The sequence below is a fragment of the Zingiber officinale genome, chromosome 5A (genome assembly GCF_018446385.1).
Source record: "Zingiber officinale cultivar Zhangliang chromosome 5A, Zo_v1.1, whole genome shotgun sequence".
Lineage (NCBI taxonomy): Eukaryota > Viridiplantae > Streptophyta > Magnoliopsida > Zingiberales > Zingiberaceae > Zingiber > Zingiber officinale.
The window spans coordinates 146,392,904-146,537,082 of NC_055994.1; the positions used below are offsets into that span (position 1 = coordinate 146,392,904).

A 144,179-nucleotide genomic window follows, 5' to 3' on the forward strand; every position below is an offset into this window, starting at 1 on the left:
TATAAGTGAAGTACAATAATCAATAAGAAATAATTAAATTATACCGACGACAATATGAATAACTGAAGATTTGGAGCTCCGGGTCATCGGGGGGTCGTCACAGCACTTCGGGATCATGTCGTTAGCAGCTAGTCGCAGAAGGATTGCTTGGAGTGAGTTCTCCTGAGCTGCTGGTCGAAACCCTCTTATAAATGGTGTTTAAGGCTCCTTGAAAGTCATCCAAGGCGCCTCCATGCTGGCCGAGTCATACGCTGAGATAGGGGTTGAACTGGTCGAACCTTATCAGGTTCAAGGCGCCTTCATGCTTCCTTAAGGCGCCTTCATCCTCCAGTCCAAGGCGCCTTGAGCCTCCTTCAAGGCGCCTCCAAGCCTGCTTCGCAGCCAGCTTATCTTTTGCACCCGAGGCGCCTCCAAGCTCCATGCAAGCGCCTCAGACACTGTTCATCCGAGGTAAACCTGTGCTCCTTTGCTCCTGTAAAAGTGTTAGTCCTAAACACATACCCTGCAACACAAAGTTAGCACAAAATAACAGTAAATATGATAACAAAATATAATGACAGTCTCCAGACTGTCCGAGTCTGACTTCGGATTTCCAACCGGAACCCTAGGTCGACCCGACGCCTACTGTTCCCTCTATGGGGAACGCGTCCTCACCTACTCCACTCAGGAGATTTACCTGATGTCAGTCCGGTGCTCCAGACCGACTGGACTTTCCGCCTAGGGTTACCACCCCCTAGGACCTAGGGTTACCGCCCCCTGGGACCTAGGGTTACCGCCCCCTAGGGTTTTTCTCCACCTAGGATTACCACCCCCTAGGACCTAAGGTTATCCCCTTTAGGATTTTCCTCCACCTAGGGTTACCACCCCCTAAGACCTAATGCTGTCGCCCCTTAGGGTTTTCCTCCACCTAGGGTTTCCTCCCCCTAGGACCTAAGGTTGCCACCCCTTAGGGTTTTCCTCCACCTAGGGTTTCCTCCCCCTAGGACCTAAGGTTGCCACCCCTTAGGGTTTTCCTCCACCTAGGGTTACCTCCCCCTAAGACCTAGGGTTACCACCCCTTAGGGTTTTCCTCCACCTAAGGTTACTTCCCCCTAAGACCTAGGGTTACCACCCCCTAGGGTTTTCACCTGCCTAGCCGCAGCTAGGACTTTTGCCTAAGTATCACTTAAGACTTTTCTGCAAGCTCCATGAAGCTTGTTAGATAACACCACAGCTTAACTTTGAGCCCTTTGCCATAATCAAAACTCAGGTTCGATCATCTAATGCTCACTGCACCAACAAAAAATACAACTCCGAATATTCTGGTTTAGAAAAGTATACTGTGGCAAAATTCCTAAACTTCAAAATGGTAGAAGGCAAATCTGTGGTTGAGCAGATACATGAATTCCAAGTTCAAATTCATGGTCTTGCTGAAGGAGATATTCCATTACCTGAAAAATTTCAGGTCTTATCTATCATCGAAAAATTACCTCCGAGTTGGGAAGATTTTGACATGACTCTTAAACACAGGAGAGGTAAAATCTCTCTAGAAGATTTGATGATTGCCTTAAATATCGAAGAATAACATCGGAAGCAACATAAAGATGATGATAAAAGAATGTCTATGGATTTTATTCCAAAGGCAAACGTAGTAGTCTCATCTGACAAGAAAAAATTCAAAAATCAGAAAATGAAGAACAAGATGAAACCCAAACCAAAGATTCAAAAGAAAAATGGAACCAAGCTGTGCTGGGCATGTGGACAAGTTGGACACTATGCCAAATTCTGCCCTAAGAAGAAAAACCAGAGCAATATGTCCAACACCAAGGCACAAGCAAATGTCGTGACTGCTAGTGACGACACCAGCAATAGGTTTGTTACCTTCAAACCCGAACTAAATTTGATCTATCAACCCAATGAATGGTTAGTTGATACAGGTGCTAATGTGCACTGTTGTGCTGATCGCTCTGCCTTCTTTACTTATCAGGTAATTGAAGGCACTTCCGTGGCCATGGGGAACTATTTTACAGCCAGGGTGTTTGGGATAGGACAAGTTGACCTGAGGTTCACCTCTGGAAAAGTCCTGTCACTGCATGAGGTGCATCATGTTCCAGCGGTCCGTCAGAATTTGTTTAGCGGGTCAAAGTTAGTCCGCGCTGGTTATGAGTTGAACTTTAAATATAATAAAGTTGTAATATTACATTTATGAACCTTTATTGAAAAAGGTTACCTTAATGAAAGTTTATTTAAACTCAATGTAGAAAATGCTACCTTAAATAAATCTACTGATATTGGTTGTTCATATAATATTGAGTCTTATGATATATGTCATGACAGATTAGGACATGTCAATTTTAATACCGTAAAAAGAATGATGAATCTAGACATGATTCCTAAGCATGCTATAAATGATAAGAAAAAATGTGAAGTTTGTGTGTAATATAAACAACCCCGTAAACCCTTCAAATAAGTTAATAGAAATTCTGATATTTTATAATTGATTCATACTGACTGTTGTGAGTTTAACGATGTAATAATAAGAGACCATAAATGGTATTTCATTACCTTCATTGATGATTACTCTCGTTATTATTATATTTATTTGCTGAAAACAAATAATCCCAATAGACGAGATAAGGGCTTTATTGGGCTTTTCATTGCCCTCCCAACCATTTTTTTAACTATTGGAAAAATACCCCAATAGATCTTCATTAAGATGTGACTTGGTCATGCCTTTTTGGCACAACAACGTTATGTTGGCCTTAGCCAACAATCGGGGCCGAGGTACGACCAAACCATGTTGGTCTCAACTGGTTCTCTAGGAAGAGGCACGATCATGCCTTTTTGGCATGACCACACCTTGCTGGCTTCTCTTGGAGGCATTGTTCTATGGATGAGGCATGACTGTACTTGGGAGGCATGACCAACCCATGTTGAATTCTGAAATCTTCATTTCTTCTAGGTTCTTCAATCAATTTCGCTCATAGGAACTCACTCGTGTCATGGGACACAACCAGTACGTGTTCCTTTCTTCCACTTCTCGCTCCAATGCCAAAATACTTTATTTTTCTCCGAAAATACATTCTATCAATCAAAACAAGAAAAAAACAAATCTTTGAACAAAAAGAGTAAAGCAATGAAATCACTTAAAATTGTAAATACAAATAATACTCATGAAATGCAAGAGAATATATACTAAATAATGCTTTAAAACATATATAATTTACACACATCACTCCACAAAAAAGGTTGAAGGAATTGAGAGCTAATTGATGAAGATGAATGTGGAAGCATTAGAAAATGGTTTAAAAGAAATCATTGACAGGAAAAAGAAAACCATCGACTAGTTGGTCATGGAAGAAAGTGGTAAAAGCCCGATGACGGTTGATGAGGGTGTTGGTCCGGTCTCGACATTTAGACTCTATGGCCCTTAAGGATACCGAAGGTCATCCTCACCTCATCCCAGACATCTCTGGTGAAAGTTGATTGTATCGACTCATACTAGGGGCTTGACGGTTATCCGATGACCATGATCCCGAGGGTAAAGAAAAAGGAAGAAGGAAAGAGGAATGGAAAAGGAAAGGGAACTTATGATCGCATCGGATGCAAAAATCTTGTAGACAAAGAGAGAGTATGAGGAAAGAAGGCGCGAAGGAAGACAACATTGCTCTCCTCAAACCTAATATACTTTCTCCCGCTAGGTCGTGATCGTCGAATCTCGAAGTCAAAAAATGCAGGATAACTTCCATGTCGTCGGATCGGACGCAAGGACCAACACAACCTTGTTAATTATGACAATTTGGATGACGCCTCGATCCCTTTAGTCGGTCAAACGATATTGATTGATGTGACCTTGGAAAGGTACCATTACAATGATTGGGTTAATCGACACTATGGGAGCGACATAAATATCAATATTGATAGCATATGATAATGTTAAATGAGCATGGTTGCGTTAAATGAGAAGTGACACCCAGATCAAGCATGGGATTTACGATTTCGCCGCGTGTCCTCAAAGATATGTCGATGTGACAATCCCATATTGCCATAACATAACAGTCTAGTCAGTCGGGCTCACACTTCTATCAATCAGACTCGGGGGAACCTTGTGATGTGAGAGTATTAGAAGCCTCCACGTGTCTTGGGAATGTCAATGGCCATAATGACAGTCTACTTGAATGGCAATGGCACTAAAACGAGAATCCTCGCCGATCGACTAAACCAAGCGAAGATAAGAAACTTTGCTAGTTGGCTCGGCCTGGCCAATAGCCTCGTCGGTCATCTCGGCCTACCCAAGATTAGTAGCCTTGTCAATCGACTCAGCTTACCCAAGACAAGAGCCCTCGCCTCGCCGGTTGGCTTAGCCTACCCGAGGCGAGAGGCCTTACCAATTGGCTCAGCCTACCTGAGACAAGAAGCCTTGTCATTTGGCTCGGCTTACCTGAGACATGCATCCTCGTTGGTCGACTCAGCTTACCCGAGACAAGAAGCCTCGCCAGTTGTCTCAGCCTACTCGATAGGGGCAACCTCGCTGGTCGACTCAAACGACCTAAGATGAGAAACCTTATCGACCCAACGCTCCTGCTTAGTCATCTCGGTTTCGCCGATCCGATTCCTCCATTCAACGTGCCCAACCCTCTAGCTCCCATACCTCAATTGATCAATAACACATGGGATGACATAACACGTGAGATGAAGCGTGAACTGACATTGCTCGTGGGAAAACACATGAGTTGTCATAGCATGTGGAACAATATGGTCAACGTAGTGTGACCCCACATGATCTTTTTGAGTACAGAATGTGGGCGATATGACCCTCTGATACAACGATATGACATTGTCTCTATAGGAGTATGCCACCCATCAATTAATACATGGAGAGAGATATTATACTTTCCTTCCACAATAGGGATATAAAAGGAGCTCGCTCCTGCGGGCAAAGGTACACACACACTTAACCACTCACAAAATGCCACTATCGTCTTCTTTTTACTATTCTTCTTCTCCATTTCCTTTGTCGGAGACTGACTTAAGCATCAGAGTGACTGAGCCAGGACACCCTCTGACTTTCATTCTAACCCCCTCTTTCTCTCAAATTGTGCAGGCATTCCAGATGACCCATAGAGTTAGATGACTTTGTCAACAGCAGAGACAACTCATCGATGACTCATCCTTTGGCGGTCTCAGGCAAGAACAAACACCACTTTTATAGTGTTCAACAACACCTACTACAAGCTGTTACTGCAAGGGCAGGGATTGTTCTCTTTAGACGACACCCTTCTGACCCATCCTAAAATCACAAGATTTGTGTCCCAATCCGTAAGCTCACTGGAAGAGTTCTTTCAAGCCAAGTCTATAATCAAGATGAGAAATTTAAAAGAAGGTGGAGAGGAAGTGAGGAAGAATTATAAGAAGATTAATTGAACAATTGAATTATTATTATTATTTATATTATTGATGATTAGAAATCCAAGTAAGTGTTTGGATTTGGTTTATGGTGAAGTGCTGCTTGAACTTTAATTTATATATTATATTTGTTTCTATTTTAGTGGAAGAATTAAGTGAAATTGAAAGGAAAATGATTATGGTTTGATATATTTAAATTATCATTCAAACTTGTTTTATTAAATTCCATAATATAAGATTGTTCGTTATTTTTTTATTTATTATATTGATAAAAATTTTATTAATTAACATGATTCATAAATTTTATTAATGAATATTATTTACTAACTTTATTTGTAAATAATATTCAAGAATAATTCGCCATCCCTATTCATAAATATCAACGTCTTTTTTTAATTTTCTCTCCTCCGGTGCAGAAATTCGCCCAAACCCTTTTATTAATAGTATTATACCCTTTTTGATAATTTTATTAATAAAAAGATCTTATAATACCAAATACATCAATATCTTAAGTTGATTGTAATAAGTTCACCCAAACATTTTAACAACTTATTTTTAAAATAAGATCTAATAATTTATAAGCTCCTAAAATAACTTATAAGTTGTATGAATTTATAAATTATTTTTAATTACATTGTTGATGAACTTTTACCGTCCTAATCAAAGATAAAATTGTGGTTTGAAATTTACTCGGGTCTAATCCAACACAATTAATACTGCGAGGCGCAGTTGTCTAGCCTTTCGTCTTCTCTTCGTCCACCACGTGACGGTCGCATAAAACTTCGCGTAGTAAAGAGCCAACAACACTCCCTTTCATGATCAGTCAGTCTCCTCTACAACTTTACCCTTCTCCCGCTTCTCTTCTCCTAGGGTTCCATTCTACCCGTCTCCGGTCTCCACTCCCCAGTTCCCTCGAGCTCTCACCCGATCCTCCCATGCTGATCTCCCGCTTCAGCCTCCGGTAAACCCGTAGCCCCATTCGGAGTGTAGCTGGCTTGCTTTGGGCCCTCGTTGCTGTTTGTTTCCTCATTTCTTTGGTCTTTGGGTTGCTGTTAGCTGAGTGTGCTTGGAGGACGCTGAGGGAAGATGTCTTCATCGGAAAGGGTGCCGGAGGATCAGCCGGCGCCCAGACGGATGCTTCGGGCGCTGACGATGGGTAGTCTCGGGGAGTCCAACTTCGACAGCGAGGCCGTGCCTTCATCCCTCATCGAGATCGCTCCCATTCTTCGAGTCGCCAACGAAGTCGAGTTACAGAGCCCTCGTGTTGCTTATCTCTGTGAGTTATTTTCTTGCTCGCCTCTTGGCTCAACGAAATCTAGTTACAGAACCGGCGTGTTGCTTATCTCTGTGAGTTATTTTCTTGCTCGTCCCTTGGCTCAACGATGTCGAATTACATAACTCGCTTGTTGCTTATCTCTGTGGGTTACTTTCTTGCTCGCCTCTTGGCTGCTAGGTGCCAAGTCTTGATATTGGGTTATTTTTGTAGCGTTGCTAATCATTTGTATGTTTGTTTGCCTCTATGGGTGGCTGAACTTTTTGCCTTTTTCTATCTATTTGTTTTTGTTTTACTTGCTATTATCTGGTTTAGGATCATGGCCAGTGCCAATCTAAGCTATTTTTTACTTACATTTTACAAAGTGTTTAAAAATAAATTTCAGTTCCACTGCATTCAGATAATTCCAATAAAAATTTTGAAATAATTTTTATTGGGCGATCCCCTCTAATATTTCTCTCAATCTAACAAGTTCCACCTAAGATTTATATTTTAGGGACACTCATAACCTACAAGTGTCTAAAAAAATACACATTTGCTAAACATGTGGCTTGTTTGAAGGGAAATTTGAAATGGAAGACTGGTGCTGGGAAAAAAAATGTAGGTACACATTTTTGTTAAAAGTGAATGTTCCTGTCTAAAAATCTCACCACGATGACGCGGTGGTAGAGATACACCTCGGCATAAAGAACGATGATGTTGAGGCCTTCTCCTAGATTCCTTCCCGTAGCGTGGTGATTCCTGTGACGAGTAACAAATATCAAAGAACTCGCCGGGGGTTTCCTCAGCGAAGCCACTCCGATTTCTAAGTCAGCATGGTGTTCCGATAGTAGAGGGAAAAAGTATAATATGAGAGGTCAAGTTAGAGAGTTCGAGCTCCCCCTACCATCACCTAATGTAAGGAGAGAAGACCTCATTAATATTGCTTTAATACCTCATAAAGGGTGCCATTTGTAACCGCTATATCCTTTAAAGTTAGTAACCGCCGCATACCGGAAGCTCAGGAGGTTCGAATGTTGACAACTCGGCGAGTTGGGAGGTTGGTGAGTTGGCAACTTGGGAGATCAGGAATTTGGTTGGATCGGCTCGACCAGTCGGAGATTTGATACACCACATGGAGGCTATGTTGACTGAGTCCTAGAGCGGTCCCTATATTGACCGAACCTTGACCTTGCCACATAACTTCCTTGTTGATCGGGTGAAAGACCTACCACGCTGATCCTTACTTACCTCTACATCACAAGCATCCCCTTCAAATCTAATCGAAGGAGGGTGTAGGCTAACTGACTGGACAAACATTATGGTGTGAAGACAATGAATCGAAGCATATCAAGGCTTAGGAGAGAAACCAATCCATGACTGAGTCCTAGTCGGGGGAATAAGTGACAACTCTGTCCCCGATTGAGGCATTGTTCAATTCACGATTGTCTAAGTCGGAGTCGGGAGAAAATAGATTGATCTGCGACTATATTCGAGTCAGAATAGCTCGATCTGCAATGTTCAAGTCGGGGGAGAATAATAAGCTCGATTTCAAAACTTCTGAGTACCCGTAGCGTTGGAGAGAGAATAGCTCGATCCGCAATTATATCCCAGTTAGAGAGAATAGTGAGGAATAACTCCTGAGTACTTGTGGAGTCGGAGAGAGAATAGCTCGATCCTCGACTATGCCCGAGTCGGGAGACAATAATAAGGTCGATCTCACCACTCTTGAGTACCCGTGAAGGCGAAGCGAGAATAACTCGATTCGCGATTATATCCGAGTCGGGAGAGAATAATAAGGTCGATCTCATGACTCTCGAGTAGTTGTGGAGTCAGAGAAAGAATAGCTTGATCCGCAACTATATCTGAGTCGGGAGAGAATAGTCAGCTTGGTCTCACGACTCTCGAGTACTCGTGGAGTCGGAGAGAGAATAACTCGATCCACAACCATATTCGAGTTGGGAAAGAATAGTAAACTTAGTCTCACGACTCCGGAGTACTCGTGAGTCAGAGAGAGAATAGGTTGATTTGCGATTGTGTCTGAGTTGGGAGAGAATAGGTCGATTCGCGACTATGTTAAAGTCAGAGAAAAATAGTTTGATCTCACGACTCTCGAGTACTCGAGGAGTCAGAGAGAATATAACTCGATGAATATGACGATGGATGCCTCGATCCGAGATGGAGTGACTTGGAGTTCGTGGGAGCACGCATAGACTCGTCGTATAACCCGAGTGCCTTCGATTTTGTGAGAGCACACATTGCCTCGGTGTATGATCCCAATGTCTTCGGTTTCGTGGGAGCATGCATAGACTCGGTGTATGTCCCGAGTGACTTGATTGGCAGCTGTAGTGGAGTACTTGATGTGAAGTTTTGAGGTGACCTCACTACTGTCTGGAGATAATTCCTCCATCGCTTGACTCCTGAGTACCAATAGAGTCGGGGAGAATATGACTCAATCCACGGCTATATCCGAGTTGTAAGAGAATAGGTCGGTCTCATGACTCTTTAAGTATTCGTGGAGTCAGAGAGAATGACTCGATCCACGACTATGTCCGAGTTGGGAAAGAAATAGCTTGATTCGTGACTATGTCTGAGTTGGGAGAGAATAAGTTGATCTTGGACTATGTCCAAGTCGGGAGCGAATAATAAGCTCGATCTCACGATTCCCGAGTATCGGTGGAGTTGGAGAGAGAATAACTCGATTCACAACTATGGCCGAGTTGAGAGAGAAGTAATTCGATCTCATGACTCTCGAGTATCTGTGTAGTCAGAGAGAGAATAATAAGCTCGATCTCATGACTCTTGAGTACCCGTCGAGTCGGAGAGAGAATGACTCAATTTACAACCATGTCCAAGTTGGGAAAGAAATAATTCAATCTCACGACTCCTGAGTATATGTGGAGTTTGAGAGAAAATAATAAGCTCAATCTCACAACTACTTGTCGAGTCGGAGAGAGAATGACTCGATCCACGACTATGTCTGAGTCAAGAGAGAAGTAGCTCGATTTGCGACTATGTCGAAGTCGGGAGAGATTAATAAGCTTGATTTCACGACTCCCGAGTACCTGTGGAATCGGAGAAAGAATAACTCGATCCATGAGCGTCCAAGTCAAAAGAGAAATAACTTGATCTCACAACTCCCTAGTACCTATGGAGTCGAAGAGAAAATAATAAGCTCAATCTTATGATTCTCGAGTATTTGTTTAGTCGCAGAGAGAATAACTCCATTAGGGACAAAAATAGCTTGATCCTAGACTATCTCCGAGTCGGGACAAAATAATAAGTTCGATCTCACGATTCTCGAGTACCCATGGAGTCGGAGAGAGAATGATTCGATCCACGACTATATCCGAGTCGGGAGAGAAATAACTCGATCTGCGTCTATGTTACAGTCGTCAGAGAATAGGTCGATCCGACTATGTCTGAGTCGGGAGAAAAATAGCTCGATCTCATGATTATGTTCGAGTCGGGAGAGAATAGGTTGATCCACGATTATGTCCGAGTTGGGAGAGATAACTCAATCTCATGACTCTCGAGTACTTATGGAGTCGGAGAGAGAATAATAAGTTCAATCTCATGATTCCCGAGTACTAATGGAGTCGGAGAGCAAAATGACTCGATCCACGATTATATCTGAGTCGGGAAAGAAATGTCGATGGATGCCTTGTTCCGAGACCAAAGGGTTTTTTTAGAAGTACATGAGAATTTCTAGAGGCACTTCAAGAAAATAAACAATGTTTATCATTTAGGAAAGAATCAATAAATGGATTATAAACAGATACTATGAGGATTAGTAAGTGACTGACTTATAAAAATGAGTTATAAGAAGTTCCTAAGAGAAAAATCCTTGTAAAACTGTGCAGGGTCCATCTTTAGACATAATTAATGCAGTATATTAACGAACAACCTTGAATTTTGCTGTAAATGCATTTCCGATAGATGTAAATAAATTTCCGATAGCATTCGATAGAGGGTCATAGAAGTCGAGATGCGAGATTATTGTTGAAAATATATAACCTCCATATGACCATTGCAGAAATAGAATAAGCAGGAGGGAAACCTAAACCAAGTGGAAATAGAGGTTATAATATCTTTGAAATAGTTAAACATAGAAGTCACTCGGTAATCACAATTTTAAGCTCCTTAAACCATATTCTAGAAGAAAATCTCCCCCATAGTATAATCCAAATCCCTGTCTCAGCATAGGGAGCAGCATAAAGTGTTGGACCCCGTGGATGTTTTGATGTGATCAACCAAGTTGGTTAGGTTCTGCTTTTGTATTTGATCCCTGTGTCTGAGTGTGCAGGAGCCTAGGAGCGCAGGAAGTCGAGCGGAAGACGCAGCTAGCGAGAAGGACGACACGGGAAGGGAGCCGACGGGCTCGGTGCGTCCGAAGGACGAGAGAGCTGCGGAAGAGTACACCGGTGGGTGAGAAGGACGTGCGCGACGTTCGAGGGACGTTAAGCCGGGGAGGAAGGCTCCTCGAGGAGAAGGTCGGAAATTGGGTTCTATTTCGGTTGGCCGAATCACCCAAACTATCGGAGCATCGGAAGCCAACGCAATGGAGCTGGAAAAGAAGCACAAGCTGGAAAACTAGCTTGAAGGCGCCTTTATGAAGCATGAAGGCACCCTCAACATGGAGGCGCCTTCAACAGGTCAGTTTTGATCATTTGCGTTGCGGATAAAATTTATTCGTTGACCGAGCTGGAGGCGTCTTGGACCCTCGGGATAGATTTTCCAGGAGCTATATAAAGGCCCATGGAGCTAGGAATTATTTATTCAACTCTGCATTAGATTTCCTAGCAACCGTTGAGCTTTCTAAGTGTGTAAAAGGCTTCTCCGCCTTCAGAGAAGGAGTTTTCTTATTGCGCTTTTCATCGCCTTGGATTAACAACTGTCTTGGTTGTAACCAAGTTAATTCCGGGTCTTCTCTATTTCTTTCTGCTTAATTGTTTTATTTTATTGTTGCTATTTTTGAGTTGAAAATCCGAGGAGGGTATAATCTTTATTTGCAGGCAATGCACCCCCCTCTTGCCGGCCTCCGCTGCACCTACATAAAGCAGCAAGGTAATGCAGAATATAAATACAAAGTATTGTAAGCTTAAGCAAATCAATGCCCCAAGCAACTGGTACAGCCAAGCCAAAATGATCCCCTAGCACGCAAGAACTTTGAGTATGGTTTTGCAAAGAAGCAACCATACATCATGATGTCTTTAGGTTAAAATTATCCAATTCCCATGATTTTTGTTTCCCTGCATAGGGATTCTCATCTCAAGTAATCCATTGATGCAGCAGCAACAATGGAAGGAGCAACGAATTGTCCCTGTTCTTAGCAATAGCAACAAAACCATGGCCAAGAAACAAAACACACGCTCACTATCCAACGAAATTACTGCCGCATGTCGATGCAGTAACAGAAAGGGTTAAAAAAGGAAATGATATGGTTTATGGAGAAAAAACCTGGACCACTCAGATGGGTGAGGAAGAGGTGGGACCAGGTAGTAGGATGCCACGCAGGAGTAGCGGCACAGGAGAAAGTCAGTGCAGACCACTAGAATCCGATGCCTCCTGCTGCCGTGATTGATGGCCATTCTAGATCCTCGGTGACGTCCAGATCCGACAGCATGGCCCATTGCATCAGGGCGCTCTTGATGGCGTGCAAATCTTCAAGGGTTAGTCGGAAAACACCCCCGATGAAGGTGGAGGCGAGAAAGCTGCAGCCGACGGGGTCCCACTTGGCGTGCTCACAGATCCAGTTAGGGTCTGGAAGGTGAAACCTATGGCGGAGAGCTCTAGGGAGGATAGGGCGAGGGAAGTGGTGATGGTTATGACCATACTCCGATAATCGTGGATGTCTTGGAAGAATTGGCCGTTGTGTCCAAATGGAGACAGTGATGAAGTAGACAATTGTGGCTGTACTTTCTTCATTTTCTAAAAGACCTTGTCATCAAATAATATCCAAGTATTATAAAGTAATCAAATGGAAATTTTGAGATTTGGAATTTTCATGAATTTTCGATTGAACAGTTGGGAAAATCATCGGAGTGATCGTTCAATGTCTTTCGCTCACATTTCCCAAATACGGTGCCAAAATGTTCTAGTTTGAAAATCTCACCACGATGACGCAACTGTAGAAATCCACCTCGGCATTAAGAACGATGACATTGAGGCCTTCTCCTAGATTCCTTGTAGCGCAGTGATGTCTGCGATGAGTAACAAACATCAAAAAGCTCGGAGGGGGGGTGGGGGGGTGGGGGCGTAAGTTAGCAAGAATGCAAGATGTTTCAATAGTAGAGGGAAATAGAAAAATACGAGAGGTCGAGTAAAAGAGTCGGAGAGAGAGCTAGACCTCCTCCTACCATCACCTTATGTAGAGAGAGATAACCTCATTCATACTACTCTAATACCTCATTAAAGGATGCCATTTGTAACTGCTGTATTCTTTAATGTTAGTAATCGCCGCATTCCGAGAGCTTGTGAGGTTCGGAGGTCGCAAGGCGGGAAATCAGTGAGTCGACAATTCGGGAGATTAGGAACTTGGTCTGATCGGTAGAGATTGTTGATAAGCCACGTGGAGGCTATGTTGACCACGTCCTGGAAAGTGCCACATAGCCCTATATTGACCGAACCTTGACCTTGCCACAGAGCTTCTTTGTTGATCGGGTCAAGGGCTCACTATCTGGATCCTTACTTACCTCCGCAACAGTGAACTTATATAAGTATTTCAACACAACAATTGAAACTACATGAGTATCTAACCAACATTCTATAGCACTTTATGCCTACTAATCTTAGAGAGTTTCATTGCTAAAATCTATCAGTAGCCAAGGCATATATAAGATATCTTGTTGACATCTCCAAATTTATTTTAAGCATAGTATAAGTTGCAAGTAGTAGGAAACTAATCCATGAACTCCTATCTATGGTACATTGTAGTGTGTTAAAATTGGATGTTTACTTGCATGTAATTTCAATAATGCAAGAAATGGACTCCTTTGAACAAAAGATTTTTGAGTTGGAGGAAGTGGAATAAATTAATGTAGAAATACATACCCTTTCTAACTTCTGTAAAAGTGCAGTCTTAAATAGACATACATCTCGTCCACTTGAAGTTGGATCCAAATGGTGAGGTTTTTCAAATGCAAAAAAAAGACCTAGTTCGTTAGAAAAAATATCATTCACGTAAGAAAATAGATGATGAAAGCTATCAATAGATGTTGAACATAGAGCAAGGTCTATGATATTTTCTCTATGAACTAGGTCGTTTGTTTGCTTTTGAAAGCTCACTGAGGTGTTCGTCAATTTAAGATTGCACTTTTACTGAGGTTAGAAAGAGTATGTATTGCAATATTAGAATTCATTTTAAGCTAAATTTTGAGCATCTTAATGAACAATGATTTTTTCCATTTCATAAGTTATTACTTCTGAACATATTTAACCTTGCAAATATTTATGTTTATTTGTTTAATCATTTGTACGAAGTTGAATTTAATATAGTTTATTTATATAAGAATTTTAACTTTGCATATTGTTGTATTCTTATTTGAAGTTTATGGTTTTCGAATAAGAAATTTGATAGTAATTGTTTAGATTGACACTGACCATGATTGTAAACTGATAGGTTTTTTATTTGAAGTTTATGGTTTTCAAATAAGAAACTTGTTAGTAACAGCTTAGATTAACACTGTGCCATGATCGTAAATTAGACAGGTTTCTTATTTGAAGGTTATAGTTTTCAAATAAGAAACCTGATAGTAATAGCTTAGGTTAGCACTGACCATGATCGTAAACCAAACAGGTTTGTTATTTGAAATTTGTGGTTTTCAAATAAGAAATCCGATAGTAAACACTTAGGTTGGCATTTGTTATGATCGGAAACCAGACACGTTTGTTATTTGAAATTTATGGTTTTCAAATAAGAAACTTGTTAGTAACAGCTTAGATTAACACTGTGCCATGATCGTAAATTAGACAGGTTTCTTATTTGAAGGTTATAGTTTTCAAATAAGAAACCTGATAGTAATAGCTTAGGTTAGCACTGACCATGATCGTAAACCAAACAGGTTTGTTATTTGAAATTTGCGGTTTTCAAATAAGAAATCCGACAGTAACAACTTAGATTGGCATTGGTTATGATCGTAAACCAGACACGTTTGTTATTTGAAGTTTATGGTTTTCAAATAGAAAACCTGATAGTAACAACTTGGATCGACACCAGTCATGATCGTAAATTAGATGGGTTTGTTATTTAAGGTTTATGGTTTTCAAATAAGAAACCTGATAGTAACAACTTAGATTGGCACTGACTATGATCATAAACTAGACAAGTTTCTTATTTTGAAGTTTGTGGTTTTGACATAAACAATCAGCACTACAAATAAACACAACATAAAAAAAAATGATAATCCCAGTTAGCCTCATTGACTATCCTTGGAGGTGATCGGCCCGACCTCACGGAAGTTTCGCATCGGCCATCAGGGTAAATCGGAAAGTGCACGCGACCCAACCTAGAAGTCCAACATCCTTAGTTACGTCCCCATTTGAAGGAAAAATTCCTACAAATACATCGTAGTTGGGGTTCAAACCGTGGGTGCCTGGGTGATAACCTGGATGTCCTACCGCGACACCATGACCCCGGGGACAAATAAACACAACATGAAAGAAAGGGAGAAGGATTGGAAAATATTTGATCTCTTAGTCGACAACAATTGCATGAGATTGTGTTCCATGTAAAAATAGCTCATTTGCATGTCATCATTGACATCAATAACAGTTTATATATATGATCTCGTCTGAAAGCTGAGAAGACGGAACGACCGGAATGATGTGGCTTGAATGTTGACCAAGTCGCTATGACCCGGAGGGGGAGGGTATGATGAGCTGTCTTCTATGTTGACCAAGTCGTCAGAAAGTCTTTGGTCAATGCTACATGTAGACAGCGATCGGGTTGCCGACACCCAGATGCTCGAGGCGGATCCCATGAATATATAAGGAGCAGGACAATAGCAAAATAATGAAATGAATAAAGAGTGAATATGGTGCACCTAGATGCTCGAGGCGGATCCCGGGGGCGCCCTCTAGTAGACCAGTGAGCTGGTCGTGATGCTGATCTAGTCGTCATGACTCTAGATGAATGTGTGCCGGATGAGGAGCTGGATCTGACGGCACGGAGCCGGACGGGGCATGAATCTGGAAGGCGGCACTGCACGCATGCTGAAATATGATAGCGACACACAAGCCGAGATGTGACGATGCACGTGCTGGAACACGACACACAGGCCGGATGACGCGAAGACTGGAATGCTACAACAACACGAAGGTCGAAACACAATATCGGCTCGAAGGCGGGAACACCATATTGGTTCGAAGGCCGGAACACAATAGCGAGATGCATGGTTGCAGCGACTCGGAGGAGGTTGGATCACATCAAAAACATATGCTAATGCGGATCGGGAGCTGGATCTACGGTGAAAGCGTGTGGCAGCGCGGATCGAAGGATGACAATAGCTATGGGTGTCGGAAAGGAGGTCACCGGCTGCGGCGTGGAGGTGGCAACTGCTGGTGGCTGCAGCCACTAGTGGCGTCACGAAGGTGGCAGCTGGCGGCGACGGCGAAAGGGGCTATCGATGGTGGACTACGCCAAAGGCGGCCAGCTGATCGTGCGTGAGAGGCTACCAGTGTTCGACGGCTATTGGTGGCGGTGCCGAGGCAGCGAGAGCAAGATGATTGCTGCGTGAGGAAGAAAAGAAGGGGAGCGGCGATCGGCGTCGGCGAGGAGGCGAGCATGAGAGGCCACGACAACGGAGAAGTGGTGGAGGAGGTGTGCCCCTTTGTCGGCGGCGACAGTGTCGGCGTCGCTAGCCATCCTTGTGTGTGAGCGTAAGGTGGCGGCGGCGTTGGTGTGAGAGGCAACGACAGCGGTGTCAACACGAAAAACCCTCCCCCTGTGAACAGTGCCCCCCACATCTCAAAAGCCCTAGCCCTCCAAATGTGTAATGACCAACTTGCCCTTCTCCTCCACGTGTCATCATCTCATCACCGTATCAATATACAAGGATTTAACAGTATATACTGGCATAATTTAATATATTCCTCTTCCTCTAATTAATTTTTTTTCCTAAAGGAGTCCATTTCTTGCATTATTAAAATTACATGCCAGTAAACATCCAAATTTAACACGCTACACTGTACCATGGCTATTAGGTTAGTAAATAGGAGTTTATGGGTTAGTTTCCTATTACTTACAACTTATACTATGCTTAAAATAAATTTGAAGATGTCAACAAGATCTCCTATATTTGGCTTGGTTGCTTATATATTTTAGCAACGAAACTCCAAGAGATTAGTAGGCCATGAAGTGCTATGGAATGTTGGTTAGATACTCATGTAGTTTCAATTGACGTGTTGAAGTACTTATATAAGTTCACTTTTAACAAAAATGTGTACCTTTTTTTTGCACCATACCCTTCCATTTCATTTTACCTTTTTTTTGCACCATACCCTTCCATTTCAAATTTCTCGTCAATCAAATCAGCCACATGTTTAGGCAAAAGTGTTTTTTTGGATACTTGTGTGTTATGAGTGTCCCTAAAATATAAATTTTAGGCGGAACTTATTAGTGAGTGGGATGTTAGAGGGGGGATAATCCAATCAAAATTATTTTTTTATCAGAAATATGTAAATGCAGCGGAATTGAAATTTATTTTTGAGCACTTTGAAAAATGAAACAGAAATAAATTTTAAGATCTTCGATAAATGCAATGGAAATAAGATGATTTCAATATGTAAAGGATACGTTTGAGAAGAATATATTGCCAAAATGATTAACAAAATTTCAGCACAATGGAAATACTAAATTAAAAGATTTGTGCAAAGAATAAAAATCTAGTGCAATAAGAAAAAGAAAATAAATTCAAGCATTTATGTGGTTTGTAATACCTAGGTCCTACACCATAGCCAATGAACTCTCAAGGTGAGTGACTCTTTGAAAATCTATTATTTTTTGAAAATCTTTCGAAGATGAAGAAATCTTTTAAAAAATCTATTACAACATAATGAATATATGAAAGAAATAAGATGGGAATTTTAAGCTCAAAACTAGAACAAGAAAAGCAATAAAAATAATTAATCGAAATATTGCAAAAGCTGAAAGAACTTCAATGAAGCATCGAATCTTGCTATAGGTGGAGCACTTGGAACTTCAAAAGACACATTTAAGATATTTTGAGCATGTACTTAGGCATACAATAAATGTCCTAGTTAGATGATGTGAGGTTATGACAAATATACACATTACTAGAGGAAGAGGGTGATCAAAGAAGATTTGGTTAGTAATAATAAAACAGATAAAATAACATAGGCGGATCCATATAATTGACCCCACTTAGTGGGATAAAAGTTTGGTTGTTATTATTGCATGCAGTGATTATTCTTCCCTTCCAGATTGTAGTGCATTTCATATCTATTACTATTTGTTGCATTAAACTCATTGTTCAATGAGTGAAGCTTAAATTGATATTTTTGTACTTGTGGATATCTATTACTATTTGTTGCATTAAACTCATTGTTCAATGAGTGAAGCTTAAATTGATATTTTTGTACTTGTGGTTACTATGTTGAAAGCTATCAATTAGATGTTGAACATAGAACAAGTAAGAAAATTTACTATGTTAAAACCACTTCAGTATGTAAGATGGTTGTTTGGTAGAAAATTTGTGGGTGCAACGTCTCCACAGGACTGTAATTAAACAATGCTCAATGCATGCAGGGAGTACTCTCGCCTTGTTGAATCCTTTCCTTATTTACTTTGCATATATGATTCTTAAATTGCTGAGTGTTATGTAGTGTTGTTTATTTTACTTTATGCACCTTGTCAATGTACTTGTTGATACCTTAACTATAATTGGATATGTGATTGATATTTTCTCTGTTGAACTAGGTCGTTTTTTTGCTTTTGAGAAAGCTCATCGTTTAGATCCGACTTCGAGTGGGCGAGGTGTTCGTCAATTTAAGACTGCACTTTTACAGAGGTTAGAAAGGGTATGTATTTCTATACTAGAGTTCACTTTAAGTTAAATTTTGAGTATCTTAATGAATTGTGTTTTTTTTTCTTTTCATTTCATAAGTTATTACTTTTGAACAGATTTAATCTTGCAAATATTTATGTCTATTTGTTTAAGTCATTTGCGCGAAGTTGAATTTAATAGAGTTTATTTGTATAAGAAGTTTAACTTTGCAGATTGTTGGATTCTTGTCTGGATCAACCATCAAATCGTACAGTTTGTAAATTTACCAAACATATGCCAAAATTGGCTGAGAGTTGAATTTATTAGAGTGGTAGATGGAAAGAGTAGAGAGAGGGTACAAAAATGTCCACTGAAGTCAGTGTGATGAAAAATGGTTAAATAAATTTGAATTAATTATTTATATAATTTTGCAAGCTCAATGGAGGGATAAGATTTATGTAACTCCTAGTAGTTGGAAAGAATATCGTTTGATGATAACTATGATGTTAGAAATCAGAAAAAGTGGCAAAACCATTGACAATTGCCAATTCATTATATTCTGATTTCAGTGCATAATTCCTGTTTCAATTGCTTGCCATTATTTTATGCATTGCTTTATTGGGGCATTCTCCACCGTTTGCATATGTGAGAGGTGCCATATTTCTTAACACGAATTCCATATTAATATTTAACTTATACCATGACTAAGGGCCACTAAAGGATAGAGTTTATATATGACAACATTCCTTAACATACCAATCTTTCTTGAGCATATCTGTTGATGGGTGACTCATATCTGAGCGGACGATGATACGAAGGCCGTTGCAAAAGAGAGAAGGGGCACGGCCATGCACGAGCATACACACTAGACACGGCCTGCCCGTGTCCGATTCTGGAGGCGTGGCACGCCTAGGCATAGACATGCCCACTAGACATGGCTTGCATGTGTCCGGTTCTGGAGGCGCGGCATCGCTCTGGCTCGAACGTGCCCACCCGACATGGCTAGGCCGTGTCTTGTTTCGGAGGCACGACACAACCAAGCATGGCTATGTCTCGTTTGTGAGGCAGCGAAAAATCCGGATTTTAATTTTTTTGGTATTTTCGATCTGAACTATCATGTAAGAGTTTGGGCACTATAAATATGGGATCATTGTAACTCTATGTATGTGTTAAGAGAATTCTCATAAACTTTCAACCATTTTCATGGAGTAGGCATGTTGCCGAATCACAATCCTTCGTTGTCTCTTTTTGTTTCTTTCTCATTCTTGGTTTTCTTCTTACATCTCTTGTGTGGGATTTCTTCGTTGCATTGTTGTGAGCTTTCCTATTCCATCTCTCCTCTTTTTCCACAATTAGATGAGGCAGAGAGGGAGTTGCTCATGCGCAAAAATTGGTATAAGAGCAAGGGTTTTGGTTATTTTTAACATGTCATGGACATCTTCTGCGAAGTTTGATATGATGAAATTTGATGAAACAGGAAAATTCTAATTATGTAACAAGGTATGGTGAAGGCGTTAGGAGAAAGGAAACCATATAGCATGGAAAGGGTAGATTGGGAGGAGCTTCATGCGACGATAACGCGGTCTTACGGATGATGTGTATCATGTCATGGATGAGGAGTCACTGGTGACAGTTTGGCTAATACTAGAAAGTCGGTATATGCCAAAGTAGTTGACAAACAAGCTGTACTGTAAGTTAAAATTATTCGGGCGGAAGATGAGGAATCGATCTGAGCTAGCACATCAACATATTCAACTAGATCGTGAGCGATCCGAAGTGGGTTGATGTGAAAATCAAGGACGAATACAAGACACTGATGTTGCTGAATTCTCTACCTTCATCTCTTACGTACTCTAATGTGGGGAAGGAAATACTCAAATTGGAGGTCACGTCTTTGTTGGGCTTTCATCAGTGGAAGAAAGCAAGTGGCGAAGTTTTTCAAGGAGGACTTATGGTGAATAGTATCCAAGAGCGTGGTAGGAGCAAAACTTGGTATGGATCGGGTAGCAACAACAAATCACTTCTAAGTCGAGTTTGGACGATATTAGACTCTGCATATTTATATCATATGACTCCAAACAAGGAGTGGTTCGACACCTATAGAATAGTGGATTTTGGTTTAGTGTTGATTGAAAATGATGCGTCAGAGTCATTGATATAGGGAACATCAGAATCAAGATGTTGATGGTGTGATCTGGACTTTATATGATGTTAGACACATACTAGATCTAAGGAAGAATTTAATCTCGCTAGGCACACTGATGATATTGGCTGTCGTTACAAAATAATGAGCGGGGTGATGAAAGTCATCAAGGGAGTTCTGACGGTAATGCAAGGACAAAAGTTAGCAGAGAACATTTACAAGTTGATAGAGACTACAGTTGTAGGTGGAGTAGATTCGGTGGAGTCTGAATATTATCTTGTGGCATATGCGATTATAACATATGAGCGAATGTAAGATGCTGGAACTTCACAAGAGAGATTTGTTAAAGGGCGTCAAGACGTGCAAGCTTGAATTCTTGGGAAAAAACGTAATTCATGATAGCAACACACAAGACGGAGGAGATTCTTGTCTATGTACATACAAATCTCTAGACTAGTCAGTGTAGCCAGACACTTGTATTTTGTGAGTTTTATTGATGATTACTTACGAAAGGTTTGGGTATACTTCACGTGTCACAAGTTGGAAACTTTTGTGAAATTTAAACGGTGGAAAATTGAAGTGGAGAATCAGACCGGAAGTAATATTAAATGCCTTAGATTAGACAATGAGACCAAGTACATGGATTTAAAGTTTTAAGAATTTTGTGAGCAACATGGATAATGAGGCATTTCTCGGTTAGCATGATACCTCAACAAAATGAGTGACGGAAAGGTTGAACATGACAATTATTGAGAAGGTAAGATGTCTCATGTTAAATGCAAGGCTTGCAAAAAACTTTTGGGCTGAGGCGATTAGCATAGTGAGCTATTTGATTAATAGATCATCAAGAGCAGCACTAGAAGACAAAAATCAAAGCTAGATGCGAAGTCAAAACAGTGTATTTTTTTGAGATATCAAAAAGGAGTTAAAGGTTTCAAGTTTTGGGATCTTAAGGTAAATAAGGTGGTGATCAGTCGAGATATGATGTTTGACGAGGTGATGTTACAGGTACTTGTGCAGGTGGAGTTAGAAACTCATGATTCCGATGATACTACCTCAGAGCACACGGAGCATCGCACTATATCAGGAGGCAAAACAAGATGAGTCGTAAAGTCACCTACCACTGATTCGAAGATTTGGTATCTTATGTGCTTATCACCCGTAGCGGATACCCTATATTTTTTCAGAAGGTGGTACATTACTCTGAGAAGGACAAGTGAATGAGTGTTATGACGGAGGAGATGGTGTCGCTGCATAAGAACTAAACATGGGATCTAGTGGAACTTCTTTAAGGAAAATAGGGTGCAAGTGGATATTCAAAAAAAAAGAAGCAATGTAAGAAAGAAGTGAAGTTCTAGTAGTAAAGGGGTACTCACAGAGAGAGGATTTACTATGAAGAGATTTCTCTCCAGTGGTGAGGTATATATCAATCAGAGCGGTGTTGACTTTGGTGACATATCACGATTTGTAGCTGGAGCAAATGAATGCAAAGACGGTGTTTCTTCATGATAATTTAGAGACGTAGATTTTTATTTCATAATTTAAGAGATTTAGTCAGCTTAGGCAAGAGCGGTTGGTTTGCAAATTAAAGAAATCGCTTTATGGATTAAAACAATCGCCTAAGCAATGGTACAAGCGTTTTGATTCATACATAATTTAAAACAGATATAGGATATGATTGCTGCATATATGTGAAGAGTCTTGAAGATGAATCACTGGTTTTCTTACTACTATATGTGGATAACATGCTCATTGTTGCAAAGAAGTTGAAAGTGGTCGACAAATTGAAGACGCTGCTGAGTAAGAAATTTGACATGAAAGATTTGGACAAGGCCAAGAAGATTTTATTGATGAAGATTCACAAGGATAGAGATAGAGCTGCAGGGATAATTATGATTATCCCAACATAATTATGTGAAGATAGGTTCAACATGAAGAATGCAAAGTCGGTGAGAACACCCTTGACGCATTATTTCAAGTTATCTAGTACATATTGCCCAAAGACGGATGAGGAGATCTAAGGTATATTAAAGGTTTCTTATGCTAGTGCAGTTGGTTGTCTGATGTATGCCATGATTTGTACGAGACTAGATTTGACACAAGCAGTTAGTATGGTAAGTAAGTTTCTCTCAAATCCTGGTCAACCGGATTCATACTGTGAAGTAGATTTTCAGATACTTGAAAAATACAACTGATTATGACATCTTGCTTAGTAGATAATTGAAAGATCTTTTAGTTGCTGGGTAGATGTAGACTATTAGGAGATTTAGATGACAGAGGTCTACTATATAATATGTGTTCACTGTGGCGGGGACCTCCATGATACAAGCTATTGTTGCATTGGCCAATACAGAGTTGAAGTACATGGCAGTACTAAAGCACGAAGGAAGTTTTATGACTTATAGGGTTGGTCAGTGATCTGGTGGTAAGGTGGGGCCTTGCCCCGCAGGAGGTCAGCGCTACGTGGAAGGTCAAAGTCAGGGCGGTCAACGCCCCCAGGCTAGCGTCTGACCGGGAGACTCCATCAGCCGATTGGACTAAGGGCTGGTCCGACGTTATCACAGCTCGGTCTCGCACCGAGCTTCTGACGCTTAAAGACCCAGTATCACCAAGGTAGGCGCCGACCGGCAGGTCATACGCCGAGCGGCTGGGCATATGGCAGGAGGATATCCTGATCGGCCAAAGATCATATCACAGAGCGAAGCGGAAACACGACCCAGCAAGCCTAGACAGCGGAAGTAGCCGAGCGGCCGCCCCGCTCGGCCCATATAGCGGAAGCAGCCGAGGGGCCATCCGCTCGGCCCACTAGCAGACAAAAGTAGGATCGACTGATATCCTCCTCGAGACCCGTGCCGTCGACAGACAACATGGTCGGCGGCATGATCAGGTAGAGAATCGTACGACGGAAGCTTCCACTATCTTTTCAGATATGCTCAAGTTATTGAGGTATTTTTTCTGACATGTCCTTCCATTGAATGCTTTGAGAAGCGTGCACACATCAAGAAGCGTGCACGCATCAAGAAGCGTGTACGCACTCCCCCGGGGCCCTATATAAGGAGCCCCAAGCTTCGCCGGAGATATGCAATCTTCTTACTATAGCTACAGTTACGCTGCTTCTTGCTCCACTTCTTTATCTTGTCGCCGGTGTCCTGACTTGAGCGTCGGAGGACCATCGCCAGGGAACTTCTCCCCGGTTCATCACTAACGACTTGTGGTTGCAGGTTTACGTCATTCGGAGGTCTATACAGAGTTAGTAGGAGCGCCACATCCCCAGCGTCCATCGTCTCGATTTTCGGATAGGATCAAGTTTAGCGCTGTATGTGGGAACACACCTGCATTCGAGCCGAGAAGATGGAAGAAGCTGGACGACTGTACTTCACGACGCTCACTCAAGAGGAGCTCGATGCGCTCATCCAGGCACGAGCGACAAAAATAATCGAGTAGCAGCAGCAGAAGATGCTAGCCGACCGGCTCGCCCAGCAAGCGACCTTGGCTTCGGGAGGCCGAGCAGCGCATGAAGACCTACCGGAGCAACTCTCTATCTGGGGGCAGAATAAAATGCCGATCAGCACTCAGGGAGAGGCTCCACCCGCGCCCATTCCATTCCACCGAGCGTTGTTTCAGACTCCCTCGGAGATTGCTCAGGCCAATCAGGAAAGGGGCTCTTCTTCGGATAAAGCTCCCGTTCGGGACGCAAGGAAGGGCAAAGCGCCCCGAGCTGACTTATCTCCCGAGTGGATTAACCGCTAGTTCTCCGAGGTAATTCTGCTAGATTCACTGCCAAGACACTATGCTCCCTTGGCGATCGGAGAGTACAACGGGTCGACTGACCCGGACGACCATCTCGGTAAGTTCGATAATGTCGCTACTCTCCATCAATACATTGACGGGGTCAAATGCCGAGTTTTCCTCACCACTCTATCTGGCTCGGCACAACGTTGGTTTCGGAAGCTGTCGGACGGGTCGATCCGAAGTTTTAAAGACTTCCGAATGACCTTCCTTCACCACTTTGCGAGCATTATCAGAAGACATGCGCCAGTTTGTTTTCTATGAAACAAGGGCCTAGAGAGACCCTCCGAGCTTACATTCAGTGCTTCAACCAGGTAGCAATGGACATCCCTTCGGTCTCGTCCGAGACCATGATGAATGCTTTCACACAAGAGCTCGTGGACGGGGACTTCTTTTGATCCCTCGTCAGAAGCCGCTCCGAGACTACGATCATATGCTGAAGAAGGCCAACGAATACATAAACGTGGAGGAGGCCCAGGCGGCCAGAAGGAAGGAAACGCTATGCGAACCACCGGTGCCGACCGAACGAAGGCCGCTGATCAGTCATCAGCCACCACGAGGACCCCGAGCCGAAGGGACATGGCCACACCCAGAGGCAAGGCCACGCACGGGGCCTCCGAGCGCCCAAAACCAAGAGGAAAGGTATGGACCCCTATGTTCTGTTCCTTCCACCAGTCAACAACTCACAACACCCGCGATTGTCGCGGATTCAATTTAGTCGCCCAATCGGTGCCCAGAAGTCATTGGCCCCGGTTTTCCCTCTCCTGATCGACGACACGGGCATCAAAACACCGGACGACGAGAGGACGCAAGGAGATCACCGCAGCAGCCCCATAGGAGAAGCGTTGATCCCGCCCGAGCTGAATGCGAACGAAGCAGACTGTTCGCTCGGGAGGAGGAGAACATAAGTAACGCTGTGCGAGGCGAAATCAACATTATCGCCGGTGGTCCGACTAGCGGATATTCCAACCGAGCCAGAAAATCATATGCCTGGCGGTTGGAGATTCACGTAGTCGGCTGTAGCAAAGAGAAAGCATGGGGCCTGAAATCAGCTTTGGACCTCGAGACCTCGAGGGACTGGAGATCCCCCACGACGACGCCCTCATCGTCCGAGCGGTAATCGCTAACTACACGATTCACCAAATTTTTGTTGACACAGGAAGCTCGGTGAATATCATTTTCAAGAAAGATTTCGACTAACTCCAAATCGACCAAGCCGAGCTACTGCCGATGAAGACTTCGCTATATGGGTTTACGGGCAACGAGATTCTGCCGGTCGGACAGATCAGGCTGGTCGTTTCGTTGGGGGAAGAGCCGCTTCGAAGAACCAGGACCACGAAGTTCATCGTGGTGGACGCCGCTTCAGCGTACAACGTCATTCTGGGCCAATCGACCCTCAATGAGTTCCGAGCAGTAGTATCAACTTACTGCCAGAAGATCAAGTTCTTGGTGGAAGACCGGGCTGGAGAAGTCAAGGGGGACAAATTGGTCGCTGGGCGCTGCTATGTGGAGATGATCAAGACCGAGGCTAACTCCGCGCGGAAAGCCCCTCGACTAGAGGTAAACACCATAACTGAAAAGCCTCCTATCCTAGTCTATGAAAAGAAAAGTGGAAGTGCAGATCCATCCCGGACGAGCGGAGGCGACGCCTTTCATAGCGTCCGACCCGGAGGTCGACCAGAAGGCCGAGCTAATCGCCTGTCTCTAGTAGAATCACGATGTGTCGTATGGTTGACGCATGAACTGCCCGGCATCTCCCCGAGTGTCGCCCAACACAAGTTGCACGTTCGACCGGACGCTCGACCGGTGAAGCAAAGGAAAAGAGATTTCAACTTTGAACAGAATCTCATCATTCGAGTCGAGATAGATAAGCTCTTGGAAGCTGGCCACATACGTGAAGTCTAGTTCCCGAGATGGCTTGCAAATGCAGTGCTAGTCTCCAAGCCAGACAACAAATGGAGAGTCTGCATCGACTTCCGGGATCTCAACAAGGCATGCCCAAAGGATTTCTATCCTCTACTTAGGATTGATCAGATGGTGGACTCCACGGCCGGGTGCAAGTTGATATGTATGTTGGATGCATACCATGGGAACCATCAAGTGTCACTCGCCCGACAGGATCAAGAGAAGGTTAGTTTCATCACAGCCGACGGCACGTACTGTTATAACGTCATGCCGTTCGGGCTGAAGAATGCGGGAGTCACATATCAAAGGCTGATGAACAAGGTATTCTGGCGGCAGATCAACCGCAATATGGAGGTATACGTAGACGATATACTAATCAAATCCCTCCGAGCTGCTGATTTGTGCACAGATATCGAAGAGACGTGCCAGACGCTGAGGATGTATGAGATCAAATTAAATCCAAGCAAGTGTCTGTTTGGCGCGAAGAGCGGGCGCTTCCTCGGCTACATAGTTATCAAGCGGGGCATCGAAGCAAACCTGAGCAAGGTAAATGAACTGCAAGATATGTCGCGGCCAAGAAATCTTAAGGAAGCCTAGCGACTCACAGGTCAGATAACTGCACTATCCAGGTTCATATTAAAGTCATCCGATCAGAGCTTGCCCTTTTTCAAGATTCTGTGCCGAGCTATCAAATTTCAGTGGGATGAGGCATGTGATCGAGCGTTCGAGGAGCTCAAGGCCCATCTGAACTCGTTGCCTGTCTTAGCCAAGCCCACTGCCGACGAGCCGTTTCGCATTTATTTGCCATCAACCTAGCAAGCGGTCGGCTCGGCACTAGTTAGGTAGAACGACGATGAACAATCGGTGTATTTTTTGAGCCATATATTAAAGGATGCTGAGTGCTACTACACTGGTCTTGAGAAGCTTGCTTTCGCATTAGTGCTCGCCGCTGGGAGGCTCCGTCCATACTTCCTCATGCACACTATCATTGTGATGACCAATAGTCCTTTGGGAAGTGTCCTCAATCCAGAGGCGTCAGGACGGTTGATCAAATGGACAACAAATCTCAGTGAGTTCGACATTCAATATCAACTCCGAACGACCATCAAAGCGCAATCATTGGCAGATTTTGTCATAGAAATACAAAACCCCGAACCAGAGGTTATTTGGAAGATATATGTGGATGAGCCATCCACTCGGCAGGGAAGCGGGATCAATGTACTACTCATCTCTCCACAAGAAGAACGGATGCAGTTGCTCGTTCGGCTAGATTATCGGGCAACTAACAACGAAGCTGAGTACGAAGCGCTTGTAACTGGCCTACAAGCCGCCCGACATGTTGGAGCAATCAAGGTTTTAATCCACTCGGATTCTCAATTAGCCGCTCAGCCACTCAGCAGCTGATCGGAGCATTCGAGATCAACAATACGCGGCTCAGGCTCTATGTCGAAGCCTTCGAAAAATTGAAGTCCAACTTTCGGGAGGTAATCATAGAGAAGATCCCTCAAGCAGAGAATCAAGCGGCGGATGAATTGGCTAAACTAGCAAGCTCGCTCTCGTCGATCGTCATAGCATAGCCGATCGAGCAAGTATCTTTGGTGGCGCACATCGATCGGATGGAGGGACTCACATTCCCGAGCGATTGGAGGACGGCGCTGATAGAGTTTTTGCGATCGGGAGCTACATCGTCCAATCGGGAGGAGGCTCGGCTGCTCAGAACATGGGCTGGTCGGTTCACCCTGATCGGGGATCAGTTATACAAGAAGTCTTTTTCCAGACCTCTGCTTAAATCCGTTGGATCGGAGGACGCCGACTACATATGCGAGAAGTACACCAAGGCTCCTGTGGAGGATATCCGGGCGGCCGGTCGTTAGTGAGGAAGATTCTGTTAGCCGGATATTTTTGGCCGACCTTGCAGGAAGACGCCGCTCGGACAGTGGCTACCTGCCTGTCCTGCCAGAAGTACCACAACCTCTCGCACCTGCCGACTAAGGAGATGAAGGCGTCTACCGTCTCTTGTTCGTTTGACTAGTGGGACATGGACATCATAGGGACGTTCCCCATGGCAACAGGACAACGGAGGTTCCTGCTTGTCGCAGTGGACTAGTTCTCCAAATGGGTCGAGGCCGAACCTCTGGCATGAATAACCAAACAGATGGTCACAAAATTCATTTGGCAGCACATCATTTGTCGATTCGACATTTCGTGGCGGCTTGTCTCGGACAATGGAAGACAGTTCGTCGATTGGGAACTCAAGGAATGGTGTGAAGGGTATGACATTCAACAAGCCTTCACCTCCGTAGCGTACCCTCAAAGCAATGGACAAGCTGAAGTTGCCAATCGGGAGGTCTTGCGGAGCCTGCATGTTCGGCTTGACCATGTCGGAGGGAGTTGAGTGGACGAGCTCCCTGGTGTGTTGTGGGCGATCCGCACAACTCCCAAGGAGGGGTCAGGGGTCACCCCGTTCAACTTGGTGTATGGAGGTGAAACAGTCGTCCCCGTTGAAGTGGGAGTGGAATCCGACCTGATACAGCGTTTTGGCGAAAACAACGCCGAGCGGAGGCTTTTGGAGCTGGACATGGTGGACGAAGCATGCGCTAAAGCCGCCGTCTGGTTGATGGCTTACCGACAAAGAATGAGGCAGTATAATCGGAGGGTGATTCCGAGGTCATTCCAGGTCGACGACCTCGTGTGGAAGAAAGTCAAGCCAGTCGACGACGTCTCCAAGTTGGAAGCCCCATGGGCCGGACCTTTCAAGGTCGTTGACAAGCTTCACTCGGGCGTATACTACTTAGAGGACGAGGATGGACGACGACTAGAACGCCCATGGAGCGCGAACCATCTCCAGCCATATCGAGCCGGATGAGAGGTGCGCTGATGTAACTAATGTATTTTCTATATCCCTGCGCCCTTTGAGTGTAGGATTGAAATCAAAAGCACGAGATTGCTAAACTTCAGGCTGAACGACAAGTCAAATCGTCGAGCGGCGACGTTAAACCCAGGTCTCCACCGACGGTCAAGCGACGACCTTAAATCCGAATCTTTATCAAATCGTTGAGCAGCGACGTTAAACCTAGGTCTCCACCGACGGTCAAGCGGCGACCTTAAAATTGAGTCGTCAAACACGGTCGAGTGACGACCTTATACCCCGGAGAAGGTAGGAACCTTGTTCGAATTTAGCAAATGGTCGACCGATGACCCGCAGGACGGCGGGATAGCCATAATTATTGTCGAACAGAAACACTCGACACAAGCAGGGGAACAAATAAATCAAAAAGAAAAGCCTCGCAAAGCAGGCAAAACGTTCATTTCGTAAACAGATGCTGTCGAGCGGCAGGATTACAGTTGAGACAAAAACTCTTACAGGACTGCAACCTACTCTATTTAATCAAATACATCATTAGGCATGGAGTCGCTCAGCTGACTACGGCTGATAACGTCGTCCGTTAGGGCTTCAGGGAGGTGACCGCCCGCTTTGAGCTGCTGGATGGTCCCATCAACAGCCAGCTCGAACGCTCAGACGATCCTTTGGACTACTCTTTCAGTAAATTGGTCCAAGCGGAGATACTCTTGCTTCATCACGACAACCGGCTCGGCCCTTCCTGTTGGTAGACCGTTAGAGCCGAATGGGAGGCCTCCAGGGCATCTTCGGCCTCCTTAAGGTTCTTGTTTAGGGACTCCTCGCCAGCCGTTCAGCCTGCTCGCTCGGCGATTAGATAATTCTCGGCCTCTTTAAGCTTTTGGGCGAGCCGTCGAGCCTCCTGGTTTTCAGTTCTAGGGCGGCGATGGCTCGCTGTTTCCTCGTGGAGGCCAGCTCGAGTTTCCTGTCGTAAGTTTTCAATTGTGCCTCGATCTGGTCCAATCTACTAGCCTGATCGGCTGACTTCTACTGCTCTGCCGCGAGGAGTTGTTGGGCCATTTCTAGATCGGCCTGCAGTTGAGCAACTGAGGGCCCCTGGGAGGAAGAGGCGCCAAAAAAAATCTTGAGCTTCTTTAGCTCTTCCTCCACAAGGGCGAGCCGTTGGCACATAACCACGCTCTCCACCAGTACTGCAAGGGGACAGAAGAATATCAATGCCGATCAGAGGAAAAGTATGAAATGATGAACTGCATACCCAGTGGCCATCTGTAGATGGCTGTTCCCAAGCGCTCCTGGCGATATCGTTGCCGCTCGAGCTCGGGCTTCCTCCCAAACGCCGGCAAGTGGCCTGCGAATTATAATCTTGTATTCAGGGACGGTCGGGCGAGCGCACTGCTCCAGATAGTCCTCCGTTGGGAGGTTGATAGTCGCTGTCATCGACCGCCGTCCACTCGGGTCCGACGAGGAGGAGATCGCTGGATCAGAGTGAACAATAGTCGACGCGTGGTCGATCCGGGACACCCGAGGCCTCCGTAGGATTCGGGACAGGGCCAGAGACGTGATCGGTTGTGCTGGGATAGGCTCCGCCGACAAATCAGTCAGAGATGGGGTCCGATCGGACAAGGCAACTTCCATCGTCGGGATCGCCATAGGAGAAGTGCCCTCGGCGGCACCCATGACCGTCGTGGGCGATCGGGAGATGTTTTTCGTACGGCGCCTCTTGATGAGTGGCAAGCCCTCATCAGAAGACTCGATGCACTCGGTCTGAGCGGCGGGCGATGCTTCAAGAGTTGGAGGTGGCGCGACCACTTCTTCAACGCTAGCCGTTTGAACGGCGGTAGGGGTCTCCCCGCACTCGGCTTGCGTGCCCTCATGGGAGCCGACCGGCGCCAGGCCGAGGCTTGACATTTCCTTGGCAGCCGCCGCTTCGATCTCGACGTCCCTCAGCTTCGTCAGGCCGGCCACGCGTGCTCGCATCATGGTTTTGGCTGCAAGAGAGAGAAAGCAAATCAATTAGACTCAAAGGAGGAGTGCCAAGAAATCTCATATCTAAGCCGTTCGGGAGCCTCGTGTGGATCGGGCTCAACCCAAAGATATACATGACGCCTCGTGCAGTAATCTGTGGATATCGTACTTCTGCCCGACTAGCATGTTTGCGGAGTGAAGGTAATCAGGTCGGCTCTTATACTTCTTCAGGTCCGACTGAGGTGATAGTCCGACCTGCCATTGGGTTCGAAAGTTTGGCCGCTCGGGGAGACTCATGAAGAAGTACTCTTTCCAGTGTTTATTTGAAGTGGACATCTTATCAAAAAATACCAAACCGATCCAAGACTGAGAGAGATAAGTTCCCAGCTCTGATTGCTTGGGGTAGTAGAAGTAATGAAAGACTTGCGGGGTCAAAGGGATGCTGTGCAGTCGGAATAGGACGACAACGTCGCACAGCAGACGGAAGGAGTTCGGGACGAGTTGCGGGAGAGGGACGCGGAAGTAATTACAAACTTCAATAATAAAAGGGTGAATGGGAAATCGCAGACCGACCACGAACTGGTCTCGGAACAAGCAGAAGGTGCCGGTCGGCGGGTAATTTGGCCAATCGGCCGAAGAAGCCAAAATCTCCTCATGATTATAAGGAATCGCAAAAGTGTTCCTAAGGGCTTCAGCGTCACCCTCATCGAACTTGGTCTCCATGGTGGAGTACCAGAGCCCAGGTGAAGGGTCCGATGACTGCGATGAACTGGCCATTGCCAGAGAAACTGGGAAAAAGAAAGCTCGACGGACGGAAGGAAGGAAAAACACAAAACAGACGCCGGAACAGTAGTGTGGCGGAGGAAGAACAGTGGAAGATCAACGACAGAAGGGTTTGGAGAAGCTTACAGGAAAGCGAAAGAGGGCCACAGAGAACAGTGGATCGCCGCTGAGGAGAGTAGGGTCGCCGGAGCACTGGTCGCACGAAGAGGATCGTTGATGATTGTCACGGGAAGCACAAGAGGAAGGAGACGCGGCGGCTTTATAAGGAGGCAGCTCGATCGATCGGAGCCGTCGGATCTAGGTCACAGGAACCAAAGCACAGATCCATCCGTTGAATTCAAACCGCCAAACGCCACATCAGGAGTTGTCACCTCAGCCGTGCAACGACTACGGCGACGACACGTGGCGCGTTCCTACGGGTAGCATTTAATAGGCGTCATTATCAGGCGTGGGCGCGTGCTCGGCCTTAATGGGATGATTTACACGAATTTCGAAGAGGTTCGAATGACGTCAGCATTGACCGCACGGTTCGCGCCCACCCAGAAACGCTGAATAAGAAGATCTCTCAAGTGCAAACATCGGATCACCGAGCGACCTAGAAGTTCAGTCCTGCACGGATCGGTCGGGGTCCAACTAGCATCATGGTCCATCGGCCAACCGATCTCCAGACTACTTGTCCAGTCAGTCAGACCTGCAGCGTCCTTCGACTAGACTTGAGGGGGAGACACGTGATCCGGTGGTAAGGTGGGGCCCTGCCCGGAGGTCAGCGCTATGTGGAAGGTCAAAGTCAGGGCGGTCAATGCCCCCAGGCTAGCGTCCGGCCGGGAGACTCCATCAGTCGATTGGACTAAGGAAGGGCCGGCCCGATGTTATCACAGCTCGGTCTCGCACCGAGCTTCTGACGCTTAAAGACCCAGTATCACCAAGGTAGGCGCCGACTGACAGGTCATGCGTCGAGCGACTGGGCATATGGTAGGAGGATATCCTGATCGGCCAAAGATCATATCACAGAGCGAAGCGGAAACACTACCCCGCAAGCCTAGACAGCGGAAGTAGTCGAGCGGCCGCCTCGCTCGGCCCATACAGCAGAAGCAGCCGAGGGGCCATCCGCTCGGCCCACTAGCAGACAAAAGCAGGATCGACTGATATCCTCCTCGAGACCCGTGCCGTCGACAGACAGCATGGTCGGCGGCATGATCAGGCAGAGAATCGTACGACGGAAGCTTCCACTATCTTTTCAGATATGCTCAAGTTATTGAGGTATGATGTCAGAGGTATTTTTTCTGACATTTCCTTCCATGGAATGCTTTGAGAAGCGTGCACACATCAAGAATCGTGCACGTGCGCCCCCGGAGCCCTATATAAGGAGCCCCAAGCTTCGCCGGAGGTATGCAATCTTCTTACTGTAGCTACAGTTACGCTGCTTCTTGCTCCACTTCTTTGTCTCGTTGCCGGTGTCCTGACTTGAGCGTCGGAGGGCCATCGTCGGGGAACTCCTCCACGGCTCGGCACTAACGACTTGTGGTTGCAGGTCCACGTCATTCGGAGGTCCATACAGAGTCAGTAGGAGCGCCACATCCCCAACGTCCATCGTCTCGATTTTCGGACACGATCAGTTAGAAAACTGAGCGTTCTGTAAGGTGGAGTCAAATTCTTATGTGATAGTCAGAGTGTTATCTATTTGGTAAAAAATTAGGTATATTATATTGATTTGAGGTTTCAGAAGATCAGAGAGCTGTGTCTGGTTCTGGAGGTGCGACACATCTGGAGAAGCAATATGGCTAAGCACGACCGTGTCTAGGAGGCACGACCCGATTATGCCTTGTCCAAGAGGTGACAGAAAACTTGAATTTCGGGGTTTTTTGGGTATTTTCGGTCTGAAATATCATGTAAGGGTTTAGGTATTATAAATAATGGATCATTGTAACCTTATGTATGTGTTGAAAGAATTCTAATAAAACTTTGACTATTTTCGTGGAGTAAGCACGCCGTCGAACCACGGTAATCCTTCGTTGTCTCTTGTTTCTTTCTTGTTCTTGGTTTTCTTCTTGTGTTATCTTGTGTGGGATTTCTTCGTTGCCTTGTGAGCGATCCTATTCCATTTCTCCTCTTCTTCTGCAATTAAAGGCGGAGAGGGAGAGAGTTGCCTGGGGTGCAACAATATCTTATACAAACTGGTACTAGAAGATCTTTTCAACAATCACTTTGTCTTTAGTTGACTCAAATGATTTTCAATCAACTCAAATCCTAAGCATTGGACTCCAACCTCTATCAATTAACTTGGATAATTTAGTCATCTTTTTGTTTATGTCTGGTTAGTGGACTCACCTAGATAAGCTTGTAATTTTTTATGAATGACTTGACTCTTTGATTCTTGGTGACTCCATTCATTTTTGTCGACTAAAATCTAGTTGTTGTTGCAAGGCTTGTTTCCCGACTGAAATTACTTTCAATTAATGAATCTGCTAGACTTTGAAGTTATTCATCAACTTTGATTCAAAACATTTATTTCTTATTGAGCACATTTCATTCACAGCTACCATGCCAATTACCTTTTAGACTTTTGCCAACGTTTCACTTTACTAAGTACATTTTAAATTTTTTGTCTTGCCAAGTTTTGTATTTTTAACCTACTTGGATATCTCCATTTACCAAATATCTAGTTAAACTTAATGAGATTTTTGTTTACCAAATGTCAAGTCAATCTCGACCAATATGGATTTTCTCTAACCTTCTCATGTTTCTGCACCTGTGCACTTGATTGAGGAACATAAATTAAATCTAATTTAAACTCTGTCAGCCATATCAAGATCAACCGCATCAATGTCCATGGTTGATTGCACTAAGAGTCATCACCTGTGACGCCGAAATCATTTACACATGCTTTGACTTAGAGATAAGATTAAATAATGAATGATCATTTACATATTGAAGAATAGCTGAGCTAAGCTTGCCAAACCAAGATCTCGGAAATTGCTTAGTCTATATGAAAATTTTATTCATCTTGCACACTAATCTTGGCCATTGGCCAAAAGATACTTAGATAATCTATCTCGACTTTATAAATCTAATTGTACCATTTAACCACCAAACAAGCTTTGAGGTGGTTGATGGTGCCATAAGGAGAGCATTTAATGATGCATCTCATTTGCACCCCATGTAGGTTTCCCAAGAGGGCCATTGGTGTAGAAAGAATGCATACATCTCATCCTGCATAGCCTGCCTCTATTTGCAATTTAAGAGTGCCTTTAAAAATTTTTTAGGAAGGATCTATAAGGACATGAAAGGAGTAAATACTAAGCTCAAATCTTGATAGAAAACACTATATGTGAAAAAGTTTAGGCTTAGTAGAATAAAAATAGAATATATAGAATTTGAGTTTAACAATATTAAACGTAGTAAGATAATTGTTAAGATATGAGATGATAAGTTATTTGTAACTTATAACTGAGAGCTGTAAGTATTTAAAATTATTTTTGCAAAAAGATAAAGGGGTTGACAGATATCTGACATAAATTATATAAAATACAATGAAAGCAAAAGTATTGAAATATAGGAGAACGTCAAGTGTTCTTTGTGATTGTAAAACACTTCTAAAATTTAAAGAGAAGTTCTATAAAATGATGATTAGACTTGCTATGATATATGAAGTTAAATGTTGGACTATGACTCAAACACGTGAACAAAAGATGAGAGTTGTAGAGATGAGAATGTAAGGTTGATATGCAGACATACGAGGATGGATAAAATAAAAAATGAGAACATTAGAGAGAAACATCCCAAGTGTTTTGGAATATGTCTCTTACATTGGTCGCAATAGTTTGGAACTAACCTACATGAGAGGGCATCTTAATGTCGCCCAGGCATAACCAAAACATACTATCAATCACGTCATAAACTTGAGATATGCTACTCTTATTTGGCCGAGCCAATGGCCATATCTCATAGCACAATACGTTCAAAAATACTCATTTTGCGGGATCAATTGACTGTGACAAGAGGATAAGAAGCTGCTCATTATTTTTTTTTTCCAAATAACTCAGGTGAATTCTGGAGTATTAGTTGCTTGTGTACTGAGATGATCCAACTTCCCTAGACCCATAAATCTTACGCGAATTATGAAGGATAATTCTTTCCATTCAACTTCTCAATGGTAATCATCATGGGGTTTAAGAGGGTAGAGGGGCCCAAAACTAGAGGGCATTGGATGTGGATGAGAATGAGGTTGACATTGGGGGCTGCCTTGAAGTTTGTGCTGATTAATGCCATAGAGTGCATTGTTGATATTGAGGTAGGGTTCCAGACTTGAAATTTTGTTTGTGGACCAAGTGGAATGGAAAAAAGGTTCAGTTCTTTTATTTGTAATGACCTAGGACTCTGGGAGAGTTGTTAGCGTATCACCTGCGGGGACTCACCTATGCTGGCCAGTCCTAGGTAGCTTACGGAAGATATTTGAGCAATGTTGTGAACCAGGAAGTGACATGCTGATGTGCAGCTCCTACGAAAGAGACCTGAGCTTGTGTGTGGGAGTCCTGATCAAAACCAGGAGGAGATGCGGTTGGTATGTGGCTCCTGCATAAGAGATGCAATATGGAACATGAGAGTCAGGTGTCACAAACAAGAAAATTGTCACGAGTGGAAACCATGAAGAGAACGATGGTGGAAATATTCTACTACAGGGAGATATTGTGCGAAGTAAAGACTATGTGAAGAATTGCAACTTTGATGATGTAGGGATGATGTCAAAGTTTATTGCACAAGCATCTACATGAACTTTTTTTGGCTTCGATGATGTGGGATGACATTAAAGTTTGTTGTTCAAGTGTCTGAATGATGTGGGATTATGTATTCTTTAAGCATATACAAATTCCGTTACTACAAATGAAAATTTTCTATCTGATGACTGTAGAGTAACATCATTTTTATAAATAAATGGTACAGTAAAAGATATTTTGAGAAGAAAAGTTTTGATCACATAGATATCCATTCATAACACCTCCTTCGGTGGGAATGTCATATGAATGATAGAAGCAGGTGGCCAGTGACAATGCTTGATAGTGGAGGTGATAACAATGAATCCCTCGAGGCTAAATCGGCTAGCGACAAGGCTTTACAGATAATTGTGCACGAGGCACAAATGACTTGAATGACGATGTTTCAATGGCGTTATATTGGCATTGCCTAATTGACTTGTGTGCATGTTCCTTATGTTTTTGGGGAGCTAGAGGAGCTAGCATCGATGAAGAAGGCCTAGTCTTATTGTTTGGAAAAGCTAGGGAGGAACCAGGGTTGCTACTAGTGGGGTGATGCGACTACAAAGTCCAGTGAAGGGCTTGCAGAGCTCTGCTGATGGTGGAGCTAATGATTTAGAAGGCAGGGCTGTTTGCAAAAAGGGATGCAAGGCTTCACTGTGTGTATGGAGTCTCATCTGGACAGGAGATTCTTCTTGTGAAGTGGGAAGGGTTGTGCAGATTGTGATACTGAAACATGAACATGATTAGGGAATTCACATCAAGAACAAATCAGGAATTCCACTGTGATACCAATTGATGCAGCTTGAAAAATAAAACTGCAAAAAAAAAAAAAAAAACTCAGACTCACCCAAGAGGATATTTTTATAAACTGGATGATGATTTCAATATATGTGATCCTAACCTGTTTTATAGACTGACAACTAGGCCGACTCTTTGTAAAATATCAACTTAGTTCATTCCCAACCAAAAAAAAGTCATACAAGCTCTTCTAAGGAGAAAATATAAGCAATCTCATAAAGATTTTATTTCTAAAAAATATACAACAACAACAACAACCAAGCCTTTTCCCACTAGGTGGGGTCGGCTGTATGAATCCTTTTACGCCATTGAGCTCTATCTCCTATTATCATCATCTATATTTAAATAAATTTTATCTTGTTCTAAAAAATATATTGAAGTATAATAATTGAAACAACTTAGACAACTTATTAATTCAAAGTAGGATTTTAAATCCTAACTGCGATAATGTGTTTGAGAATATTTGATAGATTATTGTCTGATATTATCAGGAAAATGATCCTACACTTGAGGGAAGAGTCCAAAGAAGTGACCCGCGAGAAATGCAGAGCTTTTACCGTGACTACCATAAGAAGTCTATCCAAGCACTCCAAAGTGCAGTGGATAAAGCTGATCGGTAAGTAAGATGAAAAATTTGCTTTATTAGCTGTCTATTATGCAATTGTTTTGATGGGTTAGTTTCTTTTAACTAGTGCTCAACTTACAAAAGCATATCAAACTGCTGCTGTATTATTTGAGGTTTTAAAAGCTGTTAACCAGACACAATCTCTTGAAGTGGAACCTGAGGTAAAAAAGCCTAAATTTTGGTTATCTTGTCGTATTACTAACCTAAAAATTGATATGATTTGGACATCCCCAATAATGTTTGCAAGCAATACAGATATTGGAAACTCACAATAAAATAGAGGAAAAGACTAAGACTCTTGGCCCGTACAATATTCTTCCTTTTGACCCAGATAGTGCAAATGAAGCTATTATGTGCTATCCAGAGGTATTATCCTTACTTTCTTAGATATATTCGAATGAATTATATGTTTGGTTTTGTAAGTCTGATTTGGCATATCTGTGCTCTTTTTTAAATTTAGGTTCAAGCAGCTGTATTTGCCCTTCGAAACATAAGGGGTCTTCCATGGCCGAAGGATTGCAAGAAGAAAACTAATGCAGATCTATTAGATTGGCTTCAGATTATGTTTGGATTTCAGGTAATGATGCACCTTTGGTTACTTCTCTCTATGAGATGATGCACACTCAGTTAATTGTGCTGTGCATTATGTAACTCATGAAAAAAATATTTCTAAATTCATGCAGGAGGATAACGTCTCTAATCAAAGGGAACACTTAGTTTTATTACTTGCAAATGCTCACCTACGCCAAATTCCAAAGCCTGGCCAACAATCCAAGGTTTTTCTCTTTTCTCTGATATATTTAGAGTGCTTCCAATAGCATACATGATATAATTATATTGCCTCTGATTTTTCTTCTCACATTATTATTGTGGGTTGGTTGTTTAGTTGGATGAACGTGCCTTAACTGAAGTCATGAAGAAATTGTTTAAGAACTATAAAAAGTGGTGCAAGTTCTTGAATCGCAAGAGTAGTCTATGGTGAGGATATCTTAACCATTATGTTTTGGATCTTCTTTTTCCAGTCTCTATGCATCCAGAATAGAACTCATTAATATCAACCTTTTCACTCAAATACCATTGGACTATTCCTTATCTATATAATATTTTTAAATGGTAAATATTGCAGGTTGCCAACTATACAACAGGAAGTGCAACAACGGAAGCTATTGTATATGGGCTTGTATCTCCTTATATGGGGTGAAGCTGCAAACTTGAGATTTATGCCAGAATGTCTTTGCTACATCTATCATCATGTATGCTGTCCAAATTCATTATGTTTGTCTAATGCCAGCTGCTTGTTTCACTTTTCTGTTCATTGCAAAATGGATTTCTCTTGCACAACAAACCACACCAGTCGGTTTATTTGTAATCTGACAAACATATATCACTCCCTGATAAAAGTTTAGGTGGCGTTTGGTTAAATGATAGGAATGACTATGGGTATGAGTTTGATTGTAAGGTGTAATGGGAATGAGAATGGAAATGAAACCCACCTAGTTATATGAGTTTGGTTGATTCCCATAAATCTAGAAATCATTCCCAAATTGTCATTCCCAAACCCACAATCCAAACACCATCTTTTACTATCATTCCATTCCTTCATTCCCAAACCCATCAACCAAACACCCCCTTAGAGAGGAGAGAAAAAAAAGAGAATCTTGATCGTGAACCCTACTGTCCAAGTTGGTATAGCAGCAGCCTTTCAGCCACTTAGCTCCAGCTACATCTGCCTGCCATCCTCTCCAATTCACTGCTGCAAATCTTTTACTACCGATGTCTGTTTCCTGACTCTGTCACAAAGGATGGGTGCCCACTGCTGTGTCTGTGGCTGTAACCTATCGCTAGCTGTTCATATCTGCCAAGAATTTCCTTCGTGTATCTATTCAAATCTCACCTCTGCTATGCTTTTAAGCCACTATGTCTAGTGTGGAGAAGAGTTAGAAGATCACTAGGAACCTGCGGAAGAGGAGACATTGTTTTGTTCTTTATTTGGTGCTTCTGTCAGAGTACTTTGCACATCTTGGACTCTCGCTGAAGCCAAACACCCTCCCTAGAAGCTTGCTCGTGCCACATGACTTTTTGACTTGCGTTGTGTGCCCTCATCTGATGTCTGTATTTCTGCCATCGCATTGACAGGGGTAGATCATTTTATGTATCTATATGGTATAAAATTTCATACCTCGCCGACCAATGCCAAAATATATTATTTTGATAAATTATCGAAACCGATACTATTTTGCATAGACAATGTCTCTTAGAATATTCTTTCATGTCAACATTTGACACTCCTTAGCATGCTACAATGCAGGTTAAGATAAACTGAGTTAATGTTGTTATTTTTTTATAGCTTGTGTCCATACAATTTAATATTAAAATCGTATCATTTTGGATGGAAAGCAAAGTCTCTATAGTTCTTTTTTTTGGTTTCATTTTCTTGATTTTCTTTCTCCTTCACTTCTAATTTGCCATAGGTACGACATGTCCGAACCTCGGCATGATATTGAAATAATATCATTTCAATTGAAGTCTAAACTTTAGCATGACTAGAAACTTTGAACCTTGTTTACGTCTTGATTAATTGATATTGTACTTTGTTTGCTCTATTTTTTGGGTACATGAGTTTTAGGTGGGAAATCACTCCGCAGATAGCTCTGTCAAGGCCTTTCGGTGTGTAATTAGTAAATAAGGTAGAGCTTCTCAAAAATCAAAACTCTCCTTTCCTTATGGATACCACCGGAGTAAACACACCCTCAGAGTCTTATACTTCCTATGTTGATAAAAGATCCACCATATGTTTCTATGTATATCAACCTTGTAATATGGAAAACCAAAAACTAGGCAAAACATAAGGATATAACAGATACTAATTGTGAGATAGTGTGTATAAAATTCCTTCTCGACATCCTTAACATTAACATTAAAAACTAGTGGATATGTATTATGATTATCTCAACAATCTACATTGCAAATAATCTATTGTTCCACAAATGCACAAACATATTGGATTAAAATAACACTTTAATCATGATGCAAACATGTTTGAGAATATTAGCACGCCATGCTTCCCAAAGAAAGAATAGATACAGATAGCCTACTCTTATATTTGAGTTTAGTTTCCTCATCTTCTTTATAAATAGGTGGATTACTATCCCATGTAGAACATAATAAAATTTATCAAGTTTTCTTTCTTATAGATTTATACTGATGCAGAAGATGGAACTCTATATGGTTCAATATTCCATTTTAGAACATAATAAAAAATATCAAGTTTTCTCTTTATAGTTTCATTCAGATGTATGATGAAACTCTATATGATTTGATATTTGTGTTGAAAGTGATTGGGAATACAATCAAAATCTCACATTGAAAAGAAATGAAAAAGATCATGAGCTTAAAAGAGATGAAGATATTTCCATTGGTATGAGGTCGGCAGAGCCCAAAGACAAAACCATGAGGATTTTGGCATAAAGTGGACAATATCATACTATTGTGGAAATATGTGAATTTTTTTAGACACAACAAATGGTATTAGAGCCATGACCCAGACCAGATGTCATGTGGGGTGATCTTGAATGAAGTTGAGGGGAGGCCTGAGCAGGTCAGGGTGATCGGATGTTTGCTGGAGGCCTGAAGCAGGTCAGGATGATTGGATGCTTGCGGGGAGGTCACAAGCAAGTCATGGTGATTGGATACTTGCAGGGAGGTTCGGAGTAGGTCAAAAGTGAATGCTTACGGGGAAGCCCAGACCATGAGAGTAATTGTAGTCCTTTGTTTGAGAAGAGGATTGGTGTGAATATAATCAAAGTTCCATATTGAAAAGAAATGGAAAAGATCATGAGTTTAAAAGGATGGAGATTTCTCCATTGGTATGAGGTCTTTTGGGTAGAGCTCAAAAATAAAATCATGAGAGCTTAGGCCCAAAGTGAACACTATCATACCATTTGTGGAGATATGTGAATTCTTTTGGATATAACAAAAGTGTAATGGAGTAATCAATAATTTACTAAAACTGAGTGAATTAAAGATTAATAATGAAATGGGTATAGTGCTTCAGAGTTAGAAAGGGCTAATGTTTTAATGGATGAAGGGAAGAAATGCTGACAACTTGTAACTATTGTAACTCGTAACTGATATAGAAAAAATACTATTAGAGCAAATAGATTCTAATCAGTTGACTTGAGGTTTTGACGTATGACGAAGGTTTTTAAGTTAATTATTATGTAATCTAATCTGCATTCCAAATATGTAGGTGTAGGAAAGTTTGACAAGGCAAACAGTCTAGATGGGTCTGTAGGATTAGAAATTTGAAAGTCAAAGTCCGGTCTAGATGGGTCAATAAGGCTAAATATTTGGTTGACGAAGTTTTGATGGATTAGTAGGGCCAAACATTTGGTAGACGAAATCTAGATTGGTTAATGCGGTAAGACATTTTGTAGACAAGTCCAGATGGATCAGAGAGACATTTAGCAGAAGTTTAGATGAGTCAGTAGGGATACACATTTGGCAAGCGAAGTCCAAATGAGTCAACGGACCAAATATTTGGCAGCTAAGAAGTACCCATAGGTCAAACAAATTAGATACCCAACAGAATTTAAAGAAAATCCATAACAAGGTTTTCTGATTCAGAAGGCAGTGTTGATCACTCATAACATGTTTTATGCTTTTTTGGCTTAATTCATGAAAATTTCATTTTTTTAGGCGACTAGAAGAGTTTTATTGTAGTTTCAGACGACCACAATATAGATCTGAGTGACCGAATAATCTAGTTAGTATAGAATTTAGTCTAAGAGATGGCATGACAACAATAAGCTGATCTGGGTGATTGCAAAGAATATCTAGGCGACAGGAAAGACAGCGTGGAATGCATCTCTTATTTGGATGAAGTCATTTTAGGCGATCAGAATGCTTTAGCATGACTGGAAGTATGATACAGGCCACCGGATAGTGGATAATAGATGAATAACTGTCGTTCAGATAACACGAGACATAAAAAACAACAACAATAATAGTTGAATATGCTCCAGACTTTGCTAAAGCTCACTTCGTTCATCTAGAAGATCTCTATAGGCAACTCAATGCGGTTTTCAATATGCTCCTAGCCATGCTAAAGCTCATTTCGTTTGTCTAGAAGATCTCTATAGGCATCACAATGTGGCGACAACTCGGAATTTCAGTGTTCATTATTTCCATAAGCTGTTCATATCATTATTAGCCTGTCTTATTTTGTCTTGTGCAAATTGCTTCTTGATTATTTGCTAGCCAAATTATTTTTTGTAAAAAGGTTTCTCCTCCTTTGAAATATATTTCAGAAAAGAGAAAATATAGTGGGTTTTGATGAAGGTTGATTCTCCTAACAAATCATTAGGCCACTGAGTAGAAACCTGGAAGTTACTGAACCATGTAAAATTCACTGTGTCACTTAGTTCTTTTTTCTTGCTATTATTTTTCATATTTAAACTCATTTTTATAAATTAGATTAATTAAAATCAACAATTAACATTTCGCTGCATATTGAATTAGTGAGTTATTTTCAAAATATATAATTTTTTTAAAATTCTATTCAGTCCCCCTTAATGATCTTACAAAATATATAATTTTTAAAAAATGCTATTCAGTCCCCCTTAATGATTATTTGTTAGCCAAATTATTTTTTGTAAACAGATTTCTCCTCCTTTGAAGTATATTTCAGAAAAGAGAAAATATAGTGGGTTTTGATGAAGATTGATTCTCCTAACAAATCATTAGGCCATTGAGAAGGAACCTGGAAGTTACTGAACCATGTAAAATTCACTGTGTCACTTAGTTCTTTTTTTTTTTTGCTATTATCTTCATATTTAAACTCATTTTTATAAATTAGATTAATTAAAATCAACAATTAACCTTTTGCTGCATATTTGAATTAGTGAGTTATTTTCAAAATATATAATTTTTTTAAAGAAGGATAGAAAGATTTGTAAAGATTGCAAAGTCATCCCTGGAGAAAGCTTAACTATCCAACATAGGGTAGTAGTGCTGGATATACGCCTCAAACATAGTATCAATAGAAAGAAAATATATACAATTCCTAGAATTAAGTGGTGGAAGTTAAAGGATGGGAAACAACATATATTTAAAGAGAAGGTAGAAGTACAAGCATTAGGTGAAATATACGATAACTCTAATACAACATTGGATAAGATGGTATCAAAGTTGAAAATAGTAGCTAAGAGTGTCCTCGGTGAGTCAAAGGGGCATGCACCGCTAAGTAAAGAATCTTGGTGGTGGAATGAGAAAGTACAAGAGAAAGTGAAGGAAAAACGAATAGCTTATAAGGAATTATATATTTGTAAGAACGAGGAAAATTTAAAAAAATATACAATAGCCAAGAAAGAAGCTAAGAAAGTAGTGAGTGAAGCAAAAAATGAAACTTTTGAACGGTTATATTAAAAATTGGATACAAAAGAAGGGGAAAAAGACATCTATAGAATAGCTAAAGTGAGAGAAAGAAAAACAAGAGATCTTAGCCAAATAAAATGTATTAAAGATGAATGTAATAGGGTATTAGTAAGCGATGGAGAAATAAAAGAGCGGTGGAAGATGTATTTTCATCAACTTTTTAATGAAGGTTTAGGAGACCAACTTAACTTAGGTAATTTAATTAGGTCAAATGAGCATCGAAATTTTAATTTTTATCGTAGAATTCAAACTTCAGAAGTAAAACAAGCTTTAAATGAGATGCACAATGGAAAAGTCGTTGGACCAGATGATATTCCGATAGAGGTATGGAAGTGCTTAGGAAAACAAGGTATTAAATGGCTTACAAAATTATTTAACATGATATTGAAAACGAAAAAATGCACGATCAATGGAGGATAAGACTCTGGTTCCTTATATAAGAATAAAGGAGACGTATAAAATTGTGCAAACTATAGGGTATTAAACTAATGAGTCATACTATGAAACTTTGGGGAAAAGTAATAGAAAAAGATTAAGGAAGGAGACCATAGTGACAGAAAATCAATTTGGTTCATGCCTGTTGACAACAGAAGCTATACATCTTCTTAGAAAATTAATTGAAAAATATCGAGAACAAAAACAAGATTTACACATGATATTCATCGACTAAGAAAGGCGTATGATAGAGTGCTGAGGTAAATTTTATAGAGAATTCTAAAAAAGCAAGATGTTAGTATAGTGTATATTGAACTAATTAAGAATATGTACAAGGACGTAATGATAAGAATGGAGACTTCAGGTGAAGTAATCGAAATGTTTTCAATAAAGATAGGGTTATATCAAGGATCAACTCTAAGTCCCTATCTTTTTACATTAATTATGGATGAACTCACTAAACACATACATGATATGAATGCACGTTGTTTGCAGATGATATTATTTTGGTAGATGAGACACGTGAAGGAGTAAATGCTAAGCTAGAATCTTGGAGGGAAACACTAGAAGGAAATGTTTTAAGCTTAGTAGATTAAAAGCGGAATATATGGAATTTAAGTTTAGCAATATTAGAAGTAATGAAACAATTGTTAAGATAGGAGAGAGCGAGTTGTCAGTTAGAGATTTAAATATTTAGGATCATTTTACAAAATGATGGAGGGATTGAGAGATGTCTTACATAGAATACAAGCAGGATGGGTGAAATGGAGGGGAGCGTCGAGTGTTTTATGTGGTACCTCTTAAACTTAAAGGTAAGTTCTATAAAACCGTAGTTAGACCTGCTATGTTATATGGAGTTGAAACTCGAGCACATGAGCAGAAGATGAGAGTTGCAGAGATGAGGATGTTAAGGTGGATGTGTGGACATACGAGGATGGACAAAATAAGAAATGAGAGCATTAGAGAGAAAGTAGGAGTTGCATCTATTGAGGAAAAACTCAGAGAGACACGTTTAAGATGGTATGGACATGTACTTAGACGACCAATAAATGCTCCAGTTAGGCGATGTGAAACTATGATAAACATGCATATAAAACGAGGAAGAGGAAGACCAAAAAAGACTTGGTTAGCAACAATAAAACAAAATAAAATTTATTTAAATATAGGTGATGATATAATAGGAGATAGAGCTCAATGGCGTAAAAGGATTCATACAGCCGACCTCACCTAGTGGGAAAAGGCTTGGTTGCTGTTGTTGTTATAATTTTTTTAAAATGCTACTCGGTCCCCCTTAAGGATCTTACAAATACATGTACTTGTATTGCCTGAAAAGGGCGACAGCAGCATTGCCTTGGGCAGAATGAGAAAAGACTATCAGTAGACAGTAGGTTTTGACCTTTGGACTCTAGTTTATATCTTAGCATGGTATCCCTGTACTTTAAGAGCTGCAACTTTAAATCTTTCTTTTTTATCCCCTTTGTCAGATGGCCTTTGAACTATATGGAATGTTAGCTGGGAATACAAGCTCAGTGACAGGTGAAAATTTAAAGCCAGCATATGGTGGTGATAAAGAAGCATTTTTGAAAAAAGTTGTAACTCCAATTTATCAAACAATAGCAAAGGTAGTAATTGCAGCTTCATCAGTTAAATCTCTTTCCTATTTGGTTAATCTGGATTTTTGATTGTTATAATACAGGAGGCTGAGAGAAGCAAGAGAGATAAATCAAAACATTCACACTGGCGGAATTATGATGATTTGAATGAATATTTTTGGTAATTCTAATATGCAAATGCAGGATATGTAATATACACTTTATTAACATTTCTAATTATTTATAATTTTTATTGTAGGTCTATAGACTGTTTTCGATTAGGATGGCCTATGAGAGCTGAAGCTGATTTTTTTTGTCAGCCACCACAACCTTTCATGTACAAAAAGGATGAAGTAAATCCTAAAGTGTCTTTTGCCGTTAGTGAATCTAGTTAGATGTGTTTATGACCTTTTAGCCTTTTCTTTTGTGAAGACTTTCATTTGGTTTCCACAAGTCGATATTTTATTGGTTGTCATTCATCTATTATGTTTTATTTTTGTCATTTTTAGTTTAATTTACTTGAACAATTTCTATACTCTTATTTCATAACTTCTAATCTTTTGCTACTGGGGAATATTTTGAGATGTCTATAATCTGATTTAGTCAGAGTGATTTAGTCAGAGTTAGATATCATTGTGTTTGGGTGGCTTGCCAGGTATTAGAGTACTGCAAAATAGTTAGATATGACATTGAGAAGATGTTGAATCACTAAAACATACTTTGGTATTGTTGCTAATTGTTAATTTGTTTTTTTGAGAATTGTATTCCCTTTCCTCTTTATTCTATGAATAATGCATTTTTGTGTTGATGAGATGAATACATTGTAGAGCTATAATTAGAGGATCAAACTATTTGATTCCCTATAGAAATTTTGATTTTTACTGTGTCACGACCTGAATGGTTTCATAGCAAACTATCTTATGCATGATGGTGCTCTTGGTGGTGTTTTGGTATACATGGTGGCAAAAGGCGAATACACTTGCCCCTATCGCCCCCGCCAACCCGTCCCAGGGCCAACACGGAGGAGGTAAATCGTGGGCGGCTACTAGCCTTTGGAATAATGATTAACACATAAGGGAGACATTTACCTTGGCTTTGCCGAGATTCGAACCCTAGACCTTATGGTGACAACACCTTATGCGCTAGCCACTAGACTCATCCGAGGGGACGTGTTTTGGTATACATGATTTAATAAAGGAAGGCTTAGTAGTCACTTGTTTTGTATGCCATCAACATAAAGTGGTGACTGAAACTAAGACTTCGTTGGCTACGATTTATTGCATACAGATAATTTATGAGGCAGTTCTATCTCTGTCCATTCAATGGAGGGTGATTGAAGTCTTAGTGAGCATCTAAATTACTTATAAAAAATGTTAACATACAACAAAATGATGTACTTGGGCACATGCATATAGCCCTAGGGATTGCTTGTTTCTGTTGAATAATGGAATACTGCAGACTCAACTTAATATTATTTAATTGTTGTTCTAAAGTTCCTACTTATTTAGTGATATTGAGAATGTGAAACAGTTGCCCTCTATTGTATGCTCAGTTGAAATAATAATCAGTGATTGTCTTTAAAAGGTTTGCAGAGCTACCAGGTCATTGTTATCCTGACATACCAAACAAGGGAGGTTTTATTATTCCTTTGTTTGGTATGCCATACAACACGAAGTGGTGATCTAAACTAAGATCATTTTTGGTCTAATTTGTTACATTTACATATGGATTATTTATGAGGTGGTTTTATCCATTCAATATTCTTTGTTTAGACAGTAATCTCTGCTTGAGGATGATCGAAGTCTCAATAAACATCTATTTTGAAATTAGCGTCCAGAAATTTTAACAAACAATGAGGATGATGTACAAGCACATGCATTGCACCCTAGTGCTTTGTTTTCTCTGTTGGATAAGTGTGTGTGGAAGTCCGCGAACTTAACTTAAGATTATTTAACTAAATTGTTGCTCTAATGATCGTACATATTTGACAACATTGAGAATGTGAAAACAATTTCCTTCTATAGTATGCCCAACTGAATTAGTAACCAGGGAGTGTCTATAAACAGTTTACAGAGTTAACAGGCTTGTGCTATCCTGATAGTTAGAATGACTTTGAGCTCTGTATACTGAAATATGGTTTCATGGCATCGGAAAGTTTGATTTAGTAAAATGGTTTTTGTAATCAATAAAGGAGTCAATGGGCATCAGTTTGGTGGTATTAATCCTATGTCATTCGAGATTAATAGACCATTCACATAGTATGGCCTAGTTTGATCTCTCCCTTGATTTTTTGCTAATTGATATTTTGTAATCTCCTCCAATTGGTTGAAAAAATATTATAATTTGCCTCTTGGGACCAATATATAACAAAATAGATATACAATTCAGTATAAGATGATGCATTGTAATTGTAGTATCTGAAACCATTTATTTAATTAAGCGGATTTATTGGGTTAAATTGCAATTTAATTAGAATTCGGATTTATTTAATTAAAGAGATTTATTGGATTAATTGTAATTTAATTAGAATTCAGAATTATTTAATTAAAGGGATTTTTTTGATTAATTAAGAATTTATTAATTTAAATAGATGGAGTTTGTTAGATTTAATTAATTAAGTTAGTTTACATTTATGGAATTTGAATTGATCAATTAAAAAGTCGGGTGAATATAAATATGTATAAAATTTAATTAAAAACTAAATGTGTATATAAAAATTTATATAATTCATGTATATAAATTTTTATATAAATTTATATGACTTAATAAATATATAAAAATTTATATAACTAATGTGAATAAATTTTTATATAAATGACTTAGTAAATATATAAAAATTTATATAACCCATGTGAATAAATTTTTATGTAAATTTATAGGACTTAGTATGCATATAAAAATTTATATAATCATGGATATAAATTTTTATTATGAATAAAAATTTATAAAGACTTAGTGTGTATATAAAAATTTATATAACTTAGGGATATAAATTTTTATATAAAAAAAATTATGCATAACTTAGCATTATAAAAGTTATAAGCCTTAGTATGTAGATAAAAATTTATATAACGCATGAATATAAATTTTTATATAAAAATATTATATGACTTAGTATAATAAAATTTATATGACTTAGTTGATAAAATATAGATGCTTTTTTAAATTTGTTATGTGGTAATTTTAATAGGATTAGGTTCAATGTTTCTTGTAGAAGAAGGAAAAGAGAAATCAAGTCCTAAGCTTTTAACCTCTTTAAAAACCCTTACCTTTGAAAGCTCCATCTCCGCCAGCCCTTAGAAGCTCTCTTCCCCATTGTTCTCTACCGGTTCTAGAGCTCCAAGGGAAGACAAAGAATTGGTTAACTCGTTAATAGAACATACATATTAACTCGTGATTTATTTAATTCGCACTATCGTTGAAGAGACCAATTAACTCGCCCTAAGAAGCTCTCTTCTTAATTCGCACTATCGTTGATTTATTTAATAATAAGTTAATCATCTAAATTGGTTAACTCGTGATTTTTGAATAGAGATTTAATAGAACATGTTGACTTTGTTTGATGAATGGTGGTTAAGAAGTTGATAAGGTATTAATTTGTTATTAGACATAAATTGAATTGTGTGAAATTAAAAGAAGGATAGTGCAAATTGATTGTATTGAGCGGGTAAGGAATTCGTCTTAAGAAGGGTCCGGAATTCTTACCAAAACGGAAGGAACGAGTAAGAAATCCGGTTTAAGAAGGGTTTGATGAACCTTACCAAAACAAAAGATGTCTGGGAATCCGACTTTAGAAGAGTCTGGTGAATCTTACCAAAACAAAAGATGTCTGGGAATCTGAATTAAGAAGGGTCCGGTGAGTCTTATCAAAATAAAAAAGGTCTGGGAATCCGGCTTAAGAAGGGTCCGGTGAACCTTATCAAAACAAAAGATGTTTGGGAATCCGGCTTAAGAAGGGTCCGATGAACCTTACCAAAGCAGAGGGGTTTGGGAATCCGATTAAGAAGGGTCTGGGAAGCTTATCTAAGAAATTAATTAATTTCATGTATGAGACGGTGGTATGATCCGGGGACACACACTCGGGGAGCACGCCAATCCATGAAGGTTTATGGCCATGCTTATGTTCATGTGAATGTTTATGTTATGTGTGTTGATGTTTATGCCTATGCTTATATACATGATTATGATTATGTTTATGATTATGATTGTGCCTATGTTCGAGTTATGCTCATGATAGGTGTATATATGATCATGTTTATGCTCATCCCTAGTATGTATGTTTATGACATGCAAGTATGCTTATGCCTATGCTATATACATGCTTATGATTATGTTTATTCTCACGCTTAAATCTATTTACATGTTTATGCTTACGTTTACGTTATTCTGCTTATGTCGACGCTTATGCTTATGTTCATGTCTATGAGATGCCAGGAGTCAAGTCCTAAATTACCTAGCATGTGTCCCTTAGTACACTAGATTATAGGCGCTAATTATTGCATAACACAGTTTTAATATGCTGAGTCTCTTGACTCACATATTTTAATTTTTTTAGATAATGGGACGAATAAGACAAGAGACATTGACTAGTGAGTCACTCGGAACAATGACAATACAACCTAAAGACCTTCCAGTTTAGCTTCAGGTGTTTTCTTTGAAGAATAAATTTTGAACTGTATGGCTGATACCAAAGGTCGCTAGTAATTTATGTTTTAAGAGTTATGTATATATCTTAGTTGAATTGAGAACTTATTATGGAAGTATGTGCAAGTGACGTCTGCAGTTATATATATAAATGAATTAACTCAGTTATGCCAGTCCCAAGCATGAATAAAGGAGGAGGGTTGCGTTAGGTTACCAACCAGCGCTAAACTAAGATAAATATTCAATAAATGGATCCATTAAACTATTGTGCTAATTCTAGGTTGTTTTTTAGAAGGAACACATTGTAGGGTCCGATTGTAACGTCTTGATAAGGACCGCTACATTTCCAGAACTTAGGTGTAATGTTAAATATTCAAGAGTTCATGTTGTAGGGTTCGATTGTAATGTATCGGTATCGGTAAGGACCGCTACATCTCCATAAGAATTTAGGTGTAGTGTTAATTAGACAAGAGTTCTTACACTTTGGTTGGATAAGAACAAATATTATAGGAAAACTAATAGTATAAGATATGGAATATGGAACATATGAACTTTCACTTGTAAATCAATGGAGGAAGTATATACGATGATTAATATTTTGTGTGTATAAGAGGCAAAATAGGCAAACGTGAAGGCAAAGATGATAGAGAACTCAGGTTTTAAGTTACGGTACATTGAAAAAAGTAAAACAAGAAATGAAGTGAGTATTGTTATAGATAGTTCGTTAAAGGATGAAGTTGGAGTAGTTAGAAAGAGGGATAGAATTATAACTTTCAAGATAGTAGTGGTGAAAAAAATTATGAACATAATTAGCATATATGCACCTAAGTATGATTAGATGAAGATAACAAATTATGGGACGACCTAGATATATTATAAAATATTCTGCCAAATGAAATGATTTTAATAAGAGACAATTTAAATGAGCATGCTGGAGTGAAAAATGAGAAATATAAGAGGGTGGATGAGGATAATGGATTTGGAATAATAAATGAAGAAGGGAAAATTATATTAGATTTTGTGATAACATATGACTTTGTACTAGCTAATATATTTTTTAAGAAAAGAGAAGAACACTTAGTCATGTTCAAAAGTGAGAATAATAAATCGCAAATTGACTTTTTTATGTTTAGAAAAAGGGATAGAAAGATTGGTAAAGATTGTAATGTTAACTACTCAACATAGGTTAGTAGTGTTGGATCGCCTCAAGTATAGTATTAATAAAAGGAAAATATACACGACTCCTATAATTAAGAGGTGGAAGTTGAAGGATGAGAAGCAAAACATATTTAATGAAAAGATAGGAGTATAAGCATTAGGAGAAATAAACGGTGACTCTAATACGACATGGGATAAGATGATATCAAAGTTGAAAATAGTTGTCAAGAGTGTATTCGGTGAGTCAAAGGGATATGCACCACAAAATAATAAATTTTGATGGTCGATTGAGAAAGTACAAGAGAAAGTTAATGAAAACGAACAATCTATAAGGAATTATATATTTGTAAGAATGAGGAGAACTTAAAAAAACATACAATAGTCACTAAACAGGCTAAGGAATGAAGCAAAGAATGAAACATTAAACAATTATATTGAAAATTGGATATAAAAGAAGGGGGATGAAACATTTATATAATAACTAAAGTGAGAGAAAGATAAGAGATCTTATTCAAATAAGATGTATTAAAGATGAATGCAATAGATACTAGTAAATGATGGAGAAATAAAAGAGTGGTGGAAGAGGTATTTTCATAACTTTTTAATGAAGGTTTAGGCGACCAACTTGACTTAGGTAATTTAAGTAGGTTAAATGAGTTTAAAGATTTAAAATTTTATTGTAGAATTCAAACTTTAGAAGTAGAACAAGCTTTAAATGAGATGTAATATGGGAAACCTGTTGGACTAGATTATATTCCGATAGAGGTATGAAAGTTCCTAGGGAAATAAAGTATTGAATGACTTACAAAATTATTTAAAATGATATTGAAAATAAAAAAAATATTTGATCGATAGATGGTAAGTACTCTAATTCTCTTATATAAGAACAAAGAAGACGTACAAAATTGTGCAAACTATAGAGTTATTAAATTAACGAGTCATCCATGAAACTTTGGAAAAGAGTAATAGAAAAAAGATTAAGGAGATCATGATGATCGAAAATTAATTTGGGTTCATGTTTGGAAGGTCGACAATAGAAGCTATATATTTTCTCAGATAATTAATTGAAAAGTATATGGAGCAAAAATAATATCTACATATGATATTCATTAACTTATAAAAATCTTATGATAGAGTTTTAGGAGAAGTTATATGGAAAATTCTAGAAAAGTGGGGTGTTAGCGAAACATATATTAACTAATTAAGGATATGCACGAGGATATAACGACCAGAGTGAAGACTTCAAGTAGGTTAACTGAAACATTTCCAATAAAGATAAGGTTACATCAAGGATCAATTCTAAGTTGCTATTTTTTTTTCTCTAATCATGGACAAACTCACTATACACATTCAAGATACGGTATCGTGGTGCATGTTGTTTGCATATGATATTGTTTTAATAGATGTGAACGGAAATACTAGAAATGAAAGGTTTTAGGCCAAGTAGAGTTCTAACAGAATATATGAAATTTAAGTTTAGCAATATCAGACGTAATAAGATAATTGTTAAAATAGGAAATGATGAGTTGTATAGAACTACGAGCTTTAAGTATTAAAATCATTTTTACAAAACAATGGAGGGGTTGAAATGGAGAGCTTCAGGTGTTTTATGTGATTGTAAAGTTTCTCTAAAACTTAAAGGGAATTTCTATAAAACGGCAGTTAGATCTGCTATGCTATATGACGCTGAATGTTGGGCTATCACTTGAGCATATGAGCAAAAAAATGAGAGTTACAGAGATGAAGATGTTGAGGTCGATATACGAGGATGAACAAAATAAGAAATGAGAGCACTAGGGAAAAAGTTAGAGTTGCATCTATTGAGAAAAAACTTTGAGAGACATATTTAAGATGGTACGGACATGTAGACGGCCAATAAATACTCAGGTTAGATTATGTGAAACTATGACAAATACACATATCAAACAGGGAAGAGAGACTAAAAAAGACTTGATTAGTAATGATAAATTAAAATAAAATTTATTTAAGTATAGATGATGATATAGTAGAGGATAGAGTCCATTGACGTAGAAGGATCCATATAACCGACCCACTTAGTGGGATAAGGTTTGGTTGTTTTATTGTTTTTGGTATGGTTCGTTTATCAATAATTCTTCTAGTTTCTTAATTGCATTATCATTATGAGGAAATAACTTCAATAATTCTTCTAGTTTCTTAATTGCATTATCATTATGAGGAAATAACTTTAAGTGTGAACTGTATTTTTAGGATGCTAGATGCATCTAGATATTTAATTATTGGTATGATTTGTCATAAAAAATTCTACCAGCTTCTTTTAATTGCATCATCATTATGGAGAAATAACTTTAGTTGGGACTTGCTATTTGGTTCATGTGGTAAACTGATAATTGTGTAATGGTTTCCCCTCAGGTTATGTTCATGAACTTTATTCTGGTTATATACGTGTGGCCCATAAATTTTTTTATTGATTGATAACTGGTTTCTATTTGGTGTGCTTTTTGTTAGAAAACAAATAGGACCTTGTGCTGCATATATGTAGGGTCAAAGTGACAATCTTTTATCTACCTGCTTTTTTCACGTCTCTTGCTTTCTATCCATGAGTTCAAATCATGAGAAAATCTATCCACTAATTTGTTTTACTGGAACAATTAAGCTTTGCTATTGAACATGGACACCATCTATCTTGTTATCTGAATTTTAAGTTAGAAGAAACTTCTATCTAGTTATCTGGTTTTCAAGTTAAATTAATTTTGTAAAAACAAATCAAATTCAAAATCAACCTATGTACTTCTAAATGAAGAGTGCAGAATTATATCTATATATTGAAGGACATGTTTTGGTGAATTGGGATGTGCTGCCACATGGAACTTTCTATGGCCTGCATTTCATTGGTTGCTTAAATTGTATTGCCTGCTACGTTGATCTGTTCCTCTAAAATCAGAAACATGTGTGGACAGAAGGATGAAGAAATAGGACATTGAGGAGGCAAAGGGACGACATTTTTCATTGTCATGTTTCTGCTCACCCTCAACCTGATCCGTCACAGCCTTATCCCTTTTGCACATTGCCTATCTCCTCTGCCCTGGCACTTGCACCCCTGGCAAGTAATTATATAGCTCCATGTTCTTTCCTCTCTGGATTGGAGACCCACTCTGACTAATAGACACCTGAATGAGCTAAGGCTGTGAAGGAGATCTTGCAGACACCACCTCTATCATTGTGAATGCTTGCCAAGGTACCACATGATGAAGTTGCCTATGAATGAGCTGAGAAGGTAAGAATATCATTCAGGCTCTGAAGTTGCTGGTGACCACAAGATGAAGTTGCAGACTCCACCCACCCACCACTACACACACACACACACACACACACACAATGAAGTCGTCGGTGAATATCAGGAAGGATATTATCTAGTCCCTGAAATTGCTGGTGAACTCCACAATGAGGTTGCTTATTTCTCTCTTCCTCAGCTGATTTGATCTTGTGGCCTCTACCTTGTTCTCAAGTCTTGCCAGTACTGCTTTTGCATAATCTCTAGCTTCTTCTTCAGTGTTGTCACCAAACTATTTGACCCTTTGCTCCCTGACTCATTTCTTGCACACCTTTGAGGTGCCTAACGGTCATCCATGCTTGCAGTCTAGCTGTTCAGTTTGCCTCAGTGCCATTTTGCGTTTGCTTCCCGCATAAATAAGTAGGATCGGTAGTAACAATACATGATGGTGACTTAAGGAAACACTAAATAAGCAGTCAAGACATCATGGATTCTATTGGGATTACACCAAACAATTCATACTTCTTTAATTTTATTTCATTGAATAAGGTAGTTAAATAACTGAAAGTGGAACAAATTGGATAAATAATTAATTCTGATCAAAATTAGAATTAGTACCAATTTTTACATTGATAATTTTTTACTATTTTTCTCACATTTTTTATATTCAATATTAAATTGAAATGTAGTGTGCTAATCTAAATTAGCATAATTAATTTCATCATCAAAGTAACCAATTTAATTAAGTTTTAGGGTAATGTTATTTAATTATAGTTGATATGTAAGCTGTTGCAAAAAAGGTTTTTAGTATGTATTTTTTATATTCATGTAAAGGTACTGATGTAGTTCAAATGGTTATAGTTATAACTATGAATGGTTCAATATGTATTCATGGGCGATTGATCCCTTTAAAAGGGTGATTGCATCTACATGCCTTTTTGCTTGAGATAACAAGTTTGTTGCTAACTTTTTTGAACTTTTATTATAATCTATTTGTGTATTTACTCAGTTCTATTATTTATAAAATGTTTGACTTATTTAAAATTTAGGGTTCTTTAGTTATAGAATTAGTAAATTCATGGGGTGATCTAATTTTCTACTCTAATAATTATTGTGAGCATTTTGCCACTCACACCATCACTGCTGCCGGCTAGTTTTTTTAATGCTGCTCGCTTCTCCATATTGTTAGCTTTGTTATTCTCAAATCTCTTTCCTGGTGAGAATTTTAAATTAAATAGTCATTTTATCATTTTTCTATTATGATCAATTTTTTATCATGTCATAACTTTTCATATATTCTACTTGTGAAAGTTCAAGATTGTTCTAGCTTATGAATGCCTTTGGAAATATTGCTGACATGCTTAAGGGATTTTGTTGAACCATATCTTTAATGTTATCTCGATAATCAAACATGAATCATGAAGTTTATGCGGAGTTTCATGTCTGGTTTCAGGATAACAAACAATCAAGCTCAGATCGGTGGATTGGAAAAATTAATTTTGTTGAGATACGCTCATTCTGGCATATTTTTCGAAGTTTTGATAGAATGTGGATCTTCTTTATCTTATGTCTGCAGGTGCATGTTGCTTACTGTTAGACTTCATCTAGCTAGTTATATGCTTATTTATACACATATCTTATTTTCTTATCTATTATTTACGTTATCTGCATTTCTGTTTTAAAGGCCATGATTATAATTGCATGGAATGGTGGCTCAAGTGCCATCTTTGATGGTGAAGTGGTTAGGAAGGTTTTAAGCATATTCATAACTGCTGCAATCCTAAAGCTGGGCCAAGGTTTGACTGTTCAAAAATTATTTATGCTCTCTAAATCCTTTTTTAATTAAATGTTTATTAATATGAATGTCATGTTTTCTTTTGTGTTTTATTATATTTTTTGCATCATGATTTACTAAAATCAGTTTTGGGTACATTTTCTATGTTTATGGTGTGCAATGGTCCTATAATACGACTTAGCGGATCAATGGATTTGTTATCTACACTAGGGCGATGTTTTACGATAGAAGTGTATTCCTGAGGGAACTTAACCCATGTAACATATTTGACACTCAACTTTTCCTCAGTTTGAATGAAATTTAGTATACATTATTAGTGCATTGTGGCTAGTGGGTAGGTCTTATGCCAATATCTTAAGGGTTTGAATGATAGTTTGAAAGTCTTGGTTGTAGCTTGAATAAGATGTTTGTTTTTGTTGAGGTTTTCACAAAAAAATGCAATTGAATCTTTTTCTTGGTTCAATGGTTCTCCTTCACCTACCTCAGATGCATCACAAGATAATTTAAATGCTTTAGAGAGGTCAGCACTTCTAAAAAATAGCATCTTAGCTATCCTTTTATTTATCCCAAAAGGTGGCAAATGCAGGTTTAGACCATTGAAACTTTGCTTTCTTTAGCAACTTCATTTAGGGAGCTATCATAATATTGATTCCTTAATGAAGCGTCTATAGAATGTCACAAAACTGTGAAGATTTGATCATCTGAAGGGTATTTGGTTTAATCTAGTCCTTGTTATCTTTAATTTCCCTAGATGTGTTGAAGTGTTCTCTTCAGATTTGGTAAATCTGAGGAAAGAAGCTAGGGTTGTGAAAAGGAGTACTTCAAATTGCCAAACAAACTTTTCTATCCTATGGATCTATAGGATGAGGCATATGTGTTTCGTGTAGGTATCATGTGCGTCACTGTAGATCAAGGTGTACTGAAATTATAAAGGGTTCCAAGGCTTGGTTTATCACCCTCATGAATGAGGTACTTGGGGTGTTTAAATGAAGAGTATGACTAGCCATTCCTGCAGTTCATCCTGCACCTTAAAAACAGGATTCCACTAATGTTCAATCCTGATCAAAATCTAGTGATATCCACTACACAATCAATCTTAAAGAACAATTAAAATCTCAGCAAAGCCGTGTGACCATACCCTCTCTAGGGCTTTCGGTCGGGCAGTAGACCCATCACGATTGACTTTATTTGTAGACACTCATTTGCACCCAATTATTTTTTTCCCTACAGATGACTAGGGTTCTAAGTACCATTGTCATCTATAGCATTCATCTCTTTAATCATAGCATTACACCAACTAACATGAGATAGAATTTCATGATTGATGATGATAAGTGTGATTATAAGACACAAAAGGATAAGTACATTTACCTTTATCTTGAGAAGAGCAATTGGTAGGTCATTACTTGAAACTGGATCCCAAGAAGAAGAAGTTGGCGCAGGACATGGATTAGGAGGAATATGTTGCCAAAAAAAAACTTGCTGTATGGGAGGCTTAACAAGAACATATTCAATAAGGTCTGAAATAGAGGATGTGATCGTATAGAATAACAACTCATCATCCTCCCTTGGCGAGGGCGATTGGTAGAGGAAAAAAGGTGTGGTTTCAAAAAAAAGTGAGATCAGTGGACACCAAATACTTGCTAAGATTAGGACAGTAACTTCTATATCCTTTTTGAACCCAAGAATACTCAAGAAAAACACACTTCAAAAGTTTTTAATCAAGTTTTATGACTTGAGGATGAATATCTGGAACAAAGCTAGCACACCTAAATGTTCTAGGTTCAATAGGAAGAAGTGATTTATTTGGAAAGAGAACGTGATAAGGAGTCTCAGCATGAATCAACGATGGCATACAATTAATTAGAAAACAAGTTGTGGAAACTACATCTACCGGAAACTACATCTACCCAAAACCGTTTAGGAACTTGCATTTGAAATAATAAGCTCTTGCAGTTTCATGGTGTCTATTCTTTCTCTCTGCAATCCCATTTTGAGATGGTGTGTCTACACATGGTCTTGTTGAGTCATATAAATTTGAAAAGTTTCCATTAAGTATTCCGTGTGTTATCACTTTGCAATATTTGTACAGAACAGTAAATTGAGATTAAATCTCAGCAAAAAAGGGAGAAAAATGAAAGAATAACTTAGAACGATTTTTCATTAAATATAACCATGTTATACAAAAATAGTCATCTACAAAAGTAGCAAAATTCTTAAACCCAGTTTGTGATATAATAGGATAAGATCTCTAAACATCTAAATGAATTAATTCAAAAGGAGCACTAGCTTAGTTGTTTACTCTTGGACTTGAACTAAGACTGATATTTAGCAAATTGACATGATTCACAATCTAATGGGAATAAATTATAAAATTAGGGACAAAATTTCTTCAATACTGGGAGTGAATGATAACCCAACTGACAATGTGTTTCAAATGGGGTGATTATTCCAGTATAGGCTATGGACTTTAGTACCTATGCATCAAGGATGTATAGGTCCCCAAACTTATGTCCTTTATCAATAATCTTCTTTGCCGTAAATTTTGAAAAAGATAATAATCTAGAAAGAATGAGACATAACAGTTAAAAGTACTGGTGAATTTGCTTACAGAAATTAAATTAAAAGACAATTAAGAGAGAGAGTATAATTGAATTGTAGGTGTTGGAGTAATTATGCCAGACTGAAGAACATAAAAGGTTGACCCATCTGTTAAAGTAACAGTATAAGCATAATCAATGACCCATTTGGAAGATGAGGAAAGAAGGCATGTATTTGGTTTACCTGACTCGACGATGGTAGTAATTGGTGTGGATGAAGATTTTAACGATTCTTGGCGCCGAGAGAATTGACATATTTATCAGTAGAGTTCATGATAAACTTCTTCTCAGCCATATCGCCAAAGAGCAACAAGAAAAAAAACTGAGAACTAAATCTGAAATACTAAAGAAATTCTGAACCTGTTGCACAAAAAGGTGACACTCTTGAGCAGATGTTTACTCAACCAGGTTTACAAAGATGTTGTAAGGAGTAGGGCGACCATAATAGTGACAACTGAAGAAATTTCCAATAATGAACATGCTTTCACATGCTAGCACGTGGGATTGGACTAGAAAACTCGTAACGACATGTTTGGCTCACACGTAGAGATTCTAACAATTGGAATTTGGGCGATGACAGATTGATGATTGAGGGTTCCTCCTTGGCCAGCGACGGCTAATGGAAGAGAAAAGGAGGCTAGGGGGGTTTGGAATGACGTTCTGATACCATGTTAAGAATTTCAGGAGAATTAAATATATTCTTTTTTTATTCGTCAATATCATACATATCTATAGAGAGTATTACTTAATCATGTGGCAAAAAGACGATTCGCTCGCCCCCAGCGCCCCCGCCAACCCGTCCAGGCTAACACGGAGGAGGTAAATCACGGGTGGCTACTAGTCATTAGTGCAAATGGCCAAGACATGGGGGAGGTTATGCTCGGTCACGCCGAGTTTCGACCCCAAGACCTCATGTGGCAACACCCCATGCCTTAACCATCGCACCGCCCCGAGGGGACTGAGAGTATTACTTAATCAGATCCCTATGATCATGGTAAATCATATTCCTACAATTAAGGTAAATCATATCTTTATATTTTTCTATTTTTATTTATATAATCTTTTGTGATTTCTGGATCTGTTCCACTTGGAAATTTTCAAGAGTTTTCCTTGTTTTGATTGTCTTGTAGATTCCTCCAACTTTTATCTATTTCTAGTGGTTGATAATAAATGTGAACAAGGCACAGCTCATTTGTCTGATATATTTTCCTGTTCTTCTAACTTTTCTGTTGTTTTAATTTTGCAGCTGTGCTTGATGTAATCTTTAACTGGAAAGCAAGAAGAAGGATGTCTTATCTTGCTAAGCTGAGATATGTTTTGAAGGTTATTTCGGCAGCTGTATGGGTGATAATTTTACCAGTTACTTATGCTTACTCTTGGAGAAATCCTACTGGCTTAGCAAGGGCAATTAAAGGCTGGCTCGGGGATGGTCAGAATCAGCCTTCGCTCTACATTTTGGCACTTGTCCTTTATCTATTGCCAAATATGCTTGCTATATTGTTATTCCTATTCCCGTTTCTGAGACGGTTTCTTGAGCGTTCAAATTATAAAATTGTTACTCTTTTAATGTGGTGGTCTCAGGTAATTACTGTTTTTTGAAGTCATTATTTCTCCATTGTTATTTTAGTTATAGGAATATGAGAAGTTTCTTTTTTAATTATTGTAGCCTCATCTATATGTGGGAAGAGGGATGCATGAAAGCTCATGGTCACTTTTCAAGTATGTACATCTGTTTTCTTTTGCCATTATAGCACTGGTTTTTTACTAGTATACATGCCACCTTATTTTGACATGCGTCATTTTGCTATTTTTTTAAAAAGATATACGGTGTTCTGGGTGCTTCTTATATCTACAAAGTTGGCCTTCAGTTTCTATATTGAGGTAAACTTGTCTTTTGAAGATCACCATAAAGTCATTTTTCTTCAAGTTGCGCACAAACTTGACTGTTGAACTGATTTTTGCTAATTTTTTTCATGAGTCAAATATGCACATAATCCTGTGGTGTCATTCCAAGTTATTTTCTTTAATATAGATCAATCCTCTTGTGAAACCAACAAAAGATATCATGAGTGAGCAAATAACAACTTACCAATGGCATGAATTTTTCCCACGAGGTATATACTCAGAAAGAAATGTTCTCTGCCCTCAAATTGCTTTTGATATGTTATGTTTTCGCTAAAACAGTGTTTGCTATCTGCAGCCAATAACAACATTGTCGCCGTGATTGTGCTTTGGGCTCCTATAGTTCTTGTATACTTCTTTATCCTGATTATGTTCAGCCTATATACCTATTTCTTTGCAGATTGATTTATTGATCTGATGCTCTTGTCACTTTAGGTTTATTTTATGGACACTCAGATCTGGTATTCTATATTTTCAACTTTGGTTGGAGGCATTTATGGAGCTTGCCTTCGTCTTGGAGAGGTTTACTATTCACACTATCATATTTTTTTAATGGTTGCTTTTAGTTGCAAGTGCTTTTTGGGTTCAGTTATTATGCTTATGCATTTCGAAATATTTATATATTATCAAAAAATTGAACCTAGCAAGCTGATCTTCAATTTTATTTTTATTCTGGGCCACATATATAGACTTCCTTTAACAATTATTTATTGGTACTTCATGTACTCTTATTTGTTGTTTCCCAAATTCTTCACTTTAGTCCATCATGTAGCTTATTTACATAAATAAAGACACGCTGTTATCTAAAAGAGTATTTTTTTGACTGGATATGATTGTTAAGAACAAGGTTAAAAAATAAAAATTACATAGATGACACTATGTATTTTAATTTTTTGTTAGATTAGATTAAACAAATAATATGCTGCACTGAAACAGAGATTTGAAAAAGAATGAGAGATACATTCTAATAGTATATGAATAATATAAGAGAGGGGTGAACTACTAGGGATGGACACATAATTTACCCTTATATCTGAAACATATGCAATTTATGTGACAGTTAACATAGTTCTCGAGGGCCATTCCATTCTGGTGGTACTTTTTCTAACTTGCATAATTGCTTTTCCTTACCAAAACCATGGCCATTCTAGGTTGAGATTTCTGAATAAACTTAACACAGTAAAAATTGTCTGCCATCGTCATCCTGAAAAACCCGCTAGTGTAATACTTGATAAGTAAGCCTTGATCATGTACTTGAGAAACTTCTGGAGGCTATAAAGGACTACAAAAGGATTTTTGGACACATGATTAGTATTTAGGTTGGTTTGATTGCTTTGGTTTTTTAGTTCACTAGAGTTGGTAAAGAGAAACAAAACTGAGACCAATTTTTTTTTTTATAAATTTTTCAAATCAAAACCAAAGCAGAAAACAAAATTGAGTTTTGGGTTGGAGTGCTCATCTGAGTTACTGAGTTATGAGGGATTTTAACTGGTTGCTAGATTTTCACCAAGTTGAATATTTGGGCTTCATTTTTCTTTTCTCTAATTCACACTTTGACCATTTAACATACTAATGTTCGAGCTATATTTTATTCTGCACAAGTTGTTCAGGCTAGATTTGGTTAAATCTAGCTTCTTCGTTTTTTTTTCTTTCCAATTTATATTAACATATTCTCTCTACGAGGCCTGAATAAAAGTTCATTTCCACTTCTACTTTGAAATTCTTATGGCCTCGTTTTGTAGATGTATCCCGACAATGTGCAGTTGACCGACTGCTTAATGCATATGCTGTATGCAAGCACATATGGGAATGTGTATGCATCTTTCAGAAATTATTAGTTCTATTAACATTAATTCGACAATAAATGAGCCTACATCTTCTATATATCAATTTAGTCAACAAAGTAACAATACGAAATTGTATCTATCAATGAATTTAAAGTCTCATATAAGATATTTCCCATTGATGTGAGAAATTCATAAGTGCACGATTGTCGTTAAGTAATAAAATATGAATCCCACAAGACGGTAAATCGAGTACTAGTCAAAATTACGAAGCAGACTATCTAGACAATCGAAAATCGCGAGAATCGTGAGAGAAAGAAAATGAATCAAGAAAGCAAGAGGAGTCTTAGGAGAAAATCACTTTTGGGAAACAATTCTAGGATTTTGGTTTCACCATGATGATTGGTAACACCCTAAATATTATTCTCTTTATTATCTCAATATTGATACGTATGAAGGTGGTCTATCCCAAGGTAACTAATATAGACTTTTTGAATAATACCAATGTGCCTACCCAAACACGACACCTACTTTCAAGGTAGCCTCACTAAAGCGACTGCCTTCTTAGAGAGGTCCTACGGTCCTCTAAGTGCTATCCCTTACTTCGTGACATTGAATTGGGGTTAAACCCATTAAGCTCTATGATAACCAATGATGAATTTGTGAGGTTTTGAACTACTTTCATGAACAACTCTCAAGTCTTGGTTCTTATGGGTTGGAGAGTTGGGTTCACTTTTTGTTCCTTCCTCTATCCCATGGGATATGAAAACACACGATTAGTATCATTATCATGTATGCACAATAAGGCTGGATCATGGATCAACAAATCATACGATAAAAGAAAGTTTAATTGATATAAAACAAGTGTTAACAAAATAATCGGGTTAACTCTCTCGTCCTAGAATTAAGAGTACTACTCCTTGGAGATGAAGTTACAATTAAAAGATGAGAAAGAAGATATTCTACAACTCAAAATCAAGGAAAAAAGGAGAAAAAAATGCTTAGTTGTGTGCCGATCGTCGTCTCTGGATGAGCTCCAAGCTGTATAATGGACGGAATCTTTGGTGGCTCCTTGGAAATGACTCTCCTAGGGTTGCTTGTCATAAGGGAACCCCCTTGATGGGGAGGGGAGAATCTCCTGATCCCTTCATGCCTTAAACAAGTGCCCCCTTGGTTCCTTTATAGTCTCTAAGAATACCAAAACTAACAATCTTTTCTAACAAATTGGGGGCATTTTCCTAGGATACAAAATTTTCATAAAATTAAGAGGCACCACCACATGTCCACGAAAATAATATTTTAGGGCCTAAAACATAGATGTTACGGGTTCCACCCTATACCAAATTGTAGATTTGGTAACGAACTTTGATTTGATAGGTTGTGGGCCCCATGGCTCAACTAGAGTCAAAAGTTATGCCCGTTTGAAGTTTGTTGAATTGTTTTCGTCTCGGGATAGCAATGAACACACCCTTGTCACCTAGCCCTATTTTTTTTATGCTTTGTAGAAAGTTGAAGTTCGATTAGAACGTTTTTAATTAAGATAAAAAGAATTCACCACTTTATTGAAAAGTAAGACATATTATATTATTATATACAAACAAGGGATCTATGTTAAGGAAACTATAATTAGGCTAATTGACAAATTGACCTAATTAATGTATATCTATTAACTAATTTGTATCAATAATATAATAACTAATATATATATATACAAATATGGTAACTAATATTTATATATATACAGGTAATACTCCTCCTCAAGTTGGAGCATAGATATTAATCATACCCAACTTGTTACAAAGATAATCAACCCGAACCCCATTTAAAGCTTTTGTGAAGATGTCCCCAAGTTGTTCTTCAGTCTTCATATATTCGGTACAAATCAAGTTTTGTTTAAATTTTCTTACGAACAAAATGACAATTAATTTCAATGCGCTTAGTTCGCACATGAAACACAGGATTCGATGTAATATGAAGAGTAGCTTGGTTATGACACCATAGTTTAGCTGATACTGAAATTTTAAGTCCTCCTTCAGTCGAGAGTTGATATATCCATATTATTTTGCACTGGACCGTGACACAACGTTTTACTTTTTACCTTACATGAGACTAAATTTCCTCCAACAAAGATACAATAACTTGAAGTAGATCTTCTATCCATTTTAGAATCTACCCAATCTGCATCTGAAAAACATTTAATATGAGCGTGCCCATAATTTTTATATATGACAATAAAGTAATTCAACTTCCCAATCAACCTTCGGTATCTTTCAGGATGGTCAAATAGTTTTTCATCTCCTGTGAGACATGTTCTGAGTCATTGGAGTACTACAAAGCTTTGCTCCCAATTTTCCTATTTCAGTTAATAAGTCGAGGACATTTTCTCTGAGATAGAAATATACCTTTTTAACTGAGAACTTCATTACCCAAGAAATACTTTGTATGAAACCAAGTATGAATGAAAGATTTAAGAGATGATATTCTCATAGTATCATTTCCAATGTTAACAATATCATCTATATATACAACTAATAGAATGATACTAGCTCTTGACTACTTGTAGAATACTGAATGGTTATACTTGTTTTTTATCATACCAAATTTTTCAATAATTTGACTAAATTTTCCAAACCAAGCATGAGGACTCTGTTTCAAACCATAGAAAAATTTTCGTAGATGACAAACTTGCCCTGACTCCTTTGAGCAATAAAACCAGGAGGTTGCTCCATATACATCTACTCCTGAAGATCACCATCGATGCGGTGATGAAAGAGGGCCTCACTAGTGGGTCAAAGTAGAAGAAAAGCAGCGGACGTGGAGGTCAAAGTCAGAGCAATAAGGCCCCGGCTCAAAAAGCAAACCAACTGAGCGGCGCGTCGTATGTCGGGCCGGGTATGACCACTCGATCAACCTAAAGTGTGTCTAACGACCACTCTGGGAAAGTCCGCGATTAAGGCCCATTGCTGAGTAGCAACTCTACCGGACCGATACTCTCGTGCGGGAGACATGGCAACATATTATGTCCAGCATGCAAATCATATTTTAGAAGCTTCCAAGCTGTCATATCTGAGAGTTGCATGATTGTTTAAGGAATGGTATCAGAGACACTTTTTGACTTGTCTTTTCCTAAGATTCCTAGGAAAATGTGCCTATATCTTCAGATGCGTGCACGAACATTATAGTGACGCTATAAAAGGGGTTCCCATCTACAGAAGAAGGTATGCGCAACTTTGTTTTCTACATGCCTTAGTTACAGTTCTCCACTTTCCTACATCACTGGAGACTGACTTGAGCGTCGGAGGGCCAACGCCGGGAACCCCTTCCCGACCCGGCACTGACGCTTTTGTGTTGTAGGATTGTGAGGAGTCTTCGTCGCGTCAAACTTCTAGCCACATCCTTAGTTTGCCGCCATCTTCGGACAAGATCAACCATGAAGAAAAGCATTTTTAATATCAAGTTGATGTAAAGGCGCTAGCGGTCATTGAAATAAATAATCGAACAGATGCCAACTTTGTAATAGGAGAAACAGTGTCAGAATAATCCATCCTATAAATCTGAGCATATTCTTTAGCTACAAGACGTGCTTTTAATTTGGCAACTGACCCATCTAGATGTACTGAAACTGCGAATACCCATTTGCATCCAATAACCCGTATCCTTGAAGGTAGATCAACTAAGTCCCAAGTGCCATTGTCATCTAAAGCATTCATTTCCTTTATCATTGCTTCTTTCCAATCAGGATCAAATATGATCTCACGCACATTTTTAGGAATAGAGACAGAATCAAGTGAAGGAATAAAAGAACAAGAGGAAGATGACAAGATGTTATAAGAAACAAAAGTAGGATAAGTATTGTCGTTCACCATTGTGTAATGCAATAGGAAGATCATCGCTTGGGACTCGGTGCAGGACATGAATCTAGAGGGTGACACATGGAGTATACTTGAATAACAGGAGGTTTGACAGGAGTCAATTCTGGGACTAGTGCGGAGGGTGTGATAAAATATACCAACAATTCATCATCCTCCCTTTGGTGAGTCAGAATTGGTGAGGATGGAAAATAAAGTGTCTTTCATGAATGTTATATCAATTGGGATAAGATATTTGTTAATACTGGGACAATAACACCTATAACCTTTTTGAAGACGAGAATAACAAAGGAAGATACACTTCAAAGACTTGTGATTTAATTTAGTGACATGTGGCGAACATCCTGAATAAAACAAGTGCTATCAAATATCCTAGGGTTACTAGGAAATAACGACTTATTAGGAAAAAGGATTTTGTAAGGGATCTCACCATAAAGAACAGAGGGTGACATGCAGTTAATGAGAAAAGATGCTATAGACACTACATCAACTCAAAAAGGTTTGGGAACATTAATTTGAAATAAAAATGCCTGTGCGATTTCAAGACGATGCCTATTTCTATGTTCAACTACACCATTTTGGGATGAAGTGTTAACATGAGGTTTTATGAAATATGCCATTTTAACCCATATACGGCGAGAATAAATAGGACATATAATCCTTAGCATTATCACTTTATAAAGTACGAATGAATGTATTGAACTTAGTTTAATTTCAACATAAGACACAAAACAAAGAAAATTACTCAAAGTGATTTTTCATTGAATATAACTAGGTTACACGAGAGTAATCATTGACAAAAATAACAAAATATCTAAAATCAGATTTAAATAGAACAGGACAAGGACCCCAAATATTGGAATGAACTAATTCAAAAGGAATAGTAACACATTGATTTACTCTAGGACTTGAACTAAGACGGTCATGTTTTGTAAACTGGCACGACTCACAATCTAATGAAGATACCTTATCATATTGTGGATAAAGCTTTTTGAGCAAAGGTAGATATGGATGCCCCAATCTACAATGGGCCTCGAACAGAGAAGTGATACTTGAGCCAACAAAAGAATATGAGAGCGGTGTGTCGAGAATGTAAAGACCTCCAGACTCATATCCTTTACCAATAATCTTCTTCTTCAAAAGATTCTGAAATAAACAATGATTAGGAAAACATGAGATGCAACATTTAAGATTACGAGTTAGTTGACTGACAGAGAGCAAATTAAAGGATAAATTGGTAAATGTAAGATAGAGGATAGAGAAAGAAGAGGAGTAGGATTAATAGTGCTAGACTCACGAACAAGATAGAGACACATCGGCTAAAGTAATGTTAGATTTGGACTAACAAGTAAAAAATAGACTAGAATTATCTGTCATATGATCTGTGGTACCATAATCAATCATCTATTTGGAAGAGGAGGAAAGAAGACATGCGTTTTGTTTACCTGAATCAGCAATAGTAGTGATAAAGGAAGATGAAGACTTGAGTGATTCCTGATATTTTGAGAATTTGATAAATTCATCTGCAGAGATAAGGACCGATTTATTCGAGGCATCATTAGAGGGTGCAATATGGGCTATAAGTGGTTTTGCTAATTTTTATACGGTAATTTTCTACACTCAAACTTAGTATGACCCGACTTACGACAGTAGTTGCATATAATACTATCCGAATTTGGCGTTCGAGTTTCAAAGTCCTGAGCAACTTTCTGTGTTTCCATTGTGACTAGTTGGTCTTCCAGGTACATATTTAGTATTGCAACTCACCAAAGCACCACTTAGTGAAACGAGTGCAGTATTTTCTGTACGAAAAATACGACTAAATACATCTTGTCAAGCAGAGGCATCAGAACCAGAGAGGACTTGTGACTTAGTCTCATTGGTGTTGTTGAACCTTCATATTAGGGCTAAAGGGCAAAAGCATATTAAACTCCTCATATGTCTTCTTGAATGCCATAAAATAATTGATGGGAGGTTGATCTTGTTTTTCCACACGATACTTTACAAACCTCATACATGCGAGATAGATTTCATTTCCCAGAACACAGAAATTCCAAGTAATCCATTAGTTCTTTAATAAATTCACAATGATTGATCAAACCTATTTTCTCACTAAATACAATTCTGAATCTGGAGGAACAAGCGAGCATCTTCTCTAAGCCATGTCTGCTTTGAATCATCTTGAGGAGGGTTTAAATGACCATCTTTGTCAATACTTCGTAGATAAAGATGAACCATCTTACTCCAATTCAAATAGTTCAAACCATTTAGCTTATAGTCCGTGATTTTAGACATCACTGGTATCATATCTGTCACAAAAGAAGGCTTATTTTCAGCCATAAGATTTTATCCCAAAGGAAGTCAAATAAAAGAGGAAGGAAGACTTCTCTTATTCCTGCCGAAGAAAGTCCAAGATGCTGCTATGGCTGCTAGAAGAGGAGAGCAATGAAACTTCTCTGTTTTCTGTAGTAAGAGGACCAAGACGTCAAGGAGAAGAGAGCAATGGCGGACGCTGCTAAGCAAGAAGAGGAGAGCAGTGACAACTTTCGGAATTGTCAGCTTCTCTGGTTGCGCACGACGTCGGTTACCAGAGAAACTACAACCAGGGAGGGCAGTGATGACGGCTGCTCGATGAGAACAGTGACCGCTGTTTCTCACTGGAGCTTAGTCGTTGTAACTCTAAAGCCACCTGGAGATGTGGGCGGCGATCAAGCTTTGGTGGATGTCAACGTAGGTAGAGAGCACTTGTGCTTCCAGTCGAAGAAGTTGTGCTCGGCAAAGAACTTCTCGAAGGGATGTTCGATGAGGTGGAAGACGTTGGGACAAACGTTGGCAAACACCCTGTGTGATAGCTCGGTGAAGCGCATGAAGATAACGAAGTGGCTGACCAGAAAGTTAGTTGAGACGCCAAGGTAGCGGGCGAGAGCGACCTGGCGCAGAAGACTGTCGGGTTGGTGTGTAGGTGTATGAGGCGAATGAACAAGGGAAGGGGTGGCGGTGGCCGACTTTGTTGAACGCGAACAGATCTACAGGTTCCAGATGATAACGCCCAGAATGCAACACTAAAATAAAATTGCCAAAGAAAGGATCAGAGTGGTGTGGCAGAGAGGCCGGTGGAAGGCGGCACCGTCGAGAGAAGGAAGAGGAGCCCAGACGGCGCCGTCGAGAGAAGGAAGAGAGTCGGTGGCCGTTGAGAGAAGGAAATGAACCGGTGGGAGGCGACTTCCTAATTTTGACGCGGAGAGAAGAAAACAAAGCAGCGATGCCAATAAGGGGCGACGCGGATGGAACCCTAATTTTGCATTGATATCATGTTAATTAAGATAAAAAGAATCCATCACTTTATTGAAAAGTAAGACATATTTATATACAAATAAGGGGGTTATTTTAAGGAAACTATAATTAGGCTAATTGACAAATTAGCCTAATTAACATATATCTATCAATTTATTTGTACCAATAATATGATAACTCATATATATATATATATATATATATATATATAGTAACTAATATTTATATATATACAGATAATAGTTGTAAAGTTGTTATTGTGGGTGGTTTTCTTAAAACAATGTTTGTTTTAAGGTTGGGGTGGTTAGATATTTGGTTCAGGGTGATTAGGGATTGTTTTTCGTTTAGAGAGAGAGACTAGGTTAGGAGATAGGGTACCTTGTTTATCTTCCCTACAACTTCCTTTGTTTATCTTCCAGGGAACCTCACCTATACAGGATCTCACTGTTGAATCGTTGCCCCGGCTATTTCATAAGACTTCGGGTAGTAAACCCTTCTTACTTAGCTTGCACAGGAGATATTTGGCCAATATTTCAGTTATTCCTGACATAATTGCTGTTTATCCATTGATTACTTAGAAAAGGACCGAGGAAGAGGGGAAAGAGCAAGTAGGTGGGAGTAACAAGGTAGAGCCCTCCTGACCAAATCAGGGAGTTTAGTTCACCATATGAACAAAGTTCCTTTATTTATCATAGAAATTTACAAGGAACTAAAATAAAACAAACAAGCTGAAATAAAACTGGTAAAATAGCACGCAGAGATTTACATATAGATATGCTTACATAAGGAGATTACATAAGGAAACTTACATAAGGGAAACTTACAAGAGAACTAAACAGAAACTGCTCACATTGAGATTGAAATTTACAAGAGAACTAAACAGAAACTGCTCGCACTGAGACTGAAACTTACAAGAGAATTAAACATAAACTGCCCGCACTGAGACTGAAACTAAGACAACTTGTACGCTGCTTCTAGGAGGATGCCTTCCATTGGAGGTTTGGAAGACCTTTTATAGGAAGAAAAGGAGGTTGCTTGAGGGGGAAGGAAAGGAGATTGTTTCCGGAGGAAGATATGCTTGCTGATGATTTGAGAAGAGAGATAAGAGAGGGGTCTGGAAAGAGGAGAGCTATAGGTGATAGATGGGTGATTAGAAGAGAGGGATCTGGCAAGAGGAGAGAAGTATGTGACAGGTGGGTAAAACAAAACATCATGGATGCCGTTTTTATGAGTGGGTTGAGGTACCATGGTATTGTAGGTAGTGGAGATAATGTCAGGCGTGAAGTAGTGGTAAGTTTGTAGGTTTATATGTCTACTGAGTAGAAATGTTTGGTGCTGCAGTCTACTGTGTAGAAATGTTTGCTGCTGGAGTGAGGCCAGGATTCCGTCATATTCTCTAAGTTGTGTTCCCATGTTGAATCTAAGGAAGGAGCTTGAGAGCTGGTAGCCTGAGTTGCAGACCTAGTACGGTAGAGTGCTTCCTGTATACTCTAGCAGAAAGGGTTGAACTTGCTAAGCATTTTTTGCCGAGTGTTCAATTTTCCTTTGGTAATGATGAAAGAGAGTTGTATGTTGTGTTGTAAAAGAAAAGGGAAAGCATTGGGTACCCATATCTTTGGACCAATAAATTTTGTCTGTATAGGACTCGCCTGCTAGGATGTAGTTTTCGGGGTATTCGATTTTATCCCAAGCCCAATTTGTGCTTTGTATAGAGGCTCGCTAATGTTTTAGCTGATCAACAAACGTTGGAGGGGCTTTTCGGTCAATGTTAGGATCAGATGAATAATCTTGAAGTTCTGCTTAGTAGCTGCCTACTTCATTAATGTCAAGTTTTACCAAGTGTTTAGCGGGCTCAATTTGTAGATCAAGCCATTCAGGAGGGGTACTGTCAAATGCACATACAATGAAAGTTTTTTCTTCTTCTTCTAGGGATTGAGAAATAATAGGCCATAATTTCTAGGGGAACTCTTTTACTGAGTCGAGATAATGTATCCAAAGCTTGTAAAGAAGTCTATAGTCCATTAAAGTGAATGGAGTGATCTATCTTCCTTTATAAAAAGTTGTAGTATATGCTGCATAGTCCAGATTGACCTTATGAAAAGAATAAAGGAGCTGACATTGACATCCATACTTCGTGGAATCCGCACAAGCGGGGCCAAGTTTTTCGTATTTTAGTTTAGGGCTAAATTCTGCTTCATAGACATAGTCATCCTGTCAGGTGGCCTTTCGTGGAAAGTTTTCATGCCTCAAATTTTCATAAAAGTTGGTAAGGTTGATTTCTCCACTAGACTTCTTGCATAGGAAGTAACATCTTGTGAGATAGTATTATGGAGGCCCAAGAGATGGGCCTCAGAAGCTTGTTGGGCTCCTGTGGCATTGGCCCTTTCTTTTAATTGGGCCAAAGTTAAGTAATTTGGCCAGTGAGGAGGTTGTCCGAAACGGCTAGAGGAAGATGCAGGTGATGTAGGAGCATCTTCAGAACTAAATATTTGAACATAAGTTATGGGCATGGTGATAGGCGGTGGGACTGTCTTAAGTAAAGTACTATTGAAAAATTAGGACCAAGCTGGGTCCTTGCAACATCAAATGCTTCTTCAATAGAGTATAACCTTTTAAAATAAGGATATTCCAAGCCTTGGATGGCTAAGTTAGTTTCTTCCAAGTAGAATATACTCCAGCTTATGGTCCGGAGAAAACATCATAGTAAGAAAACTTCTTGCGGGTTTTGTATTATAGTAAGGAAGATATTGGACAAAGCATTAATTACTGTAATTTTGTAGCAAGAACTGCTAGGAATTGTAGGGATATTCTAGATGTTGTCACGGAGGTAGTTTTGCAAAATGATGGAGGGATTGAGAGAGATGTCTTACATAGAATACAAGCAGGATGGGTAAAATGGAGGGGAGCGTCGAGTGTTTTATGTGACCGTAAAGTACGTCTTAAACTTAAATGTAAGTTCTATAAAGCCGCAGTTAGATCTGCTATGTTATATGAAGTTGAATGTTGGGCTATGACTCGAGCACATGAGCAGAAGATGAGAGTTGCAGAGATGAGGATGTTAAGGTGGATGTGTGGACATACGAGGATGAACAAAATAAGAAATAAGAGCATTAGAGAGAAAGTTGGAGTTGCATCTATTGAGGAAAAACTCCGAGAGACACGTTTAAGATGGTATGGATATGCACTTAGACGACCAATAAATGCTCTAATTAGGCGATGTGAAACTATGATAAACTTACATATCAAACGAGGAAGAGGAAGACCAAAAAAGACTTGGTTAGCAACAATAAAAAAAATAAAATTTATTTAAATATAAATGATGATATAATAGGAGATAGAGCTCAATTGCGTAAAAGGATTCATACAGCTGACCCCACCTAGTTGGAAAAGGCTTGATTGTTATTGTTGTTGTGTCACAGAGGCAATTTTGGATGTGAGCTAATTTGTCTCTAGAAGGAAAGTGAAATTGATTTTCATATTATGTAAATTGTTGTAAATCTTTGTTACCAAAACATAGTTTTGGTAGCAAATGTACGTACTTTTCTTGGATGATTCATGGTCCTATCAAAATAGAAGACTTAGTGTAATAAACGAGATAATGTATCAGCAAAGGAGTTAGTAACGCCCTTGATATGTTCCTATTGCTACCCTTTTCATAACCCTTTTGTTTGTTGGCCATATTTGATGTTAGCTTCACAATCCGTGCATATAGTAATTTCTTGTTTGTTGCAGACAAATAATCTAAAAGTCTTTAAGCAATAAATTACAGCTAATATTTCGTAATCTATTGAAGTCCCCTCTTTTGCCGATTCCTCAAAGTATGGATGCCAATGCCAACTCCTTTATTCTTTTTGTAAGGCCAATCTGGACTATGAAGCATATACTATAACTTCTTATAAAGGCAGGCATATCACTCCATTCATGGACAAGCTCTGGATAGATCCTGACTCAGTAAAAGAGTTCCCCTAGAAATTAGGGGCTATTATTTCTTTGGCCCTAGAAGAAGAAACTTTCGTTGTATGTACATTTGACAGTGCCCATACTGAATGACTTGATTTAAAAATTGAGTCTGCTAGACATTTGGTAAAACTTGACATTAATGAAGTAGATGATTACCAAGTAGAACTTCAAGATTATCCATCTGATCCTAACATTGACCAGTAAATCCCTCCAATGTTTGTTGATTAGCTAAAACATTAGCGAGCCTATGTACAAGGCACAAATTGGGCTTAGGATAGAATTGAATACCTCGAAAACTACATCCTAGCAGGCGAGTCCTATACAGACAAAATTTATTGGTCCGAAGATATGGGTACCCAATTCTTTCCCTTTTCTTTTACAACACAACATACAACTCTCTTTCATCATTACCAAAGGAAAATTGAATGACTTAGCAAAAAATGCTTAGCAAGTTCAACCTTGCTAGAGTATACAGGGAAGCACTCTACTATATTAGGTCTGTAATTCAGGCTACCAGCTCTCAAGTTCCTTCCTTAGATTCAACAGGGGACATAACTTAGAGAATATGATGGAATCCTGAACTCACTCCAGCAACGAACATTTTTACGCAGTAGACTACACCACCAGACATTTCTACTTAGTAGACTTATAAACCTACCACTACTCCACGCCTGACATCGTCTCTAGTACCTCCACCCATATAAAAACGTCATCCATGATGTTTGTTTTACCCACTGTCACATACTTCTCTCCTCTTGTCAGGTCTCTGTCTTCTAATCACCCCCCTGCCACCTATAGCTCTCTTTTTTCTAGACCCCTCTTATCTCTCTTCTCAAATCACCACCAAGCATGCCTTCCTTCATAAACAATCTCCTTTCCTTCCCCCTCAAGCAACCTCCTTTTCTTCCTATAAAAGGCCTTCTAAACCTCTAAGGCAAGGCATCCTCCCATAAGCAGCGTACTAGTTGTCTCAGTTTCTGTTTAGTTCTCTTGTAAGTTTCCCTTATGTAAGCATATCCATATGTAAATCTTTGCGTGCTATTTTATCTGTTTTATTTCTGCTTGTTTGGTTTATTTTAGTTCTTTGTAAATTTCTATGATAAATAAAGAACTTTGTTCATATATTGAACTAAACTCCTGACTTGGTCAAGAGGGCTCTACCTTGTTACTCCCACCTACTCCCTCCTTCTCAGTCATTTTCTAAGTAACCAACGGTGAAAAGTAACTATGTCAGACAAACAAAGGAAGCTGTAGGGAAGATAAACAAGGTACCCTATCTCCTGACCTAGTCTCTCTCTCCAAACGAAAAACAATCCCTGATCACCCTAAACCAATTATCTAAGCACCCCAACTCATCCTCCAACCTTAAAACAGGCACTGGTTTTAAGAAAACTACTCACAATAATAACTTTACAACTTTCTACTCAAATTTCTACGAAGCATTAAAAAAAGAAAACTTTGGTATTAGAGCCTTAAGATTTTAGTGGCCAAAAACTTACATGAACAAAGTGCAATATAAAAATGCTCATTACGAGTACACCCTTGTATTCTGACAACAATTTTCTAAAACAAAAGAAACTCGTTATTGTAATTCGATATTAATAGGCTAGGGAGACCAAATATTAGTACAACATAATAACACTATATTAACTTTGCTTACGTCTTTATATCTCCGCCTTACGGTCTTAGAAAATCAAATAGTAACAATTGAAAGTCATCTTTACAAAAAATACTCAAGCCACCGATCTCAAAGAGTCTCCAAAATCAAATAAAGACCTTAATAAATTTTCCCTAGGCAAAATAGTCCCAAGACAATTGCCTAGTACTTATAAGTTTCTTATCTATACAAACGAACCAACCAAAAATTCCACCAATGAATCCACACTCTAGAACACAAACCGAGTCTTTTATAGGACCTTCTCATACATTAAGAGAACCACACCGTGCTTTAACTACCCTACCTAGAAGACAAAACCAGGTTGCTACCTACCAATTAGAAGAACTTATTAATATTGAATAAAATTTAGATACCTTTTCTAATAAACAATTAAATACTCTTAATCTATAAAGGTTATACAATCAAGGATCGCTATCCTTTTCCACATCACTTTATCGACATCACATAACACAACCACTTCATTTACTAGATGGAGGCGAATGTTTTACACTTATGACTGAAGAGTCAGCAAGAACACTCTTGCAGCGTAAACATAATTATATCCATTTAGGACTAATTGTGTTTGACCTTAGAGGACTTATCAGAAAAAGCAGAGGAGCTAAAGTGTTTTTATTTCTCTATGATTCTAGGTTTTCAAATAATGATAAAGCAGTTATTGGACTTATAGAAGTTGTTATGAATAGTAATCTAGTAAATACTTATTTCTTCCCAAACTTTAATATGGCTATACCATATTTTATAGAGCATATTAAAATCTCAGTCAAAGTAAGAGACTATGAAGATTTCCAAAAATATAATATACAGATAGATATATTTTTTCTAGGAAAAACAATGGCTAATATTAATAATAGCTTTAAAGTTCAAATAAACAATATTATTAAAACCCTTATAAAAAAAAGCACAGTCCGGTGCACGAAGCTTCCGCCATGCTGGGTCCCAGGGAATTTATTTACTCTAAGAATTTTCGTCTAATATATTTGCCGGACTAGACCGAACCCTTAATCTAGAATTAAGTACTAAACCACAAACTTTACCTCCAATGGACTATATTATTTATAAAGATAGACATAGTAGTTCTATAGTAAGATTTCATAATTACAAAACTTTTACTTTACAAGAAGAAAATGATGAAACATAGTAGTCTATTAATCATTATGGATTCAGGGACACTTCCGCATATATGTCTATTAATTCTTATTGATTAAACATGAAAGATTTAGGGTTTATAGTTGACGGTTTTCACTATAAAAATAATTTTAACCCAACAGGTAGTTCAAATTCCTCACTGATATCATGAAGTATAATTGGACTACACCTTGATTTAGATGGCGTTTAGTTTTTTTAGATAATTTAATGTTAATCCTGATCCAAGTTGCCTGAAGTTTTTGAACCATCAGTAATCACTTCTTTACCATTACACAAATTTTCTGAGTTGTTTCATTTTGTTCATTCTTAGAGATTAAGTTAGATTGAACTAATAATTTTATATTATTGGAGGTGTGAACTGATGATTAAAGCAATGTGCAACAACTTTTGCATATGCCATGTGCTGATCTGCAATGCTCTTTATAAAACAAAGTTTTTTGTGAGGAGCTCTTTTTTATTATCTTGTTAGCTGAAATTCATATTATATTCCACAAGTAACAAAAGGAAGCCTTGTATAGAATCTACTTGGGTTTATAAATATATTTTTACCCTTCAGTTGAGCTAATACCATACTTTCGTTCAGGCTTTGGTTGGCATTCATGGTGTTAATGATCCTTTATTCCTTTATCAATTTGCTGCTTATGATATTGCTGGGCGTTGCTGTCTCTCAGCTGATATGACAACTTTTAGTAATTGAAACCGTTCATTCTTATCATGTTTAAAGAGGCAAGGATGTTCATTCCATGCTTTGTTTCATAATATTTCAGATCCGCACATTAGGAATGCTAAGGTCAAGGTTTGAATCCTTGCCTAGTGCCTTTAATGGCCGGTTGATCCCACGCGAACAATCTGAAGCTAGCAAAACGAAGAGTTTACTTGCTTCTTTATCTAGCAAGTTTGAAGAGGTTTAATACCTTCTTGGAATTTGAAAATTTTGGCACATAAATTTTCTGTTACTTGTTCACATTTTACTTTGTATTTCTGAAATTTAATTATCTCTGCTGGCTTATTCAGACAATTACTGAGAAGGAGGCAGCCAGATTTGCACAAATCTGGAACAAGATAATCACTAGTTTCCGAGATGAAGATCTAATAAGTAATAGGTACCTTCTCATTTTCTGATAAGCATAACTGATATTCTATTCCAAATTTGTTAACATTTTAGGTTTTTAAATAGGGAAATGGACTTGTTGCTTGTTCCTTACACTGCTGATCGTGATTTGAGTAAACTGAACATTAGACAGTGGCCTCCTTTCTTACTAGCTAGCAAGGTACATGACCACTATTGTTGTTCTTCATCCCCTTGCATGTGATTCCTGAATAATTTTCAAGGTATTGCTAGAGAGTGCTTATTTTCTTGGTGTTTTTGGCTACTTGTGTTAGATCCCTACTGCCCTTGACATGGCAAAAGATAGCCACAGAAAGTACCGTGAACTGAAGAAGAGAATAAAAGCTGATTATTATATGATTTGTGCTGTTGAAGAGTGCTATGTGTCATTTAAAAGCATCATCAAGGATTTAGTTGATGGTTACCCAGAAAAAGAGTAAGCTATTTCTTGCTAAAATCCACCACTGTTGTCGGTTTATCTGTTGCGTCAGGCTCCCTTTGCCTAATTATTTCCTTAGATTCTTAACTTATGCATCATTGACTTCATCACTGTGTTAGGGTTGTAGACACAATTTTCGTGAAGATAGAGGAGATTATTAAAATTATTGATGATGAAAAGAAGAATGAACTGGATCTGAGTCATCTTCCCAGTTTATGCAAGATATTTATTGACTTGATTGAGTTGCTGGTAAGCTTTTTTGTTTTATGAAGGTTTTCTCAAGCTTTATAATCATTGTGTTCTACCAATTGTTTCTTGAACCAGATGACTAATAAGGAAGAGGACAGAGATAAGGTTATTATTTATTTCCAAGACATGCTTGAGGTGGTGACTAGGGATATGATGGACGAAGAGCTTGCTGGGTAAGATGTTTACCTTCACAACAGGATGACTACCACTAATCCCAATCCTTTTGTTATTGAAATTTGTATGGAAAAATTTGCTAATTAATCTTCTTTCTTGGTGATACTCAAGGGCCAATTGCAAGGAAATCAACAACTGCTATCAATTACGAAAGGTTAAACCATAAAACAAGTAACAGGAAATAAGTTTCTTTCTTGGTCAAGCAATAGGTTAAACCCTAAACAAGCAAAACTTACTATACTATCAATTTGAAGGAAATAAACAACTACTAATGGCAAAACCACATATTACTGGGAGCATGGTTGGCCCAATGAAATGACAATGAGCCTTTGCACTCTCCCATTCTGCCATAGGGAGTGGTGCCTAGGTCTGCTTTAACACGTGCATGGATTCCAAGGATAGCTCGAATGTTTGTCTAACACATGCCTTTGCACTCTCCCATTCTGTGTCAATGCACGATGAAGGTGAAAAACTGTTTTAACTGCTAACGGTCAAGAAGTCACCCTCATGAGCTAATGACCCTATCCATTTTGTACTATCTGTATAGGCAAGAAAGTCATTCGATTGTTATGATAGGTCCTAGGAGAATCACTAAATCAGCTAAAAATTTGAAACATGACCACTAAGTTGAACAAAGGATATAAATCAACTTTAAACAATTTAATACTATCCAAAGTGATAATGTTTGGGTCTTGTAAAGTTAAGAGATCTGATTAAATCATATTGATGGAGGTTTTATTAATAGCCTGAGTTTATATGAAAAGTTAGGAAGTCCCTTGTGTGTTTTGATGCTTGGCAATTGGGATAACGTAAGCAGTTTGTCTTTAATGAGTTTATTGAGTTTACAAGTTGGCTTGGTTCAAGCTAGGATGACAAGTATAAATCCATTGGAAGCTTTGACCTTGAAGGGATGCCATCAAGCTTGGACAATGGACACTGAAGAATTGAAGACATTTGTACTTACTATCGGTAGAATATAATTGAATGTACATGTCCTTTGTGGATAGGAGTGTAATTACCTAGAGAGCCTTTATTTTTAGAGGTCTTATCGCACTTGTATGACACTTGACATTGACTTTGTGTCATGTCCCAATATCGTGGTAGTACTATAGTTGAGTTAGGAAGTTATAGATTAATGGTTTGAGGTTGTAAATTGAGATAAAAAAGAATACATACAACTTTATTGAAGGGTAGGACATATTTATATACATACTAGGAATCTAATTTATGAAACTATAATTAGGTTAATTGAGAATTAGCCTAATTGACCTATATATATATAATATGGTAATTAATTTATAGAGATATAGAACTAATATACGCAAATATGGTAACTAATATATAGCGATAATACTCCCCCAAGTTGGAGCATATATATTAATCATATCCAACTTGTTATAAAAATACTCAACCCGAACCCCATTTAAAACTTTTGTGAAGATGTCCCTGAGTTGTTCTCCTGTCTTCACATACCCGGTAGAAATCAAGTCTTGTTAAATTTTCTCACGAACAAAATGACAATCAATTTCAATATGCTTAGTTCGCTCATGAAACACTGGATTCGAGGCAATATGAAGAGTAGCTTGGTTATCACACCACAGTTTAGCTGGTATTGAAATTTTAAATCCTATTTCAGTCAAGAGTTGATAAATTCATATTATCTCGCACACCGACTATGCCATAGACCTATATTTTGATTTTGCACTAGATCGTGACACAATATTTTACTTTTTACTCTTCTATGAAACTAAATTTCCTTCGACAAAGATACAATAACTTGAAGTAGATCTTCTATCAATTTTAGAATCTGCCCAATCTGCATCTGAAAAATAGAGTGTGCCCATGATTCTTATATATGATACCCCGTCTGGGTGCTCCCTTCAAGTAACATAGAATTTGCTCTAACGCTGTCAATGTTGAATGGTTGGAGATGACATAAACTGACTAACAATATTGACCGAGTATGCAATATCTGGACGAGTCATGATAAGATAATTTAACTTCCTAACTAACCTTCGATATCTCTCAGGATGTTTAAATAATTCTCCATCTCCCATGAGAAGTAAATTCTAAGTCATTGGAGCACCACAAGGCTTTGGCCCCAATTTTCTTATCTCAGTTAATAAGCTGAGAACATATTTTTTTTGAGATAAAAATATACCATTTTTACTCCTGACAACTTCAATACCCAAGAAATCCTTTAACATCCCCAAGTCTTTTGTATGAAACTGAATATGAATAAAAGATTTAAGAAATGAGAGTCCTGAAGTATCACTTCCAATGATAACAATATCATTTTCATACACAACTAATAGAATGACACTAGCTCCTGACTGCTTGTAGAATACAGAATAATCATATTTACTTTTCATCATACTAAAATTTCCAATAATCTGATTAAATGTATTCTGAAGATCACCATGAAGAAATGTATTCTTGATATCAAGTTGATGTAAAGGCCAATGATGAGTAGCGGCCATTGAAATAAACAATCGAACCGATATCAACTTTACAACAGGAGAAAAAGTATTAGAGTAATCCAACTCTATAGATCTAAGTATAGCCTTTAGTGACAAGACGAGCTTTTAATCTGGCAACTGACCTATTCGGATTGACTTTAACTGTAAATACCCATTTGTATCCAATAGCTCGTTTCCCTGAAGGTAGATCGACCAAATCCCAAGTGTCATTGCCATCTAAAGCATTCATCTCCTCTATCATTGCATCGTTCCACTCGGGATGAGATATGACCTCACGCACAGTCTTAGGAATAGAGATAGAATCAAGTGAAGCAATAAAAGAATAAGAGGAAGATGACAAGTTATAAGAAAAAAAAGTAGGATAAGTACACTGTCATTTACCTTTGCGTAACGCAATAGGAAGATCATCGCTTCGGATTGGATCTGATGATGAAGTAGTAGGTACATGACGTGAATCTAAAGGGTGACGCCTGGAAAAAATTTGAATACTAGGAGGCTTGACAAGAGCCGATTCCGAGACAGGTGTTGAGGGTGTGATCGAATGCTAGGAAATAAGGTGAGGAGAATACACCTACAAATCATCTTCCTCCCTTTGATTGAGTCGGAATAGGTGAGGATGGAAAATAAAGTGCATCTTCTGTGAAGGTAACATCTATTGAGATAAAATATTTGTTAATACTAGGATAATAACACCTATAACCTTTTTGAAGACGAGAACAACCAAGGAAGATACACTTCAAAGACTTAGGATCGAATTTAGTGACATGTGGACGAACATCCTTAACAAAACAAGTGCTGGGGTTAATATGAAACAATGATTTATTGGGAAAACGAATTTTGTAAAGGATCTCACCATCAAGAACAGAAGATGACATGCGGTTAATTAGAAAACATGTTGTAGAAATTACATCAGCCTAAAAGGATTTGGGAACATTCATTTGAAATAAAAGGGCCCGTGCAGTTTCTAGAAGATGCCTATTTTTATGTTCAACTACACCATTTTGGGATGGAGTATCAAGTGTCAACATAAGAGATTTCATGAAGCATGCCATTATGACCCATATACGACTGGTATAAATCGGACATGTACTCCTTAGCATTATCATTCTGCAAAGAATGGATGAATGTATTAAACTGAGTTTTAATCTCAGCCCAAAAGGCACTAAATAGAGAAAATAACTCAGAATGATTTTTTATTAAATATAACCAGGTTACACGAGAGTAATCATCGACAAAAGTAAGAAAATATCTAAAACCATGTTTAGATAAAATAGGACAAGGACCCCAAATATCAAAATGGATTAATTCAAAAGGAATAGTAGCATATGTATTTGCTTTAGGACTTAAACTAAGATGGTGATGATTTGCAAATTGACACAAGTCATAATTTAATGAAGACATCTAACCATATTGTGGACAAAGCTTTTTGAGCAAAGGTAGAGATGAATGTCCCAACCTACAATGAGCCTCGAACGGAGAAGTGATACTCGAGCCAATAAAAGAATTTGAGAGTGGTGTGCCAAGAATGTAAAGTCCTCCAGACTCATGTTCTTTACATCTTCTTCGTCAAAAGATCCTGAAACAAGCAATGAAAAAATAAGATGTAACAGTTAAGATTACGAGTTAATTGACTGACAGAGAGTAAATTAAAGGATAAATTTAATGGCAAAACCAAGATTAAACACAAACACAAGATGGAGTAAATTAAGATTACGAGTTAATTGATTGATATTGTCAGACTCACAAACACAAGATGGAGACCCATCATCTAAAACAGTATGTGTGTTAACTTTGGACTAAAAAGTAAAAAATAAACTAGAATTACCTGTCATATGATCTGTTGCACCATAATCATTGATCCATTTGGAGGATGAGGAAAGGAAACATGCATTTTGTTTACCTGAATTAGTAAGAACAGTAACAGAGGGAGATGACGACTTGAATGATTCCTGATTTTTTGAAAATTTGGCAAATTCATCTTTTAGAATAAGGACCGATTTATCAGAAGTATCATTAGTGGATGCAATATGGGCCAAGCGTTTTTACTGTTTTTTTGTACTTTCTACCCTCAAATTTTGTATGACCTGGCTTACGACAATAATTGCATACAATATCATTAGAATTAGGCGTTTAAGTTTGAAAGTCCTGGAACCTCCTCCTTTGTTTCCAATATGACTAGTTGATCTTTCAAGCACATAAGTAGTATTGCGACTTACTAGAGCACCACTAAGCAGAGTGGGTGTAGTATTTTCTGTACGAAAAATGCGACTAAATATATCTTATAGAGAGGAGACCTTAGAACCAACAAAATTTGTGACTTAGCAGATTCAAAATCAGGAGATAGACCAGCAAGGAAGCTCATGACCGCCTGCTATCGTTGGATTTGTTGAACCTTCACATTAGGGCTAAAAGGCAACAACATATTGAGTTCCACACGGTAAAAAGCTTTGCAAACCTCATACATGCGGGAGAGACGAAGTTGAGTCGTATCTTGGCTAGCAAGCGAAGAGCGTCGAAGGAGAAAAGGAAATAGGGGTCGAGGGAGAAACAACGGAGGATTAACCCTAATTTCTAATCACAAAGGCTCTGATACCATGTAAATTGAGATAAAGAAGAATACATACAACTTTATTGAAGGGTGGGACATTTATATACAAACTAGGAATCTAATTTAGGAAACTATAATTAGGCTATTTGACAATTAGCCTAATTGATCCATATATATATTAACTAATTTGTACCAATAATATGGTAATAAATATATAGAGATATAGAACTAATATACGCAAATATGGTAACTAATATATACCGATAATAGAGGTTTTATCAAAGACAATGTCAAATTATTAAGCGACATTGAAACTTTTGGGCTCTGATCTTGCTATTTCTTACTTAGGACAATCTTTGTGAAAGTGGGTTGACCAACCTTCAGTAGGAAGAGAAAATGAACTCAATCCTGCAGCATCTGTCTTAACCCAAGCCCCGCCCCAATCACTCAATGATTTTCTCTAGCATGATTGTGAACTCTGCTCTTGATGCTTTTACATGTATAATTTGTCGTGGTTGAAAATATCCACCTTATGCTTTCAGGCATTTGAATTTTGTTTATTTTTCAGTATCGCTTGCACAAGATTTAAAATATTGTGAACGTGATACTGTTCTACTATTGATTACTGGCCATCTCACAAAACTACAAATACAGACACAAATTTTCTGTGAAATTCCATTCTTAGTAAATACAAGCAAATGTTTTTTTTCTAGAATTTTAGATTCAATTGCTCCCCTGGAGCAACAAGATCAGTTATTTGCAAAAGCTGGAGCTATCAAATTTCCTTTACAAGAATCGAGTGCTTGGATGGAGAAGGTATGGTCTTCATGTGCTGTCTTGTTCAATGTTAATATACTAGCTTGATATTGCATGTTAATATTCATCTAAGATGGTTCCAGATCAAGAGACTTCACCTTCTGCTCACGGTCAAGGAATCTGCAATGGATGTACCATCCAATCTAGATGCTAAACGGAGAATCACTTTCTTCTGCAACTCTTTATTTATGAATATGCCTAATGCTCCTAAAGTCCATGCCATGTTGTCATTTTCGTAAGTCCACATTGATTAATAATTTCTTAAAGTGCTTCCTTATTAATTTTTCTGATGTTCCATGATCATTCTGATCTGGCATGAGGAAAAGCCTTTTCCCAAGTTTTGTTAAAATGTCTGTTGTTATCCTAAAAATTCAAATAATCACTAGTTTTCAATGCTTTTGTGATATGTTCTCTGATTCTGTTTCAATCTGAGGCATGACACAATCGTTTACAATTCAGAAACTATATATTCAAAATATTTCCTTTCATGTTGAATTGCAAAATAATCAGTGTTGAACTAATTCCAGTATAATCCTCTAATTATGATCCTTTTAGCTTCGTATCTGACATGTAGTTGAACATTTATTCAAATTTTAATATTCTTTTGAGAGCATATATTTTAAGAGGATACTACGTGGCCTTTCAGCTAAATGTAAAAATATGCAATGGTTCTTAGAGGATTTATACAACTTGACATTTTGTATTGCTTCATCATTGTCCTTTATCCTTCATCTCTACTTGTTTTTTTTCATTTACATTAATGAGGGGGATAAAAATAAGCTTTTCTTGCAGTGTGTTGACTCCCTATTACAAGGAAGATGTTCTTTTCTCGTCAAAAGAAATTAATGAGCCAAATGAAGATGGTGTTTCCATTCTATTTTATCTGCAGAAGATTTATCCAGGTGTTATCCTATTTTTAGACAAACAATTTCACTTTTTATAATGTTTTTATTTCTATGCTTAAAATGTAGATCGTAAAATTCAAACTTCAAAAATAGAATAAGCTTTAAATGGGATGCACAATGGAAAAATTGTTGGACCAGATGATATTCCGATAGAGGTATAAAAATGGCTAAGGAAATAAAGTATTAAATGACTTACAAAATTATTTAATCTGATATTAAAAATAGAAAAATGTTAGAATAAGTACTCTAGTCCTTTATATAAGAACAAAGGAGACATAAAATTATACAAACTATAGAGGTATTAAATTAATGAATTATATACTATGAAATTTTGGAAAAAAACTTAGGAGGACATGACGATTGAAAATCAATTTGAATTTGTATCTGAAGGTTGATAATAGAAGTTATATATGCTATTAATTGAAAAGTATCAAGAACATAAGCAAAATTTACACATGGTATTTGTCGATCTAGAAAAAACTTATGAAAGAGTACTAAGGAAAATTATTGAAGAATTCTAGAAAATAGGTGTTACCATAGTGTATATTGAACTAATTAAGGATATATATGAGAATATAATAACAAAAGTGAAGATTATAAGTGTATTAATCGAAGCATTTTTCTATAAGGATAGGGTCATATTAAGGATCAATTCTATGTCCTTATCTTTAAACACTAATCATGGATAAATCATTGGATATATTTAAGATACAATACTATGATGCATATTGTTTGCAAATGAAATTGTTTTAGTAGTTGAGAGATGTGAAGTAGGAAATGTTAAACTCGAATCTTGGTGAGAAACGGTCGAAATGACGTTGCAAGATATAAATGATGTTATAGTAGGGGATAGACCTCAATGACGTTGAAGGATCCATATAACTTATTCCTCCTAGTGGGATAAGTCTTGGATGCTGCTGCTGTTGCTTAAAATGATTGTAGTAACTTATTGCTTCCTCATCCTATTGTAGATGAATGGACAAACTTCCTGGAGCGGATGGGATGTAAGACTGAGGATGAACTCCGTGATAGGTATGGCGAATTGGAAGAAGATATACGCCTTTGGGCATCATATAGAGGCCAGACTTTGACAAGAACAGGTATCTATGGTGCTACTGTGTGGCGACATGTTTTCTCAACCTTATTTACAGTTATTTATTTTTAATAAGTTCTTTATGATTCCAGTTAGAGGTATGATGTACTACCGGCAAGCTCTTGAACTTCAAGCTTTTCTCGACATGGCCAATGATGAAGGTATCTCTAGTCAATCTTTAGATATTCTCCGATGGTTTCCATTTTCTAATTGACAAGGCAATAGATTTTACATGCCATACTTGTTTTTCAGATCTCATGGAAGGTTATAAGGCCATTGAGCTAACATCTGTGGAGAACTCAAACGTTGGAAGATCCTTGTGGGTACAACGCCAAGCTATAGCTGATATGAAGTTCACATATGTAGTATCCTGCCAGCAGTATGGTATTCAGAAGCGTTCAGGCGATCCTCGTGCACAGGATATTCTACAACTCATGACAACGTATGGTTTATCTTATACTCTGGAATTAATGAATATGAGGTCCCAGTGACAAAATGTTTAGTTGCTTTCCTGAATGTCAACCTGCCTTCAAATAATCATATTTAATACTCTTTATCCTGTATCTTGCTTGTCTGAACTCTGAAGTGCTCATTGTGGATAATAAATATTTAATAATCATATTTAATACTCTTAATCATTTGGGGTTTGTATTGTTATCCTTTTTCAACTTATTAGTCATTCCTGTTAATTGATGATTATGCAAGGGTGAGACTCATGTTTTCAGTACACAAGTAGACCATAATCCCGTCAGAGTGTCACTCATATCTTATTTCATCCAACAGATATCCATCCCTTCGTGTTGCTTATATCGATGAGGTTGAGGAGCCTAGCAATGATGGATTTAAAAAGAATGAGAAGGTTTATTATTCAGCATTGGTCAAGGCTGCTTTGGCTAATGCTGGTGATTCTACTGAGCCATCACCAAATCTTGATCAGGTAATTCTTTTATGCTTCATTAGATGCTATTGAAATTGAGATTGCTCTCTTAGCAACTGACCATTCTATGTTAAAGTTTTTTAACCAGAAGCATACTAGGATGAAAACTGACTTGAGATCGCCAAGGGTATTGTTAAAGAACTTGTAAAATTGATATGTTCTTATTTACTATTGATAGGCTTTGTTTATCAGTTAAAGGCTCGTGGTTGTCCCCTCTTTTAATTAGTTATGATATCCGTGCGGCATCTGCTGAGATGCCTTTTTCAACTTTTCCTTTCTCTAATTGTTGCCTTGAGATCCAAAAGTACATATGCTTTTGTAGGGGATTCACAGAATACCTCTACTAATGCTTGAAAGAGGCGTTGACAATTTTAGTGGCAACAATATTGTAGCAATATAATAAACCAAACACACATATAGATTATAGGGTTTACATAGAAAATCTCCTTGAAGGATCAAGGATAAAGAGAATTCAACAATAACCAAACCTTTATCCTACTAATTCAGGTTGGTTATATAGATTCTCCTTCATCATCGATATTTTATTATATCCCTTATCTATATTTATTTAATTTTATCATTACTAAGTCTTCTTTTTTCTTCTTCTTCCTCGATTAATGTACTATTTGTCATGATTTTATATCTCCTAATTGGAGCATTTATAGATCACTTAAATACATGTCTATATTATTTTAGATGTGTTTCTCAGAGATTTCACTCAATTGGTGTAACCTTAACTCTCTCTAATGTTGACATTTTTTAATTGTGTCCATCCTTGTATGCTCGCACATTCACCTTAATATCTATTCTCATGTTTTACTTATGTGCTCAATTAATAGTCCCATCTTTAGTTACATATAACATAACAAGTCTAACCATCATTTAGTAAAATTTCTCTTTAAGTTTTAAAGGCACTTTATACAATCACAAAGACCATCTTATACCCTTCTCTATTTCTACTATCTTGCTTGTATTTTATGTAAAACATTTCTATCAATTTCTTCATCTTTTTGAATTTTTTTAATGCTTTAAATTATCATCTCCTATCTTAATAATTGTTTACTACATCTACTACTATTTAACTTAAATTTCCTCATAGTCATAATGAACAAGAGATAAATTCTAAATTGGATTAATAGGTTAGAACTGAATTGAATGACCTCAATCTAGAGCTTCATCATTGTTCTCAAACTATGAAACAAAACAAAATATCTTCTCTATGTGGTCTCCCACAAAGTACACCCCAAAGCCACTTTCTCCTTTATTTATGAGCAACTTTAAGTTGGGTTGGGAATCTTTGCATTGGGTTCCTAGACATTATTAGCTTCTAAAAGTTAATGATGCTGAAAATTTAGATAAAATTTTCATTCACATAAAATTATTCCGATAGAGGAATTGAAGTGTCTAGAGAAACAAGGTATTGAATGACTTACAAAATTATTTAATATGATATTGAAAATTAAAAAAATACCTTATCAGTGGAGGTTAAGTACTCTAATTCCCTTATATAAGAACAAGGGAGTCGTACAAAATTATGCAAACTATAGGGGTATTAAACTAATGAGTCATATCGTGAAATTTTAGGAAAGAGTAATAGAAAAAAAATTAAAGATGAAAACCACGGTGACTGAAAATCAATTTGGATTTCTGTATCGAAGGTCGACAATAGAAGTTATACATCTTCTTTGGCAACTAATTGAAAAGTAATGAGAGCAAAAGTAAAATTTACACATGTGAAGTATACTGTTCAAAGAAGCCCGTCACTGAAGAACAGATACTAGCAATGCAAAAGAAAGCTAGGCAGTATGCAATAGAGCAACACAAATTTTATGAAGAAGAGGCGTATCTGAATTTACTAGATGGACCTCCATCAATGGAGCGAAGTTTTGCTATTTCACGTCGGCAATTAAGAAGTTCAAGGGAATATAGACGACAGTTGCAAGCAGAACTTGATGCTATGCCATCCTCTTCACAAGATTCATCAAATTCAAAACAGTTTCTGTGTATGTTTACAAAAATACCCACTGATACTGATAATGATGATGACTATCTCGATTACCTGCAATATCTAGCTTTGCAGGATTCACCTCATTATCCAACCTCTAAAGATGAATTTATCAATCCATTCGCGGAAGATGGTGGGGAGGAGATAATAGCTGCTGGAAGCAGTAGTGGTATTACTAAACCAACATTGGATTGGGTTTCTGATTACCCACAATTACAGCAGTTACAAAAACAAATTTATTCTCAAGCAGAATCCACATATAGACCACCTGCTGATACAACAATGAATCCTGTTGGTTACCCTCCAAATCGTGCTCCAAAAGATGAGCCCGTAAGCATGGCAGTCCCACCCACGACCAAGACAAAATTCAAGCATAATGATCAGAATGAATGGTGGAATTTACCAACAGCCCATCAACAAACAGGGGCGATTCTTACACTCCCACCTCAGCTACATAGAATAGAAGATGTCTTCTTAAGATGGGAAGCAGTCACTAAAAATGTAGTAGCCCTACAGAATTTCACAGACACTCAAGACAAGGCTGACTATATTGAGAATTTGCTGGGAGAAACTGAAAGATTAACCTGGATACAGTGGCGAATGGCTTACCCAAATGAGTATCAAGAGTTGATCAATTCTAGTGACGGAAGAAATGGCACGCAGAATATTATTTCCCAGATAAGAAGGGTATTCTTACTAGAAGATCCATTTCAAGGATCAACTGATATGCAAGATAGGGCATATAGAGATCTGGAAAGACTTAGCTGTCAACAGGTAAAAGATCTTATTCCATTTCTAACTGATTATATGCATCTTGCTTCAAAAACAGGAAGGTTATTCACTGGACCAGAACTATCTGAAAAATTCTGGCTAAAACTTCCTGGAGAATTGGGTCGTCGTATTAAAGCAGCATTCGAAGAAAAATACCAGGGCAATACTATGGGTGTGCATCCTAGAGTCATATTTACCTACAAATATTTAGAAGAAGAATGCAAGAAGGCAGCTTTTAGCAGATCCCTTAAAGACTTATCCTTCTGCAATCAAATGCCCATTCCTGGATATTATAAAGACCCAAAGAAGAAATATGGACTCAGAAAGTCCACCACTTACAAGGGCAAGCCTCACCAAACACATGCAAGGGTAGAGAAAAAGAAGCATCTATTACGAAACAAGAAGTGCAAATGTTTCCTCTGTGGTGAAGAAGGTCATTTTGCACGAGATTGCCCTAAAGAATTCAAAAATACAAAAAGAGTAGCTCTTTTTGAAGGATTGGAAATCCCTGATGACTATGAAATCCTGTCTGTACAAGAGGGAGATGAGCCCTCAGACGTCATATTTAGTATATCAGAAGGAGAAGACCACCAGGTGAACACTGTTCTTAACCAAGAATTTCTATTTGTTTTTATAGAACAGACAAATTCCTACATGATAGGAAAAACAGAAGGGTGGCAACCTATGGTGAAAATATCAAAGGTGCAGCACGACTGCAATCATATATGGGAAATCAATGGAGAGATAGCATCCCCCTACCAAAAATGTACGTGTTGCAAAAGGGAGACTATGCAAAGGCATCGTATGCACTGCAGTACTTGTCATATAACTTCATGTGGTATGTGTACAAGAAATTATTTTGACATGAGCATACCTGTGGAAAGGTCAGTACCAGTTCCTTTTTCTCCAACTACATTGATCCAAGAGCAGCAAAATTATATTGCATGGTCAGCAACGGAGATTGAAAGGTTAAAGCAAGAAGTTATCAGCACCAAATTATTAGCAGAAATTCAGATTGAAGCGTTAAAGAAAGAATTTACTGCTGAAATGGAAGAAATGCTGAGAATTAATAGTGCCAACACCTTAGAAGTCTGCACTGAAAATGAAGAACTTCATTTCAAAATTGACCGCCTGGAGTTAGAAAACAAAGATTTATTAAAAAGATTGGAGAAAGGCAAGGAATCTTTCAATCCTAAGGAGGAAGATGAAGAAATATGTGAAGAAGAAATACATGTTTTGATTGATTCAGGAAAAGAGAAAATATTCTCTATAGAGGAAGCAAGACAACCAAAACCTAAAACAAATGGCCTTTTTAACTTGGTTGTGGAACTTTCTATTCCAGGGGTGGATAGCTTTAAAGTAAACGCCATTCTTGACACCGGCGCTACCACCTGCTGTATTGATCAGGTATCCATACCTCCTCTTGCAATTGAAGATAATACTTTTGTTGTTAATTTCAGTGGCATTAATTCAAAGACAACAGCCAACAAGAAGTTGAGGTACGGAAATATGAAAATAGGGGATCATCAATTCAGGAAACCCTATACTTATGCTTTCCCACTTACATTGGGCGGAAACATCACTATGATTCTAGGTTGCAATTTCATTCGAGCTATGCACGGGGGAGTTCGCATTGAAGGAAATGAGGTAACATTTTACAAAAATGTTACAACTATACAAACTCAACAAATTGTTCCTGCAACCTCTATTATTGAAGAACTAGAGCTAGAAGAAGAAGAATACAATCAAATCCAGGAACAAGTATGTTTATGGCAACCTGGACAGCATCTTCAAGACCTAATTGCAGAGTTAACCAATACTGGTTATATTGGGGACAATCCAATGAAATATTGGGAGTCCAATCTGGTGACCTGCAAGCTGGAAATTAAGAATACAGATCTGATCATTGAGGATAGACCGCTTAAGCATGTTACTCCTCAAATGTAAGATTCTTTCCGAAAGCATATCAGATCTCTACTGGACTTAAAGGTCATTAGACCAAGCAATGGTTGTCATAGAACCACTGCAATTATTGTATATTCAGGTACCACTGTGGACCCCAAAACAGGGAAGGAATCCAAGGGAAAGGAAAGGATGGTCTTCAACTACAAGCGACTGAATGACAATACCCACAAAGACCAATATAGCCTCCCTGGTATTAACACTATAATACATAGGGTTGGGAGAAGCAAGATCTTTTCCAAATTTGACCTCAAAAGTGGGTTTCATCAAGTAGCCATGAACCCTGATTCAGTACCATGGACAACCTTCTGGGTACCTGACGGGCTTTTTGAATGGCTCGTTATGCCCTTCGGACTCAAAAATGCTCCTGCGATTTTTCAGCGCAAAATGGATAATTGCTTCAAAGGTACCGAAAAATTCATAGCAATTTACATTGATGATATTCTTGTCTATTCAGAAACTGAAGAGCACCACCGAGAACATCTGAAGGCCCTTCTTAAAATATGCCAGAAAAATGGGCTGATATTAAGACCAACAAAGATGAAGATTGGCAGCCCGACTATAGAATTTCTGGGAGCTACTATTGGAAATTCAAAAATTAAACTTCAACCCCATATTATCTCCAAAGTAGCTAATTTCAGCAATGAAGAGCTGCAGACCACCAAAGGGTTGAGATCTTAGTTAGGGATCTTAAATTATGCCCGTTCTTATATCCCTAATCTGGGAAAAATCCTTGGTCCCTTATATTCTAAGACATCTCCAAATGGGGAGAAGCGCATGAATTCTCAAGACTGGGCGCTAGTTAATAAGGTGAAATCTATGATTAAAAACCTTCCAGATTTAGCAATACCTCCTGCAAATTGCTATGTTATAATTGAATCAGATGGCTGCATGGAGGGATGGGGAGGGGTTTTGAAATGGAAACCTCAAAAATATGATCCTAAGGCTTCAGAACTAATAAGTGCTTATGCAAGCGGCAAGTTTTCCCCACTGAAATCCACTATTGACGCGGAAATTCATGCCATAATGAATTGCATGAATAGCTTCAAGATATATTATCTTGATAAAGAGGAGCTTCTTATTCGCACAGATTGCCAGACAATTTTAAGCTTCTTTAACAAAACCGCGCAAAACAAGCCTTCGCGTGTCCGTTGGATAACATTCACGGACTTCATTACTGGACTAGGCATTCCTGTCCACTTCCAGCACATAGAAGGTAAAGACACTACCCTGGCCGACACATTATCTCGCTTGGTTTCTTTTATTGCAGGACCATGGACTCTTTCAAACGAAGACGAGTTGATAATGCAACAATGGGAGGAAGCAATTCATCAGTTGCAGGCCAAGCCCAGCAACAAGGCAACTTCATATCTGGAGAGCCTTATCACTTTTTGGCTCAGTACAAGGAAGTCTCCTCCAGCCGCGACCCAAGGGTATGCACTATCCTTGAAGAAGACGCCAGAAGACACTTGGCCGACATCGAAAAGACCGTTGCAAACCAGCTCATCCACAACATCCTGGAGCTCAAGCTTATCCACAACATCAAGGAAGCAGATTTCAGCATCAGAAGTGAACACCCCAAAGGACTTTACTTTAAAGATGCCTTACCCAGCGTCTCAGCTGTAAAGATATCCTTATTCACCACTTTTCTGCAACTACAAGACACCATCCAACATATGGTGGACACACCACCATAAGAAGACAGAGCGTGGTGAGCCCAACAAATCCAAAGTAGATTTGCTTTAATAAAAGCAGATTCGAATTCTCACATGGACTGAGCCTCGGGGAGCCGTCCAAATGAAAAAGAATCTAGCCTTAGCTGTAAAGACTATAGGCTGTGTTGTAAAGGGATAAGAAAGAGGAACAGATAAGGATACCCATGAGTGATGACGAGGCCCACAAGTGCACTCAGCTCATCTCTATCCTTCTCCTTTCTATATAACCCTCTAGTTAGCTCATTGCAGAACACACGCCGCTTCACGGTACAAATTCTACTCTGAGAAGTCTAAGTTTGTAAGTCTTTAAGCTTTTAAGCTCTTAAGTTCCTTTTCTTGTAATTTAGTCCTGTACTTTTCTCTTTGGTACATTATCTAAGTTATTGGAAAAGAAGACGTTTCTGCACTGTTTTGCTAATGTACCAAAGAGAAAAGTACAGGACTAAATTACAAGAAAAGGAACTTAAGAGCTTAAAAGCTTAAAGACTTACAAACTTAGACTTCTCAGAGTAGAATTTGTACCGTGAAGCGGCGTGTGTTCTGCAATGAGCTAACTAGAGGGTTATATAGAAAGGAGAAGGATAGAGATGAGCTGAGTGCACTTGTGGGCCTCATGTTATCGTTCTTCATTATCCTTTACAACACTTTATAGTCTTTTGCCCTTATGTAATTTTAGTGCTTTATAGATCCAGAAAAGTGGTGAATAAGGACACCACTCTTCTGTTAGCTTGCCAGGTTCCAAATTGAGTGTCTTCTCTGGTCTTTTCATGTCGGCTCTTCTGGCGTCTTCTTCAAGGATAGTGCATACCCTTGGGCCGCGGCTGGAGGAGACTTCCTTGTACTGAGCCAAAAAGTGACAAGGCTCTCCAGATATGAAGTTGCCTTGTTGCTGGGCTTGGCCTGCAACTGATGAATTGCTTCCTCCCATTGTTGCATTATCAACTCGTCTTCGTTTGAAAGAGTCCATGGTCCTGCAATAAAAGAAACCAAGCGAGATAATGTGTCAGCCAGGGTATTGTCTTTACCTTCTATGTGCTGGAAGTGGACAGGAATGCCTAGTCCAGTAATGAAGTCCGTGAATGCTATCCAACGGACACGCGAAGGCTTGTTTTGCGCGGTTTTGTTAAAGAAGCTTATAATTGCCTGGCAATCTGTGGGAATAAGAAGCTCCTCTTTATCAAGATAATATATCTTGAAGCTATTCATGCAATTCATTATGGCATGAATTTCCGCGTCAATAGTGGATTTCAGTGGGGAAAACTTACCGCTTGCATAAGCACTTATTAGTTCTGAAGCCTTAGGATCATATTTTTGAGGTTTCCATTTCAAAACCCCTCCCCATCCCTCCATGCAGCCATCTGATTCAATTATAACATAGCAATTTGCAGGAGGTATTGCTAAATCTGGAAGGTTTTTAATCATAGATTTCACCTTATTAACTAGCGCCCAGTCTTGAGAATTCATGCGCTTCTCCCCATTTGGAGATGTCTTAGAATATAAGGGACCAAGGATTTTTCCCAGATTAGGGATATAAGAACGGGCATAATTTAAGATCCCTAACCAAGATCTCAACCCTTTGGTGGTCTGCAGCTCTTCATTGCTGAAATTAGCTACTTTGGAGATAATATGGGGTTGAAGTTTAATTTTTGAATTTCCAATAGTAGCTCCCAGACAAGAATATCATCAATGTAAACTGCTATGAATTTTTCAGTACCTTTGAAGCAGTTGTCCATTTTGCGCTGAAAGATTGCAGGAGCATTTTTGAGGCCGAAAGGCATAACGAGCCATTCAAAAAGCCCGTCAGGTACCCAGAAGGCTGTCCATGGCACTGAATCAGGATCCATGGCTATTTGATGAAACCCGCTTTTGAGATCAAATTTGGAAAAGATCTTGCTTCTCCCAACCCTGTGTATTATAGTAGCCATGGATCCTGATTCAGTGCCATGGACAGCCTTCTGGGTACCTGACAGGCTTTTTGAATGGCTCGTTATGCCTTTCGGCCACAAAACATGCTTAAGCGGTCTATCCTCAATGATCAGATCTGTATTCTTAATTTCCAGCTTGCAGGTCACCAGATTGGACTCCCAATATTTCATTGGATTGTCCCCAATATAACCAGTATTGGTTAACTCTGCAATTAGGTCTTGAAGATGCTGTCCAGGTTGCCATAAACATACTTGTTCCTGGATTTGATTGTATTCTTCTTCTTCTAGCTCTAGTTCTTCAATAATAGAGGCTGCAGGAACAATTTGTTGAGTATGTATAGTTGTAACATTTTTGTAAAATGTTACCTCATTTCCTTCAATGCGAACTCCCCCGTGCATAGCTCGAATGAAATTGCAACCTAGAATCATAGTGATGTTTCCGCCCAATGTAAGTGGGAAAGCATAAGTATAGGGTATCCTGAATTGATGATCCCCTATTTTCATATTTCCGTACCTCAACTTCTTGTTGGCTGTTGTCTTTGAATTAATGCCACTGAAATTAACAACAAAAGTATTATCTTCAATTGCAAGAGGAGGTATGGATACCTGATCAATACAGCAGGTGGTAGCACCGGTGTCAAGAATGACATTTACTTTAAAGCTATCCACCCCTGGAATAGAAAGTTCCACAACCAAGTTAAAAAGGCCATTTGTTTTAGGTTTTGGTTGTCTTGACTTAGAAAAAAGTTATGATAGAGTCCCAAAAGAAATTATACAGAGAATTTTAGAAAAGTGAGGTGTTAGCATAGCATATATTAAACTAATTAAAGATATAACAATCATAGTGAAAACTTTAGGCGAATTAATTAAAACATTTCCAATAAAGATAGAATTACATCATAAATCAACTCTAAGTCTCTATCTTTTTACACTAATCTTGGACAAACTCATTGGATACATTTAAAACACAGTACCGAGGTGCATGTTGATTGCAGATGATATTATTTTGGTAGATGAGACATGTAAAGGAGTAAATGCTAAACTAGAATCTTATCAGAAAATACTAGAAGTAAAAGATTTAGACTTAGTAGTATAAAGACAGAATATATGAAATTTTAGTTTAGCAATATTAAACGTAATGCTCGAACTAAGAGATTAAGTATTTAGGATTATTTTTACAAAACGATAGAGGAATTAAGAAAGATGTTTTATATAGAATACAAGCAGAATAGTTAAAATGGAAGAGAGCGTCAGGTATTTTATGTGATCGTAAGATACTTTTAAAACTGAAAGTTCTATAAAATGACGATTAGACCTGCTATGTTATATAAGGCTGAATGTTGGGCTATGATTTGAACACATGAGCAGAAGATGAGAGTTGTAGATATGATGATGTTAAAGTGGATGTGTGGATATATAAGGATGAACAGAATAAGAAATGAGAGTGTTAGAGAGAAAATCAGAGTTGTATCTATTGAGGAAAAATTTCGAGAGACACGTTTAAGATGATACATATATATAACAATCAATAAATGTTCCAGTTAGACGATGTGAAATTATGACAAATACGCATATCAAATGAGGAAAATCAAGACAAAAAAAGACTTAGTAATAATAAATTAAGATAAGATTTATTTAATTATAGATGATGATATAGTAAGGGATATAGTTCAATGGCGTAAAAGGATCCATATAGCCGACCCTACATAATGGGATAAAGCTTAGTTGTTGTCTAAAATGTGACAATTGGAATTTGATAAAAACCTATTGCTCTTTGCGCTAGTGGTATTCCAGGTCTAGTCCAATTACTTGGCCTTTTGTTGAATCTTGAATTTTGCTTTGGCCTAAAGGCCCTAAACAATACAATTCTGAAATAGTATTTAAATTAAGCCATGATCTTATCAACCATAGTCTAATCTTATGCTTTCTCACCTTTCCTAAAAAAGATATTCATCTGCACCAATATGACAATAAAATAAACAGCAACAATCAAACTTTATCTCATTATGTGGGGTCGACACTTAATAAAATAAACCAATGTTTTAAATCTTGTGTTGCGTGGTTTGCACATGCGAAATTTACTTTTCCACTCATTAACTAACACTGTAGCAGTGCAATGAGATGACCTTGCGGCCGTGGAGGGTGTCGTGACTCTCACGGAGGCCGTGACTCTCGCGTGGTTTGCACATGCGAAAGGGTGCCACGATTTTTTAAAATTATTTTAATTTTATAAGTTGAATTTTACTTTTTAAATAACTATTTCTTTTTCCCTTTTAAATTTTTTCTTCTTAATTTTGCTCTCTTTTATCTATTAATTTTTTTTCTTGCTTATTAATTTTTTCCCCTATCATTCATTAATTTTTTCTCCATTAAAAGAAACAAAGAGAGAAAAAAATACCTCTTAAAGGTAAACAGTGAAAAAAACAAAACCTCCAATCACTACTAATAAACTAAATCATTATATATATTAATTTAATTTAATTTTGAACTAATCAAAATATATCTAAATTAAATATCGTTTAAACCTTCTTAATACCTAATTCATCTTTTATTTAATAAGAATTAAACATTTCATGAGATAATATCAAAACTTAAAGTCAACCATCAACATCTTAAATTTAATTTAATAATAAACATCTATAGTGCTCAAATGTTAATAAAGATATTTTTAATTAATATATTTTATATTTTAAAAACTCCCAAAATTGTATCGGTACGATCGATATGGTACTGAAACCGTACGTATCATTTTGGTCATATGCCGACACGGTTTGAAATTTAAACTTTGAAATAAACTTTCATTCATTGGCTTCTTACCCTCTTCCCAAGTTATTGTTGCTGAAAATTTGGAAGAAATCTTTAATCACTTGAAATTCGACAATTGGAGTTTGATAAAACCGGTTGCTTTTTTGCTCTAGTGGTATTCCAGGTCTAGTCCATGCATTGTGTAAAAGAGAAAGAAACCATATGTCTCCCCACAATAATCTGCTTATATTTAAGTATTTTTATACACAAGGAGGGAAAGAGGATCTTATAATTATGATATATCTATCAACCATTAATTACAATCAATTATAATCCCTATAATCCAGCTAATCTAAATTTATCATAATCCCTATAATTAAGGAAATCTTTGGAAGTATTCAACACTCCTCAAGTTGGAGCATATATGTTAATCATATCTAGCTTGTTATAAAGTTCCGAGAATCGTTTTCCTCCTAATGCTTTAGTGAAGACATCAACAACTTGGTTGGATGATGATGTGAATGAAGTGACAATTTTTCTAGCTCATTACACACTCGTGAATAAAGTGATAGTCAACTTTAATATGCTTAATCATCTCATGAAAAATTAGGTTTCGTTCCAAACAATCTAGTTTCTTTGAGTAAATCTGTAGCGTACTTCTGTTGGTATAATGAAACTCCAGATTTGTTGTGAGCAATTTGAATTCCCAAGAAATACTTAGGGCATCCCATATCCTTAGGTGTTGCTGCAAATACTTGTAGTTTTATTTATCCCACATATATCACGCCGGATATTAGGATGTCATCAACATAAACAATAAGAATGATAATCTCATTCATCCTCTGTTGTAGAAACACAGAATGATCTGATTTGCATTGTTTAAAGCCAACAATACTGATTATATTACTGAATTTATCAAGGGCTTTGTTTAAGACCATAAATAACCTTTTTTAAGTCTGCACATACCCTGGAGGTTGCTCTATAAAGACGACCTCTTGCAAATCGTCATAAAGAAAGACATTCTTCACATCTAGCTGATATATTGGCCAAGATTGATTGTCAGTCAACGAGAACAGAACTCTAATAGAATTCAGGCGAGTAGGGAGAGAGCGTCTCAAGTAATCAACACCATAAGTCTGTGTAAATCCTTTGACCACCAGACGAGATTTGTATCGATTAATACTGCTTTAATTTTCAGAGAAAATACCCAACGACAAGCAACAATATTAACAGTAGGTGGTGCAGCCACCAGCTCCCAAGTACCAAGAGAGATAAGGATAGACATTTCCTTATCCATCGCCAAACCGAGTGCCGATAAGCCTCAGAGTAGGATGTTGGAACTTCTATAGAAGATAGAGAAACAACAAAAGCGCTAAATATAGGACCATAATCAAACGAAATATGATTAGACAAAGGATGAGAATGTAAGACCAAATACATTTACGAAGAGCAATAGTCATATCAATATTGGAGGGGCGAGCATCAGGATCTGTAAGAAGAGGAGGTGAGGAACATGAATCTAGTTCTGGCCGAGCATGCCTTGTGTACACCTGCAATGGTTCAGGAGATGTAGCATCTGTAGTGGGAGACATGGATGATGGAATAGGTAATGGAGGAGATGCTAATATATCATGTGACTGAGCTACACGGGGGAAAAGTATGATTGAGATTCAAAAAAAATGTGACATCAGCACAGGAGTAATTGCATTTTGTGAGTGAGTCAAGACAACGATATCTTTTTTGTGTGCGACAATATCAATGCAGGATGCATCTAATAGATTGAAAAGACAATTTATCCAAACCATGAGTAAAATTATGAACAAAACAAACACAACCAAATATGCGAGGAGGAATAGATAAAAGAGACTTGTCAAGATGAAGACAAGAGAAGGGGATATCCCTATGTAATACAGTAGAAGACATCCTATTTATGAGAAAGCATGCTCATCCCACAAAAAATTTAGAAACATGCATGTGACAAAGAAGAGTACGAGCTACGTCTAAAATATAACGATGTTTGTGTTCAGCAACTCCATTTTGTTGAAAAGTGTATGAACAAGAGGTTTGATAAATTATACCATGAGAATTACAGAATGTAGACAGTGTCTTCTGAGTGCACTCAAGTACATTATCGGTACAAAGAATGTGCATGACAACTAAATATTGAATTTTCATTTCATTATAAAATGTTGTTAACACCTCAGGAACTTCACGCATATTTTTGAGTAAATATAACCTGGTCATGTGAGAATAATCATCAATAAAGTTATAAAATACCGAAAATCTCCTCTCGACTCAACTCTACTAGGTCCCTAAACATCACAATGAACAAGTTTAAAAGCAAAAGAACTACTTTTATTAACTTTAGAAGGAAAAGAAGTACGATGATGTTTGTTGAACTCACATGACTCGCACTGGAAATTAGTATGGAAATTAGTAGACGGAATGAGAACTAAACTTTTGAGAGCGGAAGAAGATAGGTGACTTAGACGACAATGCCACTGATAAGGAGATAGTTGCTGAGAGTGCCCGGGAACTTACAAGTGTAACTGAATCCAGATAGTATAGGTTATCGCTCTCATATCCTCCACCAATTATCCTCTTCGTGTGTAGGTCCTCATTAATACAACAGGATGGATAAAAAGATATAGAACAGTTGTAAGCTTTTGTTAGCGCGCTTATGGACAAGAAACTAATAAGAAATTTAGGTGCAAAGAGAACATTATCAAGAGTGATATTTGTAAGTACCCAGGTAGTTTTGATGTGGTCAACCCAGTTCAGTTAGGTCCTGTTGTGTTTAATATTTGTGTCTAAGTGTGCAGGAGCTTAACAACACAAGAAACCGAGCGGAAGATATGGCTAGTGAGAAGGATGATACGGGAAAGGAGCCGATAGACTCGGTGCATTTGAGGGACGAGGTGCTGCGGAAGAGTACACCGGTGGACGAGAAGAACACGCGCGACGTTCGAGGGACGAAAAGCTTGGGAGGAAGCTTGCTCGAGGAGAAGGTCAGAAAATGGGTTCGGATGAGTCCTATTTCGGATAGCCGAAATCAACCAAGCGAGCGGAGAAGTGAAAGAGCCAAAGGAGAAGTTTGGAGCTAGGTAGCAGCTGTTGAAGGCACCTTCAATGATATTGAAGGCGCTCTCATGCCTTTCGGGAGGAAGGCGCCTTCAACCCCATGAAGGCGCCTTCAAACAGTGACCGTTGCGAAGATAAATTTTATCTTCGCACGGATAGGATTTGCCACGCTGGAGGCGCCTTCCACCCTAGTGAAGACGTCTTCTAGACTTGGATAAGTTTTTCCAAGGGCTATAAAAAGACCCCTGGACCTAGAAAAAATACAATAACTGAAATACAAGTCTTGTATTCACTTCTTAGTCATTCTGTGAGCTGTAAACGTTTGTAAGAGGCTACTCCGCCTTCAACAAAGGAGTTTTTCTAGTGGAGCTTTCTTCAACGTCTTGGATTAACAACCACCTAGGTTGTAACCAAGTAAATAGATTGTCCTCTTACTTTTTGTTCAGTTTTATTATTCTATTTAGTATACTTGTGCTACTAAGTAGAGTCAAAAGAACGCGAAAGGTTCGCATTACTTTTAACAGTCAATTCATCCCTCTTGTTGGCCCCGCTACACCAACAAGTGGTATCAGAACTAGAACGCCTCAGAAGGACTAACCGCCGACTGAAGCACCGAAACGATGGTCGGATGGAGCATCTACCCATCGAAGTTCGAGGGAGAATTCGCGTTATGGAAGAATTCGTGTTATGAAAGAAACCCATGAAGGTATTTTTTAAAATTGATTTTGAAATTCTTTTGATAATTAAATATGATTTTGTAGCTCCCAAAGACCCACAGGAAATAAAAAGGAAGAATACCAATGGATCAAGGAGCAAGCAAACTTCGTAGCTAACGGACGAGCCGAGTTCCACCTACTCAGCATACTTCCACCTCAGGAAGTAAATCGGATTGGAGATTACAAATCAGCAAAGGAATTTTGGGAGAAGTTTCTAGAGCTTCATGAAGGAATTTCTGAAGCAAAGCTTGCAAGACGGGACATGCTCTAGAACCAACTGACGAACCTCTGGATGGAAGAAAGAAGAACAGTTGCACATCTGCACTCGAGGATCAAATATCTTATCATCAGACTCACGAATCTCGGAGAAAAGGCAACGAACCGAGATTCATTAAGGTATACTTTAAATACATTTCCTAGGACACCCGAGTGGTCTTCTATAGTCGACTCGTTTAATATATCTAAAGACCTTGAAATTAGTTCTTTAGAAAATCTTTTTTCCACCTTTGAACTTCGCGAATATAGATGTGCAGAGATGAAAAGAGAGTCTAGTCAGAACATTGTTCTGAAGGCAAAAACGGCTGATCCAGACTCCGAAGCGTCAATTGATGAAGACGAAGCGACTCTAATGGTAAGAAAAAATTTAGTAAATTCATTAAATCTAATAAGTTTAATAAGTCGCAGGTAAAATTGAATCAAGAATACTATAGGATAGTGTAACAAGCTACACTTCCTTTAAGCAAATATGAAAAAAAAAATTTAACTTAGTCACCAACACTTAAGATGGAAATCCGGATGCGCTCGTGTGTTGGTATCAGTCTTCTAGCAATGATTGGGCGTAGTGGAGTAGTAGTGTAATTGCAGTGTGAAGACAAAGTAGTAGAACAATCGTTTGAGCTCGTATGGAAGTTTTGTTTGAAGTGTTATTCAAACAAGGCATTTAAAGAGTGTTGAGGGCGCCTCCAACCTCATCTGAGACGCTTCCAACCTCAAATCTGATAAGAAGGAATTTCGGAGCAAAAGAAACGTCCGAGGTTACAACTGCCAAGGAGAAGGGCATATCAAAGACGATTGCCTAGAACTAAAGAAAAAGGAGGATAAGGGCAAAAGACCGACAAAATTGAAGCTCAAAACCCTGAAGGCGATGTGGGACGAAACATCGTCATTAGAATTCGAAGTTGAAACCTACACCGAACTAGCCCTAATAGCAGACCATCAAAAAGAAGATGAAAGAAGCTTAGAGATGAGCATTGATGAAGGGGGAGGATCATCAGAGGAAATCTGCGATCAAGGGGGAGCATCAGAACACGAGGTAAGTGAGGTACATGTACTATCTCCCAAGTAATCTTTTGAATTTATCAAAATGCTTTCTAAAAATATGTGCAAATTAGAAATGAAAATTTTGATTTGAAAAGACAATTAGCCAATGCATGTGCACTAGAATTGGTTAATAATTTGAAATTAGAAAATGAAAAATTAAAAACACAAATAGAGAGATTGAAAGATAACCATGCATGTTCTAATTACTATCAAAAACTAAGATTTAGAAATTATGGTAAAATTAATTGGTACATTAAAAATCACCAGGGCCAAATTAGAAAAATATCATATAAATATACCCCTAAGAAATTTTAAATTAAACTAGTAGATAGAAACTTATATTGTGTTCCAAAAATATGCTTAGATTAAAAAAGATAGACCTAGAATGTTCAGGAAGAAAATTGAATATTTAATTTCTTTAAAAGGCTTTGTTTAGAAGTGGTTGTTGTTCCAATATCCAAGAAGGCCTAGTGCCTCGCTTGGAAGCCAATTATTGAAATAAATGTTTAACTAACTAACTAACTGAAATAGAAGTTTTTTTTTCAATTTTTATTTTTCGCTTAAAATAATTTCAATATTGCTTATTTTTTTTTATGACCATTCAACTGGTAAAAATGTCACGTCCCGGGGAAGTCCCTGTCCGAAGAAATTTCGGCAGCACTTCCCCTGTATGGGTGACAGTCTGAAACATTTCTACAGACACAATATACATCAGCCACAGGCGGCTGGAATATACACACAACCACGCAGTTATATATGCAGCCTACTCGGCTGATACCACAAAAATACAACTACGTAGTTGTATATAAATCTAACAACTCACTCGGCTGTACCAAAACCAAACTCAATGGAAATCCAATAGACAATACATACAACTATAAACAAAGACTGCTAGCCGGCTAGGCTTACACCACACAACATGACAACACTCCAGGAATAAAGCCAGAACACAAAGCTAAATACACAAATTCATATATCAAAATACAAATAAACAAAACCGGAGACGGATCTTCTGATGTGACGTGGGGACCGGCAGGTAGGATACTCCAAGCGACTCTATAAACAACCTGGTACCTGAAAAGATAGTGTCCACGGGGGTGAGTTCAACAACTCAGCGGGTAACAACTGATATGCATAATAAAGAAAATAACAACCAGCACTAATTATGCGTACAGTCTCTTGATACAAGAAGGATAAATGCAACTGAAATAAGCAGGAGAAAACTGTACTAACTAGTACCAAGGTATAAGTATAACAGGGTCGTCAGACCGAGAATGTCATAAATCCTGTATGCATGTCAATCATATGCATCCATATAAATCGCAAAGTAAATCACAAAGAAACACAGCAATAAATGCATCGTGCGTATGATGCAATGTCGTGGTCACTCAGCCATCTCACACAATGGTGAAACCGAGTGGGTAGGGTTGTGACAACAGTGCACTCCGCCATCACTATCGATGAGTGACCGAGTGGACGAGATGCTGTCGGAGTACACCTATCCTCCTACCCCAAATCATAAATGGGGGAGCTCAATGCTCTCATCTCCCGGTACACGATGACGGGGAGGAATCTCTGCCGGCTACTACACTACGTCACACTACCCATGAGCGGACCAACGGAGACAAACAGAGTCCAACTGCCTGCCTGCTACCACGCTACTATACTAAACCAGCGGAGCCAAACAGAGCAGAACCGTCTGCCGGCTACCACGCTAGTCACCAGACCAACGGAGCCAAACAGTAGAACTGTCACACACCTGTCTGATATACCACTAACCCATGAGTGGTGGTGTATACAGATACATGTAACTGACAATGTGCTCGACAATAATGGAGCAGACTATCGCACAGCATGCAATCATGCAAGATGATGCATGACACTAAACAGCATAGCAATATCCATATATAAATATAAAATATGTACCATAGGACAATGAATCAAATCAAAGGTACACAGATCAGATAAGGTATCAAAAATTCTAGGTCCTGAACATAATATATAACATGATTGTGTCACTACCCCTATTAGCATGTATAATTAGATAAGTACTAACATGATGTGCATAACAAATAAACAAACAGGCATGTAACAGATCGGGTAGTTATCAACCGAAGCAGATAAGAAAAACACAATCGTTGCTATTTGTTAAAAACATTACTATGCATATCAAATGACATAAAGTCAAAGTACCCGCCTCCAATAGAAAGGTCAAATCGGTCCAAATCCAATCAAAACCAATGTCGAGATACTCGTCTCGCGTCAAAGTCCTGTAATAAATCAGTTTTAACCCGAAACCCGGATTAATTCTAAACAACCACCAAATTCAACTTAAACAAGAATCACGTTTCCATCTTCGTACCTTATCACAAGATCTCCTCTGTAGACCAACTGGCAAGAGGTGTGACGGCCGGAAATATGCTCGGGATTCGTGGCTAAAGCTGCAAAAGCTGCAGCCCCCTACATTCTATATCCCAATCATATGAATTTCCAACCAACGCAATACAATAAGATATGTTTTCATTCTATCAAAAGAAATCATATACTAACTCCTTACACATCCCCCTTCTCCTCATCCAGTTAGAACAATTTAACTACGGAAATATCATCACTCTGCATCAACCTAAAAACTGAATAAAACTCACCTCAATCTCTACACGTAGCCCTTAATGAATTTCTGCTGGAAAGGGTAGCCGATACCAGATGGAGCTGCTGTCACCCAACTCAAATTTCCCAACCCAGCGCTGTACCTAGACCCATGCTTAGATAAATCAAGCTTTAGTCAATCCTATAAACCAATTCAAGTTTAATTCGACAACCTTACCATAGATCTGTGTCAGCAGTACAAGGATCAACGGTGGACCTAGATCTGCTGCATCTGGCGGGTGAAGCAGTAGGTAATGCTGATCAAAGCTAGGGCACGAATGAAGAAATCTAGGGCTTGTAGGTGGCTCGGCAGAACCTGGTGTTCAGCAATCGGCACGGTGAGGACCTTCCCCCTTCCAGCGACGGCTGGACTCAGCAGAGTCGGGGTGGCACCGTGCGATGAAGAGAAAACGACCGTGCAGATGGCTAGGGCTCAAAGAAATAAAGCGGTGGCTGGCGCTAGGGCTGAAGGAAAGGCTGGCAATGCTCTGCTGGAAGAGAAGAAGAGATGGGGACACAGGGGCTTGGCCGGCGTCGCGAGAGGTGAGGAAGGAAGGAGGGTTCGGGCGGCGGTGGCTCTCACAATGTCGACTCGATGCCTAGTTGTCCCCTCTCTATTCCCTAGTGTCGTTAGGTGGAGGAGCCGAAGTGGTGATCGGCGCCGAGAGGAAAGGAAGGCGAGGAGGGGGATCGGAAGAGAGGGGATCGCAAAAGAAAAGGAGAAGAGGAGACGACGGTTTTGGCGTAGAGGAGGTTAGGGCACGCGGCACTATTCGGGAGGAAAAATCCAACTTTTCCTCATTAAAATGGGATAGCCTAAACAGGCTTTCCCGGGACCCCATTTTATCCCGGTAATCTCGTCCATACGAGCTCAGAAAAATTCTCAGAAATTCCGGAAAATTCCTTTATTATTATCCGTCATTTTTCTTGGTATTTTACAAAAAAAATATTCTAAAAGTTTATTTATCTTTTTTAATTTTTTTTTAATGTGATCAAAGGGAGAGAAGTAGATACAAGTTCAGGGGAGGTAGGATTTAGAATTTTAAATTATTTTTTTGCAAGTATTTTTTTACTTATTTTGCAAATAATTTGTTATCTACTTTTATGTTATTGCATTTTTAACCCTAACTTGAACTTGGGCTGATGCATATCAAAAAGGGGAGATTGTAAGTACCCTGGGTAGTTTTGATGTGATCAACCAAGTTCAGTTAGGTCCTGTTGTGTTTAATCCTTGTGTCTAAGTGTGCAGAAGCTTAAGAATACAAGAAGTCGAGCAGAAGACGCAGCTAGTGAGAAGGATGACACGGGAAAGGAGTCGATGGGCTCGGTGCAATCGAGAGACGAGGTGCTGCGAAAGAGTACACCGGTGGACGAGAAGGACGGATGTATTAAAGGCGCTCTCGCGCCTTTCGCGCTCTCCACCCTATTGAAGGTGCCTTCTAGCCTCGGATAAGTTTTTCTAGAGGCTATAAAAGACCCCTAGACCTATAGGAAAAAAACATCAACTAAACTACAAGTCTTGCATTCACTTCCTAGTCATTTTGTGAGCTGTAAACGTTTGTAAGAGGCTACTCCCCTTCAACAAAGGAGTTTTCTAGTGGAGTTTTCTTCAATGCCTTGGATTAATAACCACCTTGGTTGTAACTAAGTAAATAGATTGTCCTCTTATTTTTTGTTCAGTTTTATTATTCTGTTTAGTATACTTATGCTACTAAGTAGAGTCAAAAGAACGAGAAAGGTTCGCTTTGTTTTTAACAGACAATTCTCCCCCTCTTGCCGACCCTTCTGCACCAACAATATTTGCAATGTGTCTGACAACACCTCTTCCCATAATCGGACAATCGGTACCATTGGCTAGACGGAAAGGAAATAAAAATGAGGAAACAAAAGAGCAAGAGAAAAAGACTTGTTACCAGTAATATGAGGAGGTGCTTCGGAATCCAACATCCAAGACTTATCACGAGACACAACAAACACATCTGGAGAGGATGAGGCAACAATGACAGAGGGAATGCTAGCAGAAGAGTGAAGCAATTTCTCATAATTAGTACGAGAAACACAGACCATATCATCATGACCGCTAGTGTTTTGTAATGGAGTCGATAGTTCGGTAGATGCATTATTAACCCAGTCAAGCTTACCAAACTTCATCAACACTTCTCGGAGGCATGGTTGGAACAACCACAATGAACACACGATAAATTGACTTTCATTTGATCTAAAATTCAAAATATTTGTTCAAACAACTTCTGGTTATAAATTAACTATTTATTCATTTAATTAATTATTAATTAAATAATATATATTTTAAATAGTAAAAAATATCAAGTAAAAAAAATCAAAAAAAAAAGGGGGCAGCCCGGTGCACAAAGCTCTCGCCATGCGGGGTCCCGGGGAAGGATCCATTGTCCGCAGCCTTATCTTGTTTTTTGCAAGAGGCTATTTCTAGGATTCGAACCCGTGATCTTTTGGTCACATGGCAATAACTTTACCGTTGCGACAAGGCTCCCCTTCTTAAGTAAAAAAATTCAAAATAATAAAAAATAAATCAGAATATAAATATAATTTATTAGAATTCTTTAATTTTTTTTAGAATTCTTAAAAAAATTAAATAAAATTTAAAATGATACAAAATAATAAAAATATATATTAGAATATAAATAAGAATTATTATATTTTTTCAGAATATTAATTAATAAAATTTATTTTAATTTTAAATATATTTTTTATATATTTTATTAGAATAATTTAATTAGAGTTTATAAAAGTCTCTTCGAAGCCGCTGGACGCTTTTGGCGACGCCTTTGATGCCGAATCCGTCTCGCATTTCCTCCGGCGCCGCCAGAGGTGTCCCGCGTCTCCTCCGGTGCCGTTGAGATGGGGATGCCTCCTGTGCCGATTTCGGCTGCTCGGCGGAATGGTAAAACCGTCCGTGCCGGGCGGCACGGAATGACATTTCATTCCTTGCATATAGGCACACAAAGGTTTATATGGAAAAACCCCTTAAAGGATCATAGGTTTTTGCCATGGTAAAAAAATCACTAATAAACAGGAAAGGATACATGTAGTTTTTGACCATGAACAAGAGATGAAATCTAGACTAGGCTATGTGTTAATCAAGCAGAAATATTTTAATCTAGAGCCCACCATTGTCTCCAATCTTGGGAGTTGACCATATCTCCTCTATGAGATTTCCTACAAAGTAAACCTTAAAACCAATCTCTCCTTTATCTCCAGCGACTTCAAGCATCTGGAACCTCGGCATGGATTCCTAGTTGTTGTTGGCTCCTTACACATTTCCTAAAGAGTTGTAGTTTGACAATAACCAGGAAAAATACGCTTCATGCCTCTTCAACAACTGGAATTGATGAAAACCTATTTCTCTTTTCCCTAGTTTTCTTACTAGCCTTTCTGGATGGATGCCACATGCTGGTCCTGCTGCATTCCCATCTCCTGTTTGATCTGTGCTACACCTTCATTGCCTTCCTTAAAATGCTTTATCGATATGCTTGTTTTAGCTAAATCCCATTGCCATTCCTCATTGTAACTGGTGTGCCTGAGATAAGCTGATCTAAAAGAAGATGCCTTCTCCTTCTTTTACTATTCTGAGGCAGAGAAAAACTTATGGTTACTAGAAACTCAGTTTTACCTGGTTTGTGTTGGAAAATAGAAAGCAAACTTGAAATGCAGAAAAGAAAAGAAGCGGAAAATGATGTCTGTCCTCATAGCAATACACATGAATGTTGGAAAAAAAAACTTGAGAATCTGAATAGCTATAGTAAGGCTGGTGCTTGTTAACAGCTGCATCAAGAAATTTAATTAAAACTTATTCTTCTTTTTGGAACAGGTAATCTATCGCATTAAACTTCCAGGTCCTGCCATCTTGGGTGAAGGGAAACCAGAAAATCAGAATCATGCCATTATCTTTACACGAGGTGAAAGTTTACAGACTATCGACATGAACCAGGTAGAGGGTTTTTCACTGTTTCTTTCGTTTATGTTTGGTTGCCATAGCCATCTTATGTTATCATTATAGGAACACTACATGGAAGAGGCACTGAAAATGCGAAACCTGCTGCAAGAATTTCTGGAAAAACATAATGGTATGAGGTATCCATCAATACTTGGAGTCAGAGAACATATTTTTACAGGAAGGTAGGTTTTTAATTTTCACTCTGGATTATTCTTTTTTTCTTCTTTTTCGTAGTAGGCAAAATACTCATTGTTTGTATCCGAGGCAGTGTTTCGTCTCTTGCGTGGTTTATGTCAAATCAGGAGACCAACTTTGTAACTATCGGACAACGTTTACTTGCCAATCCTTTGAGGTGAGATTTCTCTCTCAAACGCAACCACACACATTTAAACCAGGTGCAGCATAACATGTGTCAAAGAAAGGCAAAGATTCATATATAGGTTAACTTCTTTTATTTGTGAATTTCAATGTCTAAATGCTGTACATATGTTCTCATAATGCCATCATTGTTGGCAATTTGTATTGCATGTCTTATTTTGTCATATCATTTATTAGCTAATTTCAAATGATGCAGCATAATGAAAAAGAAAAATATTGTTATGTCTGAAGGATATTGGTTAATGTATTTATAAAATGAATTTATATAACACAAACAGTTGTGATTTCTCTAACATATCTTTTTCATTGACTTTGTCCATTAGTGTCTAACTTCTCTTATTTTTGTTTCTAATTATATTGTATCAAGGTGTTAGTTCATAGCTGAAATTGCGAATTCTAATACAATCTCAGAATTTTGTTGATTTGATTATATTTATACTCATGCTGAAACTCCTGTCTGCGACATGTCCAGCACTATTTGTCCTTGACAATGTCTTCTTTTCCCCTTGTCAACTTCCACCCATTTCCTAATTGATGTATTCGACATCTGTCTTTACCCGAAGGATATTGGTATATCTCAAATACCACTAGATGAAGAAATTCTTTTCTTGAAAATTTGATTGCTCAAATGACATTTTTGATGCAGATGATTTATATACTTGCTGTTTAAGCATCTATAAATTCATTGGGGGATGCAATGCTTAAACCTTTTTTTCTCATTGGTTTGTTTGTAAGCCTCCTGTTTAGTTATTTATAAATTCATTGAGGGTTGCAATGGTTGAACCTTCCTTACTGGTTTGTTTGTAAATCTCTTGTTTATTTGTCTTTTTATAAATTTGTTTGCCTAGTTAATGTGACTGATTTTCTTATTAAGTTTAATTTCACTTATATATTCACTTACATCATGATTTCTAGTACCTCTTTCGTTGTGGACTATGGATACAATATCATTCGAAGCTTAATGAATTTAATTACCTGTCTCAATTTTAAAAAATATCATTATGTCAACATCTTTTGTTGACTTCTTCCTTACCACATACACATCCATTTTGTATCTCTAAAGTTGTATTTCTTCATGCATAGGGTCCGATTTCATTATGGTCATCCAGATGTCTTCGATAGAATTTTTCACCTAACACGTGGTGGTGTAAGCAAGGCATCTAAAATTATCAATTTGAGTGAAGGCATATTTGCAGGCATGCAACTTAAATAAATCAGAACCTGTATCTTGTAGATCATATACCTAATGTTACAGACTTTCTGTTGTCAGGTTTTAATTCCACTCTCCGCGAGGGTAATGTCACTCATCATGAATATATGCAAGTTGGCAAGGGTCGAGATGTGGGTCTTAACCAGATCTCACTCTTTGAGGCTAAGATAGCATACGGAAATGGGGAGCAGACATTGAGTCGTGACATATATAGGCTTGGCCATCGTTTTGATTTCTTCAGAATGTTGTCATGTTACTTTACCACTGTGGGTTTCTATGTTAGTACAATGGTATGGCTCACATACTTTTCTTTATGTTGCATAATCTTTACTTTCATCCATGTTGAAATTTTACTTTGATACTAACTGCAGGTAACAGTATTAACTGTATATGTTTTTCTCTATGGACGATTGTATCTTGTTCTCAGTGGTCTTGATGAAGCACTATTAACTGGTAGAAGATTCATGCATAACCAACCTCTTCAAGTTGCTCTAGCATCCCAATCATTTGTGCAACTTGGATTTCTTATGGTACTGCCTATGGTGATGGAAATTGGCCTGGAAAGAGGATTCCGTACCGCACTGAGTGAATTTATACTTATGCAATTACAATTGGCCTCTGTTTTTTTCACCTTTTCCTTGGGGACCAAGACACACTACTATGGGAGGACGGTGCTGCATGGAGGTGCTGAATACAGAGCTACAGGTCGTGGATTTGTTGTCTTCCATGCAAAGTTTGCTGATAACTATAGGTTGTATTCACGTAGTCATTTTGTCAAAGGTCTTGAATTGATGATTTTGCTTCTTGTATACGAGATCTTTGGGCATTCTTATAGAGGCCCAGTGGCATACATTTTTATCACTATTTCAATGTGGTTTATGGTTGCCACTTGGCTTTTTGCACCTTTCCTATTTAATCCTTCTGGATTCGAGTGGCAAAAGCTTGTTGATGACTGGCATGATTGGAACAAGTGGATCAGTAATCATGGTGGGATAGGTGTATCGCCAGAGAAAAGTTGGGAATCATGGTGGGCAAAGGAGCAAGAACATCTTAGGTATACAGGGAAGCGTGGGATCATTTTAGAAATAGTGCTCGCCTTACGTTTTTTCGTCTACCAATATGGGCTTGTATATCACTTGAATCTAACAAAGCATACCAAAAGCGTGCTGGTAATATATTTCACTACTTGCTGTTTTTCTGATTTTTCTCGGGCTTCGATTCTCATTACTTGAGCATATGAAAGACATGGGGAGTATTATGCTGAATTTTGTATGTTTTCAGGTCTATGGTGTTTCATGGCTCATTATCCTGGGAGTATTGCTCGTCGTGAAGGTATATTTGTGCTTTTTAACAATTCAAAACTGAGTTATTTTAGTTTTTGAGGATCTAGCTTGGGGCTCTAAATATCCCAATGTGTTTTTGGGAAATGCCATCTTATTGAGAAAAACAGATTGTCGAATAGAAGTATTTTGATTGGATTTGAGCTAAATTGTCTTCTAAGTTTGTAGCTTATGATGTTTCCTTTTCCGGTTTTGATAGATATTCCTTAGGAATCGTCCTTGCGAATTTGATAATTTAATGTCTTCTCTTTGCTGCATTTACTTTTTCATCAGTTGTCAGTTCAACTAACTGTTTCATTTTCCCCACCCCTCTAGACTGTCTCGATGGGAAGACGTTTATTCAGTGCAAATTTTCAGCTGGTTTTCCGATTGATAAAGGGACTCATCTTTGTAACATTTATCTCAGTCCTAATCCTATTAGTAGCGGTTCCTCACATGACAGTGCAAGACATAATTGTTTGCATCCTTGCTTTCATGCCTACTGGATGGGGTTTGCTGTTGGTTAGTAAAATCTCATTTATCTTTCTCCATTTCATTTACATACTGCATTCTCTACATGTGACCTTGTCTTTTTTTCTTGGTTAGATTGCACAAGCTTGTAAACCAGTTTTTCCAGCAAGCCTCTGGGGATCTGTTAGGGCCCTTGCACGAGGCTATGAAATTATTATGGGCCTGCTTCTGTTTGCACCGATTGCTTTCTTAGCTTGGTTCCCTTTTGTTTCTGAGTTTCAGACAAGGATGCTATTCAATCAAGCATTTAGTAGAGGCTTACAGATTTCCCGTGTACTTGATGGTCCCAAAAAAGACCGATCTTCGAAGAACAAGGAGTAGCCAGCCAGTAGATTATCAAATTATGTGAAGACCCCCTGTGCAGTCAATCTTTTGCCATTGAATTCCTATGATATTGTCATTTTATCATGGATTTGACTGTATAATTTAGTGTATTTTGATCGTATGCCAGATGTATATCTAGTTATCTTGTTGTAGAATCATGGCATAAATATGCAACAGAACGTTTCGGTAAATATACATTGATCAAGTTGTTGGTCTTGCCTTCTACCAGAATTTGAGAAGTCAGTGAAAAATTAATTACTTCCAAGAATGAAAGCGTCAGCTGCTCTAATTTTAAGTCTTTCCTTTTTTTGTTTTTCTTGTGTGTGTGTGTGGGGATCATAAGAGCATTAAAGGTCAAATTTTATTTGTTTCAAAAGGAAGAGATATTTTTATTTCAATTTTGGTTTTTGACTTTTTGATAGATCTTTCGATTTTCTTGTCAATTTCTGTATGATGCAGGTAGCTGTTAAACACCTTCATTTCACGAAGAACTCTTCGGAAGCATGGATTGGGCATGATCAGATCAAGTCAAGTATATTTTACTTCACCAAAGTTAAATAGGTCAGTTGCAGTTAATAAATTTTTAAATCTTTTACATTTTCCCGTATAATCATTCATTTATCTGTGTACAAAATATTTTAATATTTCTTTAGTACATTGGTATATCTCTCTCTCTTTTATCTCAACTTGTATATATAGTTTGTCGACGGTTTGACGGGGACGTTGGGAGCGAGCGTATTCATCTTTTGTCATCATTATATATATAATTTGTTGATCCTCCTCCGTGGATAAGGGGATTCTAATCGATCCTAAAAGCATTAATTTGTATGCTTCATACAATGCACCTATTTGTCATTACCGGAGTAACTATCTCTCGAAGCACCATCAACCCAAGACATCAACAGCTTTCTCTATAATGGAAAAAAGTTAAGATTAGAGGCTTAGTTAAGGCAGTCAGTGGATGGTAGGTTGCCCCTTGAGGTGTGGGGCTTGTACTCCGGAATCCCTCCCCTCCATTTATTGGGTTCCTTAGTTATCGTGATTTATCTCTTCTTCTGTTGTGGTAGTTTTGAGATGGACTGGCACCTCTTTGACACTGGGTCACCACTACTTTCTGTGCATGATAGATAGTAGCACCTCTACTCTTTGTTGGACAAAGCAGAGGACATGTTTCCTAACATGTATCCACAAAAGTAGGAAGTTAATTAGCTTTGATCCTTTCAAATGTATGTATGGTTTGATCTAACCAAAATGACAGTTAGTTAGGACTCTGCATTGTCACCAAAAAGTTGGCCCATGATGCTGGAGTACGATAAGGCATGATATGCCTAACACTATTCAAGAAAATTTGCAAAAGTTGTGGAACATCCGTTCGAAATGATACAAAGTCTCGGTACACCCATGTAATCCCAATTGTATGCATTGTTCATCATGGTGGTAAAAGACGAATACGTTTATCTCCAACGTTCCCGTCAATCTGTCCCAGGACCAACACGTATACATTGTTCATCATGAATTACAACATGATGGAGACGGTCAAACCTCTTGGAGAGTTGCTATCCATGTTAAGTGAGACCGAATTTGAGATTCGATCGAAGTCAAAGTGTGCGGTGCTACAGGTGGATGGTGGCGACAAGGGGAAGGAAAAGAGGGGAAGCCAAAGAGCAAGGACAAGAAATCCTCCAAACCTTCCACTGGCATCAATAAGAAGAAGAAGAAACATAATTGCAAGAGTTCCTTGCGGAGGCTATGAATAGCTTCTATTTTTTAGTCCAAGCCCATCTTAATGCTTTATTGGGTTGAATTTAAATCCAAGCCCATTAGTGTGTGTGTGTGTTTTAATTTTGAAGGTAAATGGTTTGACCTTTAATTCGCCTACCTGGTAGAGTCAGCCAAGTATAAATTATATTTGAAAGTGCAGGTGATGAGTAGTATAATTATTATATCATAGGATAAATTATATTTCTTTTAAAAATTAAAAATTATCTATGATTGACTTCAACTCTTAAAATAACAGAAATATCTTCGAAATTAGGGTGAAACTTCAAGAATATTATTATTCTCACATCAATTATATATATATATATATATATATATATATATATATATATATATATACACCAACAAAAAAAAATGATAGGACCACTCCACTCAAGTCAACAACAATAAAGTCAAAATGAGAAAACACATGCTCAAGGGAAAGATATGCCTTTTTTTTTTTTTTAACTTGACCACAATTAATTATCCAAGTCAATTACTAACAAGATTCCTAATGGTAGCTAGTTAATCCAAGTCAATATTAGTGAAACTCATGAGTTGGAGAACTAAACTAATGTTCTATGATGCTACAACTTCTTTAATTATTATTGATTATATTTATATTATCTCAATTTTTTATTGTTTGGTCAAAATTGTATCTACAATATTAAAATTTGGAGTTTAATAACTGAAAATTTGCATTCGAATAGCACTATTAAAATTGTATGGATAATAACTTAATAATATTTGACTTACCAAATTAGCAACCTTATTGATATTATTATTAATTAAGCTAATGCTTATTAATAGCTGGAAAGAGTCATTGAACTTCACTCATTATTTTAAAGTGACAAATGACTTAAATACAAATTTTAAATTATTAAATTTGTATTACTTTTATTTTTATCTTTTATCATAGCCATATACACCATGAGTACATATTTTCACTAATCCTACTTTCTCTTTGTGATGTTTCACATGCAAATCCTACCAACTCTCTCTCCTTTTGACTCCATTCTTTTCTCCTTTAATTATTTTCTCCTTTAATAAAATAGTTTGGAAGGTAGAAATAGAGCTACAAGACTTTAAGTGGTCCTATAAACACAACATGATGACTATTGATGCTTGGTCTTTAATTAATATTTTCAATTTTATTGACCCAAAATCAAAAGGTTAGTCCAAGTCCAAGCCCAAGTCCAAGTCTATGGAATAGATTCTTATTTCTATTGAAGAATGAAGAAGTGGGTGGAGTCATTTGATTTGGGTCCCTTCTATGATCAATATTCCTCCACTGGTTAACTTCTATCATTTCAACATTTAGTTTATCCAATTATAAAAAGCAAGCTACTATGACCTCAAGATTATAAAAAACAATTCATAACAACTTTAGTATTTTCGTCATGGCCAAATCTATTGCACAAATAAAAGAAACGAAGCACAAATTTTGCCAAGAGAAGAGCACTGATGGACCTAAGCCCAATTAATTTTGTTATGCAAACAAATGCATAGGTCAATCATTACCATGGATACATGCCAACATGTTACGTGCAAGGGTGTCAAATTCATTACAACTAAATGATGCTTGTTGCAATCCATGACTGAAATCATAACGCTCTAGACACACGTTCACGTTATAATATAGGGAAGTTTCTTAGCATCACAAAAGTATGTGGAGATGCAACTCCCCAAACTAAAAAGCTGACAGGTGCAATCTGTATTGATCAACAAGTCAATATGAACCATATCAAGAAGAAAATATAACTTTCCCTAGACGAAAGTCCTACTTTTTGTTAATTCGACAACAATTCCAAATGACTCTCGTATCCCCTAATATTTGGATGTCCTCATTGTGACATCCAGAAAAAAAAAAGAGAATAATTCATAAAGCCCCTTTGGATATCCCAGTTCCCATAATACTTGAGAAGCAAGTTCAGCAGCTGAACCCAAATTAGCCTAAACTTCCTAAAAGAGCATGCATAAAAAACTATTCGCACAAACCTATCAGAGGCTAATTTTGCAAAGACAAGGAAAGCTCGGATGATTTCAACCAAAATATAGAATGGAACGAGTAATTAAACCCCAACATTCATCCAGCATCCTAGAAGTTTTTGAGAGGTCGACAAAGAGCCGATCAGGACTCGCAGGAGATCCAAACAAGCATTCACATCTCAAATCGAAAAGATTGCATCTTTATCAAAAAGGAAACATACCCAAAACAAGGGAAATCTACCTTCTTGCAGGTCAATGGCGAAGCCAAGAAGTAGACGCAATCTGTATTCTTCCTCTTCAGCACCTCCTCTTCCGCCGCGGCAGACCGGATCGGTTCGCGTCCGCCATCAGATTCCATAGTCTAAACTCACCGGGCAATCCAAAGAGACTGATCCCAAATCCCTGCTGCAGAATAAGATAAAACCCCCAGCTTGCGCACTGAAAGCGAGAGTACAGAGCTAAACAACGAATCGAGGAGCCAAAGCGAGACGATTGGGAAGCAAAAATCTGAGCAAAGGAAGACGAACCTCCGGACTCACGTCGGCGATCTGCGACGCCAAATGCGAAAGGTTTTTGCTGGCTCCTGTCTAGATCTTCGGCTCTTCCTCATTTCTATCTGCTTATATATATATAATAAATAAAAGTATAAAAATATAAAAACTAATTTTCATTGAACACCTTGATAAAAACAAAATCTTATTCCGTGCATCGATTCGGCGGTTTTTGTTTGAGGATTGTAGTGATTACTTATAGGATAGGGCGGTTTGAGTGAGTATGCACTTTTTGTTTGAGTGAGTATGCACGATTCGTCGCAAGTGGGAGGTAGCTCACGTGACTGGATTTGTAGGATTATCGCTATGGAAAAAAATGTATTCTTTATTTATATTATATCTAATTATGGGATGATTTTTTTTATAATCATTTATAACACTAATTTACCTCAAGTAATTTTTTATTGTATAAATATTTAATATTTTGAAATTTATTAAGCATCAGCAAAGCAGTTAAATTATGTCATAGCTAGTAAGATGATTTAATGGGGGTTGAAGCTAATAAAATGATTTAAGCATAAGCTCATGTACTTGTCTGATGCGGATATATTGATGGGCCAAAAGAAATTATGGAGAAGAAAAGGGACATTTCAGTCTTTTCACAGGTGAAGGATTTGGTATTTATATTTTACTGTTCATCACGTGGAGAAAAAGGAGGGAGGGGGCTGTTGGGTTTGGGTTTCGGTCGCCACCTCTCTCCCTCACCCTAGCCACTGCTCTCCTCCCCTTCTCTCCCTCTCAGGTGCCTCTCCTCGCCAACGTCGATCGTTCCTCCTCTCCCCCTCCCTCTCTGGTCGTTCGTCGAAGCAGCAGTTGGAGTCATACACCTGGAGGAGCATGGCGCCTCCCTCTCCTGCGAGAAATCGCAACTCTCTCATGCGAGAAACCACAACTCTCTCATGCCAGCGCCGCCACCGCCTCACTCCCACACGCAAGGATGGCTGGCAGCATCGACACTACCACCATATATGAAGGGGTGCCCGCCGTATACGAAGGGGCACACCTCCTCCTCTTCTCCATCACCGGGGCCTCTCACGCGACCCTTGTCGCGAATGTCACCGCAGATGCCTTCGGCATCTCTCGTCGCCTCGCCGGAGGCTGGATTTCTTCTGCTACAGCCGAAGGCACACCTCTACCTCACGCCTCCCGCTGTTGACGCCGCCTCCATCGCTCCACAGGGGCACGTCGCTCCACCGCCCAGCGTGGCTCACTGCATTTCCTCGCTCCACGCCGATGCCAAGGGCAAACGCACACCGCTTCTCTCTAGGCGTCATCGGCAGCCTTGATCAGTCGCCGACCGACCACGTCAGAGCAAGACCAGCCTCAATCTGCATCGGTTCCCATCATCGCAGCTAGCCTCCGAGCCGCAGCAATGCCCCATCGTCGTAGACAGCCCTCGATCCGCGCTGTTATACACTTCTGACACCGATCCGATATTCTATCCATGTCGGTGTACGCTGGTCTGGCACTTGAGCCACCATTGATCCGGCCTTCAGGCCCCTGCTATTGCACTCTGCCTCCATGATTTGTGTTCTGCCCTGTGTGCTGTGTTCAGCCATCGAGCCGCTGTGTTTCGAATTGTGAGTTACGGGTATTACCTGTTGGGACATTGACGTCCGCTAGAGGGGATGAATAGCGTCTCACCCAAATCGTCACTTTCTATACTTGTTAATATGCAACAGAAAACAAAATACAAACTAACAAGAAGAAAACTAAACCCTATAAACAATAAGGAAAGACAATAAATCAAAAACAAATCGTAACACAAGGCGTTTACGTGGTTCAGAGATTAGGACTCCTACTCCACGGCTGTCCGTAAGGTGGACAATCTCAATCCGTCGGTGGATGACTCCCCGGAAACCTCCGGCTAGCTCAAATCTCCTTATCAGTGAAGAAACATTACCACAACCTTGATCCAAACACTTTTAGATCACAAGAAGAGCTTGGAGGTTTTTAAAGACTACTAATAGGGGCTAACCACCTCTATTTCGTCAACAATGTCCAAGCACCCCAAGCTCTATTAAATAGAGCTCGAGAGGAAAATACTAAGTTGTTTTCCCGCTACCAGTCGATTGGTGTATGCACCAGTCGACTGGTCCTTTAAGTGAAACCGACCGTTACCTAACGGTCGGCTACTAGTCGACTGCTACAGTATACCAGTCGACTGCTACAGTGTACCAGTCGACTGCTGCAGTGATGTTATAGTGTCATGATACTACTACTACAGTGTCGCTACAGTGCTGCTACAATAAATCCTAAATGCATAAGATTTTACCCTAAGTACAATCACTCAGCACTCGTCCTAGCCCGACCAACCTAAACCTAGAATTCTAACCTCCTCCATCAGCCTCGTGTTCCTCGAATGTCCCCTCATTCTTCACGTCTTGCCTTCTGGAGTTTCCTTTAGCCTTGTCTATATTGTCGGGTCTTTCTTTGCCAAGAGACTCCTCACCTCCGAGACTTCATCCATTGTCAAGTCACACTTGGACTTACGTTGCCAAGACTACATGCTTGGACTTACACCGCTAAGACTCATCCTTGGACTTTCCTCCTTTGCCAAGATCACACTTGGACTTTCCTTGTTGTACCTGTATCCTGCACACTCACAATGCATATCAAATATAACAATAAACCTAACTTAAACATTTATCCAATTATCAAAACCTAGGGCACCTAGATTGCTCCAACAATCTTCCCCCTTTTGATGTTTGACAATCTGTTTAAGTTAGGGAAACATAAATGCAATAACAATGCAAATAAACATAAAATCAACACATGCATAAGTCATGGAACCTAACCTTAGGCTCCCCCCTTAAGCTAGGATTTCCTGCAAAGATAAACTTCTCCCCCTTTGCCTGAACAATCGCTCCCCCTTCACCTAAGCTCCCCTTAGCTAGGATTTCTTGCAAAAGTGTGTAGGTTTCTCATTTAAACCTAAATTTCTCCCCCTTTGCCATACATCAAAAAGAACTCCAACAATATCCCAATTGTTGAAAACTTGTCATTCAAATTGATCCTAAACTCATGTATTTATCCCCCATGGATCTCATACATCTAAACGAGTTGGCACGATCAAGAACAGTGTTGAAAAACACTTTTAGGCTGGTATTAGTCGACTGCACTAGGTACCAGTCGACTGCCCCCTTCAATTTCCACTCACAGAGCCTTCTGTGTTCGAAATACACTGTTACCAGTCGACTGATATCAGAACCAGTCGACTGCCCTCATCAAAATAAGCTCACAGAGATATTCTGTGCTCAAAAATACTATTACCAGTTGACTGGTAATCAACCTTTTCTGACCAACTTCAGAAATGCACCAGAAATTCTACAAAACTCTAAAAATTCTCAAATTTTATGGAGAAGTCTATTTTAACCTTGTCTACTTAGAAAAAATATATACAAAAATATATTTATCACAGATGCCAAGAATGACACAAAATTCAAAACTATCTAAATGGTTCAATTGAACCCTTGACTTAAAATCCTAGTTTTGGCTTCCTCTTGATGTATCTGCCCATACTAAACCACAATACTTCCCTAGCATGGGTTTATATGGTATCTATACATAAAAAATTAATTTTCATGTAATATGACCCCAATGTCATATTTTCATACATGAAACTTAACTCAATTGTGCTAACCAACTACAGTAGAGACTCAAATTTATCTCTAATCCCTTTGGCACATATTGGTTCACTTAAGATCATTTATCATATGTCCCAAATACTCTTTGAGTTCCCCCTTAAGCTCTTAATCTTATCCACCTCTCTAGGTTACTCATCCACTGTGGCTAGGCCACTTCGGTGCACCTCAGATGACACTTGGCCTACAAAACTCACCTTCTTAACCTTAGACACATTATTTTTGGTTAGTTTCTTCTTGTCCTTCACCTTAGACACCTCATCCTTGTCATAATTATATGTCACCCTAGCATATTCCTTCTTATTGGCCTTAGATGACTCTCCTTTATCCTTGGTCACACCTCCCTTACCAATGTCATGTGTTACCTTAGCACTTGACCTCCTTTTGGTCTTGGAGGGATCTTATTTAACATTTTTGGGTCTTTTACCACCTAAATACATGTCAAGTTCTTTAGGTCCAATAATGAACCTCTCTAAGACTTTCTCCATTTCCTCAAGCCTTACCTTTAAAACTTGATTTTCTAATTCTAGGGTTCTAACCCTTGAATCAACATGTCCACCTTGAACATCCCTAGACCTACCCACCTTCCTAGGCATATGTCTCCCTTTCTTGGGATTAATGCTTAGGTTTTCACATACTTTCCTTCCCTTTGGTAAAGTGTTTTGGGTCTTATTAGGTTTACTCTTATTAGATTTAGTATGAATAGGTCTCCTAGGGTTATCTCCTATATTAACCCTATTTCTATCATTATATCTAAATCCATGATTATGCTTGGGTAAATAATAAAAATTATTTATAGAATGCATGGAAGAATTTAAATTTGAACTTAAATTCATGTTAGGGTTTACCTCCCTTACCATTAAAGCTCTCTTCTTCTCCCACTTCTTCAAGTACACCAATTTTTTGAGCTATCCTCTCCTTGGGCACTTTGTGTGGTAGTGCCCCCACTCACCACACGTAAAACAGCTAATGTGCTTCTTCTCCTTCTTTTTCTTCCTACAACTCACATTAGTTTCTAAATTAACTTTAGTGAGTTTAGGATTTACCTCCTTTACCTTCTTGAGCGAATGACACCTACTCTTGTAGTGCCCCATCTTACCACATTCAAAGCATTTGATGTGGTCCTTTGTGCTCTTCTTGGTAGTTGAGGTGGAGGGTTGAGCTTCCAAGATCTCCTCTTCCTTGGATTGCTCTTCTTCCTCTTCACTTGAAGATGTGGACGGTTCTACTTCTTCCTCCCTTGATGATGTAGATGATATCTCCTCATATTCCTTTTCCTCCTCGGATGTTGAACCCGTGTCAACATCCGATTGGCCCTTCTCTTTTTTGACCAATGAGCCCTTCTCCTTGGGCTCATTCTCTTCTTCGATTTGTGTAAGACTCTCATGAAGCACAATTACCTTTTTCAAAGGTCACTTGCGTTCTCGTATTCACCTACATTCAATATCGCATTAGGAGGTAATAAATTAATTAAAATCCTACTTACCTCCTTGTCCGTCTTCGATTGCTCCCTTTGCTCCTCGGTCCAATATCGACGTCGGAGATGTTTTCCCTTCTTGTCCGTTGGAGCTTTAAATAGTTCCTCCAACGTAATCCATTGGTTCCAATTCATTTTGAACTACATCTCCATGCGCTTCCTCCAATAGTCGAAGTCCTCGCGCTCGTATGGAGGTGGGATTCGGATGCCCCATCCGAGAGGTCCCTCCGACTCCATCTTCTTCCTCTAGCCGCTCTCTTGGCGATTAGTCCAACAAAAGCTCACCTAGCTCTGATACCACTTGTTGGGATCTTGACGTCCGCTAGAGGAGGGTGAATAGCGTCTCACCCAAATTGTCACTTTCTACACTTGTTAGTACACAGTGGAAAACAAAATACAAACTAACAAGAAGAAAACTAAACCCTATAAACAATAAGGAAAGACAATAAACCAAAAATAAATTGTAACACAAGACGTTTACGTGGTTCGGAGATTAGGGTTCCTACTTTACAGCTATTCATAAGGTGGGCAATCTCAATCCGTCAGTAGATAACTCCCCGGAAACCTCCGGCTAGCTCAAACCTTCTTCTTGTTGATTAGTCTTAGGAAAATCGTACCGGTTCCACTGTACAAAAATTTTTGTACAAGTGTCGAACCTTTCCTTAAATAACCTATTGTGTTCTTTAGAAGTTAAATTAGGAATCGCAGACGGAACTTAACATCATTGATTCTAAATTTAACTTATCTGTTCTTAATGGTTTAGATTTGAATCACAAGCGGAACTTAACACTATTGATTCAAATCCACCTATGTTATTAATTTCATTAAATATTAATTTCCAAAATTAGCTTCCAGGACTGCATGGCGAGGCACATGGCCTTCTTGGATATGGGAGCAACCACCACCGCCTAGACAAAGCCTTTTAAGGAAAGCTAATATTTAATTTCCTTAAATAACTCTAGGTTAACCAAAAAGAACAATCGAATCACAAATTCAAAAAATAAAACAAAAGAAACACAAATTCGAAACAAATCCGAAAACTCTAGAATCATATGCCTCTTGTGTTTGGTATTTCCAAAAATAACTATACAAAGAAAATTAGTATGATGCGGAAAATAATTACTAGTTATACCTTTATTTGTAAGCAAATAACCTCTTGATCTTCTACCGTATTCCTCTTCTAACCTCGGACGTTGTGTGGGCAACGATCTTCCGAGATGAGAACCACCAAGCACCTTCTTCTTCCTTCTAGGTTTCGACCACCAAGAGTCCTTCTTGATGGATAGGTTCGGCCACCACCAATGCTCCAAGGGATGCTAGAGACTAGGCTTCCTTTCTCTCCTTGCTTGATCCGACCACCAAGAGAACTCCACCAATGAAGAAGTTTCGGCCACAATAAGGAGAGGAGAGAAAAAGAGGGGGCCGACCACACCACCAAGGAAGAGAGGGAGGAAGAAAAAGAATAGAGTTGTTCACCATGAAGGCACCTCTACCCTCTCTTTTATATTCCTTGGTCTTGGCAAATAAGGAAATTTTAATAAAAACTTCCTTAATTCCTTTGCCATGAAAAAAAAATATTTAATCAAAAATAATTTTCTTTTCTTAATTATAATGGCCGGCCACTTTTAATCCCCAATCAAGGAAAGTTTAATTCACAAAAAAATTAAAACTTCCTAATTTATTTCCGAAAATTTATAAAAAATTTCTCTAATAATTTTTCCCTTCATGGTGGTTTGTAAAAAGAAAATTTTATAAATTAAAATCTTTCTTTTAAACATGTGGATGATTTTCAAAAAGGAAAGTTATCTCTAAAAATTAAAATCTCCTTTCAATCTACAAATAAGGAAAGATATCAAATATTTTCTTAATCTTTTGTAGAAACTAATAAAAGAGAATATTTAATTTTTAAACTCTCTTTTAAATCATGAACATGGTTAAAAAAGGAAAGCTTTCTCAAAATTAAAATCTTCCTTTCAATCTACAAATAAGGAAAGATTTCAAATCTTTTCTTAATCTTTTGTAGAAAGCTATAAAAGGAAAGATTTAAATTTTAAACTCTCTTTTAAAACCATGGAATCCACATAAGAAAAATTTTAAAAAATAAAATTCCTTTTTATTTTAATAGGGTCGGCCACCTAAGCTTGGGTTCAAGCTAGAGTCGGCCACCTCATGAACCCATGAACCATGCCTTTGGCCAGCCCTAGCTTGGACTCCAAGCTAGCTTGACCGACCCCTATAGAATGGGTAAGAAGGTGGGTATAGTACTCTATAATTAAGAGGCTACGATAGGTACCGAGAGGAGGAATGAGTTTTGGTCTCCCGATGAAATTAAGCATCCCGTGTTCGCCCTGAACACATAACTTAATTTCATTAATAATAATTCATTCCACTAAAGAACTATTATTGAACTACCGCACCAATCCCAAATTACATTTTGGGCTCCTTCTTATTATGAGTGTGTTAGTCTCCCTGTATTTAAGATAATGAATGCCCACTAATTAAATGAGTTACTAACAACTCACATAATTAATATCTTAGTCCAAGAGTAGTACCACTCAACCTTATCGTCATGTTGGACTAAGTCCACCTGCAGGGTTTAACATGACAATCCTTATGAACTCCTCTTGGGGTCATTCTCAACCTAGATTACTAGGACACAGTTTCCTTCTATAATCAACAACACACACTATAAGTAGTATCATTCCCCAACTTATCCGACTTATTGATTTATCGAGCTAAATCTCATCCATTGATAAGTCAAAGAAATAAATACTAGATATATGTGTTTGTTATTATATTAGGATTAAGAGCACACACTTCCATAATAACTAAGGTCTAGTTCTTTTATAAAGTCAGTACAAAAAGAACTTACCTAAAATGGTCCTACTCAATACACTTGGAGTGTTTCAGTGTAATTTATTAGTTAAGATAAATTAATACTTAATTACACTACGCCTACTTCAACGGTTTGTTCCTTTCCATTTTAGTCGTGAGCAACTGTTTATAATTTATAAAGAACCGATAATATGATATTCTGTGTGTGACACCACACACCATGTTGTCTACTATATAAATTAATTGAACAAATTACATTTAACAAATAAATGTAGATATTTGACCATTGTGATTCTTTATTTCTAAATAATTGTTAATACAAAAGCTAGGCTTTTAGTATACACTCTAACACTTCTCGGTGGAGAAACATCACCATAACCTTGATCCAAACACTCTTAGATCACAAGAAGAGCTTGGAGGCTTTGGAAGACTACTAATAGGGGTTAACTACCTCTATTTCGTCAACCATGCCCAAGCACCCAGAGCTCTATTAAATAGAGCTCAAGAGGAAAACACTAAGCTGTTTTCCCGCTACCAGTCGACTGGTGTATGCACCAGTCGACTGATCCTTTAAGTGAAGCCAATCGTTACCCAACGGTCGACTGCTACAGTAACCAGTCAACTGCTGCAATGCTGCTACAATGTCACTACAGTACTGCTACAGTAAATCCTAAACACATAGGATTTTGCTCTGAGTACAATCACTCAGCACTCGTCCTCGCCCGACCAACCTAAACCTAGCGTTCTAGCCTCCTCCATCAGTCTCGCGTCTCTCGAATGTCTCCTCATCCTTCACGTCCTGCCTTCTGGAGTTTCCTTTGGCCTTGTCTATATTGTCGGGTCTTCCTTTGCCAAGAGGCTCCTCACCTCCGGGACTTCATCCATTGCCAAGTCACACTTAGACTTACATTGCCAAGACTACATGCTTGGACTTACACCGCTAAGACTCATCCTTGGACTTTCCTCCTTTGCTAAGATCACACTTGGACTTTCTTTGTTGTACTTGTATCCTGCACACTCACAATGAACATTACCCGGCCTGCGTGTCGTGTTCCGGTCTATGAGCCACTATGGTATGTCAGCCTAGGTGTTATTGTCATATTTCGACATACATGCCGCCTTTTGGATCTATGCTGCACCGGACTCCATGTCGTCGCTCCCAAATCCGGCTCCTTAGCTGACTCACACTCATCTACCCTTTAAGGCCGCGACGACTCAATCAGTATTGCAACCATCTCACTGATCCATTTGAGAGCGCCCCTCGGGGGCAGGATACGTCACTATACTCATCTTATATTTATTTCGTTGTTCTACTATTATTTGACTGCTTATATATTCGTGAGACCTGCCTCGAGCATCGGGATACCGGGGATCGAGGCAACACAGTCGCTGGCTACAAGTATTGTTGACCAGAGGCCCTACGATGACTTGGTCAACACAGAAGACAACTTACCATCCGAGTCATGGAGATGCGGTCAACATTCCAGCCACATCATTCTGATAGTTCCGTCTTCTTAGATTCCCGATAGGATCATATTGGCGCCGTCTATGGGAACTTAGCCTGATCTGGAACGTGAAGATGAATGATGCCGGAAAATTCTGTCATCCTCATGTCCTCGGTGGGTTCCAACGAACATATCATAGTCTCCTCACTCCACGGGTATTCAAGAGTCAAGGAGCTGAGTCAGATCCTCTGCTGGTCGGGAGGTTAGTTTTTTCGTTATATTTTCCCTTTCGTTCATAGGATTTGTCATTGTTCCCCGACCGAAGACTCCCGTGCCGATTGATCGGGTTTATATTATATCATATTAGAGCCACAGGCTCAATGTCGAAGACTCTCATGCCGATCGGCCAGGTTTACATTATATTAAAGTCACGGCCAGGTTTATATTATATTAGAGTCACAGGCTCAATGTCGAAGACTCCCGTGTCGATTGGCCGGGTTTACATTATATTAGAGTCACGGACTTTAGAAGTCGAGCCGCAACTATAAATCCTAGAAGTCGAGCGACGACTATGAACCCTAGAAGTCGAGCGACGACTATAACCTTAGAAGTCAAACGACGTCTATAAACCTTTGAATCAAAGACTCTCGCACCAATCGGTCGGATTTAAATTATATTAGAGTCACGGGCTTTGAATGAAGTTAAGAGTGGGCTCAAGATAGGTTATGTTGACAGAATATTTATAGAAAAATTTTGAAATAGGTCAGGATGATCAGATACTCGACCCCCATGCAATTTTATTAAATCAAAAATTACTCTGACTTTCCTATTGTAGCTTCACGAGAATTTATCATCAACTGTGATTTTAAATTGATCAATTGTCTACTCAGAATTATATAAAAATATTGTGTTCACTATTTAATCAGTTTGAGTTAACACAGTTTGATCCAACAACAAATAGATCCGAACCCACAAGACCTAAATTGAGAATAAGCTCTAGCTAGGTCCATTTAGCGGTCTAAATTGATTTCCATTTGCTCGCATTTAATTTTATATTTTAAAAATGATTTAAAAAAATAAAAATTCTCAAGAAATTAAATCGGAAATAAATCATGAAGTTTTCACAACACAAAAAAAAAAAAAAAAATCAGAATTGTCTTGTAAATTAATTCTGAAAATTTCCAAATGATTTAACATTTTTAATAAATTATAAAATCTGATGAACTATTTTTATATTTTATAATTAATCTAAAAAATCAATAAAGAAAATTATAAACACTTAATTACCACCTTAAAATTTAATTAATGCTAATCAAATTTATGATTAGCTTGCAAAAACCAGAATTATACTTATTATCGATTTACTTCCCTTTATTGATAATATTTTTAATTTTTTATATTATTTATTAAAAAAACTTAATCAAATCCGAGCTTAAGTCAATTAGGCCCATGCCTAGCCGGAAAGCCAAATCAACATAGTTTGTGTTAGTTTCGTGTTGAGTCCAACTCTATATGTTACTCAAATATAATTTTCAAAATGGATGAATATTTTAAGAATGGAATTTTAGATTTGTATAAATTATAATGAATTAAGTGAAAATTATCTATTTTTAAAATTAATCGATGTTATTCAAATAAGCCAATCAAACTCAAACCATGCTCATCTCGATCTCTCCATTTTGTCACCTCTAAAACCTTTAAAATAGTAAGTCAAACCTCCTCGTATCTATGAAATCAGTCAACTCGTATCGCCCATAATTAGTCAATTCATGTAACTGTCAACCTTCCATATTTAGACTTTTTTTTCGTTCGTTCATTTGCCAACTTGCTATCGAGTGCCGTCCGTATTCTCGCAAATATGCGTCCACTCATCCTCCACGCACTTCAATGCACACATCCACCCACATTATTATTATTATAATAAATTATTATAAGCACTTAAACTCAAAATTATTTGGTCTTTAGAATTTTAATTTTTCCAATTTATATTAATAAAATTAGTGTATTTTGATCGAACCAAAAAATAATAATAATAAATTAATTTATCTATATAGAATAGATTCTGTAATAATATGAGCATGTACTAATCTATTAAAATTTTCAAATTAAATAGAATATAAAATTGAGAATAGTAAAACCATAGGGGGTTGTTGCGAACCGAAGTAAATATTTTAAGGTTTTTTGGAAAATTTCGACAAAGATATCGGCTGCGGCGGCGGCCACTCGCCGCGAGCCCACACACCGCAGCAGATAAATTGAATTAAAAATCCAACCTTTTTTCCCCAAAATCTCCAAAATCCAATTCAATTTCTCTTCGTCGTCTCTTGTTCTTCTTCTTCTTCCTTCTCCAGAGCCGCGCCCCGATTGCACCCTAGCCGTATCCTGATCCTCACCTTCTACCTCTTTTCACCCTTGTTTGCTGGTTGTTCCCGCGGGAAAGGAGCCGGATTGAAGGAGCGGAGCGAGACGGGTGCGGCGGCCCATGGGAGCCAACTCGATCGGCGAATACTGGGACGACGACGGGGGATCCGACGGCGAGCTCCGCTGTGCGATCGAGAGCTTCTGTGGCATGGATTCCACCGCCGGGTGCGTCCTATTTTTGTGAGAAGTTATAGGTTTCTTGTTGGGGATTTTGGTCTTTGATGGGAAATTTTTTGGCAGAGTGCACATCGAGGAGGCCTATGCTGATGTTCATGATACTGAGAAGACGAGCTCCAGGAAAAGGTACTTCCTGTATTCGAGTTGGTAGACATCGAAGATGCAGCGTTACCAAACTTCAATTAAGTACATCAAAATTTGCTTATTCCATGGGATTGATTGGTGTTTTTTGGAGTTGCAAAGAAGGATTCAACTCGTTTTGCATGGAAATATGTATTCGAGTTTTATTGATTGTTCAAAAATGGATTTTTGATAAGTTGTAGAAGAAGATTTCATGAGTATGCTCTCTTGTTTCTAAGCTATAGTTACACTTTACACATGCTCAAAGTTCGTTATCTTCATATAGAAAGTTAGAATGGCTATGAATGAGGGGAAAAGGATTTCTTAGAGGTTAGCAAGAAGCTAATACCCCAAATTTTTCAGAACTTGGGATGATCCAATCATGAGAACCAAGTCGAAAGCTTGCCGTGAGAAAATGCGCCGCGACAAGATAAATGACAGGTGCACATTGTCATCTTCGTGTACTAAAATATTGAAATGCTAGTCTTAGCTGAGAATATGGTGGTGCTTCTTTTCCCTGAAACATGATTACCTTACCTTTCCATCATAACTGTGATTCCCTTGTCTGGGTTGCTTCTGTTCTATGTAGGTTCTCTCAACTTTCTTCAGTACTTGACACTCGCCGACCTCCTAAGTCGGACAAGGCTAGTATTCTAACTGATGCAGCTAGTGTGTTGACACAGTTAAAAACTGAAGCACAAGAACTTAAGGAATCAAATGAAAAGCTTAAAGAAACAGTCAAGGATCTGAAGGTCTGATTCTATCATTAGCTTTCTCTATTAATCAGTAACTATCTATTCTGTAAGGTCTAAATCAACTATTGCACGTAACTTGATATATTTTTTTGTTTTATGAGGATTGAATAGACTTGAATTAGTTGAATGGTTGGATTGCAGCAGTACTATTTTGGAGGAATGGACCAACAGAAAAAGCAAGGGTCTTTGTTATCAGTTGATCAAGTAAAACCAGATCACATTCTGACTTAGGAAACTTAAAAATCATGGCATTTATATGGATATTGAAATCAAGATAGGCTATTAAGTTTTAATTGTTAATTAAAGTTGGAACATCTGTGGGGACAGAAAAATAAGTGCTTTGTTTAGTTTATTGCTATGTCATCATCATCTCTGAAGAAGCTTTCTTTTTAATCATCTGCTTATAGTTTAGAATACATTTTGACAGTTTTGCATGAATTTATTGGATTTGTGATTCCCTTTTGTGATGCAGATTGAGAAGAATGAGCTCCGCAAAGAGAAGATGAAACTGAAGGCTGATAAGGAGAAATTGGAGCACCGAATCAAGGCCATAAGCTTGCCCCCAGCTCACTTCATGCCACATCCACTTGCATATCATCCAGCTGCTGCTCCTGCTGCAAGTGCAAATGTTCATGCGCCATCCAACAAGGCTGCCCACTTTGCTGCATATCCTGGCATGGGCATGTGGCAATGGCTTCCTTCTGCCGCGATCGACACCACAAAAGACACAAACCTTTGGCCTCCTAATGCATGAGCACGTGCCTCAGGTAGCAAACTTGTCTCATGGCTAACACATTCACACAGTATTCTTTATTTGCTTATCCTGAATGTTAATGCTGCAAATATTCCTTGAGACATGTTTATTGTAAGATAACTTATAAGCAAATAAGAGTTCAAGATCCCAATCGAATTTGCTTTGAACCCTTCTCCATTTGTTCCGGTGCTTTTGATTTGATTACTTTTAGGGAATGAGCAAGCAAGGAAGAGTCGATTCTCTTCCCAACTAAACAAGCTCCTATTGATCATATTGTGGTTGAAATCTCATAAATCTAGTATCATGGCTAATGTAGTGACTCAACACCCCTAGAAGCCCCTGGCTGATCTGAAGTGCAAAATAAAGAAAACTTGGTAGACATAAATGAATTGAATGTTCGTAAACAAACTCGATACCTAAACTATAAGAGCTCGATTATTTTTGTTTACGGGAGGCAACAAGTTATATAGTTTTGTTGAATATTTAAGTTAAATAGGAGATGACGAGTTGTGTGTAGATGAAAGTTTTAAGTATTTATGATCATTTTTCCTAAAGGACAAAGGGATTGAGAGAGATGTCTTCCATAAAATATAAGTAAGATAATTGAAATGGAGAAAAATATTGATGTTCTTTGTGATCGTAAAATATTTCTAAAATTTAAAGAAAAATTCTATAAAATAGTGGTTAGATCTGCTATATTATATGAAGCTGAATGTTGGATAATGACTCAAGCACATAAGTGAAAAAGGTAAGTTGTAAAGATGAGGATGCTAAGATAGACGTACAAACCTGGTATGAAATAAGAAAGTCAGGGTTTATCTACTCTAGGAGAGATGATATAGACATATACAATAAATGTAAACTAGGATAAATATGTAAATCAAATAAGAAAAAAAAAACTTTGTTAAAATAGTAAAATAAGATAAAATTTATTTAAATATAGATAATGATATAATAGAGAATAGAGTTACATAGAAAAATTCATCCTACCTAATAGGATTAGACTCGATTGTTATTGTTATTTAAAATAGTAATCTTCGGTGGGAAAGCAAACTTGTTTTTAAGATTAAATTAGCATGTGTTTAATAAACACAATGTTCTTGTTTTCTCTTTGAACGATTGCGACATCTTTGTCAAGGAAGTCTGAGTTGATAGTTGTTGATGAGTATATACCTTGAAAAGTACCAGTTTTTGTTTGTCCTCATTCTGACCGACAGTGGGGACAATGCATGTGGTGATAACTAAATTGATTTGGCAAATAATTTAGTTGGTAGTTAGGGAGTAATTAAGTCGAAAAATATGAATCATGCACCTTACTTTCAAAAGCATTAAATCATCCATCTATTTTCCAAACTATCTTTGGTGCCTTTCTTCGCCCTCTGTTCGACTCGTTTGGGAGAAAACAATGTTTTAGGAAATGAGTGCATTTATAATTTGAAAAGTCACATCTAGGAAATTAAGGCTTGATGATTATGAAATTGCAACCGAATCGTGGCTCGACTGACTCAGTAGTGATATCATGACGGTCTCCATTGCCTATCCAAATGGTTATTTGGGGGTGACAAAGATGAAACTGTTACCTTAGCGGTCTTTCCAAGACGGTCTCATACTCTCTTGAATGGGATAAAGCACAAGCGGTCTTCCTAGTCAAGGGACACGAGATAAATCGAAACAATATTTGCATTTGGCGAGAATCAAGTCACGCTTCTTTGATGGCAAATCCTACCCAAATACCAACTCAGTTATATTTGTATCAAAAGTGGTTATCTGTTGGATAGAGCGAGGAGAAAGACATGTAAATATAATGAAAGAAAAGGATATTTTTGAAAGTTGGTGTGTAATATGATAGTTTCAAAAGTAATTTAAATATTTTTAAAAAATAACTCTAGCATACATTCTAGAATGGAATAAATCACGAGTAACCTTCTTAGACAAGGGACATGAGATAAATCAAATTAGTATTTGCATTTGTTGAGAATTCTCTCTGATATAAATCCTACCTAAATATCAACTCAGTTATCCTGCAATGCTCTATCTCAGCGGTTATCTGTTGAATAGAGAGAGAAGAAAGACATGTAAATATAATGAAAGAAAATGATATTTTTGAAAGTTGGTGTGTAATTTGATAGTTTCAAAAGTAATTTAAATATTTTTTAAAAAATAATTGTGTCCTTCCATAATTGCTTATAAATAAAGCCTATCGCCTCGATGAAAGCATTGATTTCATTAATTGTATGCCGTTGTCTTAATCAAATAAGTACATTTTATTGATAATTATTAATTTTTTATTTCTTTAAATTGCTAGTGCAAATTATTGAAGATCGTGGTTTTTTTTAAAAATAGGATAATTAGTGTGAGATTTTTTTCCTAATATTATCACTTTAATGCTGGTCTAATTATTATCACAGTGAGGTGGTAAAATATTTAAGAGAATTAATAAAAAAAATTAAAGTTTGAATCACCACAAATATTGTTGTAGAATTATATAATAAAAATTAAAACAGCGTCTCAAATTAAATCTATCAGATATTTTATCTCGATCTATTCATATAATACTATTGTAGTATTATATAACTACTTAATACTTTCTATATGTTACAGGCTTACAGCTCTTGGATAGTCGCTACAATTATTTTTAAACGATTTTAATAAATTTAAAATTAATTTGAATAAAATTTAAATAATTTTAATTAAGTTGATAAAAATATTTTGATATAATATTATTCAGATTTTATGATTTAAAATTTAAGTGTTTAGTGAAATAATTAATTTTTTATATTTTACTAATAGACTTTTATACGATTTATAACAGTTATCAAATAGTTTTTATATATAATAATTATCGAGTAATTTCTACACATTAAGATTAATATTAAATCTTAAAATTTTAAATCCTGAATCAAATTTTGAACATTAAAATAGTTAATTTTTCACATTAAATATCTATCAAGTAATTTTTATACGTTGTAGTAGTTATCAGTACTGTGAGTAAATCATATATATTAAAATATTGAATTCTAAATCATAATTTTGAACACCATTATATCAAAATATCTTTACCAATTTAATTAAAATTATTTAAATTTTACCAAAAACACTATAAATTAATTAAAAATATTTTAAAACAGATATAATAATTACTTAATAGTATGAACACACGTTATAACAACTACATAATAACTTTTTTATATATGATATCAACTAGTTGTACTTGTTAAAAATAATTTTAAAAATAAGGAACAACGTTATAATAACTAATCGATAATTGCTACAATTTATAACACTTATTGGTAATTGCTACAATAACACTAAAGTCCCTGGAATTATGATATCGTGGTAGGATATCTAAGTTATCACTCAGGCACCCGTGATTTGATTCCTAACTATAGTATATTTACAGAATTTTTCCCTCTAAATGGGACGCACAACAAACGGATGCTAGACTTCTGGACTGCCTACTGCGCGCTTCCTAATTTACCCTGTGACCGGTGGAAAAATTTCGTGGGACCCGATCGATCACCCCAGGGCTAGTCAATGAGGCTAACTAAGTTTATCATTTTTTTTATCCTCTGACCTATGGTGTCGTGGTAGGACATCCAGATTGTCACCCAGGTACCTGTGGTTCGAACCCAGCTATGACATATTTGTTCAATTTTTTTTCTCCAAATGGGACGCACAACAAACGAATGTTAAGCTTTTGTTGAAATTTATCCGGGCGACTGATGGAAAATTTTCATAGGCTGGGCCGGTCACCACAAGACTAGAGAATGAGGTAAACTGGGTTTATTATTTTTACTCCTAGGGTTATGGTACAGCGGTAGAGCATCCAAATTGTCATCTAGGCACCCGTGGTTCAATTCCTAGCTATGACAAATTTGTATTAATTTTTTTTTAAAATTGAGTCCGTAATCAATGAATGTTGGACTTCTTGACCATCCGCTATGAGAATTTTTCGATTTATGTTTTTATAGGATTTCACTGATTACTTAGGCTAGTTGTGTTTATCATTTACAATAATAACAGATAACTGAGAATGAAATATGATAGACATTTGGCCATTTGGGTCAGCATATTCCCTTCGTAATGTTTACTCAATTATGAAAGTCGGTATAAATTATACTCTAAATTTATAATTGAGCTTATTATAAAAAACATCGTATTATTTCAAATATTGTCACGCTAATGCTAGTCTAATTATTGTCTCCACTCCCTATTAAATCGATCATCCTCTCGCCGAATCCCATTTCTCTCTCAGATTTCCACTAAATCTCTCTTCTCTTCTAGGGTTCATCCAGCTCTCTGCAAAATTCCACCTCTAATTTGTGAATCCATGGCGGATCGCAGGAGATCTCCCAGCAATGGCGTCCAGAAGGCCGTTTGGGCATCCAAGATCGTTTTTTCCCTTCTTGGGATCCTCTCCGTGGTGAGGCTCGCCGTCCCTCCCGCCGCCGGCGTCCTCGCCCCCGCCCTCCCGCGCCTCTGGGCCTCCCTCTGCTCCTGCCTCTCGCCGCCGTATCTCTTCGTTGTCATCCATCTCATCGTCCTCGTCATATGGAAGCTCTCCGACCAGAAGCACCACCACGGGCCGCCGGAGGCGACGGAAGCCGTGAAGATCAAGGCTTTCGAGAGTGCCCCTCCTCCTCCCGCCGCTCAAGCCGTCCCTCTCTCGCCCCGACCTACGCCGGCAACGCCTAAACCCCTAGATCCAGATTCCGACGGCGATCCATTGGACAAGGAGGCGGAGAGCTCGGAGGAGAACGACTCCATGGAAGCAACTTGGAAGGCGATCATGGAGAAGACCCCCCGAGGCGGAGAGAACCCAGGACCGAGGAGGCCGCCTCCGCCTCCATCGCCGCCGCCGGAGGCGACGGAAGCCGTGAAGATCAAGTCTTTCGAGAGTGCCCCTCCTCCTCCCGCTGCTCAAGCTGCCCCTCTCTCGCCCCGACCTACGCCGGCGACGCCTAAACCCCTAGATCCAGATTCCGACGGCAATCCATTGGACAAGGAGGCGGAGAGCTCGGAGGAGAACGACTCTATGGAAGCAACTTGGAAGGCGATCATGGAGAAGACCCCCCGAGGCGGAGAGAACCCAGGACCGAGGAGGCCGCCTCCGCCCCCATCGCCGCCGACGGCGGCCATTCGGGCGAGGCTGCCGTCGGTGACGGGCCGCGACGAGCTGAACCGGCGATTCGACGATTTCATAAAGAAACGACACGATCAAATCCGGCTTCAGAGGCATGAATCGAATCAGAGAAGATTGCAGATGATGGATTCAGGATTCCACTGATCTCTCATTCCAAAACTCTCGAATCTATCTCAAAAGAAAGAGTGATTCATCTGCTGAAAGAAACTCATCGTTCAGGTAACTCGATTTTCTGCAAAAACTAAAATTAAACTTTTAATTCCTTTATTCATTAATTGCTCATTGTTATTATTTTTATAATTGTAGGTTATTTTTAAAAATCGGATGTGGGTTGGATCACTGCTACGAGATTCTGTTGATATGTATTTTCGTTTGCCTTTCTCTTTGTATAGAAGAGGAATCTCAGCGCAATAATAAAATTACTGATCTTCTGACTCGGAGGTCACATGTTAGTGGAAGTATTATGTAGTTTTTTTTTAATTGTAAGTATGTTAATGGTTGTTATGATTATATATTTTTTTTACTTCTGTAAAAAGTTAATGGTACAGTGACAGATGTCTTTTCAGTTTTTTACCCAATATCAAATTCTAATTCGTGCTATTGAATTTCTTTTAATAGAGTTAATTTAAAATTATTAGATGATATATCCTATTATTAGTATTTCTTAAATTATCCTATTAGTTGGCAAGAATTTTTTATAAGATTAAATTAATCATTTCAGAATTAATTGAGGTTACGAGGTAAGCACATTTAAGAATTAAGTCTCAATTTCGATAAATTACCATGGGGCTGAACTAGTCATCTCATGACTAATCAAGGTAAGCACATCTAAGGATTAAGTTTTAGCTTCGGTGAATTAACGAAGTAATTTTCTTTGATGAGCGGTTGACATAAGAATGTTAGACTGATAAGTCGTTTGTTATATGTGTTTCTTGATTTATCCTGGTGGTCAGTGGAAATCTTTTGTAGTACCGAACCGATCACCTCCAAGATTAGTGAACATAAGTTGGATTGCAAGCGCTTCCCGATTTATTCTGGTGGTCTGGGGGGGGACTTCTGTGAAGTCAAGTCGATCCCCTCCAGGATTAGTCAGCATAAGCTAGGGTGTCAAAAATCAACCCAATCCACTAACTCGATCTGAGTCAATTCGAAAAAAATCAGGTTTAAGTTGGGAGTTTTTGAATTCAGATTGAGGGTTTTTGGATTGGTTTAGTTTTAGGTCGGGTTCAGGTTAATCCGAATGGACAAAATTTATAATTTATGAGTTTTTAGGTTCAATCAAATTTTATTTTAAAAATTAAAATATTTTATGTACATAAATAAATAATATAATGTAATATAATAATAATAAATCTTAAGATAAAAATGAAGAATTATAGGGAAATAATAAAAAAAATCGGGTTCGAGTTAGACGGGTTATTCAGGTTATATTGATTTAAGTTTAGAATGTTCAGGTTGAGTTTAGATTCGAATTGGGTTTAGATTGAGATTTTTTTGGAATAACTGTTCTTCAACCTAACCCGAACCTATCCGACCCACTCAAATTGACACCCCTAACATAAATTAAATACATGGTGTCAACTAAAAAATAACGTCATTTTTTTTTCATTTATTATCAAAAGAACATCTCATCTTAGTACATTTCCATTTTTAAAATTATCCATATTTTTTATGTTATTGTAATAATTATAAAATCTTATATAATTGTAGCAGTTATGATTTTATAAATATTACACAATTATAGCTCGTATAACTACATAATTATGTTTGTAGGATTGAGACGTGCTAGAGGGTAGGGTGAATAGTTTTCGTGACTTTTTACGTTTTTCGTAAACACAGAATAGGCAACGGAAAGTAAGAAACAAAGAACAACGATACGAAGGATTTACTTGGTCTGGAGCTTATGACGACTCCTACGCTAAGGTCCGTAATCGTTTATCACTTTCGTTGGACAATCACTATAATTCCGAAAAATCTTTACAAATAGTAAAATTACAAGTGCAGTAATTTAATTGCAATATACTGACAATGGTGGTGTTGAAATTGCAAGCTTCTGGTTGTTGGCGCGATGTTACGATTCGTCAGATCGTCTTCGGAGCAGCGCGCAAGAGAGTAGTCATGAATTCAAGTTATTTTTGATGCTCTGCTCGTGGACTCCTTTTATGGACCATTGAAGGAGCCTTCAACCCATTGAAGGCACCTCCAGCAGTGCAGCTTATCCCCGCAACGTTGGAGATGATAACTTCCGCAATCAGCGAAAGTTATCCCTTCAAAGGTGTCTTCAAGCTCATGGAAGGAGCCTTCAAACTCATGGAAGACACCTTCCATCCAGCATCTAAGGCGCCTTCAGGCACATGGAAGGCGCCTCCGCGCTTCTCCACGCGAGCCTTCGGCCAAACCACCCGAGGAGCCTCCAACAGCTCCGAAAGCGCCTTGAACACTGTTTATCAGAGCTTATTTTGTGTTTTCCACTTCTTGCAAGACATATTGGTCCAAATACAATATATACCATATAAAACAAAGTTAGTACAATAAAAAAATGATTAATGAAATGTTTGACAGTCTCCCGGACTGTCCAGTTCTGACTTTTAGATTTCTCGAAAATCCTAAATTGAATCGACGCCTATTGTTCCCTCAACGGGGAACGCATCCTCACTTACTTTCCACAGGAGAGAAATTACTTTTTGCCAGATCAATCCTCTAGATTGTCTGGATTTTTGCTCAGCGTCCAAGATGTCAAAACTTCATGCTGAATGTCCGATCCCCAATTCGTCCTGTCTTCCACTTGGTGTCCGCGACCCCTAGGATTTTCACCTAGAGTTCTCGACTCTAGGATTTCACCCAATGTCCTCGACCGTCAGACTTCGCTCAGTCCCCGGGACTTGAACTTCGTTGTCTAACCGCAGCTAGGACTTTCCATAATCTAGGGTTACCTCCCCTATGACCTAGGGTTACCTCCCCCTAGGGTTTTCCACTTGCCTAGAATCTGTTAGAATCGATTTGTAGCTAGGGGGGAGTGAATAGCTCATTGCGATTGTTGTCTTGCTTCATGATGATGATATGCAGCGAAATAAACCACGAGACACACTTACAACACTAACACGAAGAATTTATTTGGTATCCACCTCAAGAATATGTGACTAATACAAGAATCCACACATGACACGCTCTTCACTATGAAAAACACTCCTTCTCGGTAACTACCGGAGGTGGAGAAACCTCATATAAGACTCACACAATAAGATACAACACACGCAAGAAGAAAATACAAGAATGAAAAATGAAAAACCCTCCTCTTACTTGACCTTGTTGATGGAGACGCCTCTGGACCCTTTGGAAAGTGCAACAACACTTCTCTTCTAAGCTCTCAGTCCGGCGACGAGTAGTAGTGAATGATCGTGTGAGCGTTACGGAGAAGAAAGCTACCCATGATTTTATACTCGACTCTTCTAGGGCTTCTAATCGATTGGGCTTGCTCCCAATCGATTGCCACGTGAGATCCGCGCTATCCCAACCGTTCGTCGCTCGCTACCTGTACAAAGATCATATCCCAATCGATTGGGGAGGCTTGAATCGATCGGTTGATCGATTCAGAGCACCTCCGTGCTCTGCTGGAAACGGCCTGAATTGATCGACCGATCGATTCAGGCTTCCTTGCATTCGCACGAGAAAATCAACCCCCAATTGATCGACCGATCGATTGGGAAACGTTCTGTGCTCGCGCCATTACTTCACAATCGATTAGCTAATTGATTAAGATGTTGTTTGTCATAGCATTGTGCCCAATCGATCAGCTAATCGATTGGGCTTGGTCCAATTTGATCACTTGATCAAATTGACCAACTCTAGCTTGCCCGAGTCAAGTCTAGGGCTCCCAAACCCAACATCTAGTCAACCGTGACCTGTTGGGATTCCTCGTGCCTAGCATCTGATCAACCTTGACCTGTTGGGACTTTTTCACCAAGTGTCCGGTCAATCCTTTGACCCACTTGGACTTTTCTCCTCGTGCCAAGTGTCCGGTCAACCTTGACCCACTTGGTCTTACCGTCTCATGCCAAGTGTCTGATACTCCATGATCCACTTGGACTTCCTTCCACCAGATGTTCGGTCACCCTTGACCCATCTGGATTTCTTTGTGTCAAGTATCTGGTCACTTCTTTGACCTACTTGGACTTCCCAACACCAGGTGTCTGATCAACCTTAACCCACCTGGATTTCCACATGCCTGGCTTCACTCATCGGGACTTTCACCTACCTAGCTTCACTCACTAGGTCTTTCACCTAGCTTCACTCACTAGGATTTTCCAATTGCCTAGCTTCACTCACTAGGTCTTTCACCTGACTTCACTCACCAGGATTTCTAACTACCTGGCTTCACTCACCAAGACTTTCACTTGCCTAACCTCCAATTAAGACTTTCTCAATCAAGTATTCGGTCACTCCTTTGACCTACTTGACTCTTTTTCACATCAAACTGATCAAACCTATACTAGAGGGGAATTGCACCAACAATCTCCCCAATCAGACGATTGCTCCTCCAATCTCCATATATTGTCAAACATTGAAACTCAAACATCAAGACTCAAGCTTGAGCCAACTCAAGCTTAGTCAACTTGGTCAACCTTGACCAGGGATATTGTACTAACATAATTCATTAGGACTTTTGCTTAAGAACACTTAGGACTTTTCTGCAAGCTCAGTCACACTTGTTAGATCATAAGACATCTTAACTTTTGAACCCTTTGTCATTATTAAAACTCAGGTTTGATTATCTAGTGTTCCCTGTACTAATTGTTAGAGTGTATACTAAAAGTCTAGCTTTTTGTATAAATATATAAGAATTACATTGGTCAAATGCCTACATTTATGCTAAGTGTAGTTGTTTATTTAATTTATATTATAGATAACATGGTGTGAGAAGACACACAGAAGATCATGTTATTAGATCCTTATAAATTATAAACAGTTGCTCACAGCCAAGATGGAATGGGACAAACCATTGGAGTGGTTATAGTGTAATTAGGTATTAGTTTACCTTGACTAATAAATTACACTAGTACACTATGAGTGTATTGAGCAAGACCAATTGAGGTAATATTTTTTTTATACTGACTATATAAAAGAACAATACCTCTATTATTATGGAAGTGTATACTCTTAATCATGATATAATAACAAGCACATATACTTAGTATTTATTTCTTTGATTTATCAAAGGGTGCGATTTAGCTCGTTAAATCAATAGGACCGATAAGTTGGGAAATAATATTATTTATATGATGTGTTGTTGATAATAGAATGAAACTATGTCCTAGTAATATAGGTTGATGATGTTCCCTTGAGGAGCTCATAAGGATTGTCATGTAAACCCTGCAGGTAGACTTAGTCCAACATGACAATAAAGTTAAGTGGTACTACTCTTGGAGCTAAATATTAATTGAGTTATCAGTAACTCATTTAATTCGTGGACATTCAATATCTTAAACACAGGGAGACTAACACACTCATGATAAGAAGGAGCCCATATAGTAATATGGGATTGGTGCGGTAGTGCAATAATAACTCTTTAGTGGAATGAGATATTATTGATGAACTTGAGTTGGGTGTTCGGGGCGAACACGGGAAGCTCAAGCTCATCGGGAGACCAAAACCAATTCCTTCTCTTGGTCCCTATTGTAGCCTCTTATTTATAAAGTCTTATATCCACCCAAACCCAACTTCTTACCCACCTTAAGGTGGTCGGCCAAGTCAAGATTAGAGCCCAAACTAGGGCCGACCAAACCAAGGTTAGATGAGTTCAAGTTGTGGCCGACCCTAGCTTGGAGCCCAAGCAAGGGTGGCCGACCACATTGAATCCAAAAGGAAGTTTTATTTTGTAAAATCTTTCCTTTTATAGAGATTCATTAAAAGGATTTAAAAGGATGATTTTAA

The 144,179-nt window shown here is 38.3% G+C and overlaps 3 protein-coding genes and 1 long non-coding RNA gene across 8 annotated transcripts; 3 read left to right on the forward strand and 1 right to left on the reverse strand.

Annotated features, from left to right (window-relative positions):
* The first annotated feature begins 6,184 nt into the window (after window positions 1-6,184).
* Window positions 6,185-115,404, forward strand: LOC121982281 (callose synthase 3-like). 3 transcript variants are annotated; one of them, XM_042535266.1, is made up of 43 exons: window positions 6,185-6,346; window positions 6,442-6,661; window positions 18,576-18,676; window positions 38,131-38,255; window positions 38,332-38,425; window positions 38,520-38,630; window positions 38,725-38,841; window positions 38,948-39,040; window positions 39,151-39,242; window positions 39,391-39,517; window positions 46,619-46,756; window positions 46,831-46,907; window positions 46,986-47,103; window positions 57,235-57,357; window positions 57,466-57,577; window positions 61,423-61,757; window positions 61,843-61,895; window positions 61,997-62,057; window positions 62,209-62,290; window positions 62,377-62,426; window positions 62,514-62,600; window positions 78,577-78,714; window positions 78,824-78,912; window positions 78,987-79,080; window positions 79,193-79,353; window positions 79,476-79,605; window positions 79,681-79,778; window positions 85,521-85,623; window positions 85,707-85,858; window positions 86,416-86,525; window positions 87,500-87,628; window positions 87,714-87,782; window positions 87,874-88,063; window positions 88,405-88,558; window positions 111,292-111,411; window positions 111,481-111,599; window positions 111,686-111,769; window positions 112,879-112,991; window positions 113,066-113,295; window positions 113,377-114,174; window positions 114,287-114,337; window positions 114,661-114,846; window positions 114,931-115,404. In XM_042535266.1, the coding sequence occupies exons 2-43, from the start codon at window positions 6,472-6,474 to the stop codon at window positions 115,174-115,176; spliced, it is 5,850 nt and encodes a 1,949-aa protein (XP_042391200.1). In that variant the 5' UTR covers window positions 6,185-6,346; window positions 6,442-6,471; the 3' UTR covers window positions 115,177-115,404. The 3 variants fall into 3 exon arrangements, with proteins under 3 accessions (XP_042391200.1, XP_042391201.1, XP_042391202.1); XM_042535267.1 differs by having other exon boundaries at window positions 46,986-47,079; XM_042535268.1 differs by lacking the exons at window positions 46,619-46,756; window positions 46,831-46,907; window positions 46,986-47,103.
* LOC121982282 lies at window positions 105,658-119,620 on the reverse strand. 3 transcript variants are annotated; one of them, XR_006112062.1, is made up of 3 exons: window positions 119,454-119,617; window positions 119,168-119,364; window positions 105,658-105,872 (listed from the first exon to the last, which is right to left on the reverse strand). It is a non-coding gene; the product is annotated as an uncharacterized LOC121982282 (long non-coding RNA). The 3 variants fall into 3 exon arrangements; XR_006112060.1 differs by lacking the exon at window positions 105,658-105,872 and adding an exon at window positions 110,208-111,049 and having other exon boundaries at window positions 119,454-119,555; XR_006112063.1 differs by lacking the exon at window positions 105,658-105,872 and adding an exon at window positions 118,213-118,649 and having other exon boundaries at window positions 119,454-119,620.
* Window positions 119,621-131,111: 11,491 nt separating this feature from the next.
* Window positions 131,112-133,269, forward strand: LOC121983356 (transcription factor ILR3-like). Its single transcript, XM_042536296.1, has 5 exons — window positions 131,112-131,464; window positions 131,540-131,602; window positions 131,960-132,037; window positions 132,186-132,348; window positions 132,824-133,269. Exons 1-5 carry the CDS (start codon window positions 131,361-131,363, stop codon window positions 133,103-133,105), a joined length of 690 nt encoding a protein of 229 aa, XP_042392230.1. The 5' UTR covers window positions 131,112-131,360; the 3' UTR covers window positions 133,106-133,269.
* Window positions 133,270-137,302: 4,033 nt separating this feature from the next.
* On the forward strand, window positions 137,303-138,848 carry LOC121982283 (ESX-1 secretion-associated protein EspI-like). Its single transcript, XM_042535269.1, has 2 exons — window positions 137,303-138,467; window positions 138,555-138,848. The coding sequence occupies exon 1, from the start codon at window positions 137,436-137,438 to the stop codon at window positions 138,390-138,392; it is 957 nt and encodes a 318-aa protein (XP_042391203.1). The 5' UTR covers window positions 137,303-137,435; the 3' UTR covers window positions 138,393-138,467; window positions 138,555-138,848.
* The last annotated feature ends 5,331 nt before the right edge of the window (window positions 138,849-144,179 follow it).

Excerpts from the sequence above, each read along its gene's own strand:
- LOC121982281 (XM_042535266.1), top strand. The coding sequence starts at position 6,472 with ATGTCTTCATCGGAAAGGGTGCCGGAGGATCAGCCGGCGCCCAGACGG. Across the intron at positions 62,601-78,576 it reads CTTGCCTTCGTCTTGGAGAG|ATCCGCACATTAGGAATGCT; the intron begins GTTTACTATTCA and ends ATAATATTTCAG. Across the intron at positions 78,715-78,823 it reads TATCTAGCAAGTTTGAAGAG|ACAATTACTGAGAAGGAGGC; the intron begins GTTTAATACCTT and ends TGGCTTATTCAG.
- LOC121983356 (XM_042536296.1), top strand. The coding sequence starts at position 131,361 with ATGGGAGCCAACTCGATCGGCGAATACTGGGACGACGACGGGGGATCC. Across the intron at positions 131,603-131,959 it reads AAGACGAGCTCCAGGAAAAG|AACTTGGGATGATCCAATCA; the intron begins GTACTTCCTGTA and ends CAAATTTTTCAG. Across the intron at positions 132,349-132,823 it reads AAACAGTCAAGGATCTGAAG|ATTGAGAAGAATGAGCTCCG; the intron begins GTCTGATTCTAT and ends TTTGTGATGCAG.
- LOC121982283 (XM_042535269.1), top strand. The coding sequence starts at position 137,436 with ATGGCGGATCGCAGGAGATCTCCCAGCAATGGCGTCCAGAAGGCCGTT.